A 144179-nucleotide genomic window follows, 5' to 3' on the forward strand; every position below is an offset into this window, starting at 1 on the left:
GACCTTGTTGTTTACCTATCTTATATATAAATCTTGCATCTCCTAATCCCAAACTTCCAATCCTTCTCTCTCCCACCACCCTCCACCTTGGCAATAAATGTTTATTGAATGAAAAAAAAAAAGATTATTCTGGATTTTTGTATCATATAATCATTATAATTATAACCTTCTCTTTGTCCTGGCAGACTGTGGTTTTAAAGAACTGCACAGTCTAGGATGGTCACCATGAGCCACACACAGATTTTTAAATTTAAATTAAATACAGATTTAAAATTCAGTTTCTTCATTGTAATAGCCACATTTCAAGTACTTAGTAAGCGCATGTGGCAAGTGGTTCCAAATAGTACTTTCCCATCAGTACAGAGTTTTATTGGCCAGCACTGCTCTTGAAGGTGGAGACTTCCTCAGTTTTCCTCACAGAATCTGTATCAGGGTGCGTACATAGTGTTCAACCATCATTTCTTGAACTAATGACCATTAGACTCTCCTGGTAATCACAGCCTAGCCTTCAGTTCTGCACAAAGACCCCACTGAGTTCCATGCTGTGCTCCCCTGAGATTGAGACAAATCCCTAGCTTGTCAGATTCTGACTCTGACCTCACACAGTACACAAAAATCGACTCCAAATAGATTAAAGAGTTAACCTGCAAAAGTAAAAGTTCTGAAAGAAAACACTAGGGAAAATCTCCATGCCATTGATACTGGCAATGATTTCATGAATATGACTCCAAAAGCACAGGCCACAAAACCAAAAATAAACAAGTGAGATTATATCAAGCTAAAGCTTCTGCATGGCAAAGGAACCATCAGCCAACCATCGGCAGTGAAAAGGCAACGTATGGAATTGGAGGAAATATTTGCAAATCATATGCATGGTTTACAACTATATCTAATATGGTATGGGGTTAATCTCCAAAATATACAAGGAATTCTTACAGTTCAACAGCAAAGAAAAAAAAAAAAACTCTAATAACCCCAATAAGAACTCAAACAGATGTTTCTCCAAAGAAGACATACAAATGCCCAAAAGGTGCATGAAAAATTCTATAAGTCACCAATTATCAGGGAAATGCACATCAAAATCAAGGTGAGATATCACTTCACACTTGTCAGAATGCTATAATTGAGAAAACAAAAGATAATGAGTGTTGTCAAGGATGTGAAGAATTGGAACAAAGCACACCTTTTTATGGGAATGTAAAATGGTACACAGCTGTGTAAAACATTATGGAAATCCTTCAAAAAAATAAAAATAGAACTATCGTACGATCCAATAATCCCACTTGTGTGTATTTATCCGAAGTAATTGAGATCAGATTCTTGAAGAGCTATTAGTCTCCTATGTTCACTGCAGCCCTTTTCACAGCAATTAAGATGTGGAAGCAACCTAACTGTCCACCAACAAGTGAATAAATATGATATATACTTACAATGGAAATAATGCTTGGTTTTAAAAAGTCTGCATAGGCAGCCGTATGGACGAGCCTTGAGGATATTATGCTAAATGAAATAGGCCAATCACAGATAGACAAATATTGCACAATTCCACTTACATGAGGTACCTAAAATAGTCACATTTACAGAATAAAAGAGTAGAATGGTGCTCACTAGGCTGGAGAGAAGGGAAAGTGGGGAATTACTAATCAATGGACATCGTTTCAGTTAAGCAAATGACCTGCTGTTCAACATTGTGCCTATCATCAAAAATTATTTATTGTACACTTAAACATTTGTTGAGGGTACATTAACAAATGTGTTCTTGCCACAATAAAATAAAATAACAAGTTTCTGCTTCCTAGAAAAATAGCCCATCCTTTGCAGCCCTGTCCAGATTCCAGGCTGTAAAGCCCTTGAGAGGTGGGCTGGCACTAATGACTGCACTTTCAGCCTTTGGCTCAATGGTTGACAGAGCAGAGACACTCAGGCAAGTTTATCAAAGAAAATTGAGTAGGGAGCATAAATTGATGGCTTCAAGCAACGTCTTTGTTATTTGCCAAGTTGATGACAGGGTGGGGGTGAGTGCTGCAGGCTGCATCTCTACAGGAGGATGGGACGGCTGTGAGAGGAGAAGCAAGGAACACATTCATATATAATACCAGTGTGAAGGTCATCATTTACCAAACGCCTAGATCTCCAAAGCATCCCAGTTTCTTGAGAAGATTTTCCTACTTTTTCGACTTCTTCCCTCTCAACTCCTTCAGTTCAGTTCAGTTCAGTCGCTCAGTCATGTCTGACTCTTTGCGACCCTATGAATTGCAGCACACCAGGCCTTCCAGTCCATCACCAACTCCCGGAGTTCACTCAGACTCACGTCCATCGAGTCAGTGATGCCATCCAGCCATCTCATCCTCTGTCATCCCCTTCTCCTCCTGCCCCCAATCCCTCCCAGCATCAGAGTCTTTTCCAATGAGTCAACTCTTCGCATGAGGTGGCCAAAGTACTGGAGTTTCAGCTTAAAGCTGAACATCATTCCTTCCAAAGGAATCCCAGGGCTGATCTCCTTCAGAATGGACTGGTTGGATCTCCCTGCAGTCCAAGGGACTCTCAAGAGTCTTCTCGAACACCACAGTTCAAAAGCATCAATTCTTCGGCGCTCAGCCTTCTTCACAGTCCAACTCTCACATCCATACATGACCACAGGAAAAACCATAGCCTTGACTAGACGGACCTTTGTTGGCAAAGTAATGTCTCTGCTTTTGAATATGCTATCTAGGTTGGACATAACTTTCCTTCCAAGGAGTAAGCGTCTTTTAATTTCATGGCTGCAGTCACCATCTGTAGTGATTTGGGAGTCCCAAAAAAGAAAGTCAGCCACTGTTTCCACTGTTTCCCCATCTATTTCCCATGAAGTGATGGGACTGGATGCCATGATCTTCGTTTTCTAAATGTTGAGCTTTAAGCCAACTTTTTCACTATCCACTTTCACTTTCATCAAGAGGCTTTTGAGTTCCTCTTCACTTTCTGCCATAAGGGTGGTGTCATCTGCATATCTGAGTTATTGATATTTCTCCCAGCAATCTTGATTCCAGCTTGTGTTTCTTACAGCCCAGCATTTCTCATGATGTACTCTGCATATAAGTTAAATAAGCAGGGTGACAATATACAGCCTTGAAGTACTCCTTTTCCTATTTGGAACCAGTCTGTTGTTCCATGTCCAGTTCTAACTGTTGCTTCCTGACCTGCATACAGATTTCTCAAGAGGAAGGTCAGGTGGTCTGATATTCCCATCTCTTTCAGAATTTTCCACAGTTTATTGTGACCCACACAGTCAAAGGCTTTGATGTAGTCAATAAGGCAGAAATAGATGTTTTTCTGGAACTCTCTTGCTTTTTCCATGATCCAGTGGATGTTGGCAATTTGATCTCTGGTTCCTCTGCCTTTTCTAAAACCAGCTTGAACATCAGGAAGTTCACGGTTCACATATTGCTGAAGCCTGGCTTGGAGAATTTTGAGCATTACTTTGCTAGCATGTGAGATGAGTGCAATTGTGTGGTAGTTTGAGCATTCTTTGGCATTGCCTTTCTTTGGGATTGAAATGAAAACTGACCTTTTCCAGTCCTGTGGCCACTGCTGAGTTTTCCAAATTTGCTGGCATATTGAGTGCAGCACTTTCACAGCATCATCTTTCAGGATTTGAAATAGCTCAACGGGAATTCCATCACCTCCACTAGCTTTGTTCGTAGTGATGCTTTCTAAGGCCCATTTGACTTCATATTCCAGAAAGGTCTAGGTCAGTGATCACACCATCGTATCTCTAATATTTCTTTTTTCCTGTTTGCTTAGGTTTAAAAATATAAAGATTGCAGAAAAATAGGAAACACTTTATATACCTATATTAAGAAGGGTCCTGATAGTAAATACATGGCAAAGGAGTGAGTGAGGTGTAAAAAACCACAAGAGATGCTGCTGTACCCCAAGCATTCAGGAAACCTTAACATCTTAAAGGCACAAGATGGGGTGTTGTTACCAGAGCCTGACAAGCGAAGGCTTCCTAATAGGAGCTTTCATTTCTGCAGAGAGGGACGGCATAGAGGAATGAATACCCAGACTCCCTCCCTCCCATCTCTGCCCCTGTTCCCAGCAGGATGAACTCAGCGGGAGCCAGAGGGCTGGGAAGTCAAGCAGAGGGACCAGCCTCCTGGGTCATCAGGGTGGAGAAGGGTAAAGTGTGGATCCAGAGGGCGACAGGGAATAACCCCACACCCCTCCATCTGGAAGTAACAAGTGGGAGCAGTTTGTTATTTTTGATCCTCATTTCAAAAAAAGAACTTCACAAGATAGAGTTAGGCCTCTTACTTGTTCACCTCAGTATTCCATTCTCCCCCCTCATCAGAGACAATTTTGTGAATTTGGTGTATGCCCTTTGTGTATATTTTTAACCTTTTTTACCTAAATATAAATAAGTACCGAATAGCATTATTTTGGCTTTTTGAGATTTTTAGATATGTTTTCATGTTTTTCATATAATTCTGTGACTTACTTTTTTCATTCAAACGTGTATGTGCTTCAGAGAGATTTATACATTAGTATATATGAGTATGGGCTTCCCAGTTGGCTCGATGGTAAGGAATCTACCTGCCACGCAGGAGGCACAGATTTGATCCCTGGCTCAGGAAGACACCCTGGAGAAGCAAATGGCAACCCACTCCAGTTTTCTTGCCTGGGCTATCCCGTGGACAAGGAGCCTGGCAGGCTTCAGTCCATGCAGTCCCAAAGAGACACAATTTAGTGACTAAACAACAACATATATCAATATATTTCATTCATCTTAATTGTTGAATAGTATTTCACTCTATCTATCTACTCTTCTACTGATGGATATGTACCTTGTTTACAATATTCACTCTTCAAATAGTATGGTACCAGGGCTCATAGAATCTGAACATGCTCAACTTTAACAGAAATTGCCAAATTATTATCCAGAATAGTTGTGTTAATTTATATTCTCTTCATATGTGAAGGCTCCTGTTTCCCCACATTCTCACTAACTCTCTGTACTTCAGATTTTAATTTTTGCCTGCATAATGGCATGAAATGGTATCCCACTGTTGCTTTAATTGGCATTTTCCTGATCATTAGTGAAGGTGAGCAACTTTTTCAGATATTTACTAGCCATCTGCATTTCCTCTTCTGTTAATTGCCTGCCTCTCTCCTTTGCCTACATTTTACTAAACTATAAAACTTTTACAACTTTCTTTGTGAGTTGGAAGCCTTGAAGTCTATCTTGGATGTTACATCTTTGTGTGAAATGTGATGTGCAACCCAAGACACTTCTAATTAGCTCAGGATGAGTTTTATAAAAATTGGAATCAAGAGCTTAACAGGTGAAAACATTCTCAAGGGGTAAAAGAAAGGCAAGGTGGTATTTACTCACATTGCTTCAGGAATTTTCCCCCAACATACTGGACAGTAACAAAGTCTCTAAAAGTCAAAGGGAATGACTGCATTAAATTAAGGCTTGATTATCTATTCTTCACGGAGTTGCTATCTCCATGTTCCCTGGCTCCAGATGTATGGCATCAAGGGGGGAAATGAAATTGTGACTGTTTTCAGAGTGGGCTGTTCTGACTTGACGATGTATTTCATGATGAATCAATGCTGCCAGGGAGACATAACTTAATCCACTAAGGTATGTGAACTAAATCCTCCAATTCATCTCGCAGGAATAGCTGCTCAAGGACAGGGCTCTCTCTGAAGACTCTGGTGACAAATTTAATTCAACAGATTCCTGCACCTTGTTCTAGAAGCTGTTTCTTCAGTCAGCAAAATAACTCACATCAGGATGCATCAAGCGGCACTTCTGTTTGAGAGAGGACTGTGCACCGCATTGAGGAGTCAGCTCCTTCTAGACTCACGTTGGGAACCTTCTTACCACATTCCTGTACCTCCCCTCGTTCACTTCCCACATTATACTGGCACTGTCTGCTCGTGGGTCCCTCTCCCCAGCAAGGCTTTGAGCCAGGGTTTCTCAACTTCAATACTATTGATATTTGGGGCCAGATAAATGTTTGACTGGGGGAGGGGCCATCCTGTTCTTTGCAGAATGTTCAGCAGGATCCCTGACTCCTACTCACTCCATGCCACTATCTCTCTCTCTCACACACAGAGTCTCACACACATTGAATGTGTGTGTGCTCAGTCATGTCTGACTCTTTGTAACCCCCTGGACTGTAGCCCATTGGGCTTCTCCTTCCATGGAATTTTCCAGTCAAGAATACTGGAGGGCGTTGCTATTTAGTACTCCAGGAAATCTTCCCGACCCAGGGATTGAACTTGTGTCTCTTGAGCCTCCTGCCAAATGTCCTCTGGCAGCCAAATTGCCCCAGTTGAGAACCCTTCTATCAGCTCTAGCAGAGCAGCAGCCACATTTTCTTTCCCTCTCTGATTCTCAGTGCCCTGGACATGCCTGGCACTGTGATCCAGACAGAACTTTGCTTGGAGGGTTGAGAAAAGGCTTTGTGTTAGACAAGTACTGGATTTTGATTTTGAAGAATGGAGAGGAATAATATGTATCAGTACTCTCCTGCACAACATTCTGTGATCATGGAGCTACTCTATACTTTGTAGAGGACCAACCCTGGGTCCAAGAATCGTGGTTGCATGGGTGCAGGAGGGCCTAGTGGAGCTATCTCACGTTGAAGGTCAGGAAGGGAGGCGGTGAGGAGATACCCCCACGCCCAAGGTAAGAGAAACCCAAGTAAGATGGTAGGTGTTGCAAGAGAGCATCAGAGGGCAGACACATTGAAACCATACTCACAGAAAACTAGTCAATCTAATCACATTAGGACCACAGCCTTGTCTAACTCAATGAAACTAAGCCATGCCCGTGGGGCAACCCAAGATGGGCGGGTCATGGTGGAGAGATCTGACAGAATGTGGTCCACTGGAGAAGGGAATGGCAAACCACTTCAGTATTCTTGCCTTGAGAACCCCATGAACAGTACGAAAAGGCAAAATGATAGATACTGAAAGAGGAACTCCCCAGGTCAGTAAGTGCCCAGTATGCTACTGGAGATCAGTGGAGAAATAACTCCAGAAAGAATGAAGGGATGGAGCCAAAGCAAAAACAATACCCAGCTGTGGGTGTGACTGGTGATAGAAGCAAGGTCCAATGCTGTAAAGAGCAATATTGCATAGGAACCTGGAATGTCAGGTCCATGAATCAAGGCAAATTGGAAGTGGTCAAACAAGAGATGGCAAGAGTGAATGTCGACATTCTAGGAATCAGCAAACTGAAATGGACTGGAATGGGTGAATTTAACTCAGATTATCATTATATCTATGACTGCGGGCAGGAATCCCTCAGAAGAAATGGAGTGGCCATCATGGTCAACAAAAGAGTCCGAAATGCAGTACTTGGATGCAATCTCAAAAACGACAGAATGATCTCTGTTCGTTTCCAAGGCAAACCACTCAATATCACAGTAATCCAAGTCTATGCCCCAACCAGTAATGCTGAAGAAGCTGAAGTTGAATGGTGCTATGAAGACTTACAAGACCTTTTAGAACTAACACCCAAAAAAAGATGTCCTTTTCATTATAGGGGACTGGAATGCAAGAGTAGGAAGTCAAGAAACACCTGGAGTAATAGGCAAATTTGGCCTTGGAATACGGAATGAAGCAGGGCAAAGACTAATAGAGTTTTGCCAAGAAAATGCACTGATCATAACAAACACCCTCTTCCAAAAACACAAGAGAAGACTCTACACATGGACATCACCACTTGGTCAACACCAAAATCAGATTGATTATATTCTTTGCAGCCAGAGATGGAGAAGCTCTATACAGTCAGCAAAAACAAGACCAGGAGCTGACTGTGGCTCAGATCATGAACTCCTTATTGCCAAATTCAGACTTAAATTGAAGAAAGTAGGGAAAACCACTAGACCATACAGGTATGACCTAAATCAAATCCCTTATGATAATACAGTGGAAGTGAGAAATAGATTTAAGGGCCTAGATCTGATAGATAGAGTGCCTGATGAACTATGGACTGAGGTTCGTGACATTGTACAGGAGACAGGGATCAAGACCATCTCCATGGAAAAGAAATGCAAAAAAGTAAAATGGCTGTCTGGGAAGGCCTTACAAATAGCTGTGAAAAGAAGAGAAGCAAAAAGCAAAGGAGCAAAGGAAAGATATAAGCATCTGAATGCAGAGTTCCAAAGAACAGCAAGAAGAGATAAGAAAGCCTTCCTCAGCGATCAATGCAAAGAAATAGAGGAAAACAACAGAATGGGAAAGACTAGAGATCTCTTCAAGAAAATTAGAGACACCAAGGGAACATTTCGTGCAAAGATGGGCTCAATAAAGGACAGAAATGGTATGGACCCAACAGAAGCAGAAGATATTAAGAAGAGGTGGCAAGAATACACAGAAGAACTGTACAAAAAAGATTGTCATGACCCAGATAATCACGATGGTGTGATCACTGACCTAGAGCCAGACACCCTCGAATGTGAAGTCAAGTGGGACTTAGAAAGCGTCACTACAAACAAAGCTAGTGGAGGTGATGGAATTTCACTTGAGCTATTTCAAATCCTGAAAGATGATGCTGTGAAAGTGCTGCACTCAATATGCCAGCAAATTTGGAAAACTCAGCAGTGGCCACAGGACTGGAAAAGGTCAGTTTTCATTTCAATCCCAAAGAAAGGCAATGCCAAAGAATGCTCAAACTACCACACAATTGCACTCATCTCACACGCTAGTAAAGTAATGCTCAAAATTTCTCCAAGCCAGGCTTCAGCAATATGTGAACCGTGAACTTCCTGATGTTCAAGCTGGTTTTAGAAAAGGCAGAGGAACCAGAGATCAAATTGCCAACATCCACTGGATCATGGAAAAAGCAAGAGAGTTCCAGAAAAACATCTATTTCTGCTTTATTGACTACGCCAAAGCCTTTGACTGTGTGGATCACAATAAACTGTGGAAAATTCTTCAAGAGATGGGAATACCAGACCACCTGATCTGCCTCTTGAGAAATGTGTATGCAGGTCAGGAAGCAACAGTTAGAACTGGACATGGAACAACAGACTGGTTCCAAATAGGAAAAGGAGTACTTCAAGGCTGTATATTGTCACCCTGCTTATTTAACTTATATGCAGAGTACATCATGAGAAACGCTGGACTGGAGGAAACACAAGCTGGAATCAAGATTGCTGGGAGAAATCTCAATAACCTCAGATATGCAGATGACACCACCCTTATGGCAGAAAGTGAAGAGGAACTCAAAAGCCTCTTGATGAAAGTGAAAGTGGAGAGTGAAAAGGTTGGCTTAAAGCTCAACATTCAGAAAATGAAGATCATGGCGTCTGGTCCTATCACTTCAAGGGAATTAGATGGGGAAACAGTGGAAACAGTGTCAGACTTTATTTTTGGGGGCTCCCAAATCACTGCAGATGGTGACTGCAGCCCTGAAATTAAAAGACACTTACTCCTTGGAAGGAAAGTTATGACCAACCTAGATAGCATATTCAAAAGCAGAGACATTACTTTGCCGACAAAGGTCCGTCTAGTCAAGGCTATGGTTTTTCCTGTGGTCATGTATGGATGTGAGAGTTGGACTGTGAAGAAGGCTGAGCACCGAAGAAATGATGCTTTTGAACTGTGGTGTTCGAGAAGACTCTAGAGAGTCCCTTGGACTGCAGGGAGATCCAACCAGTCCATTCTGAAGGAGATCAGCCCTGGGATTTCTTTGGAAGGAATGATGCTAAAGCTGAAACTCCAGTACTTTGGCCACCTCATGCGAAGAGTTGACTCATTGGAAAAGACTCTGATGCTGGGAGGGATTGGGGGCAAGAGGAGAAGGGGACAACAGTCGATGAGATGGCTGGATGGCATCACTGACTCATTGGACATGAGTCTGGGTAAACTCCAGGGGTTGGTAATGGACAGGGAGGCCTGGGGTGCTGATTCATGGAGCCGCAAAGAGTCGGACACGACTGAGCGACTGAACTGAATTGAACTGAAACACTACCACATGTGGCCTTTGAGCACTTGAAATATGCGACCAAGAAACTGACTTTTAAATTTTAGTTTTAATTATTTTAAATTTCCAAGGCTACATTTGACTAGAAGCTTTCATACTGAACATTGGGTGGGCTTCCCCAGTGGCTCAGACAGTAAAGAATCAGTGTGTGATGCAGCAGACCAGGTTCGATCCCTGAGTTGGAAAGATCCCTGGAGAAAGGAATGGCTACCCACTCCAATATTCTTGTCTGGGAAACCCCATGGACAGAGGAGCCTGGCTACAGTTCATGGAGTTGCAGAGAGTTGGATGTGACTGAGCGACTAACATGCACACATACAAGCCCCACTGTAAGCACAATTCACCAAATATGAGTTTGGGCTTCGACACTTCCCCAGATATTCAGTACCATATTTACACTTCGTTTCTCTGACCATTATCCAAGCCTACATCAATAGGGTTAGCCAAAATGTTTGTTCCAGTTTTCTGTAATAGCTTGTGAAACTCACTTTTTGGCCAGTTCAATAGTTTGGAATAAAATAAATATTATCATGCTTCACTCTACAGAGGTGATAAAAGAGCTCACCCCACCCATCACAAAGCAACCAGGGACACCATTCTTGACGGTTTTGAGGACTGATGCTGGTGGAATTCTCAGAATCACCCCATTAATGTAAAAGAATGAAAGAGAAAATGAAAGGCCATACCTAAGCCCACCATCTAGACCTAATCACTGTCTGATACTTCTGATAAATATTTCGCTTGTCTTTTTCTTTTTTTACACACAAAATTGGAATAATACTGTACCTATCCTTCTTTTAAAAATGTTGACAGGATGGTACAAAGAGTTCCCATATACTCCCCCCCACACACACACTAGTACATGAATCGTGACAAATCTTACATCAGTATCATGCATTTGTCATGATTCATGTACTAGTGTGTAGGTGTGTGTGTGCGCGCATGTGCGCGTGCACTCAGTCGTGTCGACTCTTTGTGACCCCATGGGCTGTAGCCTGCCAGCCTCCTCTGTCCATGAAATTCTCCAGGCAAGCATATTGGAATGGGTTATCACTTCCTTCTCATGGGGATCTTCCCAAATGTACCAGTCTTGATACATTCAGTTCAGTTCAGTCGCTCAGTTGTGTCCAACTCTTTGCGAACCCATGAACCGTAGCACACCAGGCCTCCCTGTGCATCACCAACTCCTGGAGTTCACCCAAACCCATGTCCATTGAGTCGGTGATGCCATCCAACTATCTCGTCCTCTGTCATCCCCTTCTCTTCCTGCCCTCAATGTTTCCCAGCATCAGGGTCTTTTCAAATGAGTCAGCTCTTCGCATCAGGTGGCCAAAGTATTGCAGTTTCAGCTTCAAAATCAGTCTTACCAATGAACCCAGGACTGATCTCCTTTAGGATGGACTGGTTGGATCTCCTTGCAGTCCTTGTTGGAGAAGACTCTTAAGAGTCTTCTCCAACACCACAGTTCAAAAGCATCAATTCTTCAGCACTCAGTTTTGTTATAGTCCAACTCTCACGTCCATACATGATCACTGGAAAAACCATAGCCTTGACTCGATGGACCTTTGTTGACAAAGTAATGTCTCTGCTTTTTAATATGCTGTCTAGGTTGGTCATAACTTTCCTTCCAAGGAGTAAGCATCTTTTAATTTCATGGCTACAATCATCATCTGCAGTGATTTTGGAGCCCCCCAAAATAAAGTCAGCCACTGTTTCCATTGTTTCCCCATCTATTTCCCATGAAGTGATGGGACTGGATGCCATGATCTTCGTTTTCTGAATGTTGAGCTTTAAGCCAACTTTTTCACTCTCCTTTTTCACTTTCATCAAGAGGCTCTTTAGTTCTTCTTCACTTTCTGCCATAAGGGTGGTGTCATCTGCATATCTGAGGTTATTGATATTTCTCCCAGCAATCTTGATTCCAGCTTGTGCTTCTTCCAGCCCAGTGTTTCTCATGATGTACTCTGCATAGAAGTTAAATAAGCAGGGTAACATTATACAGCCTTGATGTACTCCTTTTCCTATTTGGAACCAGTCTGTTGTTCCATATCCAGTTCCAGCTGTTGCTTCCTGACCTTCATACAGGTTTCTCAAGAGGCAGGTCAGGTGGTCTGGTATTCCCATCTCTTTAAGAATTTCCCACAGTTTGTTGTGATCTACACAGTCAAAGGCTTTGACATAGTCAATAAAGCAGAAATAGATGTTTTTCTGGAACTCTCTTGCTTTTTCGATGATTCAGCAGATGTCGGCAATTTGATCTCTGGTTCCTCTGCCTTTTCTAAAACCAGCTTGAACATCAGGAATTTCACAGTTCACATATTGCTGAAGCCTGGCTTGGAGAATTTTGATCATTACTCTACTAGCGTGTGAGATGAGTGCAATTGTGCAGTAGTTTGAGCATTCTTTGGCATTGCCTTTCTTTGGGATTGGAATGCAAACTGACCTTTATCGTTAACAAAAATCCATACTTCTTTCAAATTTTCCCTGTTATTTCCTAATGTCCTTGTGTTGTACATGATCAGATCTAAGATACCATATTATACTTGGTTATTAGACTCCCTCAGGCTCCTCTTGACTACTACAGTATCTCAGACTTTTCTTGTTTTTGATGACCTTGACAGTTTTGAGGAGTACTGTCAGACATTTTTTAGAATTTCCTTCAATTGGGATTTATCTGATATTTTTCTCATTATCAACCTGGGATCTACATACACAGGTATCCTCAACCTGGAATTGACAGCCGTTAGTTACCATTTTGTGATACTTGATTCATTTTTAAGAAACAAATAGAATGGAAATTAGATTTTCTTCACTCAATACCATTTGCAGCAATTTGGATGGATCTAGAGATTATCATACTAAGTGAAGTAAGTCAGATAGAGACAGACAAATACCATATGATATCCCTTATATATGGAACCTACAATACAACACAAAAGAACTTACTTACAAAGGAGAGATAGACTCACAGACATGGAAAACAAGCTTATGGTTACCAAAAAGGAAAGAAGTTGGGGAGAGAAAAATTAGAAGTTAGGGATGAAAATATACACACTACTATCCATAAAATATAAAATAGACAACCAACAAAGACCTACTGTACAGCACAGGAAACTATATTCAATAGCTTGTAAAAACCCATAATGGAGAAGAATCTAAAAAAAGATACAACCCCATCACTTTTATCTACACCTGAAACTAACTCAACACTGTAAATCAACTATATTTCAATAAAAATATTTTTTAAAGATGATTCCCTTCATTCAACATGCACAGCTTCAGTCTCACAATCCTCCTAGCCTCAGAGATGTCTCCAGTTTAATGTGTAATCTCCCATCTCCACTTTTCCCTTTTATATGTGTGTATGCTCACACCTATACAACCAGGAAAATATATGGCATTTCACTATATTTAAAATATTTTCCAAGAGTGGCATCATATACACATCATTCTATGTCTTGATTTCTTTTGCTTTCTCTCAAAAAATATCATATATGATTTCATCCCAAAACAATGAATTTCACCTTTTTCTCAAGCGCACATGGAACCTTCTCCAGGATAGATCACATCCTGGGCCATAAATCTAGCCTTGGTAAATTCAAAAAAATAGAAATCATTCCAAGCATCTTTTCTGACCACAATGCAGTAAGATTAGATCTCAATTACAGGAGAAAAACTATTAAAAATTCCAACATATGGAGGATGAACAACACCCTGCTGAATAACCAACAAATCACAGAAGAAATCAAAAAAGAAATCAAAATTTGCATAGAAACTAATGAAAATGAAAACACAACAACTCAAAACCTGTGGGACACTTTAAAAGCAGTCCTAAGGGGAAAGTTCATAGCAATACAGGCATACCTAAAGAAACAAGAAAAAAGTCAAATAAATAACCTAACCCTACACCTAAAGCAACTAGAAAAGGAAGAAATGAAGAACCTCAGGGTTAGTAGAAGGAAAGAAATCTTAAAAATTAGGGCAGAAATAAATGCAAAAGAAACAAAAGAGATCATAGCAAAAATCAACAAAGCCAAAAGCTGATTCTTTGAAAAGATAAATAAAATTGACAAACCATTAGCCAAACTCATCAAGAAACAAAGGGAGAAAAATCAAATCAATAAAATTAGAAATGAAAATGGAGAGATCACAACAGACAACACAGAAATACAAAGGATCATAAGAGACAACTATCAGCAATTATATGCCAATAAAATGGACAACGTGGAAGAAATGGACAAAGTCTTAGAAAAGTACAACTTTCCAAAACTGAACCAGGAAGAAAGAGAAAATCTTAATAGACCCATCACAAGCATGGAAATTGGAACTGTAATAAAAAATCTTCCAGCAAACAAAAGCCCAGGTCCAGATGGCTTCACAGCTGAATTCTACCAAAAATTTAGAGAAGAGCTAACACCTATCCTGCTCAAACTCTTCCAGAAAATTGCAGAGGAAGGTAAACTTCCAAACTCATTCTATGAGGCCACCATCACCCTAATACCAAAACCTGACAAAGATGCCACAAAAAAAGAAAACTACAGGCCAATATCACTGATGAACATAGATACAAAAATCCTTAGCAAAATTCTAGCAATCAGAACCCAACAACACATTAAAAAGACCATACACCATGACCAAGTGGGCTTTATCCCAGGGATGCAAGGATTCTTCAATATCCGCAAATCAATCAATGTTACACACCACATTAACAAATTGAAAAACAAAAACCATATGATTATCTCAATAGATGCAGAGAAAGCCTTTGACAAAATTCAACATCCATTTATGATAAGAACTCTCCAGAAAGCAGGAATAGAAGGAACATACCTCAACATAATAAAAGCTATATATGACAAACCCACAGCAAACATTATCCTCAATGGTGAAAAATTAAAAGCATTTCCTCTAAAGTCAGGAACAAGACAAGGGTGCCCACTTTCACCATTACTATTGAACATAGTTTTGGAAGTTTTGGCCACAGAAATCAGAACAGAAAAAGAAATAAAAGGAATCCAAATTGGAAAAGAAGAAGTAAAACTCTCACTGTTTGCAGATGACATGATCCTTTACATAGAAAACCCTAAAGACTCCACCAGAAAGTTACTAGAACTAATCAATGATTATAGTAAAGTTGCAGGATATAAAATCAACACACAGAAATCCCTTGCATTCCTATACACTAATAATGAGAAAACTGAAAGAGAAATTAAGGAAACAATTCCATTCACCATTGCAACGGAAAGAATAAAATACTTAGGAATATATCTACCTAAAGAAACTAAAGACCTATATATAGAAAACTATAAAACACTGGTGAAAGAAATCAAAGAGGACACTAATAGATGGAGAAATATACCATGTTCATGGACTGGAAGAATCAATATAGTGAAAATGAGTATACTACCCAAAGCAATTTACAGATTCAATGCAATCCCTATCAAGCTACCAACGGTATTCTTCACAGAGCTAGAACAAATAATTTCACAATTTGTATGGAAATACAAAAAACCTCGAATAGCCAAAGCTATCCTGAGAAAGAAGAATGGAACTGGAGGAATCAACCTACCTGACTTCAGGCTCTATTACAAAGCCACAGTTATCAAGACAGTATGGTACTGGCACAAAGACAGAAATATTGATCAATGGAACAAAATAGAAAGCCCAGAGATAAATCCACACACATATGGACACCTTATCTTTGACGAAGGAGGCAAGAATATACAATGGATTAAAGACAATCTCTTTAACAAGTGGTGCTGGGAAATCTGGTCAACCACTTGTAAAAGAATGAAACTAGAACACTTTCTAACACCTTACACAAAAATAAACTCAAAATGGATTAAAGATCTAAACGTAAGACCAGAAACTATAAAACTCCTAGAGGAGAACATAGGCAAAACACTCTCTGACATACATCACAGCAGGATCCTCTATGACCCACCTCCCAGAATATTGGAAATATAAGCAAAAATAAACAAATGGGACCTAATTAAACTTAAAAGCTTCTGCACAACAAAGGAAACTATTAGCAAGGTGAAAAGGCAGCCTTCAGAATGGGAGAAAATAATAGCAAATGAAGCAACGGACAAACAACTAATCTCAAAAATATACAAGCAACTCCTATAGCTCAACTCCAGAAAAATAAATGACCCAATCAAAAAATGGGCCAAAGAACTAAATAGACATTTCTCCAAAGAAGACATACAGATGGCTAACAAACACATGAAAAGATGCTCAACATCATTCATTATCAGAGAAATGCAAATCAAAACCACTATGAGGTACCATTTCACGCCAGTCAGAATGGCTGTGATCCAAAAGTCTACAAGCAATAAATGCTGGAGAGGGTGTGGAGAAAAGGGAACTCTCTTACACTGTTGGTGGGAATGCAAACTAGTACAGCCACTATGGAGAACAGTGTGGAGATTCCTTAAAAAACTGGAAATAGAACTGCCTTATGATCCAGCAATCCCACTGCTGGGCATACACACTGAGGAAACCAGAAGGGAAAGAGACACGTGTACCCCAATGTTCATCGCAGCACTGTTTATAATAGCCAGGACATGGAAGCAACCTAGATGCCCATCATCAGATGAATGGATAAGAAAGCTGTGGTACATATACACAATGGAGTATTACTCAGCCATTAAAAAGAATACATTTGAATCAGTTCTAATGAGATGGATGAAACTGGAACCTATTATACAGAGTGAAGTAAGCCAGAAAGAAAAACGCCAATACAGTATACTAACGCATATATATGGAATTTAGAAAGATGGTAACAATAACCCTGTGTACGAGACAACAAAAGAGACACCGATGTATAGATCAGTCTTATGGACTCTGTGGGAGAGGGAGAGGGTGGGGAGATTTGGGAGAATCCCATTGAAACATGTATATGTTTCATTGAAATCATGTATGAAACGAGTCGCCAGTCCAGGTTCGATGCATGGTACTGGATGCTTGGGGCTGGTGCACTGGGACGACCCAGAGGGAGGGTATGGGGAGGGAGGAGGGAGGAGGGTTCAGGATGGGGAACGCGGGTATACCTGTGGCGGATTCATTCTGATATTTGGCAAAACTAATACAATATTGTAAAGTTTAAAAATAAAATAAAATTAAAAAAATATATATATCATATATGAAACGAATCGCCAGTCCAGGTTCGATGCAGGATACAGGATGCTTGGGGCTGGTGCACTGGGATGACCCAGAGGGATGGTACGGGGAGGGAGGTGGGAAGGGGGTTCAGGATGGGGAACACGTGTATACCCGTGGCGGATTCCCGTTGATGTATGGCAAAACCAATACAATATTGTAAAGTAATTAGCCTCCAATTAAAATAAATAAATTTAAATTAAAAAAAAAAACATTGTTTTTGAGAAAAGATAAGCATTTGAGGTGATGAAAGTGATACTTAATTACATGGTGAGAATCCCTTCACAATGTATACACTTAAGAAACCACCTCAGTGTACATTTTAAGTATCTTACAATTGTATTTGTCAGTTATACTTCAATGAAGGTGAAAAAAAAAACCCAAATTATTTTGAGAACGATTTATGTAGGTTTACATAGACTTAGCTATCGCCTTTAACTGCTGCATGGTATTCTATGGTATGATTGAAGTATATTTTATACATTCTCTTCCTTTAAGGAGACTCTCAAATAAAATTACTGGTTTGTAGGGTATAGGTCTTCCAATATGGTTGTATGATTTTACACTGTAAAATAAAAACAATTTTTGTTTCCTTACATTCTCGACAGCAGTTAGTATTAGCAGACTTTTGAATTTTTCCAAACATATAAAAGTGAAATTAAACCTCATTAACATTTTATTTCAAATTTTCCTGATTACTGGTGAGCTTGAGCATCATCTCATATGTTCATTAGTCATTTGGCTCCTTTTACCATCAATTTCTTGTTCACATTTTTTCTCATTTTTCTATTGAATGCTTTTTTCTTTTTTTAAATTAGCTAGATAGCCTTTTGTGTTTTACATGTTTTGAGTAGTAATCTTTTTCTTATGAGTATTTTACTAATATATTGTTTTAGTCTGCTGCTTTTCTTTTTAAATTAGCATCTCATTTGTCATTAGGAATACATTTTGACATGCTAGAAGCTATAAATTTTTTCAATCTATGCTATTTTATATAATGCTTAAGAATGTATAAAATATATTTCCCTACGCTGTTCAGTCACTCAGTCATGTCCAACTCTTTGTGACCCCATGGACTGCAGCATGCCAGGCTTCCCTGTTCTTCACCATCTCCCAGAGCTTGTTCAACTCATGTGCATTGAGTTGGTGATGCCATCCATCTCGTCCTTTGTCATCCCCTTCTCCTCCTGCCTTCAATCTTTCCCAGCATCAGGGTATTTTCCATGAGTTGACTCTTTGCATCAGGTGGCCAAAGATTTGAAGCTTCAGCATCAGTCCTTCCAATGAATATTCAGGATTGACTTCCTTTAGGTTTGACTGCTTTGATCTCCTTGCAGTCCAAACAACTCTCAAGAGTCTTCTCCAGCACTACAGTTTGAAAGCATCAATTCTTTGGTGCTCAGACTTCTTTATGACCCAACTCTCACATCCAGATATGACGACTGGAAAAAACCATAGCTTTGACTAGACAGACCTTTGTCAGCAAAGTAATGTCTCTGCTTTTTAATATGCTGTCTAGGTTGGTCATAGCTTTTCTTCCAAGGAGCAAGTGTCTTTTAATTTCATGGCTGCAGTCACCATCTGCAGTGATTTTGGAGCCCAAGAAAATAAGGTCTGTCACTGTTTCCCTTGTTTCCCCATCTATTTACCATGAAGTGCCAACAAAGGTTTGTCTAGTCAAGGCTATGGTTTTTCCTGTGGTCATGTATGGATGTGAGAGTTGGACTGTGAAGAAGGCTGAGTGCTGAAGAATTGATGCTTTTGAACTGTGGTGTTGGAGAAGACTCTTGAGAGTCCCTTGGACTGCAAGGAGATACAACCAGTCCATTCTGAAGGAGATCAACCCTGGGATTTCTTTGGAAGGAATGATGCTAAAGCTGAAACTCCAGTACTTTAGCCACCTCATGCGAAGAGTTGACTGATTGGAAAAGACTCTGATGCTGGGAGGGATGGGGGGCAGGAGGAGAAGGGGACGACAGAGGATGAGATGGCTGGATGGCATCACTGACTCGATGGACGTGAGTCTGGGTGAACTCCGGGAGTTGGTGATGGACAGGGAGGCCTGGCATGCTGCGGTTCATGGGGTCGCAAAGAGTCGGACATGACTGAGCGACTGATCTGATCTGATCTGATCTGATGGGATCGGATGCCATGATCTTTGTTTTTTGAATGTTCAGTTTTAAGCCAGCTTTTTCATGCTCCTCTTTCACCTTCCTCAAGAGGTTCTTTAGTTCCTCCTCGCTTTCTGTCATAAAGGTGGTGTATTCTGCATATCTGAGGTTATTGATATTCCCTCTCCCAGCCCCACGATCTTGATTTCAACTTTGGCCTCATCCAGCCTGGCATTTCATGTGATGTACACTGCTTTGAAGTTAAATAAGCAGGGTGACAATAAACAGCCTAGATGTAATGCTTTCCCAATTTTGAACCAGTCCATTGTTCCATGTCTGGTTCTAACTGTTGCTTCTTGACATACAGATTTCTCAGGAGGCAGTTCAGGTGGTTTGGTTTTCCCATCTCTTTAAGAATTTTCCAGTTTGTTGTGATCCACACAGTCAAAGGCTTTAGTCAATGAAGCAGAAATGGACGTTTTTCTGGAATTCTCTTGCTTTTTCTCTGATCCAACAGATATTGGCATTTTGATCTCTGGTTCCTCTGCCTTTCCTAAAACCAGCTTGAACATCTGGAAGTTCACGGTTCACATACTGTTCAAGCCTGGCTTGGAGGATTTTGAGCACTACTTTCTTAGTATGTGCAATGAGTGCAATTGTGCGGTAGTTTAAACGTTCTTTGGCATTGCCTTTCTTTGGGACTGGAATGAAAACAGACCTTCTCCAGTCCTGTGGCCACTGCTGAGTTTTCCAAATTTGCTGGCATATTGAGTGCAGCACTTTCACAGCATCATCTTTTTAGAATTTGAAATTGCTCAGCTGGAATTCCATCACCTCCACTAGCTTTGTTCGTAGTGTTGCTTCCTAAGGCCCATTTCACATTCCAGAATGTCTGGCTCTAGGTGAGTGATCACACCATCGTAGTTATCCAGGTCATTAAGTTCCTCTTTATACACTTCTGTGTATTCTTGTCACCCCTTTTTAATATCTTCTGCTTCTGTTAGGTCCATACCATTTCTGTCCTTTATTGTGGCCATTTTGGCATGAAATGTTACCTTGCTATCTCTAAATTTCTTGAAGAGATCTCTAGTCTTTCACATCCTATTGTTTTTCTCTATTTCTTTGCATTGTTCACTTAAACAGGATTTAAAAAAAAAAATCTCTCCTTGCTATTCTTTGGAACTCTGTGTTCAGATGGGTATATCTTTCCTTTTTTCCTCTGCCTTTCACTTCTCTTCCTTTCTCAGCTATTTGTAAGGCCTCCTCAGACAGCCATTTCGCCTTTTTGCATTTCTTTTCTTGGGGATGATCTTGATCATTGCCTCTTGTATGTTACAGACCTCCGTCCATAGCTCTTCAGGCCCTCTGTCTATCAGATCTAATCCCATAAATCTACTTGTCACTTTCACTGTATAATCATAAGGGATTTGATTTAGGTCATACCTGAATGGCCTAGCAGTTTTCCCTATTTTCTTTAAGTCTGAATTTTGCAATAATGAATTCATGATCTGAGCCACAGTCAGCTCCTGGTCTTCTTTTTGCTGACTGTTAGAGTTTCTCCATCTTTGGCTGAAAAGAATATAATCAGTCTTATTTTTGTATTGATCACCTGGTAATGTCCGTGTGTAACCTCTTCTCTTGTGTTGTTGAAAGAGGGTGCTTGCTATGACCAGTGTGTTCTCTTGGCAAAATTCTGTTAGCTTTTGCCCTGCTTCATTTCATACTCCAAGGCCAAACTTGCCTGTTACTTCAAGTATCACTTGACTTCTACTTTTGCATTCCAGTCCCCTATGATGAAAAGGACATCTTTTTTCGGTGTTAGATCTAGAAGATCTTGTAGGTCTTCATGGATCCACTCAACTTCAGCTTCCTCAGCATTAATGAATGGGGGATAGACTTGGGTTACTGTGATATTGAATGGTTTGCCTTGGAAACGAACTGAGACCATTCTGTTGATTTTGAGATTGTACCCAAGTACTGCATTTTGGACTCTTTTGTTGACTATGAGGGCTATTCCATTTCTTCTAAGGGAAGAAATTTCCCTACCCTAATATCTTAAAGGGCTTCTCTCATAGCTCTGTTGGTAAAAAATCCATCTACAGTGAGGGAGACCTGGGTTTGATCCCTGGGTTGGAAAGATCCCCTGGAGAAGGGAAAGGCTACCCACTCCAGTATTCTGGCCTGGAGAGTTGGACACGACTGAGCAACTTTCACTTTGGATTTCTCTGGTGGCTCGGTAAAGCATCTGCCTAGTATGTGGGAGACCGGAGTTCGATCACTGGGTGGGGAAGATCCTTTGGAGAAGGAAATGCCAACCCACTCCAGTACTCTTGCCTGGAAAATCCCATGGATGGAGGAGCCTGGCAGGCTACAGTCCATGGGGTTGCAAAGAGTCAGACACGATTGAGCAACTTCACTTCACTTCAATATCTTAAAAATATTCACTATGTTTTCTTCTGGTTGTTATAATTTTTGTTTTTAATTGTTAGATTTTTAATCTACTTGAAATTTTGTTTTTCATATAAGATGAAAATCCACTTTTCTTAGTGTCAGAAGCCCATCCACCTGGTTCCTTTGATTGAGTCCTTAATCCTTTCCTTTCAGACCTGTAATGCCAGCTCCATTAAATAAATGTCCATATATGTAGTGACTTGCTCTGGAATTTCTCATTTGCACAACTGACCTTTATCTATGACTCAACCAAAGCCATTCTGTTTTACTCATTTAGCTTCAAAATAAACTCTGATACAGGGTGGAATAAGCATTCCTTTCTTGTCATTCTTTTTTGGAACTGAATTGGATATATGGGGGCTTTTATTTTGTCACACAAATTTTGAGAAAACTTTACAAGTTTTATGGAAAACTACATTAGGATTTTTACTAGAATTCTATTAAAATTTTATATGTATTTGGAAAACAGTTGCCATCTTTATCATACTGAATCTTCTTAATCACAAGTACTGTTTATCTGTCTACTTTTTAAAATCTTGTTATATTTTTTTCAATAGCATTCTTGAAATTTTCTCAGCAAAAAATTATACAAAGTTTTTATTTTTTCTTAGACATCAAATCACTTTATTGTTAAACCAGAATTTTTTCAGTTTCTTTGTGTAATGCTAGCCTGTGAAAATGCTATTTGTTTTTGAAAGTAGTTTTATATGACTTATCCTGTTGAATAATTTTATCAGTTCTGTAGAATTTCTTAGGTTTTCTAAATAGTCATACCAAGCACAAATAACAATAGCTTTGTCTCTTTTAGATCCATGTATTTCCATTGCTTTATTGGCTAGAAACTTTAATGCAGTACTGCTAAATGCTATATTATTATTACATATTATATAACATATATTCTGTTGTATATATATGTATCTGTTATATATACATATATATATGTTGGAAAAGACCCTGACACTGGGAGAGACTGAGGGCAGGGGGACAAGGGGCTGACAGAGGATAAAATGGCTGGACGACATCGCTGACTCAATGGACATGAGTTTGAGCAAATTCAGGGAGATAGTGAAGGATAGGGAAGCCTGGAGTGCTGCAGTCCATAGGGTCCTAAAAAGTCAGACATGACTTAGCAACTGAACAACAACAAGATATATTATATAATAAATAATAGAAGGCAATGGCACCCCACTCCAGTACTCTTGCCTGGAAAATCCCATGGACGGAGGAGCCTGGTAGGCTGCAGTTCATGGGGTCGCGAAGAGTCGGACGCGACTGAGCGACTTCACTTTCACTTTTCACTTTCATGCATTGGAGAAGGAAATGGCAACCCACTCCAGTGTTCTTGCCTGGAGAATCCCAGGGACGGCAGAGCGTGGTGGGCTGCCATCTATGGGGTCGCACAGAGTCAGACACGACTGAAGTGACTTAGCAGCATATATTGTATTTACATATTATATTAGGTGTAATATATAACACAGTATTGATGATGTGGTAGTGGATATCTTTGTCTTGTTTTTGACTCTAATAGAAAAGCTTCTAAGCACTTATTTTATATGATAAAATTTATTATGATATTATATATGTTTTTGTTAGATGCCTTTTTCCAAACCAAAGATGTTCAAGTTTTCTTCTGTCTATACTTCATTAAGAATGTCTTTTTAAATCACAAATTAGTTCTAAATTTTCTTAAAAGCTTAGTGTGCATCTTTTCAGTGATCATGTCAGTTGTCTCTTTTAGCTTGTTAATGTGGTAAATGACATGATAGATTTTCTTAAGGTAAAACTTCTGTACATTCTGGGATAAATCATGCTGGGTTATATTTTTTAAGTGTATTCTACTCTGCTAACCTGGATCTGTTAATATTTTACTTAGACTTTTTACATCGATGTTTATAGTGAGTTTGGTATGTAGTCTGCTTTTTTATACTGTGACCCACTTGGGAATGAAATTATATTGTCTCATAAAATAAACTGAATGGCTTTGTCTCTTTGTGTACCCTCTGGAACAGTTTGTATAAGATAGGAATTATCTGTTCCTTGACTATAGCAAAATTCAGCTGTAAATCTTTCTGGCTCTGTTTCCTTTTTAGGGAGGACAGTGTTGGCTATTAATAGTGAGCTCTTGTTATTTTGTTACTACCATATTAGCAGTAGGTAATACTTATGCTGGAGAAGGAAATGACAGACCACTCCATCATTCTTGCCTGGGAAATCCCATGGACAAAGGAGCCTGGCAGGCTACAGTCCATGGGGTCACAAAGAGTCGGATATGACTTAGCTACTAAACAACAACAAATACTTACGTGGTGCCAGGCCCTTGTTCTAATCTAAGCATTTCAATAACAAATTTAATTGACACAACAGTCTTATGACCTAAGTACAGTCTTTGGGCTTTGGCAGGGAAGAGGTGGAGGGAAGGGGTTGGCTGTGTCCCTTGGCTTGTGGGATCTTAGTTCTCTGACTAGGGAACCCAGGCCCTCAGCAGTGAGAGGGCCTACCTATCTCTAGTCCTAACTCTCTATCTCTGGAGTCCTAACCACTGGACCACCAGGGAAGTCCTGATCTAGTGTAGTTATTATTCCCATTTACATGTGAGGAAACTTAGGCAAAAAGAGATTAGGTCATCTTGCTGAAGCTTACACAGTAACGGCAGAGCCAAAATCAAGCCCAAGCAGTCTGATTGCAAGATCTATGCTCTTAACCACCATACTACATTAAATTTTTCTATTTCTTTTGAAGTAAATTGTCTTACTTTTCATAGTCCTAGAAAATTACACCTTTCTTTCAAATTTTCAAAAGTATTGGCATAAAGGTATTAAAATATTCATGATATTTAAAAATATCTATTGTGATTTTTTATGCCTAATATTGCTTTATTTCTGTCTTCTCTTTTTGTTTATGAGTCTAAAACTTTTGTTTATGATTAAAACTTCTTTCTACCAGTCTTTCCAGGCAAAGAGCCAGATTTTAATTGTAAGATGTCATGATTTGCTTTAAAATATACAGTAAGTCGTGTAAGAGTGACTCGGTATATTTGAAACAAGATTGAGAGTAGCATGATAATTGTTGAAGTTTGAGCAATGAAGGCTCTTTATACCATTCTCTACTTTTATCCATTTCTGGAAATTTCTACAATTAAAAATAAGATAAGTTAAAGAATTAGATTTTGTTTTTCTCTAAAGAATTAGATTTGGTTTTTCTCATAATCCATTGAACTTTTAAATTTGTGCTATTTTTCATTAATATGTACTTTTATCTTTATTTCCTAATTCATTCTTTGGGTTTTTTCTGTTCTTTAGCTTTCTCCAGTTATATGTCTACTTAAGTAATTTTTAGTCTTGTTTTCTAGCATGCACATTTAAACCATACATTTCCTTATAAATATCAATTTGACTTTATCCTTCAGGTCTTTTATTATGTAGTACTCTTTTCTAATTAAAAATATTTTTCCAGTATGATTTCCTTTAAATTCCAAACTGTTTAGAACTGTGTCCATAAATGATATCAGCTGTTTGGAATTTGTACAGATTTGCTTTGTGCCTATTGTTAAATCATATGTGTCCATTTTTTTCAGTTAACCTATATAATTTCTAATGATATTGTCTTTTTGATCAGTTTTTGAAAGACACATGTTAGAGTCTCTTCATTTAGCTGAATAAAGAAATTGGTAAATGTCTTTCTGTAATTCTTTTATTTTTATATTTCAAAGTTATACTAATCCATGAATGAGTCGTATAACTCATTCATGATAATATCTCCTTGGATATTTCATTTTGCTACTTTTATAAATATGTAACATCCCTACCTTTAACTTCAAATTCTGCTTTGTTTGATACCAATAGCTTTATTTTGGCTATTTAAATTAAAGTTGTCTTTATTTTTTCACTTTCAAACTTCCTATGTTGTTTCATTTTAGATGTACCTCTTATATATAATATATTGCTAGACTTTTTAGATCCAATCTCACCTTCCCCAGTAATAAATAATTTTAATATATAGTATATTAAATTTATTTTTGAGTGTATATGTACCATATTTAGTGCTTCTGTACCATGTTCTTTTTTCTTTACTCTTCCTCTTTTCTTGTCCTCTAGTGAACTGAAGTATCCTCTTTTCTTCCCTTCTACTGATTCAAAGTAATGAACAGTATTTTTTCCCCCCTTTGGCCATGCCATACGGGATGGGACTATGGGATCCCCAACCCATAGTGTCACATAGCAGCCATATGTGTTTGGCTGCACCAGATCTTAGTTTCTGCAAGAAATTTCTGCGACACAGAGAAATCTTTAGTTGCAGCATTCAGTATCTACTTCCCTGACCAGAGATAAAACTTGGGGCTCCTTCATGGGAGCATGGAGTCTTAACCACTAGACCACCAGGGAAGTTCCTTTGGATGGTATTTTTATTCTTTTAGAAGAAATCTACATACATTTTAATGTTATTTTCTAATCATGTGTAAAGCTATTATCTCTCTAAAGAAGGAAAGAAGAAACTGAAGTCGCTCAGTCGTGTCCGACTCTTTGTGACCCTGTGGACTGTAGCCTACCAGGCTTCTCCGTCTATGGGATTCTCCAGGCAAGAATACTGGAGTGGGTTACCATTTCCTTCTCCAGGGAATCTTCCTGACCCAGGGATGGAACCCGGGTCTCCTGCACTGGAGGCAGACCTATCTGCCTCTAATTATCTCTAATCTCCTTCCTAATAAGATAAGGACTTGAGTAAAACCTAAGTGAGTCGCTCAGTCGTGTCCAACTCTTTGCGAGCCCGTGGACTGTAGCCTACCAGACTCCTCCATCCATGGGATTCTCCAGGCAAGAATACTGGAGTGGGTTGCCATGAGTAAAACCTAACTTCCTCCTAAATGTTTTCATTTCACTTGGGTTCTTGTTGCCTATAATGGATTCTGTTATAATTTTATTCACAGGAAATAAAAAATGTGTTTTCATAGACAGCCAATATTAACTTAAATTTACAACATGTTTTACTAATATTCTTTACTCATCTTTGCTTTGCTCGATGGGTTTATTTTCTGTCATGCTGAGGTACATTCTTTAGTAGTTCTTTCAGCAAGGGTCTGTGGATCTATGAATTTTTTAATTCATCACTCATTCTTCAATGATCATTTAGCTGCACATAGAGTTCTAGCTTCATTAATCTTTTCTCTCAAGACTTTAAAGACACTGTTCAATTTTTTCTCATCTATTCTTTCTTTTAACTAATTAATTTATTTTGATTGGAGGATAATTGGTTTACAATATTGTTATGATTTTTGCCATACTCATCTATTCTTAAAATGTGAAGTCTACAGGAGGTGTCAGTCCTTCTTTGCAGGCAATTTGCAAGTGTATACTTCTTCTCAGGAATGGTTTTAAGATTTTCCCTTTATAGTTGATGTTCTACAATTTTATCCCACTGTATAAGGTAAGAAGATTTGTGATTTTTTTTTCACTTTAAGAATGTATATTTCGATTTTGGAACATCTGAAGGCATTATCTCCTGAAAATTGCCTCCACCTTCTACCTCATTCTTTGTATTTCCTGTCTCTGGAACTTCTGCCAAATGTGTGGTGAAGTATCTCATTTTACATTTCACATCTATCTCTCTGTACTGCATATGAAGTGATTTCCTAAAGTCTGCTTTCCAATTTCTTCATCCTCTGTTCATGTATTTTTAGTCTACTGCTTAACAAGTCTATTGATATTTTTGTTTCGATGCTTCTATTTTTCATTTTTAGGATTTCTATTTGGTTCTCTTTTAATCCATCAATTCTTTTCCAGATTTGGGCAAAAAACAGTTTAGAGCCTCACTTTACTCTAAAATAATCTAAATGGCTTTACAGCATTACAGAAAAAGAAATTAAAACAAAAAAAGTCATATTCGTCAAATCTCTAGATAGAGATAGATTTTCTAGGTTTCAAATCCCACTGTGCTTTCATAGTCTTAAAAGAAAACAGTGGGAGAAGGCAGTGGCAACCCACTCAAGTACTCTTGCCTGGAAAATCCCATGGATGGAGGAGCCTGGTAGGCTGCAGTCCATGGGATCCCTAGGAGTCGGACACGACTGAGTGACTTCACTTTCATGCATTGGAGAAGGAAATGGCAACCCACCCCAGTATTCTTGCCTGGAGAATCCCAGGGACGGGGAAGCCTGGTGGGCTGCCGTCTTATGGGGTCGCAGAGTCGGACACAACTGAAGCGACTTAGCAGCAGCAGCAGCAACACGGTTTATTGTTGTATTTGAGCTTCTGTGTCCTGGGCTGTATTGGGGACTTCATATACTCATTTAATCCTCAACAATTTTTGAGGTATTATCCCTCTCCCCATTTTTTTCCCCACAGACAAGGAAACTTGAGATTGAACAATCTACGTTAACTTGTTCAAGGTCACAGAACTAGGCAAGGTGCAGGCCAGAATTTGAACCCTGGCTTATGACTTCATACTGGTTTAAAACTTTGTTGAAGATGGTTAACTTTGAACTAGAAGCTGTTTCTTTTTTGAGTGTTGGGTTTTGTTGCCTTACCCCTTTCTGTCTGCTTTCCATGTAGAAAGACTTGGTTGACTGTTTCAACAACAAATACTGTATTAATGACTTGAAATTTTTGCCTGCGTCTTATATGTGGATTGAGGTCTCTGAAGACGACAAACTGGAAGGCAGGAAACACTACCATGGTGGTAGGTGTGGAGGTTGAGGGCCTGTGAAATGGAAATGCTGGGTACTTGGGAAAACTAAAGCAAGAAGCACTGGAAGAGAACCTCAGAGTTCATCTAGTCCAACTTTCTCACTTAAAAGGTGTGATGATAGCCTAGACAGGTCATATCACTCATCTATAATCACACAGGTGTTACTGGCAATAGAGATAGCAAAGAAATGGGAACTTGGGGTGTTGATGTGGCATGGGGGATAAAGCATTCTAGAAATCCAGGAGAAGGGTCTGCCCCTGCCTGTGGTAGAGTGGTGTTTGTACGATGGACCAGAGGGCTCCCCACAAACCCTTTTTCTTTGACACACAAGGAACTGAGTGCAAAAAAAGCAGGAAGGAATATTTAGATGAAGATAGTGAATTTCCTGAATTTCTTCTCTTTTTGGATTTATTATATTCAGCACTGTGAACTCTTAATAGTAGGCTACTGTTTTTGAGTCATAGGAAGGAGACAGAGCTGAGCAAATATTTGGTCAAAGAAAGTTCCTTACCTGGTGCATTATGGAGAGCAAAAGTTGATGCTTAACATTTCCAAGGTTGGGAGTAAATTCCATGCCTTTCGTTTTCCTTGTGTTGGAATAACCTTTGTATCTTTTAAATGCCTAATTTTATTTATGCAAATACATTACTGTCTTAACTCCTTGGTGAAACAAGGCAAGATGTACATAAACCCAGTAAGAGCTATTTTAGCTGAGTGGAGCACCTTTTCCAAAGTCTTTCCTAGAGTAACTATCATGTCAAACTGCCTATAAGAATCAGTTGCCTTTAAAAGAGTGAACTTTATGATTGTGAATTATCTGTCAATTTTTTAAAAAGACATGGGGCTGGGGGTGGGCGGGGGGAGGAGAAATCGGTTGCCTCAGAATGGTTCCTAAAAGCAAGGCATAATATGTGTATATCTATATATCATGTATATAATTCCTCTGGACATCTGGGGGACGCAGGAACCATTGTTACTGTCTTGGCCAAGTGCAATACAAACTAAAGAGGATCTGTTACTTGGTGGAAAAAAAAAACAAAGGAAAACAGTGGTGATTTGAATACATAAACCTTAAATCTCTGAAGCTAAAAAAATGCATAAACAAAATTTAAAAGCACGTAATAAATTAGGGGCATAGTTACAAAAGTATGCTGCTGCTGCTGCTGCTAAGTCGCTTCAGTCGTGTCCGACTCTGTGCGACCCCATAGACGGCAGCCCACCAGGCTCCGCCATCCCTGGGATTCTCTAGGCAAGAACACTGGAGTGGGTTGCCATTTCCTTTTCCAATGCATGAAAGTGAAAAGTGAAAGTGAAGTCGCTCAGTGGTGTCTGACTCTTCGCACCCCATGGTCTGCAGCCTACCAGGGTCTGCAGCCTACCATGGTCTGCAGCCTACCGTCCATGGGATTTTCTAGGCAAGAATACTAGAGTGGGTTGCCATTGCCTTCTCTGACAAAAGTATGACAAAGTATTAATATCTTTAAAATATAAAAGCCTTATAGACATTAAGAAAGACACAAATGGAAAATATAAAAGGCTAATAATAAACCTTTTCAAATTGCTTACCTATACCAATAATCAAATAAATACTAAAAAAAAACTATCTGGCATCTACCATACTAACAAAGTATTAATATTTTGCCTCTAATAAGAATATATCAAGCTTATGAGCTACATGAGTGTAAGATATGACATTTGGAGGAAAAAATGCAACATAAATCAAGCACCTTGAAACTATTCTAAGTTTGAATTTATGAATTTTGGCTTTTAGTAATCTAACCCAAGGAAGCAACCCAAAATACTGTGAATAAAAACTATGCTATCTTTTTATGGCAAAGAAAAATTGGAAACAACCTATCACTATAATAAAGAGAACTATACATAAGTTTTGCATCTGGGGTGAGCAGATGCAAACTATTATATATAGACTGGATAAACAGCAAAGTCCTAGTATATAGCACAGGGAGCTATGTTCAATGTCCTGAAAAGAATATGAAAAAGAATGTGTGTATATATAAATCACTTGTTGTTGTTGAAGTAAATTTTTAAAAAGAGAAGGGAACAAGTAAATTGTTACATCTGTAATATATTATTCAATCATTAAAACTTACGCTTACAAAATTTTTAACTGAATAGGAAAAAACTCATGTTATAATCTTATGTAAAAATGAAGTATATAAAACTATACATATGGCATAGCTAAAGACTAGATGAAAAGCATATATCAAAGTGTTGACAGAATACACTTCTGAGTAGTAGCTGTATTGAAGATTTTTTCCACAACATTGTATTTTTTCCACCACAAATATTCCATAATGAACATCTATTATTTTTTATAATTTTAAAATTAATTAAGGATTTAAAAAAAAACCTTTCTCAAGGAACTTGATTTCATCTTTTGTTCTTCAGTTGTCCTCACTCTCTCCTTCAAAAGGAGTCCTTTCCTCATCATTCTTGTCGGGACTGTAGGATTTTCTTGGCTGGAGGCAGTGGGTCAAATTGAAGTGAGAAGTACACATTAATCTGAGCAACAAAACTCAGGCCTTTGACAGCACTTCTCAAAAGAACTTTCTATATCATGTCTGAGATACTGAAGTTTGTTAGGAAGATTTAAGAGTAAACTACCATGGAAAATCGCTAACTTGAAATCCAATATTTTTAAAATATGACATCTCAAGGTACATAGTTTTCTTTTAAATTTCAGGTTGTGGCCAGTGGATTCCTAACATTAAGAATCAGCTTATTTTTATTAAAAACTTAAAAATGACATAATGTTCATGGAAGTTGTGTCAGTTTGTGTCCTTCAAGAGACAGACACCAGGGCAGAGTTAGACTTCAGAGATTTGTGAGAAATCGGGAAAGGACTACGTCAACACTGTATATTGTCACCCTGCTTATTTAACTTATATGCAGAGTGCATCATGCAAAATGAGGGATGGATAAAGTACAAGCTGGAATCAAGACTGCCAGGAGAAATATCAACAACTTCAGACATGCAGATGACACCACTCTTATGGCAGAAAGCAAAGTGGAACTGAAGAGCCTTTTGATGAAGGTGAAAGAGGAGAGTGAAAAAGCTGGCTTAAAACTCAACATTCAAAAAATGAAGATCATGGCATCTGGTCCCATCACTTCATGGCATATAGATGGGGAAACAATGGAAACAGTGACAGACTTTATTTTCTTGGGCTCCAAAATCAGGAGGATGGTGATTTTATGGATGGTAGATGTGGACCGTGGATGGTGACTGCAGCTATGAAATTAAACGACGCTTGCACCTCAGGAGAAAAGCTATGATCAACCTAGACAGCATATTAAAAAGAGTTATCACTTTGCCGACAAAAGTCTGAGTAGTAAAAACTATGTTTTTTCCAGTAGTCATGTATGGATGTGAGAGTTGGACCATAAAGAAGGCTGAGCACTGAAGAACTGATGCTTTTGAACTGTGGTGTTGGAGAAGACTCTTGAAAGTCCCTTGGACTGCAAGGACATCAAACCAGTCAATCCTAAAGGAAATCAACCTTGAGTATTCATTGGGAGGACTGATAGAAGCTGAATCTCCAATACTTTGGCCACCTGATGGAAAGATCTGACTCACTGGAAAAGATCCTGATCCTGGGAAAGATTGAGGGCAGGAGAAGAAGGGGATGACAGAGGACGAGATGGTTGGATGGCATCACCGCCTTGATGGACATGAGTTTGAGCAAGCTCCAGGAGACAGTAAAGGGCAGGGAAGCCTGATGTGCTGCAGTCCATGGAGTCACAGAGTTGGACACAACTTGTGAATAAACAGCAACAATTGTGAGAAAAGCCCATGAAGGACAAAGGTGAGAGGAAGTAGGACAAGTAAGGAGAGCATACAGACCAAGATGCCAATCGGGGTCAATAATAGGAGACAGGGAGGAGAAGGGGATGGGCAGGAAGAGCTCCAGACTACAGGGCAGTTCTGAGAAAGCCTTGGTCAAAAATTTCCATTGTTTCCCCATCTATTTACCGAGAAGTGATGTGACTGGATGCCATGATCTTTGTTTTCTGCATGTTGAGTTTTAAGCCAGCTTTTTCACTCTCCTCTTTTATCTTCATCAAGAGGCTGTTAAGTTCTTCTTCACTTTCTGTCATTAGGGTGGTATCAACTGCTCTGAGAGCAGTCAAAGAGGACTGCTCAACAGTAGAGTCCCATGTTGGGCAGAAAAGACCCAAATCTAGCGCCTCTGTTGTGCCCAGTCAGTGGCAAGAAGCAGCCTGGGGAGAGCCCTCTCAAAGTCAGCACTGTGGTAGACCCTGAGTGTAGCAGCTGGAGGTCGTCAGTCAGCTGTGGGAGGTGTGGTTCCTGTACTTCGTGGCTGCCGTAGAAATGTATTTAAAGTGTGCTGTCTTCCAGAGTCTCCTTTCCACTTCCCAAATATTAGCAAAACCAGAAAGCCTTCTCCCTAAAACAGCAACTGGTAGATTGATTGTGTCTAGAGAAAACGTTAACATATCCTTAAGCAAGGTTTCAGAATTCAGAACTACAGCATCTGGCACATTACGTGGACCTGTGAGTACTTGTTGCCTAGATTGGGTCACTTGATCCTTTTCTCCTCATGACGTGTAATAACATGGCATTCTTGATTAAACCCAGATGCCCTAGATTGGACATTTCTAATCCTTACCACAACCCGACAACATGGACACTGTTAGATGTCTTTACAGGTAGATATGCTGAGGCTCAGAGAGGTTAAGTAACTTGCCCAAAGTTGTAGAGCTAGTAAATAGTGCTTCTGGAATTCATACCCAGTGCCCTAGACCCAGTCTTCTTCAACTCTGGGCAATCATCAGGATCCCACCTGACGAAGATCAGGCTTCATCTCAGACCAATAAAATCACTATGTCTAGAGGTGGGCCCAGGTGTCTGCTTTTTAAAATAAAGTCTTAAAATATAGGAAGTTCTGATGTTTCTGAGGTTTAGCACCACTGATTTAATCCAACCTCTTCTCATATTGCAGATTGGGTAACTGAGTTGTTTTTTTTTTTTAATTTAATTTTATTTTTAACTGAGTTTTAAAGAGGTAAAGTTATTTTATCCCTCAGCTGAAAGAGTTGGAACCACAGTTCAAATGCAGAGTTTCCTAATTCATGTTGCCCTCGGAGCTCACTTGAGGTTGGCTATTCTCAGAAGGCTGAGCACTGAAGAACTGATGCTTTCAAACTGTGGCACTAGAGAAGACTCTTGAGAGTCCCTTGGACAGCAAGAAGATCAAACCAGACAATCCTAAGGGAAATCAACCCTGAATATTCACTGGAAGGACTGAAGCTGAAGCAGAAGCTCCATTACTTTGGCCACCTGATGTGAGGGGCCAACACATTGGAAAAGATCCTGATGCTGGGAAAGACTGAGGGCAGGGGGAGAAGGGGACGACAGAGGATGAGGTGGTTGGATGGCATCACCCACTCAATGGACATGAGTCTGCGCAAACTCTGGAAGATAGTAGACAGGGAAGTCTGGCATGCTGCATTTCATGGAGTCGCAGAGTCAGAAACTACTGAGCAACAGGGCAAAAATCAGCTCATACAACAGTCCTCGTGTGCCCCCTGGTGGCTTAAAATGGTAAAGAGCCACTACCTTGGCCACTATTTAACTGGGTAAAAGAATGAGGAGTTCTATACACCTTAGCATTGCCTCATCAACATGCTACATGTAGGTTTATACATGTTGGCTGTTAGTTAGTGGCACTTTACATCATCGTTGTACTTAGAAGGAAGAAAACCACATTATCAACACAAAAACACAACCACTCTGGATTTGTACAGTGCCTTCCCCCTGATTGCAGCCATGAAATTAAAAGACGCTTACTCTTTGAAAGGAAAGTTATGACCAACCTAGATAGCATACTGAAAAGCATAGATATTACTTTGCCAACAAAGGTCCGTCTAGTCAAGGGTATGGTTTTTCCAGTGGTCATGTATGGATGTGAGAGTTGGACTGTGAAGAAAGCTGAGCGCCGAAGAATTGTTGGTTTTGAACTGTGGTGTTGGAGAAGACTCTTGCGAGTCCCTTGGACTGCAAGGAGATCCAACCAGTCCATCCTAAAGGAGACCAGTCCTGGGTGTTCATTGGAAGGACTGATGCTGAGGCTGAATCTCCAGTACTTTGGCCACCTCATGCGAAGAGTTGACTCATTGGAAAAGACTCTGATGCTGGGAGGGATTGGGGGCAGGAGGAGAAGGGGACGACAGAGGATGAGATGGCTGGATGGCATCACTGACTCGATGGACATGAATCTGGGTGAACTCCGGGAGTTGGTGATGGACAGGGAGGCCTGGCATGCTGTGATTCATGGGGTCGCAAAGAGTTGAACACGACTGAGTGACTGAACTGAACTGAACTTCCCTCTGAAGACTTGCAGTATACAATATCAGCTTTAAAGTGTATAAGGTACTCCCTCATCTAAGAACTCTGGGAGAAGTTTTTTAATCTTTTAGTACCTATTATTAAGGTGGTAGAGTCTTATGGTTCATCTCTCAGGCTTTGGAGTCAAATACACCTGAGGAAAATTCTCCCTTCACAATTACTAATTTTATAAATTTTGGTGAGCCACATGGTATCTTTCATCTTCAGTTTTACCATCTGTAGAATGGTCATTATAATGCTTAATTCATACAGTTGTCATGAAGATTAAATATGTATGTAAGGTCTTGGTACTGTGTCTGCAATGCATTAGCTACCGCCTACCTCTTACACTCCAGCAAAGGTTTTCTTTACTAGAAAAGATCCCATGTAGGGTGCATTTGGGCCCAGTCTGGATAAAGGCTCTCAATTAGGAAAAGCCTGTGTTTGGTGCCCTCTCATATGATCTGCATTAGTGTCTGCTCTCCCCTCCCTGCTTCTGCAGCCTTTTACACACTCTCTCTCCTGGGAGAAGAATTTGGACTCCAGTCTTTCCTGCATCAAAATATTTTTGCATGCCACCATATTCTCACCCCTGGGGCATTCACACAAGAAAAGGATAGAAGATGAGGGAAAAGCAGCAAAGGAAACAGAATGAGTGTTGGACGCAGCAGGAGAGAAACCAGGAGAGTGTTACCCTAAAGGCCACGTGGAGTGACGCAAGATGGAGGGAATGACCAACTGGGTCAAATACGGTGACAGGTCAGCGAAGATGAGGACAGAGAACTGACCATCAGATTTGATAAATGAAGTCACTGCCTCTTTGACCAAAGTGATTTTTGCTGTAATGGTTGTGCTGAAATTCTGAGTGGCATATGAAATTGGATGCATCAGTCATGGACGACTCTTGAGAAGCTGAGAATTGGATTATTTCCTGTCATATCAATAAACAAGGATGCTACAGTCATCCGGATTCCAGCCCTCCAGGGCACTCAGGAAGGAGAAGAGTCCCTGCCATCAGAAGCCATCAGACTGCAGCCACTCCCTACAGGGAGCCCTGAGGAACTCAGGATACTGGCCCCAGAGAGCTGAGATGCATATGAAAGGAATGACTTCAGTGAGTCCAGACTCTTGCATCTTTCCATACATAGAAAAGAACCAAATACCTTGAGATACCTTATTTCTTGAATTCTTAAAAAATAGTTTTGATATTCAGACTACCTGCCCTTTGTTGCAAACCGATACAACCTGACTCCTCCACCCCTCTCCTCAGAGCAATTCTCTCGGGGTCACTTGAGATGCCATCTCCCAGGCGTGAGGTCCTAAAAATTCCCACTGGATAAAACATACCTCCCAACTTTAGGACTGTGACTATTTTTTAAGTTGATAAAGTTTCTCTGTAGAGAGGAGCAAAGAAACGAGGTAGGAGCTTGAGGACAAATGTTTCTTTTTTAATATGGAAGAAATAAGAATGTATTTTTCTAATGCTGATGAGTGGGAAGAATCCAGTGTGAGAGGGAAATTGATGATACAGAAGGGAGAGGGAGGAATGGTTAGAGAAGCATCCTGGATAGACCAGAGGGAACAGGAGTTAGAACACAGGCGGAGGGGTTCCACAGGAGCACAGTTTGCTTACAGTAAGGCGGGGAGGGGCAGGGTCTATGCGCACAGATGCCCTCAGGTGGGCAGATGGATGGGAGCCTGTGCAAGTTCTCTTCTGATGGCACCTGTTGTTTAGGAAGCAATAGGAGACAAGATCACAACGAGAGAAGCTGCTACCAAGTGAAATAAAGTTCCACGAGAGAATAAGTAAAATCTGAAAAAGTATACATCTATTTGTGTGTATATATGGGCTTCCAGGTGGCACTAGTGGTAAAGAACCCGCCTGCCAATGCAGGAGACTGAGAGACGTGGGTTCGATCTCTGTATTGGAAAGATCCCCTGGAGGACGGCATGGCAACCTACTCCACTGTTCTTGCCTGGGGAATCCCATGGACAGAGGAGCCTGGCAGGCTATAGTCCACAGGATTGCAAAGAGTCAGGCATGACTGAAGTGGCTGAGCATGCACGCATGCATATATGTGTAAATATACGTGTATAACTGAATCACTTTGCTGTACACTTGAAACTAACACAACGTTGTAAATTAACAATACTTCAATTTAAAAAAAGGAAGAATAAGTGAAATGTTCACTTTTGGAAATATAACTCAAAGAGTGATGGTGAGGTGGTTTAGGGGCTAAGAGTTTTTGCTGAAAGCCCTTAGATAATGCAGTTCATATGAAATGTCAACTAAAATTCAAATAACAATAAACACGCATGTGATGCTCTCAATTTTCTTTATTTTCTAACAACTACTTAAACCACTCAACAAAACACTCTACAACATAATTTTAAGAAAACTTCTGCAAATTTTAGGGTGGAAATTAGACCCTACCATTAAAATATCACACAAGCACTTATTTAACTTTTTGGTATTCCTTACAGGTGATGGTACATTTTAACTCTATACACCACAGAATTCACCCTGAGCACAAAGCTCTTTAAAATAAAACAACACATGTGTATACCATGTGGCTGATTCATGTTGATGAAACGCAGAGATAAGCACAATATTGTGGAGCAATCATCCTTCAATAAAAAAATTTTTTTAAATAAAAATAAAAATAAAACATCATTTCTTCTGAACCATTTCGGATTCAGTTGCTGTGGCTTTTTTTTTTTTTTCCTCAGAAGTTAAAACTACACTCAATCTGCTTCCCAGAGCCACAGCCTTGAGCTTATAGCAGATTTGTACAGAGTACATCAAGGGCTCCTCAGAATCCTCCACCAGCGATGCCCTCCATTCATGTTATCACAGGTAGAAGAGAGAATTGGCTAATTCCAAACTTGGTTCTTTATGAAGGCTTTGTGCCACCAGGAAGGTCAGCTTGCGTGCATACTGACAGGGAGCTGGAATACTGATTAGGCCCTAAGGAGGAAAATGTATTGATAGTAATTAAGAGGAAAACTTACTCTTCAAAGCAGTATTCTTTCCTGAGGTTTTTTTCATCCACTATTTATACATATGTTAGAATGTGTGTAAATCAGTAAGAACTCACCAACAAAGGGCAACCTCGCTCACTGAGAACTTAAATTCGCTGGGCAGGATGGGGAGCCAAGAGGTTTCATGACGCCCGGACCTGTGAGCCGCACACTGAGGGCTGACCTACGTTTCCTACAACTTGATGCTCGGAGGGGCTGCACGCAAATCTTGGCTTTGGACCTTGACAGCAGCTCTGGAATGGAGTCACGCCTATTGCTTTCCCACCAGACACAACATCTGAGTTGCCTTCAACTGTCTCATCTGTAACTTGGAAGTAACAATACCCTGATTTCCTCCCAGACCGGTATAAAATAATATATATAGTAAAGTCTTCGAGAAATTATCAATGCTAATGCATTCTAATAGTTACTGGTATTTTATGTCTATGATAGAGTGGGTTTCATGCAGTGTGGACTGAGAAATCATCCATCCATCCATCCATTCACTCATCCCTCCTTTGTGGAAATTCAGGCATTGTGCCAAAGGTGAATCGGGGGACAACTTCCAGGTGGGCACCCCAAGTTCTGCTCTGCAACTAAGTACACGGCTGTCACTCACCATCCAGTTGTAGTACACGTGACACAGTTTGAATGTGAGTCTCTGCATGTGGTCGGGCTTCAGGCCATTGTCATCATAAATGACGTTATAGTAGGTGGGATTAACGGTTCCCCGACAGGCCATCTGGCTGATCAAGTAAAAGTCATACCTGAGGGGAAAGGAAGGATTGTGAGAAAGAAGGCATGCAGAACAGGGCCGAACCTGACCACACATGGTCAAAGCTTTGTTAAAAATAGATTTTCTAACAGACTTGCCATTCCGGCCGTGTTGCTTCCGAATCCACGACAGTGCCAAGTGGTGGGTTCTGCAGATTTCGGCCAGTTTCCGCCAAGAATCGTGGCATGCCCTTCTTCCTGACCACAATCACTGACAGTTTGGGGCTTAAGACCAGAGAGGCAAAATAAAAAATAATAGTGATAATAAGAAGACGGAGAGAACTAAAACCAAGCCATGCAGCCTTTTCTATTTATTTATATATTTTTGGTAATTTTAAAATGAAATAAATTCATTCATTCACAAAATGCTGCAAAACAAAGAAAATTAAAATTACCCCTAGTCTCCCCTCCTCCCTGAAATATAAACAATCTTTAAATTAAGGATCATCTTCATTTGTTGCCAAAGTGTGGTATGTCCAGTCACTTGACCAGTTTCCATCATTGAAAGGGGATGGGGAAGAATGGTTTATCAGTTCAGTTCAGTCGCTCAGTCGTACCTGACTCTTTGCAACCCCATGAATTGCAGCATGCCAGGCCTGCCTGTCCATCACCAATTCCCGGAGTTCACTCAAACTCACGTCCATTGAGTTGGTGATGCCATCCAGCCATCTCATCCTCTGTCATCCCCTTCTCCTCCTGCCCCCAATCCCTCCCAGCATCAGAGTCTTTTCCAATGAGTCAACCCTTCACATGAGGTGGCCAAAGTACTGGAGTTTCAGCTTTAGCATCATTCCTTCCAAAGACTACCCAGGGCTGATCTCCTTTAGAATGGACTGGCTGGATCTCCTTGCAGTCCAAGGGACCCTCAAGAATGGTTCATGGGACAATAAATTACAATTAGCACTTCTAAAGAAAGCATTTATAGAATTATACACAAAGACAAGATTCTTTTTTCCATTAGCAATCATCTCCCTGTTTCACCTTCACTCTTCTTCTCAATTTCTGAATAAAAAATGGAAAACTAGCAGCTCTCCTTACTCCTCCAGTCATTGCTTCTGAATCCTGCAAAACACATGCCTGGGAGGGTGGATGGACAGACCACATACACCTTGGGGCCAAATGCTGAATGACCAGGTGTTAAGCGTTAATAGATAAAATCCAAATATTCGCCCCTGGTAGCTCAGCGGTAAAGAATCCACCTGCAATGCAGGAAACTTAAGTTCAATCCCTGCACTGGGAAGATTTCCTGGAGAAGGAAATGGCAACCCACTGCAGTATTCTTGCCTGTGAAATCCCAGAGACAGAGAAGCCCGGTGAGCTACAGCCCATGGAGTCTCACAAGAGTTAGACATGACTGGGCAACTAAACAAAAACAAATATTTGCCATTATGGGAGAAACCTCCAGATCGCTGAAAATTCACTTTAAGCACTTTATCTTAAAAATACTTTATTAATGTTTTCGATCTCAAAACTTTTAAAAAGTTGATGTCATAGTGCAGGAGAACTAACTCTTTAGCATTGTCAGCTGCTAAAATGTATCCTTCAATCCCCAAATTGCATGCTGGTGACCCAACGCAAACCACTTCAGTATTCTTGCCTTGAGAACCCCATGAACAGAATGGAAAGGCAAAAAGATAGGCACTGAAAGATGAACTCCCTAGGTTGGTAGGTGCCCAGTATGCTACTGGAGAAGAGTGGAGAAATAACTCCAGAAAGAATAAAGAGACGGAGCCAAAGAGAAAACAATGCCCAGTGGTGGATGTGTCTGGTGGTGAAAGTAAAGTCCGATGCTGTAAAGAACAATATTGCATAGGAACCTGGAATGTTAGGTCTATGAATCAAGGTAAATTAGAAGTGGTCAAACAGGAGATGGCAAGAGTGAACATTTACATTTTAGGAATCAGTGAACTAAAATGGACTGGGATGGTTGAATTTAATTCAGATGACCATTATATCTACTACTGTGGGCAAGAATCCCTTAGAAGAAATGCAGTAGCCCTCAGGGTCAACAAAAGAGTCTGAAATGCAGTACTTGAATGCAATCTCAAAAACGACAGAATGATCTCTGTTTTCAAGGCAAACTATTCAATATCACAGTAATCCAAGTCTATGCCGAAACACTAATGCCAAAGAAGTTGAAGCTGAATGGTTCTATGAAGACCTACAAGACCTTCTAGAACTAACCAAAAAAGTGACCAAAAAAAGATGTTCTTTTCATTATAGAGGACTGGAATGCAAACATAGGAAGTGAAGTAACAAGCAAGTTAGGCCTTGAAGTACAAAATGAAGCAGGGCAAAGGTTAACAGAGTTTTGCCAAGAGAACGCACTGGTCATAGCAAACACCCTCTTCCAACAACACAAGAGAGACTTACACGTGGACATCACCAGATGGTCAATACTGAGATCAGATTGATTATATTCTTTGCAGCCAAAGATGGAGAAGCACCAAAAACATGGCCAGGAGCTGACTGTTGCTCATATCATGAACTTCTCATTGCCAAATTCAGACTTAACTTGCAGAAAGTGGGGAAAACCACTAGACCATTCAGGTATGACCAAAACCAACTCCCTTACAATTACACAGTGGAAGAGACAAATAGATTCAAGGGATTAGATCTCATAGAGTGGCTGAAGAACTATGTATAGAGGTTCATGACATTGTACAAGAGGCAGTATCAAGACAATCCCCAAGAAAGCAAAAAGGCAAAATGGTTGTCTGAAGAGGCCTTACAAATAGCTGAGAAAAGAAGAGACGCTGAAGTCAAGGGAGAAAAGGAAACATATATCAATCTGAATGCAGAGTTCCAAAGAATAGCGAGGAGAGATAAGAAAGCCTTCCTCAGTGATCAATGCAAAGAAATAGAGGAAAATAGTAGAATGGGAAAGACTAGAGATCTCTTCAAGAAAATTAGAGATACCAAGAGAACATTTCATGCAAAGATGGGTACAGTAAAGGACAGAAACAGTATGGACCTCACAGAAACAGAAGATATTAAAAGGTGGCAAGAATACACAGAAGAACTATACAAAAAAGTATCTTAATGACCCAGATAACCATGATGGTGTGATCACTCACATAGAGTCAGACATCCTGGAATCCGAAATTAAGTGGCCTGAGGAAGCATGACTACGCACAAAGCCAGTGGAGGTGATGGAATCCCAGTTGAGCTATTTAAAATTCTAAAAGATGATGCTGTGTAAGTGCTGCACTCAACATGCCTGCAAATCTGGAAAACTCAGCAGTGGCCACAGGACTGGAAAAGATCAGTTTTCATTCCAATCCCAAAAAAAGGCAATGCCAAAGAATGTTCAAACTACCACACAATTACACTCATTTCACATACCAGGAAAGTAATGTTCAAAATTCCCCAAGTCAAGCTTCAACAGTACATGAACCAAGAAATTCCAGATGTTCAAGTTGGTTTTAGAAAAGGCAGAGGAACCAGAGATCAAATTGCCAACATCCGCTGGATCATCAAAAAAGCAAGAGAGTTCCAGAAAAACATCTACTTCTGCTTCATTGATTATGTTAAAGCCTTTGACTGTGTGGATCACAACAAACTGTGGAAAATTCTTCAAGAGATAGGAATACCAGACCAGCTGACCTGCCTCCTGAGAAATTTGTACGCAGGTCAAGAAGCAACTGTTAGAACCGGACATGGACCAATGGACTGGTTCCAAATTGGGAAAGGAGTACGTCAAGGCTGTATATTGCCACCCTGTTTATTTAACTTCTATGCAGAGTACATCATGTGAAATGCCGGGCTGGGTGAAGCACAAGCTGGAATCAAGATTGCCAGGAGAAATATCAATAACCTCAGATATGCAGATGATACCACTCTCATGGCAGAAAGCAAAGTGGAACTGAAAAGCCTCTTGATGAAAGTGAAAGAGGAGAGTGAAAAAGTTGGCTTAAAACTCAACATTCAGAAAATTAAGATCATGGCATCTGGTCCCATCACTTCATGGCAAATGGACAGGGAAACGATGGAAATAGTGACAGACTTTATTTTCTTGAGCTCCAAAATCACGCAGATGGTGACTGCAACCATGATATTAAAAAATGCTTGCTCCTTGGAAGAAAAGCTATGATCAACCTAGACAGCATATTAAAAAGCAGAGGTATCACTTTGCCAACAAAGGTCTGTCAAAGCTATGGTTTTTTTCCAGTAGTCATGTATGGATGTGAGAGTTGAACCACAGGAAGGCTGAGCATTGAAGAATTGATGCTTTTGAACTGTGGTGTTGGAGAAGACTCTTGAGAGTCCCTTGGACTGCAAGGAGATCCAACCAGTCAATCCTAAAGGAAATCAGTCCTGAATACTCATTGGAAGGACTGATGCTGAAGCTGAAGCTCCAATACTTTGGCCACCTGATGTGAAGAACTGACTCATCAGGAAAAGACCCTGATGCTGGGAAAGACTGTAGGCAAGAGGAGAGGGGGACGACAGAGAGTGAGATGGTTGGATGGCATCATGGGTTCGATGGACATGAGTTTGGGCAAGCTCTGGGAGTTGGTGATGGACAGGAAGGCCTGGCGTGCTCCAGACCATGGGGTCACAAAGAGTCGCACACGACTGAGCAACTGAACTGAAATGAAGTGACCCAAGGTCAGTGGGGAATGAGAAAGTTTGGCTCTGATAGTTTGAATGCAGCTAAAGGTGGTTTTGCCACTGAGCTATGATGCTCTCCCTCCTTTCTGATGGTCACGGATGAGGTCAAGGTTTGGCTCCTTTTGAGCCTCAACAGTTGTATGATGGTATAACCCTACAGAGGAGAGGGAGTGCTATGCACAACTTGGAAGATAAGGCTTGCTGAGGATTTTAAGAAGCCATCTTAAGATCATAATCCTCCTCCATTTTTCTGGTTCTAACATTTTTCTTGCACTTACCACTGGATATAATCATGGAGGAAAATGAAGCAAGGCATCGAATCTAGAAATCTGACAGTAGAGAAAGGTTCTTGGTGTTTAGCATGGTCTGATTTCCAAATGCAGCCTTGATTTCACAGCACCCACACCACACTCAGCATCTTCTACACACCTGAGCTGCAGATCAGTGCCTCCACGTCAGAGCCTTTCACCCTTGTGTTGATCTGGGCCTCGAATTTGAAACCAGAGCTTGTTTTTTTTCCCCTAGCATGTTAATATGTATGAAGCATCTTTAGTTGCCAGCAGCCCTGCAAGCTTCCTGCTGAATCTCAGTGTCAGCTGCTCTGGAGATTCCTGCCTTCTTCTGGTACCCCTACCCAGGGCCCCCAAAAGCTCACAGCACCCAGACAATTTACATAAGACTATCCCAACCACCCTCCAATCTAGGGGTGGTTGTACTTGCATAAAGCAGAAATGGGGCAAAACTTAACCACACGAAAAATAAAAGAGACAGATGCACATAATAATTTTAATAGTTGCGATGAATGTGCTAGAATTGGAAGTGGGAAAAGAATACTCATTTGATACCTGGTATTTGAACTTGCTTCGATCACACTGCTCAGCAGTTGTGGGACTTCATAGTCAACGAGTGTCTGGAGCTGACCATCGCCGACACCGTCACGGTACACGATTATCCGTGCTGGCAAACCCTGGTTATGCCTATACCACCTGTTCAGCGCCCCTGCAGGATTTGATGTTAGTAAGAAAAGGATGACTTGTCCGATGCCAACAAAGAATAACATTCCCATATATTTCAGTGTTTAAATAGCTTGCTATTTCAGACCACAGTGAGATAGGGTAATACCTAATTTGGGTTATACCTAATATAAAATTGGATAACTTTCTGGAACATTGCTGCATTTCTGCTATTTAAGGAATCATAATAGCTTCTGTGGCATTATATATCCTCAAACTCAGCATATCTCTTTAGTAAAATTTTAATATCTAAGCAATAAATTAAAATTTAATTTATGCCATAGACATACAAATTCCCCCAAACCAAATTAATACTAATTTAGTTTCTTTCAATCCTCTCAAAGACTGGATAATAGTATGTAATTTTCTTCTCTAATGAGCATAAATATGAAAACACAAGGAAAAGACTTGGCTGCTCCTGTAAAAAACATCTCTTCACACTGACTCACCCATAAGTCTCGCTGACAGTGTGAACTCTGAAAAATTTCCACTCACTTTAAGAAACTGCCTAAAGAGCAGAGACTCCTACCCAACAGAAACTTTTCATAACTACTGCTAAAAAAATGACGAGGTTTTGAAGTGAAGGGAAAGTAATATGATAAAATTCCTGCATCTATGGCACCACTGTATTAGGAGAGTTTATGGTCCCGGAGATTGGTTTTAGTTTGATAGAAGATGACCATATGTATAAGTCCACTACCAGGACATATCACCAAATGCACTTTTTTGGGAAACAAATATTTACAACCCCTCAGAGTTTATAGTTGTGATGATGCAGATTGGGGGCAGGGGGAGTTGTACAGGTCACATTGCTAGGCAGGGGCCAAGCGAGTTTCGGACCTGGGTTAGAAAAGACATGGGAACCCCAGACCCCTCTTTCCACTGCATTCCTCTGTGAGGAGGGCACCCTCCCCATCTGCTGTCTTCCCCATTTTCTCCTCTGATGCCACACCTGACCTGCCAGCACCCCCACCCCCAGCCCCCCAGGCTTCTCTCCTGTTTGTAGACCTGGTCTGTCACAATTCTTGTTCCTCCAGGCTAAGTTTCTTTTGGCCTTCAAACTGCTTGCCAGAATCACCAGCAGCTACAAACTTTTCTTTCCTCCTGGCTTTCAGTTTTTCACACAGAGACACAAACGTAAATTCCACAGAGCCTATCTGTCAGCCTGAGTCAGGCCACAGCTTTGGGGTCTCCAACTAGGTGCCAATTGACTCAGGGAGACTCAAGGAGTCTGTTTCCACCTGTCTGATCTGCTAGAAGCTTATGGACTTTGGGTCTGAAGGAGCAGTCCTTGGAGCCCACCCCCACTGCTATGAGTTTAGTACCGATCATGAACACTTTTAAGCAGTCTGCAACATGAGCTGTTGTTCTCTGAAGGATACAGCGGGAAAACCACCTAAAGTAAGCAAAGAACCAAAGTAAAGTTCACCTTTGAAAGTACTGCTATCAACATGCATAAGTATTAAATTAAGAGGTAGACATTATAACTAAATCAATGTTCATAACTTTGTATACACTATATGTATATAGTGTATATATATAAATATAAATCACTATTATATTAAAATGCTCTCCCTCACCCCCCTTCCCACTCAATAAAATTTACTGATACTAGAAACTAAAGCACAGTGCTAGCATCATATGTCTCTGGGTTCAAGTCTTGGCTGGTAAATTCACCAACTGTGTGACTTTATTATATGAACCTAAGCCTCAGTTTCCTCAATTGTGCCAAGGAAATTTACAAAATAGTAATGTAGTTAGTGGCTCCCCAGGTAGCTCAGTGGTAAAGAATCTGCCTGCCAATGCTGGAGCCACAGAAAACTTGGGTTCAATCCCTGGATCAGAAGATCCCTGGAGGAGGAAATGGCAACCCACTCCAATACTCCTACCTGGACAATCCCATGAACAGAGGAGCCTGGTGGGCTATAGTCCATGCGGTTGCAAAGAGTCAGACGCAACTGAAGTGACTTAGTATGCAAAGTAGTTAGTATCTCATAGGGTTGTTGTAAAAATTACATAAAATATGCAAAGTACTTGGTTCAGCACTTGGTACATAATAAGCACTGATAAATACAGGCCACTACATTATTAAGGAAATGTATTAGTTTAGCAGTAGACCTTCTACTTTCAAATTTCAAAGATTTCTCAAGGATAAACTTCATTTCTATAGGTAAGCTTTGGGGAATTGAAATCTTAACATGATTAACTTAATCTAGACCTCAGAAGCAAGTTCATTTACTAAAATTATTAATTAAAAGCACTTGTAAAATGAAGATAATGACTTAGTGATATACAATATCTCCATTTCTCTAGTTCTCTAAAAATGTGCAATAATCATGATGCAATTAGAAATGTTGCTAAGAAGCCAGAAGTCCCTTGCTGCTAAGTCGCTTCAGTCGTGTCTGACTCTGTGTGACCACAGAGACAGCAGACCACCAGGCTTCCCCGTCCCTGAGATTCTCCAGGCAAGAACACTGGAGTGGGTTGCCATTTCCTTCTCCAATGCATGAAAGTGAAAAGTGAAAGTGAAGTCGATCAGTCATTCCCGACTCTTAGCGACCCCGTGGACTGCAGCCTACCAGGCTCCTCTGTCCATGGATTTTCCAGGCAAGAGTACTGGAGTGGGGTGCCATCGCCTTCCTTAGGTGTTTGATTAAGGAAGTGACACACAGAACAGGGATCTCACACAACCTGGAATGAAGTTGGAGGCATGCCAACTGTTGCTTTGTCTGTTTCCCACAATCCCAAATATATACCTGATCACAAATTAATGGAGTAAATCAAAGAGCTTAATTCTAGGAAGAAAACCTGTTGCCAACAGCCTCAAAACACATTGTATAGTTATAAATATTGAAACAATTCTAAGAACTACAATTTAATATGTACTGTGAGTCAATGTTTAATGTGTTATTCCTCATCCTGCCTATGTTTGCTTTGTTCTAAAGATGATGTATTTTATTTCTTATTTATTTATTTATTTTTGGATGTGTGTCTCAGCAGATGGGATCTTAGTCCCCCAACAAGGGATCAAACCCGTGTCCCCTGCAGTGAAAGAGCAGAGTCTCAACCACTGGACCACCAGGGAAGTCCCCTGCCTATGTTTTTAAAAGCTGTGTAAATAAACAACCACCATATCAAGTTTCTGTGACTATTAAAAATATTAACAAGCATGTCTTGAACATTTACACAGGATAGGTAAGTTGCAGATCAGGATATAAATCCAGGCAACCTGATTCTCAACTGCTTGACATCATGAATGTAAACTTTCTAGTACAGAGCATATAAGAAATAGCCTGTCCTAATGTACATATAAAAATATTTTTATTGAAGCTAAATTTTACTCCAATATTACCCATCACATTTATATATTTATATATGTGAATATAATTTGTGACCACAAGTGTTCATATTTTAAAAATGAGTGAAGAATATAAACTATTCCTTGCTGTATAGCCTTTAGTTAAATCAGAAGTCCAAACAGTTGAAGACTATGTTAGGGTAATTTTAAAAGTACCTGGTGATTCTGGGGTTAATACTGGCCACAAATCCAACCACCATCCTTCTCTGGCTGAATGCATCTTTACAGACATTGATACCAACCACCATCAGGGACTTTAACTGTAAAATTAGATTTTTCATGATTTAATGGAACTAGGTATTATTTTCCTAAGCAATGACTTAATATGCAGTTTTTAAAAGACTCTCCGTGGTTGTGAAATTATTTAAACTCAGCCAGGGAGATCAAGGTCCAGATGAGGCAGATTATTAAACCAGAAACCAGAGAAACTTAAAGACAGAGGGAAGAATAGAGTACATACTTTGATTAAGAGACACACTGTACTCCAAAATGGCCACCAACCACTGTTGGGGGAGGCAAGGGCCATCAATGGCTTAAGGGTTCCGGTAAAGGGGTAGGTCCATCATTTATCCCTTGCCTCAGAGCTGAAGGAATCTGAAGGGAAATTCCATTCCCCATTCTTTAGCTCTCCAAGGAATCCTCACTTGTATGCATGCCTCCAGGAGGAGCAGCTGAGGGTAACCTTGTATATCCTGATTAAGGGAACAGGCAACGGGCTCTCATTCCTCCGTCTCCTCACTTCTTCCACAGTGCCCATAGTTCAGGAAAGAGAACAGGATTTTTTCAGTTCCCAACACAAACTGGAGGTTTACATCACAGGCTCTGCTATTTCCTTAAGCCCTCGGAGTGTGGAGCGAAGCCGGCGGTGGGGGGGGGGGGGGGTGGCGGGGGCGGGGAGGCGTTCCACCCAGGGTGCAAGGGTCCTCTGCAAGGTAGTGGCAGGGAAAGGCAGGGGCCACAGAACCCAGATTTTAAATGATGGCTCCAAATCAAGTCCCTCCAAGTCGATGCCAGACTAGATTCTCTTCTGTGAAATATTCTGTTACCAGCTTGACTCAAGCACCACGAGGACAGGGGCCACAACTCACCCTCCAGACCTTCCCAGTGGCTGGTGTATAACGGAACCCAGAGCAGGCAAACAGATAAACAACAACCCGACCCAATAAACAAACAGTGCAAATATTTCTAGAATCACATGAAAATATCTCCTACTTTGATTCACTTTTTAAAATTCATAACTGATTGGTGACTAAAAGGAAAAGAGAGGCAGTTCCTCACCGGGATCTCCACCGCCCAGAGCTCACCCCCGAGTTTACAGATCATTTGCATGGCAATCTTGGTGGCGACACTCAGCATCATCCCCTGCTTATTCAACGTCTGAGCAAGCACACACTGGCTGGGGACTGGGCAGTCGGAGCTCAAATATTTTTTAATGGAATCATAATAGCTGGTCTGAATAGAAGGCAGAATACACATCACCTAAAAACAAAACAGACAGCAGCAACAACAAAAAGAAGAAAGTCAATTTACTTATGTTGAGAGGATGCTTTAAAAAACAATGAATTTCCATAACATCTTTCACCGTTACACTCCCAAGAGGCGAACAGCACACCTACAATTCTTCTATCAAATGGTCTTTAAAGAGAAGACAATGAATCTAAGCCTTTTGAAATGCCTTCTCATCAGCCATCTGCTCTGCAAAGCCCCCCTCCAATCCTACCACCTCCTTGGGCTCTTCCTTCCTCTCTGTTTCTCTCCTGATTTGATTCAGTCAGTTTCCTCAAATTCCCTTCCAACCTAGCTTTTCCTCCCATTACCTCTCTTCTTTGCAGTGACCCTTCCCTGTGGCTCTCCAGCTCCCCACTCCCCAACTGCATCCAGAGACAAGCAAAGTGGAGAATTCGCTTAAATTGTAGTCTTTTCCCCATTAGGCACTGGACATCCAAAATTAAAAAACAACAGTTTTTGTTTTTGTTTGTTTACTCGGACTTGAATGTAGGGTATGATGGGAGGGAAAATAAGGAGAAAGAAGCTTCAGGTGCCCTGGTAAATTCCAGTCTTCTCTGTTACTGCTTACACTTACCATCAGGTATTTCCCTCACAGAAGGACCTCTCCTGGCCTAACTCCACCTCCTTCCTATCTTTTATTCTCTACTTTCAACCACCTCCATCCCCCAAATTATAGAAAAGACAGGCACTGTCATAATCAACAGAAAACAAATATAGTGACTTTTTTCACCTATAGAATTGTTCCAAATCATAACATCAAAAGCGAAAATTATTTACACTTAATCATATAAAGCAGAAGAAAATATTTTTAAAGTACCGGAAAAATTATCTCAGGGGCCTTCCTGCCTTGCATCCTGTGAATCTGGGGCTAAGGAGGAGTGGCCCAATGGGAACCAGGACTATAAGAAAGTCAGAGCCAAGTGAGACTGGTTACACACCAGGGCTGGAGAAGTAAGCAAGTATGTGGAGAATGAAAAGGGCCATGTTTCTCACTCTCAGAGATAAGGGGTACAGATATGGAAAGGGAGTACCATCTCCTGTGGCACTGGGTTGCAACTGGGGACCTGAACACGTTTCATATTTAAAATTTTGATAAAATATTTTAATATATACATAGATACATACAGCAATAAAATAGATGCAAGTGTGCATGTATATATATGAACACCCAAGCAGCGGTGGTAGTTCAGTCGCTAAGTCATGTCCAACTCTTGTGACCCCACAGACTAGCCCACCAGGTTCCTCTGTCCACTGGATTTCCCAGGCAAGAATACTGGAGTGAACTGCCGTTTCCTTCTCCAGGAGATCTTCTCCACTCGGGGACTGAACCCACATTTCCTGCACCACAGGCAAACTTTTCACTACTGAGCCACCAGGGAAGCCTAAGCACACACACATATATACATATTTCCTAGCTTTGCCCATTGGGAAAGCCTAGGGGCCGTGACACCCCAGCAGCAAATAAGCACACCCAGTGCCCAGATCTTGGTTTGTGATACTGATCTCTTCCAAAAGGAGTCAGGGTTCATTGGAGAAATACACAATTCCAGAGTTGGGCAGAAAAACTTAAATTAACCTGGAATATTTTACTGTGCCAGACAGTAAGGAAGTGTTCCAAGAAAGATAAAAAAACATCAAAAAGACAGAAGCCATACTGAATGGGGTTCCTACTGGCAAAACCAAGGACAATTTGGACATAGGGGCTCAAAGACTCAGACACGACTGAGCAACTGAGTGCATGCACATAGGCTGTAGGAATGGATTAAGACAAGAATTATCAATGGATTCTAACACTAGTGGGTGAAGTTTGATGAAGAACAGGATATTTACATAGTCTCAAAGTATGTCCCTACCAAAAAAATCTTAATTACCAAAAAGTGTAACTTTATAAAGAAGAAGCTTGACAGAAATCATCCTAGTAATGGAGTACCCCGGGTAAGAACACAGAATCATTCCTGTGATACTGCTGCCCAAAGTGCATAAACTGAATTTAATGATAAAGAAACAGTAGACGAACCCAAAGTGAGAGACACTGTATTAAATAACTGGTCTACTATACTCTTAAAAACTGGAAGGTCATCCAAGTCAACGGAAACTACGGAACTGTCACAAACTGAAGGAGAGATTAAAGAGAAAAGGCAACTAAATGCAATATATTAGATCTATTCATTAGAGAAAACCTTCTGGGGACAAATGGAGAAATGTGAATGGAGTGGTAGAGTAGCTGGTTATACTGCTCCCTGATTTTGATGGTTGTTCTGTGGTTCCGTAGGAGAGTGACCCTGTTTGTAGGAAATGTGCATAACTGTATTAAAAGGGTAATGTGCATCATGCCTGTAACTTACTCTCAAATGTTCAGGAAAAAATAAATAAATAAGATAGGAAGGGAGGAAGGGAAAGAGGGAGGGAGAGAGGGAGGAGAGGAAATGACAGAAAATGATAGTAAACATGATCAAATGCCAACAATCGGGGAATCTGAGTGAATGGTGTATTAGAGTTCTTTATGGCACCCCACTCCAGTACTCTTGCCTGGAAAATCCCATGGGTGGAGGAGCCTGGTGGGCTGCAGTCCATGGGGTCACAAAGAGTCAGACACGACTGAGCGACTTGACTTTCACTTTACACTTTTATGCATTGGAGAAGGAAATGGCAACCCACTCCAGTGTTCTTGCCTGGAGAATCCCAGGGATGGGGGAGCCTGGTGGCTGCCGTCTATGGGGTCGCACAGAGTCGGACACGACTGAAGCGACTTAGCAGCAGCAGCAGCAGCAGCAGTACTATTCTTGCAACTTTTCTGCAAGTTCAATTTTACATTTTAAAGTGAAAAATAAATGCTCTTAGAGTGAGAATTTCTTTGGTTAATAACATCCTTATGGGCAAATTTTTGTGGAAAGAGATAGCTAATTAAACTGCTTTGTGTGAGACATGAATAGCAAGGCTGGGAGCTGGGATGAATGAGCCAGGGGAGTAAGAAAGCAGTTGGGGCAGAGGAGCACTGCAGTGCAGTGAGAGGCCAAGCGAGCATTTCCAGGACACGGGAAGGGTTGAGCGATCCTTTACGAAAATGTAAATCAATTTTAACTTGTCTGGAATGGTGGTATGTGATGTAATCGTGCCTTGGCCCCAAACCCTCAGCAAAGTCAGCTATACAACACACACACATACATACACTCACCACACACACACTCACTACACACACACACTCACTACACACACACCACACCACAAACACACACTCACAACACACACACACATACACACACTCACCACACACACACATACCACACACACATGCACTCACTACACACACACCACACCACAAACACACATACACTCACAACACACACACACACACATACACACACTCACCACACACATGCATTCACTACACACACACATATACACACACACACTACACACACATGCTAACTACACACACACACACCACACACAGACACTCACAACACACATACACACACTCACCACACACACTCACCACACACACATGCACACACTACACACACACCACACATACACACACACACACACACACACTACACACACACACACACACATACACAACACACACACACACACACACACACACACACACCACACACACACATACATTCATCACACACACACACACACACACACACACACACACATACACACACTCACCACACACATGCACTCACTATACACACACCACACCACAAACACACATACACTCACAACACACACACACATACACACACTCACCACACACATGCACTCACTACACATACACCACACCACAAACACACATACACTCACAACACACACACACACACACACACATACACACACACACACACACACACACACACACACCACACACACACACACACACACACACACACTCACCACACACAACATGCATACACACACACACGATACTTTGGGAAATGCAGCAATTGTGGGTATCCCCCAGGATGTTATAAAGCAGAAGGAAAGGGCACCCGTGAAGGGGGACAAGAATTCAGGGGAAGAGGGACATGGGACCATAGGTGACCTTCCAAGAACCCCTGAAACATGAGAACAAAACTGGGCGCCCCAACACGTATGGGATGAGAGTCAATTTATCTTAAACCTTAAGTAAAAGATGACCCCCACCCACAAGCTGAAAATATGCAGATATCCAATAAGTTGATAAAGGGGTGGGCGCTCAGCCGTGTCCACATCTTTTTGGTTCCCATGGACTGTAGCCCACCAGGTTCCTCGGTCCATGGGATTCTCCAGGCAAGAATACGGGAGTGGGTTGCCATTCCCTTCTCCAGGGGATCTTCCCAACCCAGGGATCGAACCCACATCTCTTGTGTCTCCTGCATTGGCAGGCAGATTCTTTACCACTAGCACCACCTGGGTTAAAAATTAATATTAGAAATATGAAAGGAAAAGAAAATATCTGGTTAAAATATCAAGATTAATACTTTTTGGGTGTTTGGGGAAATGCACAGCAATTTGAAAACATGTGGGAGAATATGTTCAAATTCCTGCTTTCAAGACTATTAGATAAGAAGAAAAATAAAAATTATACCTCAAAACATGAAAAACTATCCTATACTTACCAACTGAACCTCATATTTAACATGCTTCTGTATAGCGTGAATAAACGCAGCTGGATTTTCTTGTACTTTTATGCTACATAAAAAGATTAATTTTGAAAATGTATAAATTTTAGTAGCACATAATCATATAGCGTTAAAAATAATAGCAGTCAATATTTATAACAGACTATAATTTGAGGGAAAAAATCATTAAACTGAAACCTTTTGCATCTAAAATTGCTTCTCTCAAACAAGATATGCCAGAAACATTTAATTACTATTTTTATTAACATAAAAAACAGATTAGTGAAAACTGAAATTTTCTCCATTGTATAGAGTACCCACAGATTCTATCTAAACAACAATTCTGTTGTTCAAAATGGAATTGAAGGCGTACTTTTGAAACTACAAGTCTCATTATCAAACACTGAAACAGAGTTCAAGTTAAATTGGGACTAAAAATTCTGTAATCTGAATCTCCATGGGAACTCTAAAACAAAAATCATTAGATTACTGAGATCGAGATATCCAGTTAATCTGTATGATTCAAACTAAAAGATTTTTTTTTCCTTAGTGGCACCTTGCATGGAGCCTGGAATATCTAACCTTAATTAATCAATCAATCAGTGGACAAGTACTTATCAATTATCTGTTCTGTGGCTACAGTATATTAGGGGCCAGAGGTTACAGAAAATGATTCCACTCAGAGGAATTTATAGATCTATTTTCTTGACATGGGTTCAACCTCTCCTATGTATACATGGTTGGAACGGTCCCAATGCCCAGGGGCCTTTGAAAGCTTGCCCACCAGGTGGCAGGACCAACATCTGCCTCGCGCTGGTTACAACAGGAGTGACCAGCAGTGCTGTTTCAGATGGGAGAAGCTACGCATATAAATCTAATAAGTAAATAGATACGTCACAGGAGAGAAAAAGGATGGAATAAAATATGAGCTTTCAAACAAAACAGGCCAAGAACAGAACAAGAGCACAGACTTGTTGGAATTCGGGTGAAAAAGAGCCTGTGATGCCAGTCCAGGTCTGAGACTGTAGCTTCTTTCTTTAATCTTTTCCTGTCTTCTTACCTCATAGGTTGAGAGAAATTAGAGCAGGTGAAACTCAAACCAGGCGATTTGTTAACAGATTTGATAAGAAGAGAACTCTAGACGACAGTGTAAAATGAGACTTCGGGAACAGCTACGGTTTACAACAATTCCCGAGCTGATGATGTAACTAATTAGTAACACGTATTTAAAGAATAACTCCCCATCCTGGCAATTAGGACATTTGCACCTCCACTACAACAAAGAGAAAGAAGTATCTGTTGTTCTTTTTTTAAGCAATGAAGTAAGGCATGACCAACTTTGTGGCTTTTCTAAATTAAAACAGTATTCAGCTTTGAGTGTGATTGTATATCAATGGATTCCTTACTAAATTGAAAGTGTCATATTTCTCTCATCCCATGCAAATAGCATAGCATTTACTATGTAATAGTAGATACTCAATAAACGTTCAAAGGCTAAATGAATGACCTGGTTCTATCAGCAAACTATCTAGATGACTAATCTTATGCCACAGGAACAGAAGAAGAAAACTTGTTTCAGATTTATTTTTACATTAAATTTTAAATCATAAAATCTATCAAATAAGTCAGGAAATGCAACTTTTGTTAATATCCTGACTGCTGTTAAGTTTTATAAACAAGTGATATGGAGGAATTAAGAAAAAAGCTGAGAAGGCAATATATGGATTTATTAAGAATTCATATCTCAACTAGTACTGGAAAAACATCGAGGTAATGAGACTACTGCCTAGTAAGAATTATGAAAATAAAGTTTTACAAAGACCAACATAAAATACATCTTAACTGGATAAAATTTTAATCATTGCCAACTCTACGTATAACTATTTTCTTGGGACTCTATAGTAGGAAATTTTACTGACATAAAGAAACATTTGTAGCTCTTTCAGCCATTAACTCCTATTACCTTTCTAATCAAACCATATTAACTTATGAAAAAATGAGGAGAAATTTCAGCATCTTCTCACATTTTGGGGTGATCCACATTAAATCCCATGGGACCTCCAACTCTTCTCAAGCAGTTCAGAAAGTTCTCTGTCACACTTTCAGCTCTGTTACTACATATAACCAGCCATTTATTCAAAGACTGTGCACTTAAAACCTTGCAAGTTCGTATATCCTTAGACCAGTCAGCTGCAGATGCAGGTTGACACTGAGAAAAATAACAGAGAATAATTAAATAAAAAAGACAATGTGGAGATATTTCATATTTGTCATAACAGAACAATTCAGTACAGTTTGCTACTTACAGACTTAAAACACACATATAAGTACTTCACATCTGAACACAACACACACTTCTTGGGAGTGGAGGCAACTGAATGACATCCCAGGTCAACCCTTCCTTGCCTGTAGATCCTTGGCAAGTCCCTTCACCTCATGGGGCTCTGCCATGGCAAAGGCAAGTATCCGGTTCAAATCTCTAGGTTCCCAGGAATTCCCTAGCGGTCCAGTGGTTAGGACTCCAAGCTTTGACTGCTGAGGGCAAGGTTCAATCCTTGGTGGGGGAACTAAGACCCCATAAGCTACACAGTGTGACCAAGAGAAAAAAAAACAACCCCAAAAGCAAACCCCACACAAATCTCTAGGTTCCCTTCCAGCTCTACAAGCCTAAGATCTTTACTACAAAAGCTCACATGAATGACTGTCCAGTTTGGTCTCTTTGCTTTAGGCTTCTAGAAGTCGTAAGTGGGAAATGCTGATGACTGATCTTCCAGGTCACCATACTGAGATGAAAAGAGCCTACCATTAAGACTACACATTATACTAGGAGTAGCTATATCCAGAAGCAAAGATGAAGCCAAGACACAGGCTCCTATCTTATTCTTGGACGGTTCCCCAGGTGACCAGGAAGAACAAGCTCCCAACATTGAAGAGGGCAGACTTCAGACTAGTCCCCAGGTTTCTGAAATCAAATCAAAAGTCCCTGGTGTGTGAGCCAGGAAGAACCACTGGTAGAATTTAAAAGGACACTATAAGCTAATCCCTTGCTACTCAGAATGTCGTCTTGTACCAGCGCTGTCTCCTGAGAGCTTGTTAGAAATGCAGTCCTGGGCCCCATCCCAGACCCACTGAACCAGACTCTGCATGTTAACGAGTTCCCCAGTGATTCGTCCGCATAGTACTGTTTAAGAAGCATTGCAATCCCCTTATTTTACAGACTGAAAAGTGACGGCTGAAAGTGGTTATGGAGCCAGCTGGTGGCATGGACTTGACTTTGCAGTCAGGGCATTTTCCACCAAGCACTCTGACTACCAGGCCCCAACCATCCTCCCAGTGCCATGTCACAGAAGGCCAGGCAGGGGCTCAGCTTCAGGGGACAACCTTCACCTAAGAACCAAGGGGCAGGGTTCGGCCTCCTGAAGGGCTCTGTCTCGAGCCAGGATTCATTCTTTCCCGTTACAGCCAGTGTGAGGAGAACCACAGCCCTCTCACCTACACTCCCACCTTTACCAGCTGGCAGGTGACCCAGGACACACACCCAAGGCCACTCTGAGGCCTGTGAACTTTTTCTGTACTCAGTTTCTCAAAGTGAAAGTCACTCAGTCACGTTCGACTTTTTGCAACCACCATAGTCAACAAAAGAGTCCAAAATGCAGTACTTGGATGCAATATCAAAAACGATAAAATGATCTCTGTTCATTTCCAAGGCAAACCATTCAATATCACAGAAATCCAAGTCTACACCCCCATCAGTAATTGTAAAGAAGCTAAAGTCGAATGGTTCTATGAAGACCTACAAAACCTTTTAAAACTAACACCAAAAAAAGATGTCCTCATCATTATAGGGGACTGGAATGCAAATGTAGGGAGCCAAGAGCTACCTGGAGTAACAGGTAAATTTGGCCTTGGAGTACAAAATGAATCAGGGCAAAGGTTAACAGAGTTTTGCCAAGAGAATGCACTGGTCATAGCAAACACTCTCTTCCAATAACACAAGAGAAGACTCTACACATGGGCATCAGCAGATGGTCAATACTGAAATAAGATTGATTATATTCTTTGCAGCCAAAGATGGAGAGGCTCTATACAGTCAGGAAAAACAAGACTGGGAGCTGACTCTGGCTCAGATCATCAACTCCTTATTGACAAATTCAGACTTAAACTGAAGAAAGTAGGGAAAACCACTAGACCATTCAGGTATGACCTAAATCAAATCCCTTACGATTATAGAGTGGAAGTGAGAAATAGATTCAAGGGATTAGATCTCATAGACAGAGTGCCTGAAGAACTATGGACGGAGGTTCATGACATTGTGCAAGAGGCAGTGATCAAGACAATCCCCAAGAAAAAGAAATGCAAAAAGGCAAATGGTTGTCTGACGAGGGCTTACAAATAGCTGAGCAAAGAAGAGAAGCTAAAGGCAAAGCAGAAAAGGAAAGATATACCTATTTGAATGCAGAGTTCCAAAGAACAGCAGGGAGAGAAAAGAAAGCCTTCCTCAGTGATCAATGCAAAGAAATAGAGGAAAACAATAGAATGGGAAAGACTTGAGATCTCTTCAAGAAAATTAGGGATACCAAGGGAACATTTCATGCAAAGATGAGCACAATAAAGGACAGAAATGGTATGGATCTAACAACAGCAGAAGATAATAATAAGAGGTGGCAAGAATACACAGAAGAACTATACAAAACAGATCTTTATGACCCAGATAACCATGATGGTGTGATCACCCACCTAGAGCCAGACATCCTGAAAGGTGAAGTCAAGTGGGCTTTAGGAAGCATCACTACAAACAAAGCTAGTGGAAGTGATGGAATTCCAGCTGAGCTATTTCAAATTCTGAAAGATGATGCTATGAAAGTGCTGCACTCAATATGCCAGCAAATCTGGAAAACTCAGCAGTGTCCACAGGACTGGAAAAGGTCAGTTTTCATTCCAATCCCCAAAAAAGGCAATGCCAAAGAATGGTCAAATGACCACACAACTGCACTCATCTCACATGCTAGCAAAGTAATGCTCAAGATTCTCCAAGCCAGGGTTCAACAGTATGTGAACCATGGACTTCCAGATGTTCAAGCTGGTTTTAGAGAAGGCAGAGGAACCAGAGATCAAATTGCCAACATCCGCTGGATCATCAAAAAAGCAAGAGAGTTCCAGAAAAACACCTATTTCTGCTGTACTGACTATGCCAAAGCTTTTGACTGTGTGGATCACAACAAACTGTGGAAAATTCTTCAAGAGATGGGAATACCAGACCACCTGACCTGCCTTCTGAGAAATCTGTATGCAGGTCAGGAAACAACAGTTAGAACTGGACATGGAACAACAGACTGGTTCCAAACTGGGAAAGGAGAACGTCAAGGCTGTATATTGTCACCCTGCTTATTTAACTTATATGTAGAGTACATCATGTGAAATGCCAGGCTGGATGAAGCACAAGCTGGAATCAAGATTTCTGGGAGAAATATCAATAACCTCAGATATGCAGATGATACCACTCTCATGGCAAAAAGTGAAGTGGAACTGAAGAGCCTCTTGATGGAAGTGAAAGAGGAGAGTGAAAAAGTTGGCTTAAAACTCAACATTCAGAAAATTAAGATCATGGCATCTGGTCCCATCACTTCAAATAGATGGGGAAACAACAGAAACAGTGACATACTTTATTTTGGGGAGCTCCAAAATCACTGCAGATGGTGATTGCAGCCATGAAATTAAAAGACACTTGGTCCCTGGAAGAAAAGCTATGACCAAACTAGACAGCATATTAAAAAGCAGAGATATTACTTTGCCAACAAAGGTCCATCTAGTCAAAGCTATGGTTTTTCCAATAGTCATGTATGGATGTGAGAGTTGGATCATAAAGAAAGCTGAGCACTGAAGAATTGATGCTTTTGAACTGTGGTGTTGGAGAAGACTCTTGAGAGTCCCTTGGACTGCAAGGAGAACCAACCAGTCTATCCTAAAGGAAATCAGTCTTGAATATTCATTGGAAGGACTGATGCTGAAGCTGAAACTCCAGTACTTTGGCCACCTGATATGAAGAACTGACTCAGTTTAAAAGACCCTGATGCTGGGAAAGATGGAAGGCGGCAGGAGAAGGTGACAACAGAGGATGAGATGGTTGGATGGCATCACTGACTCGATGGATATGAGTTTGAACAAGCTCTGGGAGTTGGTGATGGACAGGGAAGACTGGTGTGTCTAGTCCATGGGGTCACAAAGAGTCAGACAAGACTGAGTGGCTGAACTGAACTGAACTATACTGTCCATGGAATTCTCCAGGCCAGAATACTGGAGTGGGTAGCCTTTCCCTTCTCCAGGGGATCTTCCCAACCCAGGGATCGAACCCAGGTCTCCTGCATTTCAGGCACATTCTTTACCAGCTGAGCCACAAGGGAAGCCCAAGAATATTGGAGTGGGTAGTCTATCCCTTCTCCAGGGTATCTTTGTGACCCAGGAATTGAACCGGGGTCTCCTGCATTACAGGCAGATTCTTTACCAACTGAGCTATCAGGGAAGCCCCAGTTTCTCAAATCCACTTTTAAAAAAGCAAGATCAGCTGAGAAGTCACTGACACAGACAATTCTAACCTACCCAATACCACCTCTAGGGGGCGGGTTCTCCATTTTAGTGCCCCTTCTAAGAAGGGGGGATTCCCAGGTGATGCTGCTGTTGCTGTTAAGTCACTTCAGTCGTGTCTGACTCTGTGCAACCCCACAGACAGCAGCCCACCAGGCTCCTCCGCCCATGGGATTTTCCAGGCAAGAGTACTGGTAAAGAATCCACCTGTCAATGCAAGAGATGGAAGAGATGTGGGTTCGATCTTTGGAGTAAGAGGATCTCTGGAGTAGGAAACGGCAGCCCACTCCAACATTGTTGCCTGGGAAATCCCACGGACAGAGGAGCCAGGGAGGCTAAAGTCCATGGGGCTGCGAAGAGTTGGACATGACTGAGCACACAGTACTCCTGTGGAGATCTGATTCTGGGCCAAAATATGCAAACAAAACTCTAACAAGTATGATTACCTACAGATGATGAAACAGACCATTTAAAATATTTCACATCTCACTTCACATGTAGAACTAAAACTGAGCTTCTTTTTACTGACTCCTGACCAAGATCTTAATGGGGGTGTACATTTTAGGACTTGACAATATTTTGTGTTTAGTTTTTCCTTAGCTTCTCCAACAAGGATTTTGGTTATTTGAATAGATTATCAAAAAGCAATAATGAAAAAAAAGAAACCCCATCATACCAAAAAAAAAAAAAACCATTCACTGCTCAATCATTAATTTCAACATGCTGACTTACCTGCATCAAATAAGGGCAAGAAGAACACCTTTAAAAATGAAATGTAACTCACTTAAAAAATGGGCAAAACAGAGGGGCAAAGTACAGAATGTACAATTTTTGCATAAAATTGGTTCATTTTTTTTTCCAGTGGAAACCCTAGAGAGGCAATGATTTGTCTCTCCAGGTTTCTGAATGCCTCTCTGCCTAACTGTTATGAATAGGTGAGCTCTGGGAGAATTTCTTCATGTTTATGCCAACTGAGCAGCATCTATTTTGGGGAAGAGAAAGAACTCTGGTATCAGGAAACAGTCTACTGGAATTAACCTCCACCAGTTAAAACATTTTCAGGAACCACAAATTTTTTAAGTGATATAAGAGTACAACACCACCCAATAATAGGTTACATGTTTTGATTGCAATGGCGTGAAGTACCATTTTGTAGTGCATCTTTTATTTATTTATATTTGGCTGCACTGGGTCATCGCTGCTGTGTGCGGATATTCTCTTGTGGTGGCAAGCGGGGTCTACTCTTCATTGAAGTGCAGGGCTTCTCATTGAGGCAGCTTCTCTTGTTGCAGAGAACTGGCTCTACAGCACGTGGGATTCAGTAATTGTAGTATGTGGCCTTAGCTGCTTCATAGCATGTGGAATCTCCCTGGACCAGCGATCGAACCTGTGTCCCCTGCCTTGGCAGGTGGATTCTTAACCAAAGGACAACCAGGGAAGTCTTCTAATGCATCTGTAAATGTGACATCATATCACACTAACCTAAATCTGCTGGGTGCCACTAAATCCTTGTACACTCCGATTAAAAAGGAAAACAGAGGGTCCTTGGGGTTCAGGACAAAGGGAGGGTGGCGAAATATACTGTGCTAAGTCAGTTCAGTTGTGTCCAATGCTTTGCGACCCTATGGACTATAGCCCGCCAGGCTCTTCTGCCCATGGGATTCTCCAGGTAAGAATACTGGAGGGGGTTTCCATGCCCTCGTCCGGGGAACTTCCCAGCCCAGGGATGGAACCCACATCTCTTAACATCTCCTGCATTGGCAGGTGGGTTCTTTACTACTAGTACCACCTGGGAAGAGGCCACAGAGAAAGCAAATGAACATTATATTATAATCCTACTCTGACTTATGATCAAACTGACATACATTCAAGAAAATACTTTTAAATGAAAATAAAATTACAGAACTTACTATGTGGTCTTGCATTATTATTTTTTCTGCAGGTGCAATGCGGCCGGTCAGAGACATCTGGCATCCAAAATGCAGCCCCCAGGTCTCCAGCTCAAAACGAGCATCCTTGTTTCTGTTACAGAGTTGAGTCTTAAGTCATTAAAAATGCTTACTATCTAAAAATTGGGATCATTAGAGATAAAATTATAATGTTAATTATTCAGAGACTGATTTTTTAGGGTTCCTGACTTCTATTTCTATTCACCATTTTTTCTCTGCTCTAAGGAATTATAGGAGGACTGCACCCATGGGGGACTCCAAGGGATGGAAAGGCTCCCAGTGGGGCCCTCTGGTAAACAGAATGGGCCACTGAGCCAAGTGTCTGCATGTGTACTCAGTCACTTCAGTCATGTCCGACTCTTTGGGACCCTACTGACTATAGCCTGCCAGGCTCCTCTGCCCATAGGATTCTCCAGGCAAGAATACTGGGTTGCCATGCCCTCCTCCAGGGGATCTTCCCGACCCAGGGATTGAACCTGAGTCTCCTGCATCTCCTGCTTTGCAGGTGGATTCTTTACTACTGACTCACCGAAGCAGCCCCTGAGCCAAATAGGTCAGGCTTCAAATACAAATTCTGACACAGAATAACATGGACCTTGAGCAAACTCTGAAATCTTTTAAAGCCATGGTTTCCTGATTGACAAAATGTAGGACTAACTTAGCTATTTCATAGGGGTAATGAAAAGGTTAAATATGGCAATCCACAGACAGTGCCACCACACTGCCTGGCACATGCTAGGTGCTCAGTATAGGTGAGATATTATTCTTGATAACAAACATCAATGAAGAGACTTTGTGGAGCATCTGGATGTGGAGATGTTCCCATACCTCTGGAAGTCATCCGCAAGCCTGGCCAGGTGCTGCTGCCTTACCAAAGGATCAAGACGAGTTTCTTTAGCCACAGCCTTCATCAGCTGGAAATCAGAAGTCGCCTGGCCAGGCATCCCTATCCATTGTGAATGAAAACAAAGTGAAACATGAACAGTCCTCAATGTAATCCAGCCCATCTTAGGCACAGAGTAATAAAACTCTGAACTTAAACTGAATCAGATTCACCATCTGACAGCAATGCAAGCCTTTTCATTTAAAATGTTTTCTAGTAGTCACATTTAAAAAGAGCCAGAAAGAAACAGATGCAATTATTCAAACAGTAACTCAGAATATCCAAAATATTATCATTTAAACACATATCCAATATAAAAAGTGAGTTAATGAGATAGTTTCTCTTTTCTTTCACACTGCATCTTAGACGTCTATTCTATATCTTTACACTTACAGCACTGCTCCATCCAATCCCTCAGTTGCACTAGTCATGCGTCAAATGCTCAGTGACCAGTCTGGCTAGAGACCACCAAGAGGACTACACAGATGTGAAATGCCAGAGTATCACTAAGAACGTTCATCCCTCTCTGCAAAGATGGTATCCTTATTAACTTCTCTAATTGCAGAATAAACACATGCACATCAAACTCATTCGAGCATCATAAGTGTAAAATATAGAAAGTCCTCCCGTCTTAGTCTCACCCTGGTAATCAGATGAACATGATTAAAAGAATCTTACATAGTCTTTTTTTTTTTTTTTTGATTCTAGTGTAGAGTGAAGATTACCTTCTGGAACTCATGCAAAAAGAAAACAAAGAGTATTTTGGCACCTCTCAAAGAATACACCGGAAGAAAATTAAATCACACGATTTCCTAGCCTGCATGTGTGCTAAGTCGCTTTAGTCATGTTCAACTCTTTGCGACCCCAGGGACTGAAGCCCTCCAGGCTCCTCTGTCCATGAGACTCTCCAAGCATGAATACTGGAGTGGGCTGCTATGCCCTCCTCCAGAGGATCTTCCTAACCCGGGGACTGAACTTGGGTGTCTTACATCTGCACTGGCAACACCTAGCCTAGTGAAGTTCAAAAACAGGGGGAAAATATCTTGGTTTTAGTAAAACATCTGGCAACCAATTTAACGTCAAAGTAACAAATGGAATACACGAGATAAGGGAAGTAAGATAACCTTCACGGTGCTGACCAATTTCCAAAGGGCACTCTACCCTCCCACTTCTTCTGTGATCAAGTAGATTACCTAAGACTCATCCTCCCTGGGCTAAATTAGAGCTCTGGCACTTATCTAACTTAAGGAGGTTTTGCCCACTGCAAAGTGTCATGAGTCTGTGATCAAGAACTTGAGAGAGAATAAAGTACAAACATTACCTGTTAGAAAGCAGAGCTCAGGAATCAGGTGGGCCATCTGAGCCTCAGAGTTGTCATTTTTCTTGTTTTTCAACAGACTAACAAGAACTGGCTGGTTCAGGTCAGATAAGGTAATATCATATTGCTACAGAATGCAAGATCAATGAGGGAAAAGTTAATATGGAAACACTATACAATGAGCACCCTTGCTTAAAAGCAACAAATGAATGGATAAGAAACTCTTTTCAACAGAAGGGGAAAAAAATTCCCTACTAATCCCCACAGTAACCTACTCATTTCTACTTCCTTCCTGGGACCTATCTCTTACATCTCAGGGGCAGCTTCATGATTTTAATTATTACCTCTTATAATTCAATACCATTTTTTTCCCCCAAACATTTTCTTGCTCTCTTCTGAGTTTCATCCAGAGCCGTAAGCTGGATGAAATCCATAGAACCATGACCCCAGCTGCAGCACTACCAGTGGAGACTGAGGCCAACTGGCCCATGTGCTCTGGCACCTGTGTGCATTAGGACAATATCACACACAAGTTGGACACAATGGTCATACTGAGTCAACCTCAGACTTCCCCAAAGAGCACAACTGTCCTTACTTTCCAAGACAGTATGACGTTACAGGGAAGTAGTTTTGAACTCTGACAAATGTAAATCTGGTCCACAGATAGTCTATCTACTTGGACCATGACACTGGGGAAGGGGCTTACCTTTCCTCCTCTATGAAACGAGGACAACAAGAGCCCAGAGGCGTCTCATGTAAACCACTAGCACGGTGTCTGGTTTATAATAAGTCCTCGGCAATCATTAGCTCCTTCCCCACCCCCTTTCCCTTCATAAACTTGAATTTCCACATTCTCACCTTGCCATAAGTTCATTTACCTTCCAAAGGCAAAGTTTCCATTAACACCAGTATAGCTTACTCAACACTGATGACAGAACAGGAATTATAATTTACAAAATGCCTGGGGACCACGTGATGCTGACATCAATAATTATAATGCAGGAAGCCAGCAGTGAGGGCTTCTGTCTTCAATAAAGACTTTAAGTCATTAAAATAAAAACCAATTCAGGAAACAGCAATTTAAAGTGGTGATTACAACAACGCTATGGCTGAAAAGCGTGGAGAAGCATTGGTAGAAAGAGTTTTTATACACGACCTCGTTCATTCATATCTTGTGCTTGCTATATTCCAGGGACTGAAGGGAATACAAATAAAAAAGAGGCACAGTCCCTGCCTTTACACATAACTACATTATCTACAAAGCAAGGTAGACCAGAAGCACAAATAATACATGTACGCTAAGCATTTATTTTTTTCCTCATTTAGTCTTTTTTTTAATGAATGAGTACTGTGTTTTTTTAAATTAAACTATAATTGATTTACAAGGTCCTGTTGTTGTACAGCAAAGTGATGGAGTTTTAGTTAGATATTCTTTCCAGATTCTTTTGCCTTATAGGTTATATAGTATAGTTTTTTAATACTAAATATAAAAATATTTAGTATACTTCCCTGTGCTATACAGTAGGTCCTTGTTGGATACCTACTACATATATATTAATAGTAGTAGCGTATATGTTAATCCCAAGCTCCTGTTTTATCCCCCACTTCTCCTTTCATAACCATAAGTTTGTTTTCTATGTTTGTGAGTCTATTTCTCTTTGGTAAATAAGACCCTTTCCTCACTTACTCTTAACAACAGAGTGTGATTGTTGTGTGCTCTGTTGTGTCTGACTCTGCAACTCTGTGGACTTCACCTGCCAGGCTCCTCTGTCCATGGGATTATCCAGGCAAGAATACCTGAGTGGGTTGCCATGCCCTCTCCAGAGGATCTTCCTGACCCAGGGATCAAGCCTGCGACTCCTGCATTGGCAGGCAGATTTTTTTACCACTTAGCCATCTGGGAAGCTCTTAACAATGGGATTGTGAGTCAAATATTATTATCATCTTCTTCACTGATAAGGAAACATCATTAGAAATTAAATAACTTCCCAAGGTCCTGTAACTGAAAATTAGCACAACCAGGATTTATCACTTAAGACTTGGGAGCCTCTGCTTGTTACACCACTCGGGACTGGTTCCCTCACAAGGAATAGGGAGCAAGGTAGTGAAAATAATTTATGGCTGGTAAATTAAGGAAGGTTTCACGAAGGAGGCAGAATCCAAGACAGCACCTTGAAGAAAATGCAGGAGTATTATAAGTTCTGGGAACAGCTCAAGCAAAACTGGGATATATTCCAAGAAGAGGGTATTCTACTATTTACCTAGAGCATGGTCAAGAATTCTACCCACTAAGCTGTGTAATCAGGTGAACTTTATTGTCTCCCAATTTTCTTAGCATTTGGCAACAGTTTTTATGATAAGATAAAATAGAGAAATATAAAGGTCAATATCAAGATGTCTTCCAGTAAAGTTACCCGGATATAAAATCAATACACAGACATCACTTGCATTCCTATACACTGACAATGAAAAACCAGAAAGAGACATTAAGGAAACAATCCCATTCACCACTGCAACAACAGCAACAACAAAAATACCCATGAATAAACCGACCTCAGGAGACAAAAAACCCGCAGAAAACTATAAGACACTGATGAAAGAGTCAAAGGCAACACAAACAGATGGAGAGATATACTATGCTCTTGGATTAGAAGAATCAGTATTGTGCAAATGACCATACAACCCAAGGTAATCTATAGGTTCAATGCAATCCCTATGAAACTACCGATGGCATTTTTCACAGAACTAGAACAAAAAATTTCACAGTTTGTATGGAAACACAAAAGACCCCAAATAGCCAAAGCAATCTTGAGAAAGAAAAATGGAACTGGAGGAATCAACCTTTCCGACTTAACATTATATGCAAAGCTACAGTCATCAAGACAGTATGGTACTGGCACAGAAACAGAAATACAGACCAGTGAAACAAGGTAGAAAGCCCAGAGATAAACCTATGCACCTATGGGCATCTTATCTTTGACAAAGGAGGCAAGAATATATCATGGAGAAAAGACAGCCTCTTCAATCAGTGGTGCTGGGAAAGCTGGAAAGCTACATGTAAAAGAATGTAACTAACTTCCTAACACCGTATACAAAAATAAACTCAAAATGGATTAAGGACTTAACTGTAAAGCCAGAAAACTCTTGGAGGAAAATATAGGCAGTACACTCTTTGACATACATCACAGCAAGATCCTCTTTGACCCACCTCCTAGAGAAATGGAAATAAAAACAAACAAATAAGACCTAATTAAACTTAAAAACCTTTGAACAGCAAGGAAAACAATAAACAAGGTTAAAAGACAACCCTCAGAATGGGAGAAATAATTGCAAATGATACAACTGACAAAGGAGTAATCTCCAAAATATATAAGCAGCTCATACAGCTCTATATCAAGAAAACAAACAGCCCAATCAAAAATGAGCAGAAGACCTAAACAGACATTTCTCCAAAGAATACATACAGATGGCAAATAAACACATAAAATGATACTCAACATCGCTAATTATTAGAGAAATGCAAATCAAAACTACGATGAGGTTATCACCTCACACCAGTCAGAATAGTCATCAAATAATCTACAAACAAATGCTGGCAAAAACCAACACAAAAAAAAATTAAAACACAAAAAATAATAGAAAAAAAGAAAAAATCAAAACATGGCTGAAGTGAAAAAAAGGATGTCTTCTACTTTGAGAGTAGACTATATAGTAATTTATCATCCCTTTCCTGGGACAAAGAGGAAAGCATTCTAGAAACTGGTACCATTTTCTTTCTTTTTCTCCCTAATTACAATAGATATGCAGGGAATCACAACTCATTACAAAGAAAGTGAGTGGGATTTTTATCATGATTCCCTTTTCAGAATGTCACAGGTCCTCAAACACATCAAAGAAAAATGAATTTAACCATGCAGGAAAAACCCCAAACATTTAACAAACTCTGTGTTTAATAAACACTAATGGAGAACATTTTTTGCACAAAATGCTTTGCCAAATGCCAAAAGCTATATGTGTTCTGTAAGGACAACTCAATGAGGCAGAGAGGGCTAAGAAGAAGGATACAAAATGATTTCCTGAGACGCAGAATTCCCAAGGAGAGACAGGCATGGGAAAGACAATGAATTCAGTTTGAATTTTGTTCGTTTGAGATGCCTGCAGGATATTCATGCAAATGCAGCCTGAAAATGGAGAGGAGGATGTAATTTAGGAAGAAGGGCAAGACAAAAATACTATATTGGAAGCAATCTCAGAATATGAAGAAAAGATCCTCTGCAAAGGGGCCGTGGTGAGTTATAGCATTTCATGTTTGGGAGAAGTGAAAGAGGGAAATGTTGAAGGAGGCTGAGAAAGAACCACCTGAAACCACATAAAACGATACTCAAAACTCAAACTCAAACGATACTGAAACCCAGGGTGGGGAACCACCCAGGGATGTGCCGTGGGGTCAAGGAAGAGGAGTTCAGCTCACCAGGAGCAGTTTCTAGCATCCAGAGCCACCAAAAGCCCTTTAGAATAAGGTCAGTAGCTGACTTTGACCTTGGAGACCTAGTTCCATAGCAGCAGAACTGGATACCAGATTGCTGAGGCTTCCTGAAGAAGAATGGAAGAGGTGCTTGGAGCTAGTTTAGAGGACCTTTTAAAGAAATTAGCTAAGGAGGAAAAGGAGATCATTTTTCTTGAAAGTGTAGAAAGGTCAACACATTTGCTTTCTCTTTTCGTTTGTAAAACAGTGGTGAGATTTTGGAGACAGAAATATGACTGAATATGCAATAAGGAGAAGGCGCCTCTGAAAGGAACTGAAGTTGGACAGTGGGGATGGGGAAATTCTCATCACTGTGAATCCAGCTCCCAGAGTCAACACGAGATTTCATCAATAAGTGTTTGAGCATCTACTAGATGCTAGCCCTGGGTGTCCAGAAATCAAGAGTTCAAAGTTGAAGAGGGAGAGTCAGACCATTCATATCCTGCCTGTGATAACTGCAAGAAGTTAAGTACAGAGAGGGGACCTGGAGGAGAAAGTCCTAGGGCTCCCTTGACTGCTAGGGGAATTTCCCTGGCAGTCCAGTGGTTAAGACTTCACCTGCCAAAGCAGGGAGTGCAGGTTGGATCCCTGGTCAGGGAGGTAAGATCCCACATGCTTCAGAACCAAAAACTCAAAACAGAACAGAAGCGACAGTGTAACGAATTCAATAAAGACTTTAAAAATGGTCCACATAAAAAAATCTTATTAAAAAAAAGAGTTGACTGCTGAGCTGAGTCCTGAAGGGTGTTCAGTAATTGGCCGACTGTGAATGGTGTCAAGGACGAGGAAGCGGGGTGTGAGAAAATGCATAGGGGAGTGATTGACTCGAGGAACTATGAACCGTGAGCACAGTAGAACCTTCCAAGGAAACAGGAGGGTACAGATGCGGCTCAAGAGGTGGGCAGGAGTCAGACCATAGCCCTTCCCCAAGCTAGGCGGGAGGGAGATGAGGCTGAAAGGAGAAACAAGAGCTACCTGCTTGTAGTAATCCATGTAGGTGATCTCAGCGCCGTCCCGCTTCCGGAAGGTGTGTGTAGGCTTCACCGACCAGTCAATGTCATCAATTCGATAGGTTTTATTATTGTATCTGGCAAATGCAAGAAATCTTTTAAGTTCCTCTCTGAAATCCTACAAGGTAAGTGGCTAGTTCACTACACCTTAATTCAAAGTATTATCCTCCAGAATTTCAGATATTATGAAAGATAATAACTCAAGAATAGTCACTTAAAAAAAAAGATAGCTCTTATCTGAGAAGAGCATTGATGAACTCTTCTGTTCATGAGAGGACCCCACATTCCAACAAAACCAAAGGAATAATTGCTGGCCCACCATCTGCTTTTCTCACTGAGAGACACTGTCTATGTGTGTATGTGTGTGCACACGTGTGTATGTGTGTGCGTGCACTCAGTCCTGACTCTTGGTGACCCCATGAACTGCAGCCCGCCAGGCTCCTCTGTCCATGGGATTTTCCAGGCAAGAATACTGGAGTGGGTTGCCATTTTCTTCTACAGGGGATCTTCTCAACCCAGGGACTGAACTGGCATCTCCTGTATCTCTTACGTTGGCAGGCAGGTTTTTTACCAGCTGAGCCACTGAGGCATGCCCGGGAGATACTGTAGCTTCTGGTAAATCATGCTTAAATGTTCAAAGGCTGAAGTATGACTCCAAACCTTCCTGTCAGCTTCTGTTTTCAACTCAGAATTTTTGAACTCCCAGCTAGTTTTTCTCATTAAAAAAAAAAAAAAAAACATCCTAGGGAGGCTGATGAACCATGCCATTCTGGCAGCCTGCCTCATCTTCTATCTAAGGCTGGCCCTGAGCAAAACTGCAAAGCAGGTCAGCTAAGATCTTTCTAAGCTCTTTCTCCCCTTCATCAGGTACCATGTGGCCTGGAACACTCTCTCATGCCAACCCAGCCATGGGACAGAAACCTCCTCGTCACTTTTCTCCTGGGCTCTCGGTACCTTGCCAGCTGTCTTGGAAATAGTGTGGTAAGCTAATTCATGGAGCTCATGACAAGAGGATAAAGGGGCAGTGTGGAATTGCCACCTCTCTGCTCTACAACCCAGAAAAACAACTTCAAGTGGAAATTCCAACCTAGACTAGGAGAAGGTGAGCGGGTCTTCTGTAAAAAGTGTCCATGGACTGGCAGCAGCATAGAGTGGGCTTTTGTTCCTCAGGAAGTCACCTAACTGTCCACGTTTCATTCGGTTCAGTATGCACTGAGGGCAAATTATACAGACACAGAGAGAGGCTTGAAAGTCCTCAGCCATAAGGACCTCGTAACTTTATAGTGAAGATGAGACGCGGACCTGATGCTCTGTCTTGTTGCTACTGAACCAAAGTTGGGTCGGCTTGCCCAGCACAGTAAAGCCAATCTGCTGACAGCAGGCTGTGGTGAAGGAAAGTGCATCAGACACTGCTATGTGGGTACTTCAGAGACGAGCTAAGGCAGAGGATATGGGGCAGGGGTCTGCCCGGGAAGGCCCCACTGTGATGTAATAAAATGAAATAAAAGGGCCCTAAAGAGGTGACGATAAGCACTGGGCTTCCAGAGCAGCATAGAGCAGAGAAATGAATAATTCCAACTGAGTGGACCTTTGAGTGGACTTTGTGTGAGCAGAAATCTAAAAGGCAGAAATAGAGGCGGGGAAACCAGGCAGAGGGGCTGGAGCAGCAAAGTGCAGACCACTGGGGGTGAGGGGAGGGTAAGGAAGGACCAGGAGAGACGGCGGGGGCCCAGCACACCCCTCCAGGGAGCCTCAGCTCTAGACAACTGACAGCAGGGAGCAGACTCATCAGATCTGGGCTCCGGCCAGTGCCCAGAGCTCTTCCCCTTCCTACGTGGCATACATAATGCATTCTCTAGAGGAAAGTCTATTTAAAGGCAGGATTTTACCTTGTCAGGACAATGAGCCCAACCAGCTGTTTCTCACACGTCTGGGTAAAGCAGGACTCGCTAGTTTTGCGGCAGAGATCCGTCATGAACTCCAGAACTGTCTCGTTCCGGAGTATTTTGTAACTCACATTAGCACTCAACAGGAGTTTGGTTTCAAAGTGTGATACAGAAATGGCAAACCCAGGCCAAAGAGACAATCTTCAAAAAATAAAAAATTTTTAAATAAATATTTTAAATGTTATATCAGGATAACAATAAATATTTTAAAATGGTGACTTTATATTCTAATTCTCTCAATTTTATGAAACAATTTTTCTTTAAATCTGATTTCTTTCAGCAGCTGACTTAATGCTGCAGCTATTTCCAGCTGGAGTGTCTTTAAACATATGAAGTGAAGTGAAGTGAAGTGAAGTGAAAGTCACTCAGTCATGTCTGACTCTTTGCAACCCCATGTGGAATTCTCCAGGCCAGAATACTGGAGTGGGTAGCTTATCCCTTCTCCAAGGGATCTTCCCAACCCAGGGATCAAACCCAGGCCTCCCGCATTGCAGGCGGATTCTTAACCGGCTGAGACACAAGGGAAGCAAATAAGGGGAAAATTTAAACATATATTAGAATAAAATACATTTCTTTAGAGCTTCATTTCTTAACCTTGGCACTACTGACATTTGGACTGGATAATTCTTTGCTAGGGGCTGTTCTGTGCACTGCAGAGTGTGTGAGAGTGTGTGTGTGTGTGTGTGTGTGTGTGTGTGTGTGGTGTGGTGTGGTGTGCTCAGTCATGTCCGACTCTTTGTTACTCCATGGACTCTAGCTGACCAGGCTCCTCTGTCCATGGGATTCTCTAGGCAAGAATACTAGAGTGAGTTGCCATTTCCTCCCCTACAGGATCTTCCTGACCTAGGATCCCTGGGTTTGATCCAAACCTGCATCTCTTTCATCTCCTGCTTCACAGGCAGATTCTTTACCACTGAGCCACCGGGTAAGCCTGGGCATTGCAGAATGTGTAGCATACCCCTGGCCTCTACCCACTAGATGCCAGCCGCAACTCCCACGCTGTGACAACCAAAAATATCTCCAGACATTTTCAAATGTTCCCTGAGGAGCAAAATTGCCCATGGCTGAGAGCATAGCTGTTAAGACTGAAGTGTTTACGGAGGGATCTGTCCCAGCATGCAAACATCTAGGTTCAAAATAGCACACTAACTCAATGGCGAAGACAGTGACGAGACTTCACAATGAGACAGAAATAATCTAAGTGATGTCACATATGGACACACAAGAGAAACTGCAGCAGTGGCTGCATCTCCTTTCCACATTTATGAATATCATAGTCTGAAGTCTTGAATAAGAAAAAGTTACAGGAGCTGTCAAGAAAGAACAATTATTTTTTTTTAATCATTTCAGTTGATATTTTTGTGGACTTCATTGACTGTGATACTAATGCAAGAGTACTGGAGTGAATAACCATTCTCTTCTCCAGGGGATATCCCCAACCCAGGGATCAATCCCCAGTCTCCTGCATTGCAGGCAGATTCTTTACCATCTGAACCACCAGGGAAGCCCCAAATATCAGCTTCAGGACCAGCATATGCACTAGCACTGAGAGAGGCTGGAAACTGGGGCCTTTTGCCACAATACTGACACCTGGACAAACATCTCCTCCAGCAACAAACTGCAGCGAAACTATCAAGGACTAAAAGTAACTGGGGCATGCACAGTTGAGGCAAATTATGGACAATAAGATAAAAAAATATACCAAAAAGCCAACTGCCTCTTCTGAAGAGCTGGGAGCAAAAGCAGGGTACTGTGCATGCCCGCTACACCCAACACCACTGAAGGGATGGACAAACCACCTAAGCTAACCCTCTGGCCAGACCTCTGGACATATCCCTACCTTCACCCCACATAAGCAATCAGCTGCTCCCCTCAGGGAGGAAGCAAGCAAGGGAACCTATCATTTGTTCTTGTTCCTCCCTGTTGCAGCAGGGTCCCTGATAAAGCCTTTCCTGAATTTCCTGTCTGGTCTCTGATCAATTTCTATTGATTAAGGAGACGAAGAATGCTGGTTGGTAAAAGCACCAACACCAGCTCATCACAAGACTGGACCCACGAGAATTTCTAATCCAGGTAGAGATATAAGTGACAGGGTGAATGATTAGGTGCTTTATACAGAACAGTCTGATCCACTGAACCAGCACAAAGGCACCCTGCCTTTTCCTCCAAATGGCAGAAACCAAACACCCTGCATCCATTTTCTCTTTTATGTACAGACCTTCCTCAACTGACAATGGGTTTTTATCTTCACAAACCCATCGTAAGTTGAAATATCCTCAGTCGAAAATGCATTTAATACACCCAACCTTTTCTTCAGTAACCTACTTACTGAACATCAGAGCATCGCCAACCTTGTGTGCTCAGAACACTTACATTAGCCAATAGCTGGACAAATTATCTAACACAAGGCCTATTTTACAATCAGGTGTTGAATATCTTGTGTCATTTACTGAATACTGTACTAAAAGTGAAAAACAGAATGCTAGTATGGGTTCAGAAGGGTTGTGAGCGTATCAGTCATTTACCCTCGTGATGATGGGGTGGCTGCCTGGGTGCTGTGGCTGTAGTAGCTAACCATCATCTTCAGATAGTACCATACTCCGTACCGCTAGCCCTAGAAAAGGTCAAAATCCGCAATTCCAAGCGTGATTTCTGTTGATGGTATATTGCTTTCACATCATTGTAAGGCCAAAATGTCATTAAGTCAAAACATCTTAAGTCAGGGAGCATCTGTATTTCTCTCTTTGGGTCACTGGTTGCCTCTGTTTTTGGCTCAACCACATGTTTTGGAAAGCTCAAGACCACCTTCGCTGCCGTCTCTACTTCCTAGTTTAGGATGAAGATTCTGCAAGTGTTCCTAATGGTTCTATCATTCACTAGGGCAGCTTAGTTGGCTTGGGTATCTGACATCTTCTTATCCAATAATTTCCTACCTACCACCCTGGCTGTGTTAACTTTGTGTCAGCTGGAAAACAAAGCCCAAGTTATGAGGTATAACATAACAGAGCTTATTCTGCTCTCATGATTACTTGTCACACACACGAAGTTCAGTTTCTGAATTCTAGGATTTATGATAATTATCTAGCTCACTAATATAAGAAAACAGACTGCTACCTTTTGACATTCACCATTCTATTAAAAAAAAACTTGAAAATTAAAAAATCCATTACTTTTCTTACCACGGAGTCTCTCAGAGGAGGCATAATGGTATCATATTGCATCATAAATGATATTGCTCACATTATAACAATTTCAGAGTAACAGAAAACATAAATAAACCTACTTGTGCTGGGGAATTTCCACTGGCTCTGAAGGCTTATAGAAGTTCCGTCCAATTTGGTACATGGATAACTTTTTTAAGATCCTGAAAGTATATATATTTTAAATCTGTGTTAAACATCTGTCTATAACAGTATACTTCTAAGTTTGTATCCATGCTGAAATAAAAACGAGTAGAAAAGCCCAGAACTCTTATTGTTATAATGTTGAAAGTTTAGCTACTGTATATACCTATGAGGGTATATACAAGAACTATCACTCCACATTTGGGAATGACACAATTGAAAATAGTTCTATTCTTCCGGGTTTAACTGCAAAAGGAAGTGGTCCCTTAGCAGATATGACTGTGACGGTAACAACGTGGTTGCCGTGGCTGAGGTGAGAAAAGCCATGTCCACAGGCTCTTCTGGCCCCGTTCTTATTTTGAAATGAGGAGGCTGTTTCCTTTCTTTTTTCTTTCTTTCTTTTTGTATAAGTAATTTACAGTGTTGTATTGGTTTTAGGGTACAACAAAGTGATTCAGTTATACATGTATATTCTTTTTTGGATACTTTCCCCTTATTGGTTATTACAAGATATTGAATATAGTTCCCTGTGCTATTCAGTAGGTCCTAGTTGCTTATTTTATATATGGTATTGTGTATATGTTAATCCCAAATTCCTAATTTACCTCTAACTCCCCATCCCCTTGGGTAACCATAAGTTTATTTTCTGTCTGTGAGCCTATTTCTATTTTGTAAATAAGTTCATTGATATCATTTTTTAAATTCCACATACAAATGATATCATATGATATTTGTCTTTCTGTGGCTTACTTCAATGAGTATGATCATCTCTAGATCCATCCATATTGCTGCAAATGGCACTATTTCATTCTTTTTAGGACTGAATAGTATTCCATTGCATATAGGTACCACTTCTTCCTTATCCATTCACCTGCTGATGGACATTTACGTAGCTTCCATGTCTTGGCTATTGTAAACAGTGCTGCTATGAACACTGAGGTGCACGTATCTTTTTGAATTAGAGTTCTTACTAGGTATATACCAGAAATGGGATCACTGGATCATACAGTAGTTCTGTTTTCGTTTTTTAAGGAACCTCCATACTGTTCTCCACAGTATCTGCACCAGTCTACATTCCCGAGGAGTTTGGTTTCTAATGAGTCTATTCAGGCTCCTCACTGCTACTATATGACAACGCTGCCTCTTCAGCAACTAACTCTGGCTGCTTTTGGAATGTGACACATTACTGATCTGAAGCTGCCCTGTGCATTGGGGAAACGGAAGAGTTTCAAGTCTGAAAACAGAGGTTCCAATTGTGTGCTTCTTGGCTACCCAAAGTCATCTGAGCCTCAGTCTCCTTATCTGTAAAATGGGGAGTTTAATCATACCTGCCTCAGGGCAATTGAGTAAAGATCAAGGAAACTCTAGCACCAGAGAAAGAGCTCTGACACTGCAAAGCACCTTCCAAATGTCAGCTGACTTAAAACAATCAGGGGTGTACATGCAAAAATGGATTCTGAAGAGCGTTTTTTGATCAAAAGACACTTGCCTAGACTTCTGACTAGAATTAGGAATCAGTGTATCTGTGTGATGGAAATTCCTCTATGTGTCCTACTCAGTAAACCCAAACTCCTCTCATCCTGTCCAGAGCAAAGGGCTAAAATCTTAGGTTTTTAACACATCACATTTCCACAGCATGGAAAACAGGGGTTCTCAAGCTTCTGAGATCCCATCTGGGAAGCTTGCCAAAAATGTGGATTTTTCAGGCCCCACTCACAAAATTCTGTTCACTAGGTCCAGTGAAGGGCTAGGGAACCTGCATTTTGTCAACTAACACCCAGGCTGACGCTGAAGCAAGTGATCCTCACATCAGTCCGAAGAACACTGAAAAGCTTAGTGACAACCTTCCTCTGTCCCCGGGGACAAGTGGGGAAAGGAAGGGGTCTGAAAGCACTGAAAGCAGATGGTGATGCCCTTTCACACCTAAAACAAATGAGCCAGGAGAAAAGCCACTCCTTCAGTTTACTGACCCAGTTTTTAAGTCTGGGGATGGAGGCTGGGAGTGGGTACAGGAAAAGGGCAAAGGTACCTGCCCTGGTCCCCGAGACATCACAACCCTTGAGGCCCTTGTCTCAACACAAATGATACTGAATAGTGACAGAGGTGCCCGTTCAAGGCTGTGATGGGCTGTGGTGCGTATTACTGCAGTAATAGACAGAAGTACACAGAAAATTGCCCTAAAGAGGACATTGCTGCCGGCACACCGCCTACAAAACTGCAAATACTTTTAATACCCAGGCTCTACGCGGAAAGGCATCATTGGCCTACATTAAATTCACATCTGAGGCACTTTACTTTTTGAAGATGATATTGAAGACCTGGATGCACACAGGAGAACTTGCCGGCAGCTCTCTCGTCAGAGTGATAGTCATCTTTACAGTCTCGCCTCTTTGGGTTTCACTTGACAACTCCGTGACCTGGAAAAAGAAGCACTTAAAACAGACTCTGTATCCTCCAATGCACAGAATGTGGCTGCTAAAGCCATCAAAACTTCACAGGCTGTACCAAAAACAAAGCTGCAGCTGTTAGTGATGTGAGTGATTATCTAATCATTGGGTTACGTTTGGGAGGTTTTTTTCCTCTGTATTTTGCTAATCCCAGAAAAGCAACACATCCGCTCTCAGATTTCTTAATTGAGAATCAAAACCAGACTCAGGGTTCAAAGATTCAATCCAAAGAGAATTCAGGAATAGGGTTCTTGACTTTTGGAGGGAAAGGGGAGGTAGAGGAAAACAGGTCACAACCTAGTTTGAGAGTCTGATGAAAGTTACAGACATTCTCCCAAGAAAGTGTTACATACTTGAATACCACAACAAGGCATATAATGTACCCATTTACAGGAGTTCATGGATGCCCAAAAGCCTATTAATAAAGTGTCCTGCCCATCTTGGGGATTCCCCCATGACTCAGCAATCAGGAATCTGCCTGCAATGCAGGAGATGCAGGAGACGTGGGTTCGATCCCTGGGTCAGGAGGATCCCTTGGAGTAGGAAATGGCAACTCACTCGAGTATTCTTACCTGGAGAACACCATGGACAGAAGAGTCTGGAAGGCTATGGTCCATGTGGTCACAAAAAGTCGGACATGACTGAGGACACATGCATGTTGCACGTTGCCCACCTTGAGTTCATGGATTTCAGAAAGAAGCCTCTCAAAAGTTCATTTAAAAAAAAAAAAACAAAAAAACAGAGGAGCAGAGGAGAAGAAAGCAAAGGATAGGGAACAGACCATAGGGAAAGTAAATGTGGAAAGAGAGAGAAGAAAACCGGGACAGTTTAGATAGGAAATCCGATTTCATTTTTAAAAGGCCTAGAGAAAGCCCTAGGGTTCTTATAATCTGGAACCACATGCTAACAGTATAGTGAATGCATGAATAGGTCTTTATACCAGGTGCCTAACTAAACCTAAAGCTCCTTAGACCAAGCAAGGCTTGGTAGAGATTTTTTGGAATAAAAGAATGAATAGATCAGCCAGTAGAATCAATGGTCAAGGATTTTTCAGAAGGGTTAGGAATTAGAAGAGGTCAGTTCATTAGCAGTCATTAAGCTCGGCCGAGAGGAGCTACCCCACGTCCGAGGTCAGGGGCAGAAGCTGGGAGGACCCCATGCCCGAAGGGCAGCGGCCAAGAGGAGTTACCCCATGTCAGAGGTCAGGGGCAGTGGCCAAGAGTGCCAGGCTACGACGGTGCCGGAACGGCTGAGAAGAGCTACCCGGCGTCCGAGGTCAGGGCGGCGGCCGAGAGGAGCTACCCCACGCCCCCACGCCTGAGGCCAGGGGCAGCGGCTGGGAGGAGCAACCCCACGTCCATGGAGCTGTGGCTGTGCGGGCGCAGGAGGGCCTAGAGGAGCTATCCCATGTTGAAGGTCAGGAAGGGCGGCAGTGAGCAGATACCCCTCGTCCAGGTAAGGAGCAAAAGCTGCACTTTGCTGGAGCAGCCGTGAAGAGATACCCAACGCCCAAGGTAAGAGAAACCCAAGTAAGACGATAGGTGTTGCAAGAGGGCATCAGAGGGCAGACACACTGAAACCATACTCACAGAAAACTAGTCAATCTAATCACACTAGGACCACAGCCTTGTCTAACTCAATGAAACTAAGCCATGCCCGTGGGGCAACCCAAGATGGGCGGGTCATGGTGGAGAGATCTGACAGAATGTGGTCCACTGGAGAAGGGAATGGCAAACCACTTCAGTATTCTTGCCTTGAGAACCCCATGAACAGTACGAAAAGGCAAAATGATAGGATACTGAAAGAGGAACTCCCCAGGTCAGTAGGTGCCCAATATGCTACTGGAGATCAGTGGAGAAATAACTCCAGAAAGAATGAAGGGATAGAGCCAAAGCGAAAACAATACCCAGCTGTGGATGTGACTGGTGATAGAAGCAAGGTCTGATGCTGTAAAGAGCAATATATTGCATAGGAACCTGGAATGTCAGGTCCACGAATCAAGGCAAATTGGAAGTGGTCAAACAAGAGATGGCAAGAGTGAATGTCGACATTCTAGGAATCAGCGAACTGAAATGGACTGGAATGGGTGAATTTAACTCAGATGACCATTATATCTACTGCGGGCAGGAGTCCCTCAGAAGAAATGGGAGTAGCCACAATGGTCAACAAAAGAGTCCGTAATGCAGTACTTGGATGCAATTTCAAAAACGACAGAATGATCTCTGTTCATTTCCAGGCAAACCATTCAATATCACAGTAATCAAAGTCTATGCCCCAACCAGTAACGCTGAAGAAGCTGAAGTTGAACGGTTCTCTGAAGACCTACAAGACCTCTTAGAACTAACACCCAAAAAAGATGTCCTTTTCATTATAAGGGACTGGAATGCAAAAGTAGGAAGTCAAGAAACACCTGGAGTAACAGGCAAATTTGGCGTTGGAATACGGAATGAAGCAGGGCAAAGACTAATAGAGTTTTGCCAAGAAAATGCACTGGTCATAGCAAACACCCTCTTCCAACAACACAAGAGAAGACTCTATACATGAACATCACCAGATGGTCAACACCGAAATCAGATTGATTATATTCTTTGCAGCAAGATGGAGAAGTTCTATACAGTCAACAAAAACAAGACCAGGAGCTGACTGTGGCTCAGATCATGAACTCCTTATTGCCAAATTCAGACTTAAATTGAAGAAAGTAGGGAAAACCACTAGACCATTCAGGTATGACCTAAATCAAATCCCTTATGATTATACAGTGGAAGTGAGAAATAGATTTAAGGGCCTAGATCTGATAGATAGAGTGCCTGATGAACTATGGAATGAGGTTTGTGACATTGTACAGGAGACAGGGATCATGACCATCCCCATGGAGAAGATGCAAAAAAGCAAAATGGCTGTCTGGGGAGGCCTTACAAATAGCTGTGAAAAGAAGAGAAGTGAAAAGCAAAGGAGAAAAGGAAAGATATAAGCATCTGAATGCAGAGTTCCAAAGAATAGCAGGAAGAGATAAGAAAGCCTTCCTCAGCGATCGATGCAAAGAAATAGAGGAAAACAACAGAATGGGAAAGACTAGAGATCTCTTCAAGAAAATTAGAGATACCAAGGGAACATTTCATGCAAAGATGGGCTCGATAAAGGACAGAAATGGTATGGACCTAACAGAAGCAGAAGATATTAAGAACAGGTGGCAAGAATACACAGAGAACTGTACAAAAAAGATCTTCACAACCCAGATAATCACGATGGTGTGATCACTCACCTAGAGCCAGACATTCTGGAATGTGAAGTCAAGTGGGCCTTAGAAAGCATCACTACAAACAAAGCTAGTGGAGGTGATGGGATTCCAGTTGAGCTATTTCATATCCTGAAAGATGATGCTGTGAAAGTGCTGCACTCAATATGCCAGCAAATTTGGAAGACTCAGCAGTGGCCACAGGACTGGAAAGGTCAGTTTTCATTCCAATCCCAAAGAAAGGCAATGCCAAAGAATGCTCAAACTACCGCACAATTGCACTCATCTCACATGCTAGTAAAGTAATGCTCAAGATTTCTCCAAGCCAGGCTTCAGCAATATGTGAACCATGAACTTCCTGATGTTCAAGCTGGTTTTAGAAAAGGCAGAGGAACCAGAGATCAAATTGCCAACATCTGCTGGATCATGGAAAAAGCAACAGAGTTCCAGAAAAACATCTATTTCTGCTTTATTGATTTTACCAAAGCCTTTGACTGTGTGGATCACAATAAACTGTGGAAAATTCTGAAAGAGATGGGAATACCAGACCACTTGATCTGCCTCTTAAGAAATCTGTATGTAGGTCAGGAAGCAACAGTTAGAACTGGCCATGGAACAACAGATAGGTTCCAAATAGGAAAAGGAGTACATCAAGGCTGTATATTGTCATCCTGCTTATTTAACTTCTATGCAGAGTACATCATGAGAAACGCTGGGCTGGAAGAAGCACAAGCTGGAATCAAGATTGCTGGGAGAAATATCAATAACCTCAGATATGCAGATGACACCACCCTTATGGCAGAAAGTAAAGAGGAACTAAAAAGCCTCTTGATGAAAGTGAAAGAGGAGAGTGAAAAAGTTGGCTTAAAGCTCAGCATTCAGAAAATGAAGATCATGGCATCCTCTCCTATCACTTCATGGGAAATAGATGGGGAAACAGTGTCAGACTTTATTTTGGGGGGCTCCAAAATCACTGCAGATGGTGACTGCAGCCATGAAATTAAAAGACACTTACTCCTTGGAAGGAAAGTTATGACCAACCTAGATAGCGTATTCAAAAGCAGAGACATTACTTTGCCAACAAAGGTCTGTCTGGTCAAGGCTATGGTTTTTCCTGTGGTCATGTATGGATGTGAGAGTTGGACTGTGAAGAAGGCTGAGCGCCAAAGAATTGATGCTTTTGAACTGTGGTGTTGGAGAAGACTCTTGAGAGTCCCTTGGACTGCAAGGAGATCCAACCAGTCCATTCTGAAGGAGATCAGCCCTGGGATTTCTTTGGAAGGAATGATGCTAAAGCTGAAACTCCAGTACTTTGGCCACCTCATGCGAAGAGTTGACTCATTGGAAAAGACTCTGATGCTGGGAGGGATTGGGGGCAGGAGGAGAAGGGGACGACAGAGAATGAGATGGCTGGATGGCATCACTGACTCAATGGATGTGAGTCTGAGTGAACTCCGGGAGTTGGTGATGTACAGGGCAGCCTGGTGTGCTGTGATTCATTGGGTCGCAAAGAGTCGGACACGACTGAGCGACTGAACTGAACTGATGTATTTTCTATAGTGAAAGTGTAATTTTAATGGCTTTCAGGATGAACCAAGCATGTAGGGGAGGGATGGAAATAAAGAGAAATGCATTCTTTCACAAGTGATGAGATATTTCACTGAAGTGTTTCTTGCCTCAGATAAAACTGTACAAAAGTCTGGGACTCCCCTGGTGGTCCAGTGATTAAGAATCTGCCTGTATGTAGAAGGACAGGATGATCTTTAATGATAGTAAAACCCTCGAAATATGTCATTTAAGTATGAGAGACTATACTAGCATGCTATCAACATCTGGTCATGGGACAAAATATTGAGGAACCAATAAGGACTTAGGATGAATAAAAATATTTCTAAATTTACAGATCCAGATTTTACATGTTCTTAAATCTAATCATATGGTATAATTTTAATATTCCATATTCAGATGAAATAAACACTCAGGTAGCTCCTATAAATCTTAGAATTTCATAAATGGATAAGGGCTTCAAGAGTGTTCAGAAAAGCACTTCTTGAGGAAATTCACAAAGGTTCACAGGGAATCTAGAAATTTCCATTTAGGCTGTAGCTGTCATCCTGTTTAAGATGCTGAACTACAATGATTACACTTTCCAAGGGACAGAAGCATCAGGTTTTAATTCAATACTCTGCTTTAGTTTTCCATACAGAAACTGGTTCTTTTTCTTTGTAATAATTTTAATATTGCCTTAGAACAAAGCATATGATAAAAACTTTGATATTGGTATTTTGATTTTAGGACTAAAAATGGGAAGGTGTAAAAAATGGATATGAATCATGCAATTGCCATATCCAAAGGTCATAACCATTCAAAAATATCCTTAAGATTGATATATGCATGTGTCCTCAGTTGCATCAGCCATGTCCAACCCATTGTGACCCCATGGACTATAGCCTGTCAGGCTCCTCTGTCCATGGGGTTATCTAAGCAAGAATACTAGAGTGGGTTGCCATGCCCTCCTCCAGGGGATCTTCCCAACCTAGGGATGGAACCTACATCTCCTGCACTGTAGGCAGATTCTTTTCTGCTGAGCTACCAGGGAAGCCCTAAGATCGACATCAGTTCAGTTCAGCTCAGTTCAGTTCAGTCACTCAGTCTTGTCTCACTCTTTGCGACCCCACGGACTGCAGCACACCAGGCCTCCCTGTCCATCACCAACTCCCGGAGCTTGCTCAAACTCATGTCCATTGAGCTGGTGATACCATCCAACCATCTCATTCTCTGTCGTCCCTTTCTCCTCCTGCCTTCAATCTTTTCCAGCATCAGGGTCTTTTCCAATGAGTCAGTTCTTTGCATCAGGTGGCCAAAGTGTTGCAGTTTCAGCTTCAGCATCAGTCTTTCCAATGAATATTCAGGACTGATTTCCTTTAGGATTGAGTGGTTGAATCTCCTTGCTGTCCAAGGGACTCTCAAGAGTCTTCTCCAACACCACAGTTCAAAAGCATAATTCTTCAGCACTCAGCTTTCTTTATAGTGCAAATCTCACATCCATACATGACTATTGGAAAAACCACAGCTTTGACCTTTGTTGGCAAAGTAATGTCTCTGCTTTTTAATATGCTGTCTAAGTTGATAATAGCTTTTCTTCCAAGGAGCAAGATTGATATAAGTAACTCCTATTTCATCTGATGGAACAAGTCATGAAAAATGACAGTTTTAGAATCAAGATTGATGTGAAGTCAATCCTTTGGACAGATGGACAGAATGCACAGGAGCAAAAAAAAGTAAATTTAAAGGTCTGAGACCACAGGTTAAATGCTGTTTCTTAAACTCTTGCCTATTTTGGGAAAAGTTTAAAAAGGATTCCTCTCTCAAGGACACTTTGCCTTGAAAAATAATTGTCAAAAAAGCAGTGTTTGTATTACAGCTCTTCTTTCTGAAATGCCTGACCAGCAGCTTCTTAATTAGGAAATCAATTGCTGATGAGGTCTTAATTAAGAAGTCTTTTGCTCTCGGGCATGGGAATAGTGACACACTTATTCCAGCTGTCATGAAAATCAGCTAACCTCTAAAATCTATATGGGGCAGTATAAACATATGCATATGTGTGTGTTTAAAAATTAATCATACTATACCTTTTCTTCTAGCTTTTGTGAGAGAAAAAGGATGACACCATCGAATGCTTTTGCTTTGTTGGAGAGTTCCCTGTGACTATAAAGCAGAGCAATTCTCAGCCTTCTAGACTCTATATCAGGACTATATGTCACATGATACTGGTATAGCTGCCAGTCCTGGGGCACGTCTAAATTAAAGAGATTTGTGACCAGCTTCACAGGTATTCCACTGGAACCTGAAGAAAACAAATAAAAAATATTTTTTAGTGAAAAAAATGCATCATGTTCATATTAATCACGGCATTCAAAAATTTATTTGCATATGCATAATTGCTGCTGGAAAGCAAGAACTTTTGTTCAGTGACACGAAGTAAGCTTGAGTAACCGGCAGCCTGATAACCTTACAAGCATGCATGATAAGTCACTTCAGTCGTGTCTGACTCTTTGGGATCCTATGGACTGTAGCCCACCAGGCTCCTCTGTCCATGGGATTCTCCAGGCAAGAATACTGGAGTGGGTTGCCATGCCCTCCTTCAGGGGATCTTCCCAACTCAGGGATCGAATCAATGTCTCATGTCCCCTGCATCAGCAGGCAGATTCTTTACCACTAGCGCCACCTGAAAAGCAGAGTCCTACAAACAAAAGGATCACATTGGCAAAGCAGGCCTCATAAGAACCAAAGAGCAGGAATCGACCTTGTTTGGGAAGAAGAGAAATATCTGAATTCAACTACCCTAGAACTCCTTCCAAAGACTGCCTTTGTGCTGATTCTGTGCAACTCAAATCATTCAAGTGAAAACTTTGTAACTGAGCAAGACCCCATGGGGCCTTCCTGGGACAGACCCTTCTTCCATATCGTCTGCTTTCGCTCCTCTCTAAGTACCTGCTGCTGCTGCTGCTGCTGCTGCTGCTGTTGCTAAGTTGCTTCAGTCACGTCCGACTCTGTGTGACCCCATAGACGTCAGCCCACCAGACTCCCCCGTCCCTGGGATTTTCCAGGCAAGAACACAGGAGTGGGTTGCCATTTCCTTCTCCAAAGCATGAAGGTGAAAAGTGAAAGTGAAGTCGGTCAGTCGTGTCCAACTCTCCGTGACCCCATGGACTACAGCCTACCAGGCTCCTCTGTCCATGGGATTTTCCAGGCAAGAGTACTGGAATGGTGTGCCATTGCCTTCTCCCTCTAAGTACCTAGATAATAGTATCTAGTGCACATTTCCTGAATTGTTTTACAGATGCTAAAACCCCCACCCAACGAAAGATGTTAACTACCTGATGACCATGATCATGTAGCTTCTAGACCTACTGGCACCTAAGGATTAATAGGGCTTCCCAGGTGGCTCAGTGGTAAAGAATCCGCCTGCCAACGCAGGGGACATGAGTTTAATCCCTGGGTCACAAAGATCCCCTGCTCCAGAATTCTTGCCCGGGAAAGCCCATGGACAGAGGAGCCTGACCGGCTATAGTCCATGGGGTTGCAAAGAGTCGGACACTGAGCGACTGAGCATACACACACACCAGGAAGTTTGGGCTTTTTGAGCATTAGCTGTCCTAGACTCCTTGTTCAGTGCATCATAACAAACACTGCACTTTCCCTAACTGCAACCTGGTGTGTCAGTAGACTGACTACTGTGCGTGGGTGAGGGGGCCCATTTGGTTTGGTAAGTTTCAGATGCTGCTCTGAAATTATGGAGCTCTCAGATTAGAAAGAAACTCTCCAGTTTTTACCATGAATAGAGCCCCCCCGCCCATTCTCTTGGAAATTCAGATAATAAAAAGTTCACCATATTTCAGAAAATATTGAAACACTACAGTCAGTGGTTAGATGGCTCTGTAAGCCCCAGAGAAGGAGCAGAAGAAGAAATTTCACATCTTCCCTGTGTGAGAACAGACAGGACTCTGGGCTTCTGTTTTTTGCAGGCACAGGAAGGCCATTTGAGCTTCCGGGAACTCCAGGCCCTATAGAACTTTCTTTCACCTCCTCAAAATCTAGAGGACAGGGACTTCCCTGGGTCAGAGGCAGAGTCCAGGTCCCAATGCAGGATACCTGGGTTCCATCCCCGGTCAGGGAACCAGATCCCACACACTGCGACCAAGAGTTTGTAGGCCACAACCAAAGATCCTGAATGCAGCAATGAAGACACCCGGCACAGCCGAATGAATAAATACACATTTTAAAAATTGTTTTAAAACACTCTACAGGACAAATTCAGAGATGGCCATGACACAGTGGTCAGTGCCCAGGATCCTGTAAACTCCACCAGGACAGACTCTAAGAGGGCACAAAGGAAGCACTCTCACCTCTCCTCTGAAGGAATTATCCAGTGTTTGTCTTACAGGACAGAATTACCAAACAGTCACTGTTTCACATTTCTCATGGAGGAAGTGGAAACATGAGCCCTGAGGTCATGAGGATAAAAGAGTATCCTGTGTACCTTAGGAAATATTCCCTCAGTTTTGACACGTATATTGACTGAAAAATAACGCACAACTTAAAAGATGAGAATTATGTTTTATTCAGTGGACAAAACTGAGGGCTTAAGCTTGGGACACGGCATCTCAGATAACTCTGAGAGTCTGCCTGTAAGGAGGCAAGGGAAGAGCAGGATAGATAGGAGTTTTTGCAACAAAGACCAGGGAGTCGGAAGCTCTAAAGATGATTGTAATTAAAGTAAGCCAGACATCCTGTGTTAATGACTTTAGCACCTTGCTATGTATGAAAGAGACAGTGTTAGTCACTCAGTCATGTCCAGCTCTTTGAGAACCCCATGGACTATAAGCCACCCCAAGTCCTCTGTCCATGGAATTCTCCAGGTAAGAATACTGGAGTGGGTTGTTGCTGTTTCCTTCTCCAGGGGATCTTCCTGACCCAGGGATCAAACCTGGGTTGCCTGCATTGCAGATAGATTCCTTACTACATGGGAGGATGCAAAAGTCGGTTCACTGAAATCATTCCTTTGTCATGCACCTCAGCTACAGGGGCCAGTATCCTTTTCTTTCCCACCCCGAGTCTCCTTAGGGTACATTGTTAGAGAGTGGCTGCAGTAACTGAGGGCTTGGCAGTGGGCACCCCTCATCCTTAATGTAAATTAACAACATCCTTAATTTACTGATACAGTAGGCAATGCTTTTTTTCATTGACACATGTAAATACCCAGTAGGAACAAGGAATCATTCAAAGGAAAGCTTTTTTGTTGCTGTCCTCCCAAAGGCCATGTCAACATATTTTAGCTGCTCATATTAATGGACAAAGAGAAGTTATCTAGAATGTCCGAGCGGGCAGGCAACCCTTTGAGATCACTTAACCAAGTGTGTTCAAACTAATCCTGTCTCCTTAGTGCTCCAGTTATGAAAATAAGTGAGGCAAACCATCACCTTTCATAGAAAGACTAGGATACAATAGAATGGATCCAAGAGCCCTGCCACTGGAAGGACAACACTGCCTCATGAAACTTTGTTTCAATTGTGTTTGTGTAGTGTGTGTATGATGGATAAGGATTTATCTACTTATTTTTGTTGCATGGTTTGAAAGAGTTTGAAAAAGACTGATCTGCAGGCTTTCTGCATCACCGAGTCTTAACTTTTGGAAGGAATTACAAAGTCTTTTGAGGATCCTATGAAAACGGTAGGCCTACTTTTCCAAAAATGCACATAAAATTTTAGGTTGAAATTTCAAGGGTAAGCCTAGAATCATCGTAAAGAATTCCCAAACAGGCTACACTTTTCTTTTTAGAGCTTAAGTCCAGAAAGCTTATTTTTCCCCATATAAGAAAAAGTTGAGAAAGAGACAAAGCATCTTTGCAGACCCCTACCTCAGAGGTAAGGAGAAAACATTTTCAATGTATGAAATGTAGTTTTACAGAAAATGTTATTCTTCCTATTAATAAAAGAGAGAATTAAGGCTAAAACAATGAGTGTCTAGATAATGTTTTTGTTTGGTTGGTTTGGGTTTTTGCCTTTCTTTTTCTATATTTATTTTTAATTGATTGATGACTGCTTTCCAACATTGGTTTGATTTCTGTCATACATCAACATGAATTAACCATAGGTGTACATATGTCCCCTCCCTCCTAAACCTCCCTGCCACCCTTAGATAATGTTAAATATAGCAGATGTTCAATACATATCTTTGAAGTCAAGATATGAACTTATTTTAGATCTGGAAATTAAAATTCCTTAGGTAAGATTTGGTAATACTAAAAAGAAAAAAAGGAAAGGTAAGTAACATGAAGAGTGAGTACCTGTTTTGCAGTCTCTCACATGGGCCAGTTTCTCTCTGGTACAGACAGCCAAATCCATGATGTCTCGTCTGACTTTCCCACCTCTTTCCTTGAAGGTACATCCAGAATCACTCGAAGATATACCACCTGCATTTAAAATATGAAGAAAATACCATAATATCTCATATTTCATGCTAGTGATATTGCTTACAACTATTATATAAAAAATGCATCTAGAACCAAAACTCAGATTTTTGTGGCTTTTAATAAAACTGACCCACATTGCTGAAAACAATGGGGAATGTAAAGAAGTCTGCGGCCTGAAAACTGAAAATAGTGAAGGAAGCTTGGTATGTTTTCTTAAAAATAACAGACCCTGGGTTAGTCCCACCTCATATAACATTTGGGGCTGCTCTGATTCTCCTCTTGACTAAGGAGGAAGCCCTCTTTCCCTACATTGTGCTCCACGCCTACTGATGGAGGGTTGGTCTCCCTCCTGTAGCTCTTGTGTAACAGCTGAAGAATTACAAATTAAGATTGTCCACATCCACTTCTGCACAGATTGAGGCTGAAAATCTCCCAACCTTCCCAACCACAGGAAGAGAAATGCCCAGAGGCTGTCATCAGTTTTTATGCTAGATCATTCCTCTGAGAATGAAAGTCAGCACTTTACCTTGGGGCATGTCAGTGTTTTAGGATCTAGAAAACATAAAATTGAAATCTATTTCCAGATGAATATTTTCTTTTTTAAACAAGTATAACGATACTGATTTTGGATATAACTTTGACACTTTGAAGATAGTGTCAAAATATCAATTTTACATTACAAAATTATTACTACAATGTAACATGACTAATAGTATACAAATCTCTTTCCTTTGATACAGTCATGATATACAACTACCCCAAATGGCACTACCCACTCACCCAAAACTGCTGTCCATACCCTTTTCAGTGGAGTCACAGTTTTTCAGGAAAATAACAAAATTTATTTCGTTTTTTAAAATTTGATTATTCTTGCTGATTATCCATATAATTTACTGTTCAAATAATGTCTGATGGTTTCTAAAAATTCAGTCTACCACAGATGCTGGGAAATATTGAAGGCAGGAGGAAATGGTTGGATGGCATCACCAACTCTATGGACATGAGTCTGAGCAAGCTCTGGGAGTTGGTGATGGACAGGGAAGCCTGGCATGCTGCAGTCCATGGGGTCGCAAAGAGTTGGACACAACTGAGAACTGAACTGATAGAATGGTAGTTGCCAGAGTCTGGTGAAAATCGTTCAGTGACCCCGTGAACTATTCATTCCCTGGAATTCTCCAGGCCAGAATACTGGAGTGGGTAGCCTTTCCCTTCTCCAGGGAATCTTCCCAACCCAGGGATCGAACCCAGGTCTCTTGCATTGCAGGCAGGGAAGACCTCCAGAGTTTGGGGGGAGGGGCAAATGGAGAGGTATTGTTAAATGCGTACTAAGTTTCAATTTTGCAAGAGCAGAAAGGTTCCAGAGATGGATAATGGCAATGGTTGCACAATGTGAATATTGTTAATGCCACTGGACTGTGCACCTCAACATTGTTAAAATGGTCAATTTTACATTCCACATATTTTACCACAATTTTTAAAAGTAAAAATATTCAGTCTACCCTCAATGGATGAACAGTTTCCATCACTTGCTAGTCACAAGGATGTGCAGCAGATGTGCAAAGAAATTTTCAAAGAAAAGCTGGAATAACACTTGCATGATGGCAATAGGGCTGGAATTATGAGACCATACATTTACACTAAGTCACTTGGTCTGCAGTACTCTATCACAGTGGCCCTGGGAAACCAGCACATTGGGCACCCAACTCGCACTGTGTGCTATGGACTATTTAGAGTAGCATGTCAATGAGTATCTTGAGGTCAAATCTGGATTTGCAAGGAAGAGGGCTACCATCAAATGGTGATGTCTACAACAGGTGGGAAAGGAAGACAGAATGGGAAACAGGCACGCCAGGTTTCTACCATCTCTGCAAGGCAATAGTACTGACATTTGTATGTCATAAAGAAATTTTTAAAGATTTTTTTTTCAAATTTATTCAGTAAGAAACAGAAAGAAATCAGAAAAACTGGCTTCCTAACGTCTGGGGGTTCCCAACTGCCGAACACTACCAGGAAATTCAGTGGCAGACTCTGTGTTTGGAGGTCTCAAAGAAACACAACAAACACAGAGGGATGCTTCAAGGAAAGGAAGGCAGGATGCTCAAGAAGTGAGTCTGCTGCTCAAAGGGTTGGTCGAGTCACTTCTATTTCATTCAGATGGGATGGAACTGAATGGAACAGATGGAGCTGCACTTACATTTCTGTGAAATCCTGCTTGTTCTCTCACAGTCACTGCTAGAGGATGCTCCATTATCAATAAGCACAACAGATGGAGGCTGAAATGAGTAAAGATATTTGGTCAGAGTTAAGATATTAAGTCATAAACTAAAACCTTCTCACGAGATGAGAATGAGAATGGCATCATGTCCTATGTCATTAGAGTACCATGAGCTAGGAAAAGAAAATGTTAGTGGGTAAGATGCTTGAGAGAGGAGAAAAGATTGCCCATTTTAGAAAAGAAGATAAAGCAGAGCTACAGTTTTCCCCATTCATTAATCTTTGATTTCAACGCTAACTGTGAGCCAGATACAGCCTTTAGCTCCCAGAGGCAAAGGTGTGAGCCTTGCACCCCAAAGTGAAGTTGCTCAGTTGTGTCCGACTCTTTGAGACCCCATGGACTGTGTAGCCTACCAAGATCCTCTGTCCATGGGATTTTCCAGGCAGGAATATTGGAGTGGGTTGCATTTCCTTCTCTAAGAAGGTCATCAAATGGAAGGTGGTACAGGTGGTCATAAGCTTCCTGGTGACAGATGGTAAAGAATTTGCCTGCAATGCAGGAGATGCAGGTTCCATCCCTGGAGAAGGAACTGGCAACCCACTCCAGTGTTCTTGCCTGGAGAAATCCATGGACAGAGGAGCCTGTCGGGCTATAGTCCATGGAATCGCACAGGGCTGGACACGACAGAAGCAACTAATATACACACAGATGATCACAGACTTCACACTTCTGTAGCCCTCAGACATAAGGAGTCTGATGTGAACAAGTTTGTAGCAAGAAAACAAACTGAGCCCAGAGGATCTGGGCCACCAGTCTGATGATGACACTCCTGAAAAAAACTGGTCCAAAATTAGTTCACAAAACAGATGAAGAGAACCATTAATATTTTCTCTTCACAGTAATTCTCTGTTGAAGAAGGTATAAATCTTAGCCTGCTTTAAAAAAATAAATGGGAAAAATCAACAACAGAAGACCTCTTTCTGAGAGTAAAGGCATAATAAGGACACACTACTCACGTAACACTTCTGGTCTAAGATGTTACTCCAAATACTAAGTTTTTGCTAAGTATTGCTCCAAATACTAAGTGTAACGTCCCTCAGAAATTGCAGATATGATTCTCAATTCAACCAAGCTGCCTAAGTTTAATAAGGAGCCCTATGCACAGTGGTTGATTCTAAATTTCATTTGTGTTTGAAATTATTTCTTTTTATATAAATTAGGGAGATGGGTCATATTAAATTACATACCAAATAATAGTACCTTTAAAGGTAGCGTCTTTTTCACCAGGAGACTTGCAAACAAATGAAGTAATTAAAACTCAGAAAACAGAAAAGAGTGATCCACTCTCCTCCCACTTTCAGTCCTTTTCAGCGGCCAAAACATCCACATTAATATCTTACTTAGATAAGCTCCCCAATGGGAAATACATATATATATATATATGCATATGAGAAACCCTGGCAAGACTCAAAGTTGAAAGAGAAGAGAAGAGAAGTCGCTGCTTTCTAGCAGAGAGGGAGAGAGATGTGCAGAGAAAGGCAGTGTCCACAGAGGAGCAGTAGGAGGGAGACAGCTCAGCTGGAGGCCCCCGGGCACGCCCCACCTCCGCGGCGCCGGGGCTGCGGGCCATTCCCCGCGCCCTCACGCGGGCGCGGCCGCTCTTGTCCCCGCGGAGCCCAGAGGCAGCCAAGTCTCCGTGAGGGCGCTTCTTCGCCGGCATCTGGACGGCACAGCACCAACACGGGCGGAGCGGGTGGATCTACGCAGAATCGCGGCCGGGGCTCCCGGGTGGGTGGAGCCGAGCGCCCAGAGGGGGCGGGGGGAGCGCGTGGGCCGGAGGGGGTGGGAGACTCCAGCCAGACTTTTCTTTGCATCTGCCCACCCCCCCCCGCAAATGTATCCAGCTTTCTAGTTTTTGTCTATCAGATGTGTATATAAGGTTGCATCACGCTTTTTTGTCTGTGTTATCTGCTCACTTCTGCTCCTGGCTTCTGGATGTCTTTGAATATGTCATGTCAGTGTTTTTTCTGAGAAATATCTGATTAACCTACTGGGGCATTGGGAGAATTCATTTAGAATTAAATTAATAGAAAAATGTGAAGGAATGCTTTAAAAAAAAAAGGGTAGCCATCTCTTCATCTATGTGATAGATGTGAGGGTTTTTCTGTTATTGTTCTGTGAATTGTCTGTTATATCCTTGGCTGTTTTAAATTGTACTTCTCATGTTTTTCTTGTCATTTCAAAGACTTTTTTTCATAACATAGCAAATATCTACTCTTGATTTATCACCTGTTAATTTTAACTTTAAAGTTCTTTATCTAATCAAGTCTTAATTTCGATGTAGTCAAATCTACTAATGTTTTATTTTATTGTTTGTGCTTTTCAGGTTTTCTTTTTATTATTATTATTTTTTTATTTTATTTTTAAACTTTATAATATTGTATTGGTTTTGCCATATATCAACATGAATCCGCCACAGGTATACACGTGTTCCCCATCCTGAACCCTCCTCCCTCCTCCCTCCCCGTACCATCCCTCTGGATGGTCCCAGTGCACCAGCCCCAAGCATTCAGGTTTTCTTGAAAGAAAATTTTCCCTGCCCTGAATTTACAAAGACTTCATAGGACATTGTGTTTCCCTGGTAGCTCAGATGGTACAGGATCTGCCTGCAATGCAAGAGACCTTGATTTGATCCCTGGGTTAGGAATATACCCTGGAGAAGGGAATGGCAATCCACTCCACTATTCTTGCCTGGAAAATTCCATGGACAGTCCATGGGGTTGCAAAGAGTCGGACATGACTGAGGGACTAACACTTTCACTTCTTTCATATGAAATTTATTAATTTTATATTTTCTAGTCACATAAGCTACCTTGTATCCTTTAAGAATTTATTTATATTTATACATATAAATATATATTTATATGATATGCATGATGTGAGGTAGGGATCTAACTTTATCTCACTGTGGCAAGCTGTTTACCCCTAACATCATGTATTAAATTTATGTAATGGTTTCTGGAGGCACCATCAAGAAATAGCAAATTTCCATATGTATCTGGATCTGATTTTGTGTCTTCCATTTCTATTCTACTTATTTATATCTGCTCAGAATCAATACTTAACCCCTTTAAAAGAATTTTAATGACTTTAGCATTTACTTATTTTTATTTTTCGGCCACACTGCATGGCATGTGGGATCTTAGTACCCCAAGGAGGGATCAACCTGCAGCCCCTGCAGTGGAAGCACAGAATCTTAACCACCGGACCACCAGGGAAGTCCCAGTACTTTACCTCTTTTAATTATTGTTTCTTTACATTACTCCTAAAATCTGGTGGGGCTAGTCTTTATTCTTTGATTTTTTTGATTCTCTGATTTATTTTTTGCAAACTATATTCTTCCATATAAGTTTTAAAATAAGTTTGTCAAGCTTCTTTAAAATTCCTGATTAATTTCCAATGGGCATTGTATGGAATATATAAATTAGTTTGAGAAGAACTGTCTGCGGTCCATGGGGTCGCTAAGAGTCAGACACGACTGAATGACTTCACTTTCACTTTTTGCTTTCATGCGTTGGAGAAGGAAATGGCAACCCACTCCAGTGTTCTTGCCTGGAGAGTCCCAGGGACGGGGGAATCTGGTGGGCTGCCATCTATGGGGTCGCACAGAATCAGACACAACTGAAGTGACTTAGCAGTAGTCACTTTTATAGTGTTATATTTCTTCATTTATTCAAATGTCTCTTTATATCCTTTAATAGAATTTAACTTTTTTCATAAAAGCCTTATATATTATTTAATTTATGGAAACATAGTTTTATTAGTAGTTTGAAGCATATCTTTTTTCATTATGTTTTCTAATTGGTTATTATTAATATAGATACAGGATATTGATTTTTATAAGTTGATATTGTTTCTCAGATTTGCTGAACTCCTTAGTTCATATAGCTTGTCCTTTGATTTCATTAAGCTCACATTTAGATGATCATATCATCTACAAATAATAGTAATTTTATCTCATCCCTTCTTATTCTTATCTCTTTTATTTGTCTTATCATGTTGGTCAAGTTTTCCTGTATTATTTTGAAAGTGACTGTGATAGCTGATATTGTTTTCTTCCTGACTTTAAGGAGACTATCTCTGAAATGTTTCCATTCTGAGTTTGCCATAAATATCAGGTTTATAATCTTTCACATTTTAAGGAAGCTCTTCTCTAATCCTAATTTTCAAAGGTTACTTTAAACATGAATATGTGTAGAATTTTATTAAATACATCTATGCAAGAAGATCCAACCAGTCCATTCTAAAGGAGATCAGCCCTGGGTGTTCGTTGGAAGGAATGATGCTAAAGCTGAAACTCCAGTACTTTGGCCACCTCATGCGAAGAGTTGACTCATTGGAAAAGACTCTGATGCTGGGAGGGATTGGGGGCAGGAGGAGAAGGGGACGACAGAGGATGAGATGGCTGGATGGCATCACTGACTCGATGGACGTGAGTCTGAGTGAACTCTGGGAGTTGGTGATGGACAGGGAGGCCTGGCGTGCTGTGATTCATGGGGTCGCAAAGAGTCGGACACGACTGAGTGACTGAACTGAATTGAACTGAACTGATGAATGTATTGAAAGCTGGGGCAGAGGTTATAGACTGCTTATTGTATAGATGGTTTATTGAAGTTATTTATTTATATCTTTTACATCAGAATATTCTTTTATTAAGTTGTCTTGGGAAATCATTAGCCCTGAGGGCTGGCAGTGCAAGAGGTATAGTAGTCTTGGACAGAGATGGCCAGTCTGGTCTTGGCTCAGTGAAGCCACTGTAATAAATATGTTTCTTTGAAAAGACATGAGTCTGAAAGTTGCGAATGCTCATGAACTGCGTGTTAAAAAATAGGGCAGGTGGAGAACAGAATCTGGACAAGGAATCTACTTTTGAAAAATCTGAGCTTTGTTGTGAATATAAGAATAATCTTTATGGAATGTTTTCCAAATTGACCACCTCAAATAAATTTGACTTGTATTGATGTGAGAACACTAACAGTGACAAGAAACGCTGAGAATACCACAGACAACTTCAGTCAAATCCTTTCAATTTTCCAAATAGTAACTCATTATGAAATCAGGAATATCGATTATTTCCAATCATTATCTGCATTTTCAACTCTCTACTATAATTACTATAACAACTGACATACAAATTCACACTGTGACCTCCACATATGATTTTTTAAAGGCACTTGCGTATTCCCTGTAACAGAGAATTCACAGCATGGTTACAAGCACACATGAGCTTTAGAGTCCTAAAGATTAGGATTTATATGTTAACTCCATCAACCCACTAGCTTTCTGTCTCAAGAACATGTACTTAATCTCATTTAGCCTCGGTTTCTTCAGCTGTAAAATGGAGATAAAGGTATGCCAGGATTTCTCAACCCTGGCACTATTCACATTTTGGCTCAGATAATGCATTATCTGGGGGGAGGGGGACCTGTCCTATACATTATAGGATGTTTAGTAGTAATCTTGGCCTCTAGACACCAGTATCTCTTGTCATTGTGAGAATCAAAAGTGTCCATAGACGCTGACAAATGTCTTCTGCAGGGTAAATTGCCCTAGATTAAGAACCACTGAGGAACTTCCCTGGTGGCCCAGTGGTTATGAGTCAACTTGCCAATGCAGGGGACATGGATTTGATTCCTAGTCCAGGAAGATCCCATATGCCACGGGGCAACTTAGCCCATGTGCCACAACTACTGAGCTGCCTCTCTAGAGCTGAAGTTCTGGAACAAGAGAAGCCACCGAAGTAAGAGTTCCGAGCCCTGCAATCAGAGAGTAGTGTCCACTTATCACAGCTAGAGAAAAGCCCATGCACAGCAATGAAGACCCAAAGCAACCAAGAAAAAAAAAAAAAAAAAAGACTTTGCCTTCCAGCACACAGGGTGTGGGTTCAATCCCTGGTCAGAGAACTAATGTTTCACATACCTTACAGCTGAAAAACGAAAACTTAAAACAGAAGCATTACTGTAAAAAATTCAGTAAAGACTTTAAAAATGGTCCACATCAAAAAAAAAATCTTACAAAAAAAAACGAAGACCCACCAAAATATGGCTACCTCTCAAGGTTGTTTTGAGGATTAAATGAAATAATAATAATGACACAGTGTAGTGTGTGGCATGTAATAAAAATTGAAGTTCCAGTGCTTTGGCCACCAGATGCAGCATCAACTCGTTGGAGAAGACCCTGATGCTGGGACAGATTGAAGGCAAGAGGAGAAGGGAACAACAGAAGATGAGATGGTTGGATGGCATCACTGACTCGATGGACAGGAGTTTGAGCAAACTCCAGGAGACGGTAAAGGACAGGGAAGTCTGGCGTGCTGCAGTCTGGGTCACAAAGAGTGGGACATGACTGAGCAACTGAACAATAACAAATTGTATAATTAGTTATTATTGATACCAGAGAGTAGGTTCTTGTCTCATGGCATAGAGAATTCAAAGATAAGAGAAGGAGGTCAAGAAAGCAGAATGAGGGTTTATATAGGTGATATGCTTTTAGGGGAAAGCAGGCAGACTTAGGTGAGTGGCTGTCCTGAGCTTCTTCGGCATTTTGGTTATGTGGAGTGTAGAAATGAAGAAGTAGAATATTCACTGGGGAGGGAAGGTTTGGGGAGTCATATTCCCTGATTTTCATCCCAGCTCCACCTTCCTGAGAGGTGCAGGAATTTTTGTTCTTATTTAGTCTTGATTGGAATTGTCATGGTGTCTAGAGATTCCTGCCCTTCCTTGTCTGCCCAAGGATCCCCATTGACCCCCACTGTTTGCAAGGCATGTGGGTTCTTGCCATTCAGCCCATGTCCTCTTTCTCTGCTCATGTCTAGCTAACTGCCTTCTTTGACATTGGTATCATAAGAATGTGTGATGAACACATTTTACAAAAGTTTACTTAATATAATTTTTGCCATGTTTCATATTTGTGTCAAGTCCATTCATGTGCACATACTGGCTCATAATGTTCCTAGTGCTGGACAACTCTTATCTTGTGCCACTCCTCACATTCTCTTCTGCCCACCTTTTAGCTCCAGCCCTTGCTGTGGTGATCAGCTGCACACGGTGTAACCTCAGCTGCACCATACCTCTCTCTCCCCAGCTTCTATCCTGGGGCTTCTCTGCTACTGCAGGTTACCCACAGGAACTCACTCAGCCATTCCAACAGAGGAGCAAACCTGGAAGTGTGAAAAAGTTTACATCTCATGTCATACTTGGCCAGTGTGACATGGGAAATGGTGGGTAAATACTCCCTTCTCCATCCATTGGGCAGACTGTTTTGTGGTGCATTCTATGGCTTCACAGAGGGTTCGAGTGGGGTCAAGTATCAAATGTCACACTGGTGGCCACCTAATGCACTCTTTTTTTAAAATATAATTTTATTTATTTTAATTGGAGGTTAATTATTTTACAATATTGTATTGGTTTTGCCATACATCAACATGAATCTGCCACAGGTATACACGTGTTCCCCATCCTGAACCCCCCCTCCCACCTTCATCCCCGTACCCTCCCTCTGGGTCATCCCAGTGCACCAGCCCCAAGCATCCTGTATCATGCATCGAACCTGGACTGGCGATTCGTTTCATATATGATATTATACATGTTTCAATGCCATTCTCCAAAATCATACCACCCTCTCCCTCTCCCACAGAGTCCAAAAGACTGTTCTATACATCTGTGTCTCTTTTGCTGTCTCGCATACAGGGTTATCGTTACCATCTTTCTAAATTCCATGTATATGTGTTAGTATACTGTATTGGTGTTTTTCTTTCTGGCCTACTTCACTCTGTATAATAGGCTCCAGTTTCATCCACCTCATTAGAACTGATTCAAATGTATTCTTTTTAATGACTGAGTAATACTCCATTGTGTACATGTACCAAGCTTTCTTATCCATTCATCTGCTGATGGACATCTAGGTTGCTTCCATGTCCTGGCTATTATAAACAGTGCTGCGATGAACATTGGGGTACACGTGTCTCTTTCAATTCTGGTTTCCTCGGTGTGTATGCCCAGCAGTGGGATTGCTGGGTCATATGACAGTTCTATTTCCAGTTTTTTAAGGAATCTCCACACTGTTCTCCATAGTGGCTGTACTAGTTTGCATTCCCACCAACAGTGTAAGAGGGTTCCCTTTTCTCCACACCCTCTCCAGCATTTATTGCTTATAGACTTTTGGATCGCAGCCATTCTGACTGGCGTGAAATGATACCTCATGGTGGTTTTGATTTGCATTTCTCTGATAGTGAGTGATGTTGAGCATTTTTTCATGTGTTTGTTAGCCATCTGTATGTCTTCTTCGGAGAAATGTCTGTTTAGTTCTTTGGCCCATTTTTTGATTGGGTCATTTATTTTTCTGGTAATGCACTCTTATGTGGACTCCATCCTCCCTTGTTTCACTCTTCCTTCTCCTTCTCTACTGTGTCTTGCAATCACTTCCCTAAATAGACTGCTTGCATGCAAACCCTTATCTCAGGTTCTATTTTGGAGGGAACCTAGTGTCAACTGAAACAAAAAAAGTACAATTTAACAGCTGAGAATTTGTTTTATATAGCGGTCTTTCTGCAGACTTCAGGCCTGGGAGGCAGTCTCTCAGCTGAGGGACTGCTCCTAAGAGAAGAGGTATCAAGAGTCTGTTCAGTTCAGTTCAGTCGCTCCGTTGTCTCTGACTCTTTGTGACCCCATGGACTGCAGCAAGCCAGTCTTCCCTGTCCATTACCAACTCTCGGAGCTTGCTCAAACTCATGTCTGAGTCGGTGATGCCATCCAACCGTCTCATCCTCTGTCGTCACCTTCTCCTTCTCCTTCAATATTTCCCAGCATCAGGGACTTTTCCAATGAGTCAGTTCTTCACATCAGGTGGCTCAAATATTGGAATTTCAGCTTCAGCATCAGTCCTTCCAATGAATATTCAGGACTCATTTCCTTTAGGATTGACTGGTTTGATCTCTTTGCAAGCAAGGGATTCTCAAGAGTCTTCTCCAATACCACAGCTCAAAAGCATCAATTCTTTGGTGCTCAGCTTTCTTTATGGTCCAACTCTCACATCCATACCTGACTACTGGAAAAACCATAGCTTTGACTATATGGACCTTTGTCAGCAAAGTAATGTCTCTGCTTTTTAATGTGCCGTCTATGTTCATAGCTTTTCTTCCAAGGAGCAAATGTCTTTTAATTTCATGGCTGCAGTCACCATCTGCAGTGATTTTGGAGCCCAAAACAATAAAGTCTCTTGCTGTTTCCATTATTTCCCCATCCGTTTGCCATGAAGTGATGGGACCAGATGCCACGATCTTAGTCTTTTGAATGTTGAATTTTAAGCCAGCTTTTTCACTCTCCCTCTTTCACTTTCATCAAGAGTCTCTTCAGTTCCAATTTGCTTTCTGCCATAAGGATTGTGTCATCTACATATCTGAGATTATGGTATTTCTCCCAGCAATCTTGATTCCAGCTTGTGCTTCATCCAGCCCAGCATTTCGCATGATGTACTCTGCATATAAATTAAATAAGCAGGTTGAGAATATAAGACTTGATATACTCCTTTCCCAATTTGGAACCAGTCTGTTCTATGTCCAGTGCTAACTGCTGCTTCTTGACCTGCCTACAGAATTCTCAGGAGGCAGGTAAGGTGGTCTGGTATTCTCATCTCTTGAAGAATTTTCCAGTTTGTTGTGAGCCACATAGACAAAGGTGTTGGCATAGTCAATAAAGCAAAAGTAGATATTTTTCTGGAACCCTCTTGCTTTATCTATGAGCTTTTTCAAGAGTCTGTGTTCACTGAAACGATTCTTTTGATATGCACCTTAACTATTTAGGGCTACTATCCTGTTCTTTGGGCCTCACTGGTGGCTCAGACAGTACTGAATCCACTTGGGATGCAGGAGACCCAGATTCCCTCCCTGGGTTGAGAAGATCCCCTGGAGAAGGGAATGGCTCTGCACTCCAGTATCCTTGACTGGAAAATCCCTTGGACAGAGGAGCCTGGTGGACTCCATGGGATTGCAAAGAGTTGGACATGACTGAGCAAGGAACACACATACTGACTTCATGGCTGTAACATTCTTTGTTTATTGATATATCAGGCAACATTTTTCTCTCTTTCTCTTTTTTTAGGCAACATTTTTCATTCAAACTAGGCTAGCCTCGTTCAGAAAGCAAATGTCATATTTACTCATTTAAAACATGTTTCATGAGCACTCTGGACACCAGCACTGGTATCTGAATTTTATCCTGCATGTCAGTGGTAAAGATTTTCAGTTATTTTTCAGTTATTTATTCCAGTAGTTGTAGCTTAAATTTTTGAAATGATTTTTATTAGGAAAACCCTGCAAACAATGACAGTCTACTAGTGCAGATATGTGGTTGAATACCTGTGAAATTAGTGTATTACTTTATTTCAACACTTTAAAATTAACACAGGACTAATTTCAAACAATCTCATTTTTTAACTTTTTATTTTTAAATGTATTGCATTTACAGAAAAGTTGCAGGACTAGCACAAAGAACATTTTACCAAGATTCACCAGTTAACATTTTGATGTATTTGTTTTATTCTTTTCTTTTTGTGTTGAAGCTAAATCTGGCCTCTGTGTCCCAAGGTCAAATTAAATCTTGGAGGCAGAGTTTTAGTTGAAGTTCAAAACTGAAAGAATAGCTTTAGTGCTTGGGCAGGCAAAGGGGGTCACAGTGAGCTAATGCCCTCAAAACTGTGAGTCCCCCCAACTTGGAGGGGATAGTGAGAAATTTCACAGTAAAGGCTCAGTTGGTGAGCTGATCATTCACAGCATGATCAGTTGGTGGACATTCTTCTGATTGATTGGTGGTGAGCTAGTGGGAATCAGCATCATTAACCTTCTGATTCCAACCAGTCTGAGGTCTACAGCATACCGTCCTCAGCCATTAATTTTTTCCACCTAGTAGGAGTTTCAGTATCTGCAAGACAGCTCAAAAGATCTTGTGTGAATCCCTTGATGGAGAACCGGGACCTTGTCCCAAGGCTGCAATATTGTTTCTCTTGACTTTGTTTCTCCTTTGTCTCACATCTCCTCTTCTTCCCTAATTTACAACTTCTTCTGTCTACCCATTGGAACTCAGGAAAGTTCATGCTGAATGAAGACTATTTCCTGTAATAAAGAAATGGGGGAATGTAGAAAAGCTTTGTGCCCAGGAGCCCCATAGGGCCCTGCTCATTATCAGTGTGTGTGTGTGTGTGTGTGTGTGTGTGTGTGTTGCTGACCCATTTACAAAGTAGCTGTAGACATTATACCCTTTGACCCCTTAATATTAGTGTGCATTTGTTAAGAATAACAATATCTTCCAATTTTCTTGTATAACTACCAATCCAATCCCAAAATGTAACATGGATAAAATACTGTTGTCCAAGTATCATCAGTACTTAATTTAGACAACGTTCCCCAAATGTCCTTTAAAACTTTTTTTTTTCCTTCTCCAGAGTACAGTTAGGTCAGGGTAACACGATGCATTTGGTTGTTATGCCTCAGTCTTTTCCTTTTATTGTCATTTTTTAACCACCCCATGTGGCGTGTGGGATCTTAGTTCCCCAACCAGGGATTGAACCTTCCCTTGTCTCTTGTATTGAAAACATGGAGTCTTAGCCACTGGACCACCAGGGAAGTCCCTGTCTCAGTCTTTTATTTGTGACGGGAACCACCTCTCTCTCTCTCCCTCTCTCAGCAAATTGTAAAAAATACACTATTTTCATTACTAAAATATCCAGAGAAAGAAGAATTCCCACTGTGTATGTTAACTGCTTAGCCACTGTGATGGGCATCTTTCTAAAACATTGCATCTGCCTCTTGGTCTACGGTGAATGCTCTAAGGCCAATGAACTCCTTCTGGAGACACAAACTGACTCGCACTGAGTGTTCCATGCTGCAGAGGTATTTTTATCTCTGTGTGCCCTGTTGTGCTCCAGGAAGGATTTAATATTACTTATACATGCACAAGATAAAGAAAAAAAGGAAAATGTTTACAGTGGAGAGCGTCTCTATTCCCTAGTTCCTACCCTAGTTCTCTAGCCATAAGCTTTACATTCCCTTCACCTAAAGCACTCTTTGGTTGAGAAAATCCATTCAACAAGAAACTCCACCCCAGTGATTTCAGAGCACCATTTTGACTTTCCTTGTCTATAAGCACCTTCACCTTGGTGGGCTCCTTTTTCACTTGAAAGATATTTAAAATTATATCTTAAAACTTAGATGATATAAAGATGAATATATCAACATTATATATTAGAACATTTTCTTGGAACTCAAATTTTTCCTTTTCCAATTTAAAAGAAATGAAACATTTTCAAGCGCTCCCCCCACCAAAACCATTGTGGGCCTTAGACACTATGCTTCCTGCCTCTAATGCATGAGGCAGCCCAACTCTCAAATCCATATGCATTTGCCAAATTGAGTGATTTCATGTGGAGGCATACTCAGGTCCTACACCAGGAGAGTTAGGGATGGCCCCTGACTCCCACCGGAAGTTCACAGAAGATGGGTGAGGGTGGATCCCAGGCCAAAGATTAATAGTCAAGGGCAGATGTGGGTCCTCCAGGTCAGATTTCCTTTACAGCAGTCCCCTCGGTGTGAGCTGTATGTCCGCTTATTTTCTTTAATTATGGCAACTCTTTAGTTCGGTTGATTTTCTCTGTTGATTTCTGGCTTTTGATTTCATTGATTTCTGCTCTAATTTCTTCTGCTTCTTTTGGATATAATTTGCTATTTGTTTTCTAGTTTCCTAAGGGGGAAATTTAAGTGATTGATTTAAGATCTTTTTTCCTTTCTAATATATGTGTTTAATGCCATAAATTTCTCTCCAGCACTGTTTTCACTGCATCCTACAAATTTTGATAAGTTATATTTTAATTTTTACTTAGTTCAAAACATTTTTCAATTTCTCTTGAGATTTGTTCCTTTACCCATGTATTATTTAGAAGTGTGTTGTTTAATCTACATGTATTTGAAGATTTTCCAGTTATCTTTCTGCTGCTGATTTCTTCTTTATTCCCATTGTGGTTGGAGAGCAGACATGGTATGACTTCTATTGTTTTTAATGTGTTAAGTGTGTTTCATGGCCAAGAATGTGGTCCATTCTTGAGCTTGAAAAGAATGTGTATTTTTCTATTATTGCATGAAGTAACCTATAGATGTCAATTATGTCCAGTTGATTGATAATGCTATTAAGTTCAGCTATAGCCTTATAATTTTCTCCCTACAGTCTGCCATTTCTGAGAGATGGATGTTGAAATCTCCCACCATGAAAATGGATTCATTTATTTCTCTTTGCAGTTCTGTCAGTTTTTGCCTCATGTAATTTAATGGTCTGTTGTTAGGTGCACACACGTTAAGGATTGTTGTGTCTTCTTCTAGAATTGACCCTTTTATCATTATGTAATGAGCTCCTTTGACACAACCCTTATGGCAGAAAGTGAAGAGGAACTAAAAAGCCTCTTGATGAAAGTGAAAGAGGAGAGTGAAAAAGTTGGCTTAAAGCTCAACATTCAGAAAATGAGGATCATGGCATCTGATCCCATCACTTCATGGGAAATAGATGGGGAAACAGTGGAAACAGTCAGACTTTATTGTTTTGGGCTCCAACATCACTGCAGATGGTGATTGCAGCCATGAAATTAAAAGATGCTTACTCCTTGGAAGGAAAGTTATGACCAACCTAGATAGCATATTCAAAAGTAGAGACATTACTTTCCCAATAAAGGTCTGTCTAGTCAAGGCTATGGTTTTTCCAGTGGTCATGTATGGATGTGAAAGTTGGACTGTGAAGAAAGCTGAGCACCAAAGAATTGATGCTTTTGAACTGTGGTGTTGCAGAAGACTCTTGAGAGTTCCTTGGACTGCAAGAAGATCCAACCAGTCCATTCTAAAGGAGATCAGTCCTGGGTGTTCTTTGGAAGGACTGATGCTAAAGCTGAAACTCCAATACTTTGGCCACCTCATGTGAAGAGTTGACTCATTGGAAAAGACTCTGATGCTGGGAGGGATTGGGGGCAGGAGGAGAAGGGGACGACAGAGGATGAGATGGCTGGATGGCATCACCAACTCAATGGACAAGAGTTTGGGTGAACTCCGGGAGTTGGTGATGGACAGGGAGGCCTGGCGAGCTGTAATTCATGGGGTCACAAAAAGTTGGACACGACTGAGCGACTGAACTGAACTGAACTGAATGTGCTCCTTTATTCCTGATAACTGTCCTTGCTTTGAAGTCTGCTCTGTCTGAAGGAAAAGTCTACCCACTCCAGTCTTCTGGCCTGGAGAATTCCGTGGACTGTATAGTCCATAGAGTTGCAGAAAGTCAGACATGACTGAGCGACTTTCACTTCACTTCACTGTCTGAAATTAATACAGTTACTCTTGCTTTTTGAAATTAATGTTAGCAAGGTACAATTTCCTCCATCCATTTAACATTTAATCTATATGTGTCTTTATATTTAAAGTGGGATTCTTGTAGACAACATATAGATAGTTGGATCTCATTTTTTAAAATCTTTTCAGACAAAGTCTTTTTAATTGATGCATTTAGACTATTGATGTTCAAAGTAATTATTGGCATAGTTGGATCAATATCTACCATGTTACATCTACTGTTTTCTTTTCATTGCATTCATTCTTTGTTCCTATCTTTGTCTTGTACACTTTCTCTGTTTTTTTTTTTTTTTTGTGGTTTTAACATATTTTTATTGAAATATATTTGACATGCAACACTGTGTATATGTAAGTCTTCCCAGATGGCTCAGTGGCAAAGAATTCACCTGTCAATTCAGGAGATGAAAGAGATGTAGGTTCTATTCCTGGGTTTGGAAGACCCCTGGAGGAGGAAATAGCAATCCATTCCAGTATTCTTGCCTAGAAAATTCCATGGACAGAGAAGCCTGGCAGGCTACAGTCCATGGGGTCTCAAAGAGTCAGACATGACTGAGCAAATAACACTACTACTATTGCACATACACTACATCTTTTGAATCTATACACTCATTGATTGGCTAGTAGATTTTTTCCATATCTTAGCTATTGTGAATAATATTGCAATAAACGTAGGAATGCATATATATCTTTGATATCTTGTTTTTTTTTTAATTTCCTTTGTGTATATACCCAGAAATGGAATTGCTGAATTATGTGGTAGGTCTCAAAATTGACAGAATGATCTCTGTTTGTTTCCAAGGCAAACCATTGAATATCACGGTAATCCAAGTCTATGCCCCTACCAGTAATGCTGAAGAAGCTGAAATTGAACGGTTCTATGAAGACCTACAAGACCTTCTAGAGCTAACACCCCCAAAAGATGTCCTTTTCATTATAGGGGACTGGAATGCAAACGTTGGAAGTCAACAAACACCTGGAGTAACAGGCAAATTTGGCCTTGGAATACGGAATGAAGCAGAGTAAAGTCTAACTGAGTTCTGCCAAAAAACGCACTGGTCATAGCAAACACCCTCTGCCAACAACACAAGAGAAGACTCTACATATGGACATCACCAGATGGTCAATACCGAAATCAGACTGATATATTCTTTGCAGCCAAAGATGGAGAAGCTCTAGACAGTCAACAAAAACAAGACTGGGAGCTGACTGTGGCTCAGATCATGAACTCCTTATTGCCAAATTCAGACTGAAATTGAAGAAAGTAGGGAAAACCACTAGACCATTCAGGTATGACCTAAATCAAATCCCTTATGACTGTACAGTGGAAGTGAGAAATAGATTTAAGGGACTAAATCTGATAGACAGAGTGCCTAATGAATTATGGATAGAGGTTCATGACATTGTACAGGAGACAGGGATCAAGACCATCCCCAAGAAAAAGAAATGCAAAAAAGCAAAATGGCTGTCTGAGGAGGCCTTACAAATAGCTATGAAAAGAAGAGAAGTGAAAAACAAAGGAGAAAAGGAAAGATGTACCCATTGGAATGCAGAGTTCCAAAGAATAGCAAGGAGAGATAAGAAAGCCTTCCTTAGCAATCGATGGAAAGAAATAGAGAAAAACATTAGAATGGGAAAGACTAGAGAACTCTTCAAGAAAATTAGAGATACTAAGGGAACATTTCATGCAAAGATGGGCTCAATAAAGGACAAAAATGGTAGGGACCTGACAGAAGCAGAAGATATTAAGAAGAGGTGGCAAGAATACACAGAAGAACTCTACAAAAAAGATCTTCATGACACAGATAATTATGAAGGTGTGATCACTCATCTAGAGCCAGACATCCTGAAATGTGAAGTCAGGTGGGCCTTAGGAGGCATCACTACAAACAAAGCTAGTGGAGGTGATGGAATTCCAGTTGAGCTATTTCAAATCCTAAAACATGATGCTGTGAAAGTGCTGCACTCTACTGAGTGTCAGCAAATTTGGAGAACTCAGCAGTGGCCACAGGACTGGAAAAGGTCAGTTTTCATTCCAATCCCAAAGAAAGGCAATGCCAAAGAATGCTCAAACTACCGCACAATTGCACTCATCTCACACGCTAGTAAAGTAATGCTCAAAATTCTCCAAGCCAGGCTTCAGCAATATGTGAACCGTGAACTTCCTGATGTTCAAGCTGGTTTTAGTAAAGGCAGAGGAACAAGAGATCAAATCACAACATCCACTGGATCATCGAAAAAGCAAGAGAGTTCCAGAAAAAGATCTATTTCTGCTGTACTGACTATGCCAAAGCCTTTGACTGTGTGGATCACAACAAACTGTGGAAAATTCTTCAAAAGATGGGAATACCGGACCACCTGACCTGCCTCTTGAGAAATTTGGATGCAGATTAGGAAGCAACAGTTAGAACTGTAGATGGAACAACAGACTGGTTCCAAATAGGAAAAGGAGTATGTCAAGGCTTTATATTGTCACCGTGCTTATTCAACTTATATGTAAAATACCTCATGAGAAACACTGGACTGGATGAAGCACAAGCTGGACTCAAGATACCAGGAGAAATATCAATAACCTCAGATATGCAGATGACACCACCCTTATGGCAGAAAGTGAAGAAGAACTAAGGGCCTCTTGATAAAAGTGAAAGAGGTGAGTAAAAATGTTGGCTTAAAGCTCAACATTCAGAAAACTAAGATCATGGCATCTGGTCCCATCACTTCATGGCAGATAGGTGGGGAAAGAGCGGCTAACTTTATTTTTCTGGGCTTCCAAATCACTGCAGATGGTGATTGCAGCCATGAAATTAAAATACTCTTACTCCTTGGAAGAAAAGTTATGACCAACCTAGACAGCATATTAAAAAGCAGAGACATCACTTTGTCAACAAAGGTCCATCTAGTCAAGGTTATGGTTTTTCCAGTGGTCATGTATGGATGTGAGAGTTAGACTATAAAGAAAGCTGAGCACCAAAGAATTGATGCTTTTGAACTGTGGTGTTGGAGAAGACTCTTGAGAGTCCCTTGGACTGCAAGGAGATCCAACCAGTCCATCCTAAAGGAGATCAGTCCTGGGTGTTCATTGGAAGGACTGATGCTGAAGCTGAAACTCCAATACTTTGGCCACCTGCTACAAAGAGCTGACTCATTTGAAAAGACCCCAATGCTGGGAAAGATCGAGGGCAGAAGGAGAAGGGGACGACAGAGGATGAGATGGTTGGATGGCATCATTGATGCAATGGACATGGGTTTGGATGGACTCCGGGAGTTGGTGACGGACAGGGATGCCTGGCGTGCTGCAATTCATGGGGTTGCAAAGAGTTGGACATGACTGAGCGACTGAACTGAACTGTGATAGGGGTTATTTTCAATTTTTTGAGGAACCTCAACATTGCTTTGCATAGTGACTGAACCAATTTACGTTTACACCAACAACGTGCAAGCATTTTTTTTTCTCCATACCTTCACCAGCATTTGTTGTCTCTTATCTTCTTGATGATAGCCATTTTAACAGGTGTGAAGTGATATCTCCTTGTGGTTTTGATTTGCATTTCCCTGATGATTTATGGTGCTGAGCATTTTTTTTTTATGTACCCATTGACTATTTGGGTGTCTTGTTTGGAAAAATGTCTTCTGCCCATTTTGAAATCAGATTGTTTGCTTTTTTTAAATTATCAAATTGTATGAGTTTTTAATATATTTGAATGTTGACTCCTTATCTGAATACGCTTTGCAAAAAAATCTTCTCCCATGGATGCCTTTTAAATTTGTTAATTATTTCTTTTGCTATGCAAATTGTTTTAAGCTTGATGTAGTCGTATATGCTTTTGGACCAGTATCATACAGTTTTTATTACTATGGCTTGATAATTTTGTTTGAAATCAGAAAGTGTGATACCTCTGGTTTTCTTTCCACCAGAGTGCTTTAGTTATTCAAGGTCTTTTGTAGTTCCATACAAATTTTAGGATTGCTTTTTCTATCTCTCTGATAAATACCATTGGTGTTTTGATGGAGATTGTGTTGAATGTATAGATGTGCTGTTAAATCACCTCAGTTGTGTCCAAGTCTTTGTGACCTTCCGGACTGTAGCCCACAGGCTACATGTCCATGAGATTCTTCAGGCAAGAATATCGGAGTGGGGTGCCATTTCCTATTCCAGAATCTATAGATAGCTCTGAGAAATATGGACATTTTAACAGTTCTAATTCCTCTGATTCATGAACACAGAATGTTTTCTATCTGTGTCTTCTTCAGTTTTTTCAACAAAGTCTTATCAGTTCATTAGACACTCAGTCATGTCCAGCTCTTTGTGACCCCAAGGACTGCAGCACACCAGGCTTCCCTGTCCATCACCAATTCCTGGAGCTTGCTCAAACTCATGTGCATCAAGTTAGTGATGCTGTCCAACCATCTCATCCTCTGTTGTCCCCTTCTCCTTCGATCATTCATAGCATCAGGGTCTTTTCCAAGGAGTCAGTTCTTTGCATCACGTGGCTGAAATGTTGGAGTTTCAGCTTCAGTATCAGTCCTTCCATGAATATTCAGGATTGATTTCCTTTAGGATTGACTGGTTGGATCTCCTTGCAGTCCAAGGGACTCCCAAGAGTCTTCTCCAACACCACAGTTCAAAAACATCAGTTCTTCAGCGCTCAGCTTTCTTTATAGTCTAACTCTCACATCCATACATGACCACTGGTAAAACTATAGCTTTGACTAAACAAAACTTTGTCAGCAAAGTAATGTCTCTACTTTTTAATATGCTGTCTAGGTTGGTCATAACTTTTCTTCAAAGAAGCAAGCATCTTTTAATTTCATGGCTGCAGTCACCATCTGCAGTGATTTTGGAGGGCCCCCATCCCAAATAAAAGTCTGGTACTGTTTCCACTGTTTCCCCATCTATTTGCCATGAAGTGATGGGACTAGATGCCATGATCTTCTTTTTTTGAATGTTGAGTTTTAAGCCAACATTTTCACTCTCCTCTTTCACTTTTATCAAGAGGCTCTTTAATCATTCTTTGCTTTCTGCCGTAAGGGTGATGTCATCTGCATATCTGAGGTTATTGATATTTCTCCCAGCAATCTTGATTGCAGCTTGTGTTCATCCAGCCTTGCATTTTGCATGATGTACTCTAAGCAGGGTGACGATATACAGCCTTGACATACTCCTCTTTCTACTTGGAACCCATCTGTTTTTCCATGTCCAGTTCTAAGTATTGCTTTCTGACCTGCATACAGATTTCTCAAGAGGCAGATCAGGTGGTCTGGTATTCCATGTCTTTCAGAATTTTCCACAGTTTGTGGTGATTCACACAGTCAAAGGCTTTGGCATAGTCAATAAAGCAGAAACAGATGTTTTTCTGGAACTCTCTTGGTTTTTCAAATGTAGGCAATTTGATCTCTGGCTCCTCTGCCTTTTCTAAAACCAGCTTGAACATCTGGAAGTTCATGATTCACATTTTGTTGAAGCCTGGTTTGGAGAATTTTGAGCATTACTTTACCAGTATGTGAGATGAGTGCAATTGTGAGGTAGTTTGAGCATTCTTTGGCATTGCCTTTCTTTGGGATTGGAAATAAAACTGACTTTTCCAGTCCTGTGGCCACTGCTGAGTTTTCCAAATTTTCTGGCATATGGAATGCAGCGTTTTCACAGCATCATCTTTTAGGATTTGAAGTAGCTCAACTGGAATTCCCTCACCTCCACTAGCTTTGTTCATAGTGATGCTTCCTAAGGCCCACTTGACTTTGCATCCCAGGATGTCTGGCTCTAGGTGCGTGATCACACCATCGTGATCATCTGGTTTATGAACATATCCCCTCCCTTCTGAACCTCCCTCGCATCTCCCTCCCCATCCCACCCTTCTCGTTTGATACAGAGCCCATGTTTGAGTTTCCTGAGCCATACAGCAAATTCCTGTTGGCTATCTGTTTTACATATATATAGTAATGTAAGTTTCCATGTTACTCTTTCCATACATCTCACCCTCTCCTCCCTCTCCCCATGTCCATATGTCTATTCTCTATGTCTGTTTTTGCATTGTTGCCCTGTAAATAAATTCTTCAGTACCATTTTTCTAGATTCTGCATATATGCATTAAAATATGGTATTTATCTTTCTCTTTCTGACTAAGTTCACTCTGTATAATAGGTTCTAGGTTCATCCACCTCCTGAGAATTGACTCAAATGCATTCCTTTTTATGGCTGAGTAATATTCCATTCTTTATATGTACCAAAACTTCTTTATCCATTCATCTGTCGATGGATATCTAGGTTGCTTCCATGTTCTAGCTATTGTAAACAGTGCTGCAATGAACAATGGGATACATGTGTCTTTTTCAATTTTGGTTTCCTCAGGGTGTATGTCTAGGAATGGGTTTGCTGGGTCATCAGTTCAGTTCAGTCACTCAGTCATGTCTGATTCTTTGTAACTCCATGGACTGCAGCATGCCAGGCCTCCCTGTCCATCACCAACTCCCGGAGTTTACTCAAACTCATGTCCATTCAGTCAGTAATATCATCCAACCATCTCATCCTCTGTTGAACCCTTCTCCTCCTCCCTTCAGTCTTTCCCAGCATCAGGGTCTTTTCAAATGAATCAGCTCTTCTCATCAGGTGGCCAAAGTATTGGAGTTTCAGCTTCAACATCAGTCCTTCCAATGAGTATTCAGGACTGATTTCCTTTAGGATGGACTGGTTGGATCTCTTTGCAGTCCAAGGAACTCTCAAGAATCTTCTCCAACACCACAGTTCAAAAGCATCAATTCTTCAGTGCTTAGCTTTCTTTATAGTCCATACATGTCTACTGGAAAAACCATAGCCTTGACTAGATGGACCTTTGTTGGCAAAGCAACGTCACTGCTTTTTAATATGCTGTCTAGGTTGATCATAACTTTTCTTCCAAGGAGCAAGTGTCTTTTAATTTCATGGCTGCAGTCACCATCTTCAGTGATTTTGGAGCCCAGAAAAATAAAGTCTGCCACTGTTTCCATTGTTTCTTCATCTATTTGCCATGAAGTGATGGGACTGGATGCCATGATCTTAGTTTTCTGAATGTTGAGCTTTAAACCAACATTTTTACTCTCCTCTTTCATTTTCATCAAGAGGCTCTTTAGGTCTTCTTCACTTTCTTCCATCAGGGTGGTATCATCTGTATATCTAAGGTTATTGATATTTCTCCTGGCAATCTTGATTCCAGCTTGTGCTTCATCCACCCCAGTGTTTCTCATGATGTACTCTGCATATAAGTTAAATAAGCAGGGTAACAATATACAAACTTGACATATTCCTTTTCCTATTTGGAACCCATCTATTTTTCCATGTCCAGTACTAACTGTTGCTTTCTGACCTGCATATAGATTTCTCAAGAGCAGGTCAGGTAGTCTGGTATTCCCATCTTGTTCAGAATTTTCCACAGTTTATTGTGATCCACACAGTCAAAGGCTTTCACATAATCAATAAAGCAGAAATAGATGTTTTTCTGGAACTCTCCTGGTTTTTCAATGATCCAACAGATGTTGGCAATTTGATCTCTGGTTCCTCTGCCTTTTCTAAATCCAGCTTGAACATCTGGAAGTTCATGGTTCATGTATTGTTGAAGCCTGGCTTGGAGAATTTTGAGCATTACTTTACTAGTGTGTGAGATGAGTGCAACTGTGCGGTAATTTGAACATTCTTTGGCATTGCCTTTCTTAGGGATTGGAATGAAAACTGACTTTTTCCAGTCCTGCTGGGTCATATGGTGGTTTTATTCCTAGTTTTTTAAGGAATCTCCATACCATCTTCCATAGTGGCTGTATCAACTTACATTCCCACCAACAGCACAAGACCGTTCCTTTTTCTCCACACCCTCTCCAGCATTTATTGTTTGTAGACTTTTTGATGATGGCCATTCTGACCAGTGTGAGGTGACATCTCATTGTAGTTTTGATTTGCATTTCTCTAATAATGAGTGATGTTGAACATCTTTCCATGTATTTGTTAACCATCTGTATGTCTTCTTTGGTGAAATATCTGTTTAGGTCTTTTCCCCACTTTTTGATTGGGTCGTTTGTTTTTCTGGTATTGAGTTGTATGAACTGCTTGTATATTTTGGAAATTAATCCTTTGTCAGTTGTTTCATTTGCTATTATTTTCTCCCATTCTGAGGATCATCTTTTCACCTTGCGTATAGTTTCCTTTGCTGTGCAAAAGCTTGTAAGTTTAATTAGGTCCCACTTATTTACTTTTGTTTTTAACTTCACTACTCTAGGAAGTGGGTCATAGAGGATCTTGCTTTGATTTATGTCATCAAGTGTTCTGCCTATGTTTTCCTCTAAGAGTTTTATAGTTTCTGGTCTTACATTTATGTTTTTAATCCATTTTGAGTTTATCTTTTTTTTAAATTTTATTTAATTTTTAAACTTTACAATATTATATTGGTTTTGCCAAATATTGAAATGAATCTGCCACAGGTATACATGTGTTCCCCATCTTGAACCCTCCTCCCTCCTCCCTCCCCATACTATCCCTCTGGGTCATCCCAGTGCACCAGCCCCCAGCATCCAGTATCGTGCATCGAACCTGGACTAGCGACTCATTTCATATATGATATTATACTTATTTCAATGCCATTCTCCCATATCATCCCACCCTCTCCCTCTCCCACAGAGTCCAAAAGACTGTTGTACACATCAGTGTCTCTTTTGCTGTCTCTTATACAGGGTTATTGTTACCAGTTGTTTCATTTGCTATTATTTTCTCCCATTCTGAGGATCATCTTTTCACCTTGCATATAGTTTCCTTTGCTGTGCAAAAGCTTATGTTTAATCAGGTCCCACTTATTTACTTTTGTTTTTAACTTCACTACTCTAGGAAGTGGGTCATAGAGGATCTTGCTTTGATTTATGTCATCAAGTGTTCTGCCTATGTTTTCCTCTAAGAGTATTATAGTTTCTGGTCTTACATTTATGTTTTTAATCCATTTTGAGTTTATCTTTATGTATGGTGTTAGGAAGTGTTCTAATTTCATTCTTCTACATGTAGCTGTCCAGTTTTCCCAACACCATGTATTGAAGAGTCTCTCTTTGCCCCATTGTATTCTTGCCTCCTTTGTCAAAAATAAGGTACATGGGTGCATGGGTTTATTTCTGGGCTTTCTATGTTGTTCCACTGATCTATATTTCTTTTTTTTTTTTTTTTTTTTTTTCTGCCAGTACCATACTGTCTTGATGACTGTAGCTTTGTAGTATAATCTGAAGTCAGGGAGATTGATTTCTCCAGCTCTATTCTTCTTACTCAAGACTGCTTTGGCTATTCAGGGTCTTTTGTGTTTCCATATGAATTGTGGAATTTTTTATTCTAGTTCTGTGAAAAACGCCATTGGTAATTTGATAGGGATCACATTAAATCTGTAGATTGCATTTGGTAGCATGGTCATTTTCAAACTGTTGATTCTTCCTGCCCAGGAACATGGACTATCTATCCATCTGTTTATATTGTCTTTGATTTCTTTCATTAGTGTCTTATAATTTTCTGTGTACAGTTCTTTTATCTCCTTAGGTAGGTTTATTCCTAGATATTTAATTCTTTTATGTTGCAATGGTGAAAGGGATTGATTCCTTAATTTCTCTTTCTGACTTTTCATTGTTAGTATATAGAAATGCAAGTGATTTCTGTGTATTGATTTTGTATCCTGTTACTTGCTAAATACAGTGATTAGTTCTAGTAATTTTCTGATACTATCTTTAGGGTTTCTATGTCCAGTATCATGTCATCTGCAAACAGTGAGAGCTTTACTGTTTGGCCTCTTTGGCCAGTCTTTCTCTGTAGCTCCGCCCATTCAGGCACTTAGAGGGCTACTTTGCCTGGGATCTTTCTCTGTTGTTTGGTGCATCAGGCACATAGAGGGGCCCCTGGCTGGGATCCTGCTCTGTAGTTAAGTGCATCAGGCATTTGATGGGCCAGTCTCTCTGTTGTTCAGCTGCTGATGCTGGTGTGTGGGGAGAGAGGGGCTATGGTGATGGCTCCACCCTCTACGTGTGACAGCAGTATCACCTTGCTTCCATGGCTGCCTGGCTTTCCTCCACTGGCATTTCCCAGGACTGTCTGATTCTCATCTCATTTATGCCACCACAGATCAGCTGTTTCACTCTCAGCCTTAAATGTTTCTCCTCTGACTCAGACAATTGCCCTGATGTGGGGATCGGACCCCTGCTTCAGTTCCCCCGCCCACAGAGGGCAGGTCCAGTCCTACTAACACTCTTGCTTTCCCCCTTGTTCCTTTGTTCTACCGAGTTCTGCTTGGTTCTGTATATTCTTTGCCACTCTCAGCTGGTGTTCTGCATGCACTTCTGTGTCTGAAGGTGTGTTCCTGAAGTATCTTTGGAGAGAGATATACTCCACATCCACCTACTCCTCCACCATCTTGTTCTCCCTTTCTCTCCTTGCTATTTTTTGGAACTCTGCATTCTGATGGGTATATCTTTCCTTTTCTCCTTTGCCTTTAGCTTCTCTTCCTTTCTCAGTTATTTGTTAAGGCCTCTTCAGACAACCATTTTCCTTTATGCATTTCTTTTTCTTGGGAATGGTCTTGATCACTGTCTCTTGTACACTGTCACAAACTTCCATTCCATAGTTCTTTAGGCACTCTGTCTATCAGATCTAATCCCTGGAGTCTATTTGTCCCTTCCACTGTGTAATCGCAAAGGATTTGATTTAGGTCATACCTGAATGGTCTAGTGGTTTTCCCTAGTTTATGCAATTTAAGTCTGAATTTTGCAATAAAGAGTCATGAACTGAGCAACAGTCAGCTCCCAGTCTTGTTTTTGCTGACTGTATAGAGCTTCTCCATCTTTGGCTTTAAAGAGTATAATCAATCTGATTTCAGTATTGACTATCTGGTGATGTCCATGTGTAGAGTCTTGTCTTGTGCTGTTTGAAGAGGGTGTTCACTATGACCAGTGTGTTCTCTTGGTAAAACTCTGTTAGTCTTTGCCCTGCTTCATTTTGTACTCCAAGGCCAAATTTACCTGTTACTCCAGGTTTCTCTTGACTTCTTACTTTTGCATTCCAGTCCCCTGTGATGGAAAGGGCATCTTTTCGGGGTGTTAGTTCTAGAAGGTCTTGTAGGTTTTCATAGAACCATTCAACTTCAGCTTCTTCAGCATTACTAGTTGGGGCATACGCTTGGATTACTGTGATATTGAATGGTTTGCCTTGGAATTTTGTTGTATACCTCTTTCGCTTCCTTGGTTAAATTTATTTCTAAGTATTTTATTGTTTTTGATTGTAATTATAAATGGGATAGATTTTTGTATTTCTTTTTCAGATGTTTTGTCATTTGTGTATGGAAATGCAACTGATTTCTGTACGTTGATTTTGTATTCTCCACCTTTACAGAAATTGTTGGTTAGCTCCAATCATTTTTTGGTTGAGTCTTGAAGATTTTCTCTATAAAAAATTATGTTGTCTGCAAATAGTAATAATTTTACTTCTTCTTTTCTAATGTGGATATCTTTTATTTCTTTGTCTTGCCTATTAGACCTATTTTGGACTTTCAGTACTTTTCTGAGTAAGAGTGGTGAGAATGGGAATCCTTGTCTTATTCCTGTTCTTGGAGGAAAGGCTTTCCATTTTTCTTCATTGAGCATAATGTTAGCTGTGCATTTGTCATATATGACAGATATATCTTTATTATATTGATGCATGTTCCTTCTAGGAGAAGGGAATGGCAACCCACTCCAGTATTTTTGCCTGGAGAATTCCCTGGATGGACAGAGGAGCCCAGCTGGCTAAGATCCACATGGTTGCAAAGAGTCTGACACGACTGAGCTACTAAGCACAGCACAGCAGGTATTCCTTCTATACTCAATTTGTTAAGGTTTCTGTAGTGAAAGGATATTATATTTTCTCCAATGTTTTCCTGTGTCTATTGAGATGATCATGTGATTTTTATCTTCCTTTTATTAATGTAATGTGTTGCTTTATCAATTTCCATATGTTGTACCATTCCAGGGATAAATTCCTCTTGGTCATGGCATATAACCTTTTAATATGTCCTGAATTTGGTTTGCTAATACTTTGTTGAGAATTTTTGCATTCATATTTGATCAGAGATATTGGTCTATAGATTTTTTTTCTTGTGGTTTCCTTATCTGGCTTTGGTATCAGGGTAGTGCTGACCTCAAAATATGTGTTTGAGAGTCTCCCTTTCTTCTCAATTTTATGAAAGAATTTGAGAAGGATTGATGTTAATTCTTCTTTAAATATTTGGTCAAATCTTCCAGGGAGCCCTCTGGTCCCGGTTTTTTTGTGGTGGGACACAGTGATTATTGATTGAATCTGGTTATTAAATATTGTTGTATTCAGATTCTCTTTTTTGTCTTGATTCAGTCTTAGTAGGTTGTGTATTTCTAGAACTTAACCCATTTCTTCTAGGTTATGCAATTTGTTGGCTAATATTTGCTATTAGTAGTCTTTTATTTCTGTATTAGTATTTCTATTAGTAGTCTATGTATTTCTGTAGTGTTAATTTAATGTCCCTTCTTTAATTTCTAATTTTATTTGTATTTTCTCTCTCTTTTTCTTAGTTTAGCTAAAGCTTGGCCAATTTTGTTTATCTTTTTAAGAAAGCTCTTACTTTGTTGGTCTTATTGTCTTTCTGTCCTCTATTTCATTTATCTTTACTCTGATCTTTATCTTTTCCTTCCTCTGCTAAATTTGAGCTTAATTTATTCTTTTTTCTAGTTTCTTGCCATATAAAGTTAGGTTGTTTATTTGAGGTATTTCTAATTTCTTTTTAAATTTATTTGTTTTTAATTGGACAATAATTGCTTTATAATATTGTGTTGGTTTCTACCATACATCAGCATGAATCAGCCATAGGTATGCATATGTCCCCTCCCTCCTGAACCTCCCACTCCATCCCACCCATCTAGGTTGTAACAGAACAGGAGATTTGAGCTCCTTGCATCACACCACAAATTCCCATTGGCTGTCTACTTTACATATGGCAAACAATGTATATGCTTCAATGCTACTTTCTCAACTCGTCCCACCCTCTCCTTCCCCCACTGTATTCACAAGTCTCTTTTTGTCTCTGTCTCCATTGCTGCCCTGCAAATAGGTGCATCAGTACCCTCTTTCTAGATTCCACATATTTGCATTAATAAATGATAATTTGTTTTTCTCTTTCTGACTTACTTTATTCTTTACCCTGTGTAATATGCTCTAGGTTCATCCACCTAATTAGAACTGAATCAAATGTGTTCCTTTTTAAGGGAACACAAATGTGTGTTAAGTCACTTTAGTTGTGTCTGTGACTCTGTGGACTGTAACCCACCAGGCTCCTCTGTCCATGGGATTCTCCAGGCAAGCATACTGGAGTGGATTGCCATACCATCCATCAGGGGATCTTCTTGACCCAGGGATCAAACCTGCATCTCTTATGTCTCCTGCATTGGCAGGCAGATTCTTTACCAATAGCATTAGCTGGGAAATCCTTTATATGGCTGAGCTCAACATTCAGAAAACGAAGATCATGGCATCCGGTCCCATCACTTCATGGGAAATAGATGGGGAAACAGTGGAAATAGTGTCAGACTTTATTTTTTTGGGCTCCAAAATCACTGCAGATGGTGACTGCAGCCATGAAATTAAAAGACGCTTACTCCTTGGAAGGAAAGTTATGACCAACCTAGATAGCATATTCAAAAGCAGAGACGTTACTTTGCCAACAAAGGTCCGCCTAGTCAAGGCTATGGTTTTTCCTGTGGTCATGTATGGATGTGAGAGTTGGACTGTGAAGAAGGCTGAGCACTGAAGAATTGATGCTTTTGAACTGTGGTGTTGGAGAAGACTTTTTTTTTTTTGATAATTACATTTATTTTATTTATTTATTTTTTCTCGTTTTTTTTAAATTTTTAAACTTTGCAAAATTGTATTAGTTTTGCCAAATATCAAAATGAATCCACCACAGGTATACATGTGTTCCCCATCCTGAACCCTCCTCCCTCCTCCCTCCCCATACCATCCCTCTGGATCGTCCCAGTGCACTAGCCCCAAGCATCCAGTATCATGCATTGAACCTGGACTGGCAACTCGTTTCATACATGATATTTTACATGTTTCAATGCCATTCTCCCAAATCTTCCCACCCTCTCCCTCTCCCATAGAGTCCATAAGACTGTTCAATACATCAGTGTCTCTTTTGCTGTCTCGTACACCGGGTTATTGTTACCATCTTTCTAAATTCCATATATATGTGTTAGTATACTGTATTGGTGGTTTTCTTTCTGGCTTACTTCACTCTGTATAATAGGCTCCAGTTTCATCCACCTCATTAGAACTGATTCAAATGTATTCTTTTTAATGGCTGAGTAATACTCCATTGTGTATATGTACCAAGCTTTCTTATCCATTCATCTGCTGATGGACATCTAGGTTGCTTCCATGTTCTGGCTATTATAAACAGTGCTGCGATGAACATTGGGATACACGTGTCTCTTTCCCTTCTGGTTTCCTCAGTGTGTATGCCCAGCAGTGGGATTGTTGGATCATAAGGCAGTTCTATTTCCAGTTTTTTAAGGAATCTCCACACTGTTCTCCATAGTGGCTGTACTGGTTTGCATTCCCACCAACAGTGTAAGAGGGTTCCCTTTTGGAGAAGACTCTTGAGAGTCCCTTGAACTGCAAGGAGATCCAACCAGTCCATTCTGAAGGAGATCAGCCCTGGGATTTCTTTGGAATGAATGATGTTAAAGCTGAAACTCCAGTACTTTGGCCACCTCATTCAAAGAGTTGACTCATTGGAAAAGACTCTGATGCTGGGAGGGATTGGGGGCAGGAGGAGAAGGGGATGGCAGGGGATGAGATGGCTGGATGGCATCACTGACTCGATGGTCGTGAGTCTGGGTGAACTCCGGGAGTTGGTGATGGACAGGGAGGCCTGGCGTGCTGCGATTCATGGGGTCACAAAGAGTGAGACATGACTGAGCGACTGAACTTAACTGAACTGAATATAAAAATATCGAATGCTTCATAAATTTGAAAAGCATCCCATGTTCATTGATTAGAAGACTTAATGCTAAGCTAAGATGAAAGTACCTCCCAATTTGATCAATAGGTTGCATGTAATCCCTATCACAATTCAGCCGGCTTTTGGGGCAGAAACTGTAGACATTTTAAACCATTTTTTAAATGTAAAGCATATGTTTGATCCAAAGGAATGGACTCAAATGATTTAATTTGGAAAAAGTAAATTGCTTACAAACCTACAGTGTACCAGACACTATTTGAAGTTCTGGAGATTAAACAATGACTAGGACAAAATCTCTGCCTTTCTGGTGATTTATAGTCTGGCTATATCATTTTTAATGTATAGTTTTACTCCTTGTGGTTATAAAATCTGTATTTTGTTACATTTAACAAAAAGCAAATATTTAGCATAATTTTTTCCTTTTCATATTTCAAAGTTTTTCAACATTTAGTTCTGAAATTTATTTTCACACACAAAAAAATACTTTTTACCAGTCTCCTTTATCTTATATTCCATTCTTCAGTCTATTCTAGTTTTTGTTTGTTTATTTCACTGTGCCAACACTACAGTTCCCTGACCCGCGCCCCCTGCAGTGTAAGTGCAGGGTCTTAACCACTGGACCAACAGGGACGTCTCTGCAATGTTTTACTTTTAATGGGTTTATAATTTGCTTTAATATCTATCTATTAGGGAATTTTTTACTATAATGAAGTGGTTAAAATACCCATTGACGACAGAGGATGAGATGGCTGGATGGCATCACTGACTCGATGGACGTGAGTCTGAGTGAACTCCGGGAGTTGGTGATGGACAGGGAGGCCTGGTGTGCTGTGATTCGTGGGGTCGCATAGAGTCGGACACGACTGAGTGACTGAACTGAACTGAACTGAATATAGTTACAATTTTCTAACTTTGACTTTTTTTCACCTATACCAGAATGTTGCGTACTTTCCTATGTTTTTTCACTCGCATCTTTTCATTTCAAACTAAACAACTCCCTTCAGCAGATCTAGTGATGGTGAGCTCCCTCAGCTTTTGTTTGTCTTTAATAAAAGCCTTTATTTCTTCTTCATGCATAAAGGATAACTATGCCAGATATAGTATTCTTGGTTGGCAACTTTTCTCTTTCGACACTCTGAATATGTTATTCCACTCTCTCCTGGCCTCAGCAGAATTTCTTCTGAGGAATTCACTGATACTCTAATGTGATCCTTTGTAGGTAATTTTCTTTATCACTACTTTTTGACAATTTCATTGTAATGCATCTTGGAAAAGGTCTTTTTGCATTGAGAAAACAGGTGTTTTATTAACTTTATGGATGTCCAGTTCTTTCCCCAGGTTTGGAAATTTCTCGTTTTCAAATAAACTTTCTGGGTCCTTCTCCCTTTCTTCTTCTGGTAAACCATCTATACTTTTATCTATATTTCCAATAAAATTTCATAAATCTTGTAGAGTTTCTTCACTTTTTAGAAATCTAATCCTCTCCCAACTGAATCATCACTTATTCTTTCTTCCATCTGATCTGCCCTGTTACCTGTGCTCTCCAATATATTCTTTATTTCATTCATTGAATCCCTTAGTTCCAGAATCTTTGTTTGGTTCTTTTTTATAATTCAAATTTCTTTGGTAAAGAATTCCTATTCAATAATTTTACTCTTGAGTTCATTAAATTGCCTGAGTTTTCTTGTAGCTGGTTAAATTTCTTCATAACAGCTATTTTGAATTCCCTATCTCTTAGGTACCAATATTCGGTGTCTTTAAGTCTGGTTGCTAAAGAATTATAATTTTCTTTTTGTAAGGAAAAGTATCCTATTTCTTTTATTCTTCATAGTGTTTGATAGTATGAGTTTCTGCTTTCATACTGTTTACGTTCGTTCTTACATTTCAACAGGCTAACAATTAGAAACCTTCCCTGGTGGCTTAGATGGTAAAGAATCTGCCTGCAATGTGGAAGACCTGGGTTTGATCCCTGGGTTGGGAAGATCCCCTGGAGAAGGGAAAGGCTACCCACTCCAGTGTTCTTGCCTGGAGAATCCCATGGACAGAGGAACCTGGTGGGTCCATGGCGTCACAGTCAGACAGGACTAAACAACTAACACTTTCCAATTTTCAACCTTTGCATTCCAGAAGGTGGCGCAATTGCTCATTTTAAAAAATTTCTATTGAGTGGGGTTCTAGGCACACGCAAGGAACCCTCAGCAGAGTGGGGAAAGGTGTGGGTTTCGCATCTGGGACTTTGGGGGTCCCCACAGGCCTCACAGGGGACTTCAAGAATTCGGAGGTGGACATCCTGCTGAAGGCCCCAAGCATACAGCAAGAGATGTGTTCCTTCAAGGCCCTTTGATATTCTTATCTGACTCCTCCTCACCTTTCTTCTCTCACTCCAGTCACAGAAGTCCGTCCCTCTTCAGAAATCTGGGCACTGCTAGAGAGAAATGGGTCCCTCCAGCCACAAGGAGTGCAGTCAAGCAGTCCATCTCTCACAACTTTTGCTTTCCACCTTCTCTGCTGAAGAGGCAGCTGCTGCAGTGGCTCAGTGCCGTGTGCTGCAGTGCCACCCTAGGGAAGGGGATTGCCCTATCCTCCCTCTCCTCTGCTGCCAAACTCATCTCTGTCCTGCGCTGATGGCATGTCAGATTCTCCCAACAGGCAAGCTGGACCTCCACAAAATATCTCCTGTGGGTGTCAGCCCAGCTTTGCACTCTCCAGGCTTCCATTTTCCCAATTACAGTGAGTAGGGTAGGGCAGGCTTACTGACTCTTTGATTTGCAGCCCCCTCTGGGTCCTGCTTGGGTGCTAAGTTGATTCATTCATGTCCAGCTCTGTGCAACTCCATGGACTGTAGCCCTCCAGGCTCCTCTGTCCACGGGGATTCTCCAAGCAAGAATATTGGAGTGGGTTGCCATGCCCTCCTCCAGGGGATCTTCCCAACCCAGGGATCAACTTCTGTCTCTTATGTCTCCTGCATTCGCAGGCGAGTTCTTTACCACTAGCACCAGCTGGGAAGCCCACGGCATTCTAATTTACTGCACAGAGACTCCTGTTCAGTTATCAATGTTCAATTAATTGTAAATCAAAGGGAAGAGAAAAAGGGAACAACTCAAACCACGTGATGCTGATGTTGCTATACTTCTTATGCTTTGATAGGATTTTAATAACTAGAAAGATGTCTCTATGTGATCATTTGTTTTCTTATTCTTTTTACCAGAGATATTTTAAAGATAAGCATGAACTGGACAAGGTTCTATCATTTGCAATATTGAAAAATAAGTCCAGGCACCCATTGAGATCCTAAACTGAGCTAGCTGCCCTAAAGAAGTTGCTAAAACCCTGGCTAATTGGAACTAGCTGTTTGTCTTCCATTTTCTGACCATGACAGGCCCATCTGTCCACTGGAGAAATACTTACTCAAAACCTTGTGACTAGAAATAAGATTTTAGGTGGCAGTCCAACCCTGGCAGTCCAGTGGTTGAGACTTCGCCTTCCAATTGCAGGGGGTTCAGGTTCAATCCCTGGTTAGGAAGCTAAGATCCCACATGCCTCATGGCCAAAAACCCAAAACATAGAACAAAAACAACATTATAACCAACAAGAACAAAATTATAACCAATTCTATAAAGATGAAGAAGGCAATGGCACCCCACTCCAGTACTCTTGCCTGGAAAATCCCATGGATGGAGGAGCCTGGAAGGCTGCAGTCCATGGGGTCGCTGAGGGTCAGACAGGACTGAGCGACTTCACTTTCACTTTCTATAAAGACTTTAAAATTGGTCCACATCAAAAACAGAGGCACATGACTACTCTAGAGGTAGTATTCCTCCTTCCCCTGAGTGAACTCTCCCTGGCCAACTAAGAACAGGTACACAAAGCAAAGAGCCAAGAGTTATGACATATTCATACATATTCATATGCAGATCTGCCCACAAACAACAGCTCAAGGAAGAGGGCCTTACTCATCTGAGTCACTATGCCTCTATCCAACAGCCATAGCATCCTCTTCTAAAACAGTTTCTTCAAAGACTTTTGTAACTAGTTTCCCTGGCACAGGTTCTTGTCAACAACCACATCCTAGACTTTGTCAGGGTAGTTAGGCTACTTGACCTGTCTCTCTTTTCCCTGGTTTCCTGGTGTCTAGGGCTGCTGTGTAGCAGTGGGTTCCTGAGCCAAGAAATTACAGTTCCAGTAGTAGCCCAGAGGAAGCTGGTGTCTTACTGGACTACTTCTGCATTATTCCATGAGTTATGCCAGAAAGATCTAGAATGTACTATTTCAGCAGGTCCAACATTCCTGAACTAAATCCCTTTCTAATTTAAATAAATAAATAGAAAAAAATACACACATGCACAAACATACAGAAGATAAATCTTTTCCTAATTAAAACACCTTATTGTTTTAAAACCCAATTCAAATGTCTCTTCTTTTTTGAAAGCTTGTTGCATCTTCAAGAAAACATTTTTCAATCTTTAACTTCTTTAACTTTTCATGTCTTTCTTTTAGTGCTGACCACAATAGTTATTGGGCTTCCTAGGTGGCACTGGTGGTAAAGAACCCACTTGCCATTATAAGAGATGTGAGAGACCACAGTTTTGATCCCTGGGTCTGAAAGATCCCTTGGAAGAGGGCACCATCAACAGAGGAGGCTGGCAGGTTACAGTCCATGGGGTTGCAAAAGAGTTGGACATAACTGAAGCAACTTAGCAAGCATTATCAATAGTTATTGATAAGGCTGTCTTTTCAAAGTTATTTCAAAGTTAAAGAATCATGAGTTCCTTCAGCACAGGAACAAGTCTGGCCTTTAATACCATCCTAAACTTAGAATAGTTCCTTAAACACAGTAAACGATCAATAAACATTGGTTTAAATACTTGAATTGGAGTCTGGCTTTTAAAAGTGTAAAGATTTGCTACAGAATAAAGCAGAAACTTAAAGAAGATACAGCCTACAAAAATGGCAATAGGTGAAAAAGCTTAATCGCTCAGTCATGTCTGATTTTTTGTGACCCCATGAACTGTAGCCCACCAGGCTTCCCCGTCCATGGAATTCTCCAGGCAAGAACACTGGAGTGGGTTGTCATTTCCTTCTCGGAAATTGAACCTGCATCTCGTCCATTGCAGGCAGATTCTTTATTGCCTGAGCCACGAGGGAAGCTCAAAAAAGGGCATAACAAACAGAAAAGGAAACACAACTTGCCCTCATGGAACACAAATAAGGAACACTGATTATCCTTCTCATCATCAACAACAAAAAGGTTATCAAGACTATAGGTTCTGGTTCAACGACCACGTAGGTGGATCCTTCACACACCTCTGCCAGTGGACACATAAAATCTATATATCAGAGATCAGATCAGATCAGTCGCTCAGTCGTGTCCGACTCTTTGCGACCCCATGAATCACAGCACGCCAGGCCTCCCTGTCCATCACTAACTCCTAGAGTTCACTCAAACTCACGTCCATCGAGTCGGTGATGCCATGCAGCCATCTCATCCTTTGTCGTTCTCTTCTCCTCTTCCCCCAATCCCTCCCAGCAACAGAGTCTTTTCCAATGAGTCAACTCTTCACATGAGGTGGCCAAAGAACTGGAGTTTCAGCTTTAGCATCATTCCTTCCAAAGAAATCCCAGGGCTGATCTCCTTCAGAATGGACTGGTTGGATCTCCTTGCAGTCCAAGGGACTCTCAAGAGTCTTCTCCAACACCACAGTTCAAAAGCATCAATTCTTCGGCGCTCAGCCTTCTTCACAGTCCAACTCTCACATCCATACATAACCACAGGAAAAACCATAGCCTTGACCAGACAGACCTTTGTTGGCAAAGTAATGTCTCTGCTTTTGAATATGCTATCTAGGTTGGTCATAACTTTCCTTCCAAGGAGTAAGCGTCTTTTAATTTCATGGCTGCAGTCACCATCTGCAGTGATTTTGGAGCCCAGAAAAATAAAGTCTGACACTGTTTCCACTGTTTCCCCATCTATTTCCCATGAAGTGATGGGACCGGATGCCATGATCTTAGTTTTCTGAACGTTGAGCTTTAAGCCAACTTTTTCACTCTCCACTTTCACTTTGATCAAGAGGCTTTTGAGTTCCTCTTCACTTTCTGCCATAAGGGTGGTGTCATCTGCATATCTGAGGTTATTGATATTTCTCCTGGCAATCTTGATTCCAGCTTGTGCTTCTTCCAGCCCAGCATTTCTCATGATGTACTCTGCATATAAGTTAAATAAGCAGGGTGACAATATACAGCCTTGAAGTACTCCTTTTCCTATTTGGAACCAGTCTGTTGTTCCAATATCCAGTTCTAACTGTTGCTTCCTGACCTGCATACAAATTTCTCAAGAGGCAGATCAGGTGGTCTGGTATTCCCATCTCTTTCGGAATTTTCCACAGTTTATTGTGATCCACACAGTCAAAGGCTTTGGCATAGTCAATAAAGCAGAAATAGATGTTTTTCTGGAACTCTCTATTGCTTTTTCCATGATCCAGCGGATGTTGGCAATTTGATCTCTGGTTCCTCTGCCTTTTCTAAAACCAGCTTGAACATCAGGAAGTTCACAGTTCACATATTGCTGAAGCCTGGCTTGGAGAATTTTGAGCATTACTTTACTAGCGTGTGAGATGAGTGCAATTGTGCGGTAGTTTGAGCATTCTTTGGCATTGCCTTTCTTTGGGATTGGAATGAAAACTGACCTTTTCCAGTCCTGTGGCCACTGCTGAGTTTTCCACATTTGCTGGCATATTGAGTGCAGCACTTTGACAGCATCATCTCTCAGGATTTGGAATAGCTCAACTGAAATTCCATCACCTCCACTAGCTTTGTTTGTAGTGATGCTTTCTAAGGCCCACTTGACTTCACATTCCAGGATGTCTGGCTCTAGGTCAGTGATCACACTATTGTGATTATCTGGGTCATGAAGATCTTTTTTGTACAGTTCTGTATATTCTTGCCATCTCTTCTTAATATCTTCTGCTTCTGTTAGGTCCATACCATTTTTGTCCTTTATCGAGCCCATCTTTGCATGAAATTGTTCCTTTGGTATCTCTGATTTTCTTGGAGAGATCTCTAGTCTTTCCCATTCTGTTGTTTTCCTCTATTTCTTTGCATTGATCGCTGAAGAAGGCTTTCTTATCTCTTCTTGCTACTCTTTGGAACTCTGCATTCAGATGTTTATATCTTTCCTTTTCTCCTTTGCTTTTCACTTCTCTTCTTTTCACAGCTATTTGTAAGGCCTCCCCAGACAGCCATTTTGCTTTTTTGCACTTCTTTTCCATGGGGATGGTCTTGATCCCTGTCTCTGTACAATGTCACGAACCTCAGTCCATAGTTCATCAGGCACTCTATCTATCAGATCTAGGCCCTTAAATCTATTTCTCACTTCCACTGTATAATCATAAGGGATTTGATTTAGGTCATACCTGTATGGTCTAGTGGTTTTCCCTACTTTCTTCAATTTAAGTCTGAATTTGGCAATAAGGAGTTCATGGTCTGAGCCAGAGTCAGCTCCTGGTCTTGTTTTTGCTGACTGTATAGAGCTTCTCCATCTTTGGCTGCAAAGAATATAATCAATCTGATTTTGGTGTTGACCAAGTGGTGATGTCCATGTGTAGAGTCTTCTCTTGTGTTGTTGGAAGAGGGTGTTTGTTATGACCAGTGCATTTTCTTGGCAAAACTCTATTAGTCTTTGCCCTGCTTCATTCCATATTCCAAGGCCAAATTTGCCTGTTACTCCAGGTTTATCTTGATTTCCTACTTTTGCATTCCAGTCACCTATAATGAAAAGGACATCTTTTTTGGGTGTTAGTTCTAAAAGGTCTTGTAGGTCTTCATAGAACCGTTCAACTTCAGCTTGTTCAGCATTGGTTGGAGCATAGACTTGGATTACTGTGATACTGAATGGTTTGCCTTGGAAACGAACAGAGATCATTCTGTCGTTTTTGAGATTGCATCCAAGTACTGCATTTGAACTCTTTTGTTGACCATGATGGCTACTCCATTTCTTCTGAGGGATTCCTGCCCACAGTAGTAGATATAATGGTCATCTGAGTTAAATTCACCCATTCCAGTCCATTTCAGTTTGCTGATTCCTTGAATGTCGACATTCACTCTTGCCATCTCTTGTTTGACCACTTCCAATTTGCCTTGATTCATGGACCTGACATTCCAGGTTCCTATGCAATATTGCTCTTTATAGCATCGGACCTTGCTTCTATCACCAGTCACATCCACAGCTGGGTATTGTTTTTGCTTTGGCTCCATCCCTTCATTCTTTCTGGAGTTATTTCTCCACTGATCTCCAGTAGCATATTGGGCACCTACTGACCTGGGGAGTTTCTCTTTCAGTATCCCATCATTTTGCCTTTTCGTACTGTTCATGGGGTTCTCAAGGCAAGAATACTGAAGTGGTTTGCCATTCCCTTCTCCAGTGGACCACATTCTGTCAGATCTCTCCACCACTGAGTTAGACAAGGCTGTAGTCCTAGTGTGATTAGATTGACTAGTTTTCTGTGAGTATGGTTTCAATGTGTTTGCCCTCTGATGCCCTCTTGCATATATGGAATATATGGAATAATTGACACTGTAAAATAAAACCAGAAACTGAAAGTAGCTGAGTGACTTCTGTGCATTAGGCAAACTGGGAAATACCCACTTCGAAGCGGTCAGGAGAGGCTAAGACACAGTCCTGCCCACACATAAACCCCACCCCTGGCACAGTCACCGACAATCAGGAGTGAACTCTCACAAACCCAGGTTTCTCCCTGAGAAGTGAAGGGCTTGAAACCCACAATTGGCACTGCAATTTTTAAGAGTTACACCTGAGAGACAAGCCCCTAAAATATATAGCTTTGAAAGCCCTGAGACCTACAAGGACTAGAGAACTGAGAATCTGTTCTTAAAGGGCTTGCCCATGCAGATTCACCCATCCCAGGACCCAGCACAGAGCCGACTGAAAGGTGCCCAGACTTTCTGTGAAAGATGCTTGTTTGCTCAGCTTACACCATTAGCCTGAGGGACAGGCATCTGCTTTAACATACATCTAGGGGCCTACTGAAATAGTCTCCAAAGACAGAGCTTGGTGCATGCCATTTTAGCTCTCTCTTTCTGCTCTGCTGTGTAGTAGCTTACTAGTTATTGTTTAGTCATAAGTTATGTCTGATTCTTTTCTGACCCCACGACTGTAGCTCACCAGGCTCTTCTGTCAATGGGATTTTTCCAGACAAGAATACTGGAGCAGATTGCCATTTCCTTCTTTGGGGGATCTCCCTCACCCAGGGATTGAACCTGTATGTTCTGCTTGGTAGGCAGATTCTTTACCTGAGCCACCAGGTACCATCTAGAAAGGAATTTGTACCCTTGCGTTGTGCCTGGGGTTTTATGGCTGGGGCTCAGCGTGTGATCTTTGATTACTTGGCTCTGGTGGCCAGCAAAGCTTTGAAAGGTTGTTGCTGAAAAAAAGACGCCAGGATTCTTGGCCTCCAGAAGAGAAGAATGCAATCCAGGGCCAGAGACGGGGCTTGATCACTCAGAGCTTTTGTGTAATAAAGTTTTATTAAAGTATAAAGGAGATAGAGAAAGCTTCTGACATAGGTATCAGAAGGGGACAGAAAGAGTACCTCCCTGCTAGTCTTCAGCTGGACGTTATATAGTCACTAACAATCTGTTAATGAAAGAAAGGAATGTGTTAAAACTCAGAATGGCACCAGGGCCTTCACCCATAAAATGCATTTTGGGATAATCCTGGCACCAGACGATTCATCCTGGGCCACAAAATGGTTAACTTGAATCTTGTAGAAGGACAGATTACCATACAAATAGTTTTGTTTACATAGATTAGGGAAACAATATCTGAGTATAACATACTGGTTTTCAAGTAGGTTCTGAGCCATTAGGTGGAACCGACTTGAAGACAGAGTCTGGGGTAAATGCATAGCATATTAGCATAGCTTAAGACAAACATTTCCATAAGAGAAATGCCCTGGTTATCTCTAGGTTTGAGAATAGGTAACTTCAGGTGAAACCAGGTGTCATTATGGCAACACAGTATTTTAAGAGAAACCTTTTAAATTTGTATAGAGAAGAAAAAAAATATCTAGTTTGTTTCCTCCTGCCGCTTAAGAGAGAGAAAAATGTCTGACACTTGCAGGCTATTTCCTCCGTTTGGAGACCTCTAGCCTTTCCTGCCCGTTACCCTCTCAGCTTCAGATTGTGAGTCCCCTGGGGCTATTACAAACAAAGGGGCAGTTCTTAGCCTTCTACCACCCGTGGGTGTAGCACAAGCCACTTATTGAAACACAGTCTCAGCCTTTCTATGAAAGAGGCCTATTTGCTCATCCTGGAGCTTTGGCCTGAGGGGCAGGCTTCTGGTTTGGCACACATTTAGAGGCTGCCGAAGTCTTCAGGGACTGGGGCTGCTGGGTGCTATCTTGGTGCTTTCCCTGGGTCTCACTCCTGGGCTTTCTTGGTGGTTCAGACAATAAAGAATCTGTCTGCAATGCAGGACACCTGGGCTTGATCCCTGGGTCAGGAAGAAAACCTGGAGAAGGGAATAGTTACTCCAGTATTCTTGACTGGAGAATTCCATGGACAGAGGAGCCTGGTAGGTTACAGTCCTTGGGGGTTACAAAGAGTTGGATACGACTGAGAGACTTTTTTTTTTTTTTTCAATTTTTGAGTCTCACTCCATACTGCTGATATCTCCCAGAGAAGAGCTTGTACTGTCATCTGGAGTTCCACTTTAGTGGCTGCAGCCCAGCGGACACTTCTAGATGGCCTGGTTCTGGTAGTGAGTGGGGCATATGCTCATGGATCCCACAAGACTGTAACCAATAGGGAAAGAGCTCTTCAACGGCTAACACCCACAGGACTCAGCACAGAGGCAGCAGACTGGGGGAGGAGCCCCGAGGCCTGTTAGCCTTTCTGCACAGCTGTGGCCTGAGGGCCAGGCTTCTAATGAAACACACATCTAAGGGCTGACTGTAAATCCATGCAGAGACCTCAAAGGGCAAGTCCTATGTCACAGTCTTCCTCCTCTGCTGAGTCCCAGCAGCTGGTACATGTATCTGGTGCCCAGTTGTGTGTGTGTGGTGGTGGTAGGAGGGGTGTACTTCCCTGGAAGATGCCCCTTGATTGCCTGGATTGGGTGGCCAGTAGAGCCTGTGTTCATGAACTCAGGGGGATGGTAGCAAAGAAAGAAAGTTTCAAACTGGCCATCACCCCATTGCTCGGCCCACAAGGAGAACACAGAAATGCCCGACTCCTGTTGCAAATTAATTCATCAAGAAGGAGAACTGTTGAGGAGTGGCCGAGGTGATGGAGTCAGAGGACTTGAGCTCATCTCCTCCCACAGGCACACCAAAATGACAGCTATTTATCGAGAAACTATTGATATGAAAAACCAGAAGATGGGCATAAAGGGCATAAAGGATCTTCTACAACTAAAAATATAAAGAAGGAACCTCAACAAGACAGGTAGGTGGGGTAGAGTCATGATACAGTCATGTCCGACTCTTTGCAACCCCATGGACTGTAACCCGCCTGGCTCCTCTGTCCATGGAATTCTCCAAGCAAGAATCCTGGAATAGGTTGCCATCCCCTTCTCCAGGGATATTCCCCACCAAACCCAGGTCTCCTGCATTGCAGGCAATTTCTTTACCATATGAGCCACCAGGGTGACCCACAAATGGGAGGATAATTACAACTTTAGAGATTCTTCCCAAGTGGCAAGGAGCCCAAGTGCCTCATTGGGCTCCCCAGCCTGGGGATCTTGCACCTGGAAGAAGAGACCTCAAGTGTTTGGCTTTTAAGGCCAGCAGGGCTTATTTAGGGCGATCCATAGGGCTGTGGGAAATAGACGATCTACTCCTAAAGAGCACACATCAAATCTCACAGCTCCAGGACCTAGTACAGAAGCAGGTATTTGAAATGAACCTGGGTCAGATGACCATAGGGCTTCCCAGGTGGCACAGTGGTAGAGAATCCACCACTTCTCCTGCCAATGCAGGAGAAGCAAGAGACACAGTTTTGATCCCTGGGTCAGGAAGATCCCCTAGAGGAGGCAATGTCAACCCATTCCAGTATTCTTGTCTGGAAAATCCCATGCTCAGAGGAGCCTGGTGGGCTACAGTCCATGGGGTTGCTAAGAGTCGGACGGGGCTGAGCACACACACACTCACACACACAGGTCACCTGCTGATCTCAGGAAGCCTCCCAGAGAGGCAGGAAGCAACTGGAACTCATCCTGGGGACTCAGACACTAGCAACAGTCATTTTGGGGGTGCTTTTTCTACCACATGGATACTGGCGCTGGCAAGTGCCATTTTGGAATCCTCTCCCTAGCTTATTAGCATTGGGATCCACCCACAACCCTCACCAGCCTGCTGGCACCAGTACTAGGATGCCTCCAGCCAAGCAACTAGCCAGGTGGAAATATAGCCCTGCCCATCAGCAGACATGCTGCTTAAGAACCCCTGAGCCCACAGCTGCCCCAGACCTGGCCCTTTAAAACAAACTGGTTTGCTTATTGGAACAAGAGGGATGTTAGGGTCAGGAAGAGTCATTTTCATTTTCATTTGGCATCATTGACGCATGAATGTGAGCAAACTCTGGGAGACAGTGAAGGTCAGGGAAGCCTGGAGTACTGCAGTCCATGGACCTGCAAAGAGTCAGAAATGACTTAGTCACTTAAAGAGTCATTTTAGAGTTCAGTTACTTAAACCATAGAGCTTCAATTTCCATAATTGAAGGATGGAATATTACAGTCTATCTTGTACAGTTATTGTGAGAATGAGAGATAATACACACAAAACTCCAATAAGATTATTTAATGTACAGTAGAAGCACACAAGAGGATTTTCTACAGAAGAGTCAAGATAGAAATGTGAGAGATGTGGTATATGACGTTGCCAGCCAGGCACACTTGCACCTAAAGCACGCTAGGTCCTTCCACAGAAGTGTTCCTGTGAAAGCATTTCCTGCTTTTCTTCAGACTGTTGCTCTGGAGCACTATTTACAGAAAATTCAACAAGTGGATTTTGATCTATTCCACCCATCTTTACAGCGGAAGAATACTTTGCCCCCATTATCTTTGTATATTCAGCCATGGAGAAAAAGATACTGAAATAATTTCATGGCACTGATAGCAGCAGCAAGGAAGTGTCCTTAGTTTAGGGTTCTTGTTTACACACAACAGGAACTACTTAAGGAGAAAACGAATTTATCGGGGGAGTGTGTAGGTCACAGAACGGATGAGAAGTTGCTGTGGGACCAGGGGGCCAGGATTCTGCCCCTGGCCCGGCTCTTGTTGGCAGCAGTGTAGACCTTCCTGGGGAGCGGAGCCTGTCCCAGCTGCACTGAGGCTGCAGGTCGTGCTTCTGCCACCAGAGGGCAGGGGAATGGCAGCTCCCCTCTCTCTCTCACCGTTGCAGAGGAACCGGGAAGGGGCTGAAGTTTGTATGCTGAGCAGCCAGACCCCAGGCATCCAGTATAGCTGGGAAATGTGTTTATTTAGGGATCACGAAGAGTGAAGTGAACATCAGTGTATGAGGCCTTTATATCGCTAACATTTATTCTTTCCCACCCTATGAAAATTTGTCCATGATGATAAAATAATTTCTTTCGGGTGGCAGGCTGTCAAGGGCTCCAGTCCTAATGTGATTTTAGGTCTGGCTGACTTGAAGGGTTTTACTTTTTTGTTTACCTTTTTGCTTCACTCTCTGTCATCGAGCATTATCATCATGAACAAAACTCTTAACAAAATGTATGTTAATGTAAATTAAATTAACAAAATTGTGTTTAAAAATTGATTAAGGGGATACTCCATTTTTAAAAACTAGTGAACTAGTTGAGCTTCCCAGTTAAAAAGCTTTGTGCCATGTACTTTGACCAGTGTTCTCATCTGATCTTCAAAACTGTGAAACAGGAAACATTTTGGGATTAAAAGTTTTAATTATAAAATACATACTAATTGCAAAAAGCAGAATTATTTGCATCACTCATGGTTGGCAGATCTGGATTCTGAATGAGTCTCTAGCTCCCAGCACTGGAATTCCACCCTGGTTTCCTTTTCCTGTGTTTTTAGTGGTCTTGTTTCCTGCCCACTCCACCTCCGTTGTACCGTTTCTCTGTCCCATCTCAAGTCTTTGGTTTCAGCTATGAATAAGTGCCTTGGAGAAGGCAATGGCACCCCAATCCAGTACTCTTGCCTGGAAAATCCCATGGACGGAGGAGCCTGGTGGGCTGCAGTCCATGGGGTTGCTAAGAATCGGACACAACTGAGCAACTGCACTTTTCACTTTCATGCATTGGAGAAGGAAATGGCAACCCACTCCAGTGTTCTTGCCTGGAGAATCCCAGAGACGGGGGAGCCTTGTGGGCTGCCATCTCTGGGGTCACACAGAGTCGGACATGACTGAAGTGACTTAGCAGCAGCAGCAGCAGAAACACAAAAAATGTTTATCATTCTTTTATTTCAAAGCAAAAATGGCAAAATGATTTTTAATGACTGATTGTGGATTCCTGGTGCACTATCATGAGAACAGTATTAGTTTGTGATTTGACTCAAGATCTGTGACCCAGGGTCAATGAGAAATCTCTGCCATGGGCACAGTGAGAGAAGCTACAATCTGAGTCGCATTTAACTGCACTCTTCCAGTTAGAACTCCTATTTGAAAGGAGGGAATGGTAAATAGAGTAAAAGTAAGTACAGTTCCATGAGCTCTCCTGAATCTATGAATCAATCACTGAATAAGTTCAAAGAATTGACAACTGTTCAGCTACAAAAAAAAATTATTTTACAAAAATCTGGAATAGTGTCTACTACTGCTGCTGCTAAGTCGCTTCAGTTGTGTCCGACTCTGTGTGACCCCATAGACGGCAGTCCACTAGGCTTCTTTGTCCCTGGGATTCTCCAGGCAAGAACACTGGAGTGGGTTGCCATTTCCTTCTCCAATGCATGAAAGTGAAAAGTGAAAGTGAAGTCGCTCAGTCATTCCCGACTCTTAGCGACCCCATGAACTGCAGCCTACCAGGCTCCTCCATCCATGGGATTCTCCAGACAAGAGTACTGGAGTGGGGTGCCATTGCCTTCTCCGATAGTGTCTACTACCCACAGGCATAGTCAGAAGGCAACTAGCTATGGAGAGAAGATGAAAATCTTAAGGAAATAGGGGGTTATTGCAAAAAAGAGAGAAATCAGTGTCAAAGTACTAGAGATGAATATTTACTGACAGTTTTATAACTGGTTCCCACTGTACTACCTGGGACATGTTTAAAGTAGAAAAGTATTTGCAAAATACCACTTTTTGGATCAACAGGACAGCAAATATCAAAGTAGACAGCTGACACCAGAAGCCTAATCGCCATACCTTTGCTTTTCCTTCAGAATATATTTATTGTAAATACTCTCTACTCTTTTTGCCTGGCATTCATAAGGGAGAAGCATAAACAATAGCTCACCCAAATCATTACAATTACACCATCAGTTATATCACAAAAGGCAGTTAAGTTAAATGCAATTGCTATTATTATTACTTTTGGCTGTGCCGGATCTTCTTTGCAGCTCCTAGGCTCTTCATTGCTGCCCGCAGAGTTTCTCTGGGTGTGGCAAACAAGGGCTACTCTTTAGTTGTGGTACACAGGCGTCTTGTTCTGGTGGGTTTTCTTGTTATAAAGCATGGGCTCTCGGGCACCCAGGCTTCAGTAGTTGCAACACACATGCCTAGCTGCCCCATGGCATGTGGAATTTTAATTCCTGGACTAGAGATCAAACCCGTATTCCCTGAATTGGCAGGCAGATTCTTAACCACTGGACCACCAGGGAAGTCCCACTTTTTTTTTTTTTTTTAACTACACCTTTATTTTATTCTGTGGCTTTGCCTTGCCGCTTGCGGGATCTTAGCTCCCCAACCAAGGATCCAACCCATGTCCTCTGTAATGGAAGCTGGGAATCTTAACCACTGGACCTCCAGGGAAGTCTCTGCAATTATGTTTTATTACAAATATTACAATAAAGAATAGATCTATCAAAAAAATGTAATGTGTTATTAATACCATTCTAAATAAATTGACAAAATTAAAAAAAACTGTTTTATTCCTAGTATGGTAAATATTGCTTGATAAAACCTACATAAACAAAATTATCCTTAGGGTACTACCATATCATCCAGCAATCCCACTTCTGGATTTATGGAGAAAACCATAATAGAAAAGGTATATGCACCCCATGTAGCACCCCACGTAGTTCACTGCATCTCTATTTACAATAGCCAGGACATGGAAACAACCTGAATGTCTAGGAATGGTGGGATGGATAAAGATGTACTGGGAATTCCCTGGTTGTCCAGTGGTTAGGGCTCTGCACTTCCACTTTAGGGATCACAGGTTTGAACAAGCTGCTACTGATGACCAAAAAAAGAAGAAAAAAAAAATGGTGTGGTATGTATATACAATGGAATATTATTCAGCCATAAAAAGAATGAAATAATGCCACCTGCTTTAACATGGATGGACCTCGAGATGATCATACCAAGTGAAGTAAGTCAGAGAGATAAAGACAAATATTATGTGATATCACTCAAAGGTGGAATCTAATTTTTTAAAATGTTACAAAGGAACTTATTTACAAAACAGAAACAGACTTACAGATATCAAAAAGAAAGTCATGGTTACCAAAGGGGAAACAGGGAGGAGGGGTAAATCAGGAGCTTGGAAAGATAACCAACTAGGACCTACTGTGTAGTACAGGAAACTCTACTCAATATTCTGTGATAACCTATATGAGAAAAGAATCTTAAAAAGGATAAAGATATGTGTATGTATATTGGAATCCCTCTACTGTACACCTGAAAATCAAGTATATTTCAATGAAAAATTAAAAAAAAAATAATCCTTAGGGTTCTCACTAATTCTTGGAGAAGGAAACGGGAACCCACTCTAGTATTCTTGCCTGGAAAATCCCATGGACAGAGGATCCTGGAAGGCAGGCTACAGTCCACAGGGCTACAAAGAGTCGGACACGACTGAGTGACTAACACTTTCTCACTAATTCCAAGACTATATAGATAATACTGAACCAAAAGGTTTTGAGAATGATGAGTCAGTTCCTGGGGCAGGACTCAGGGTGACAGTGTGACAAAGAATGTTTCAGACAGGAGGAGAGGGCTCAGGGCAAAGCCCCAGGCCGCCCTGGTGTGGGTGTCAAGTCTCAGGCTTCCAGGGCGGAAGAAGAAGCTTCCGATAGAGGAAGCTCAGTGCTACGGTGTCCCCGTCTCCCAGGAGTTTCATTTGTTCCTCTTACAACCTGTGTCAGATTCTCCCGCTACAGTATTCACCACTTTGCCTCAGGTCTTAACTCCCTGTCCTATTTCTGGGGCTGTCAAACCGAGTCACCAAAAGTGTTAGTCGCTCAGTCGCGTCTGACTCTTTGGGAGCCTGTGGACTGTGACTCCCCAGGCTCCTCTGTCCATGGAATTCTCCAGACAAGAGTATTTCTCCAGGGGAATGAATCTTCCCCTCCCAGGTATCAAACCTGGGCCTCCTGCGTTGAAGGCGGATTCTTTACCGACTGAGCCACACGGGAAGCCCAAGATCACCGAGGGTCCTGGCTAAAATTCCGCACCAGCCAGGACTGATTGTCCCCAGACCCCCAGGATCCCTATTACGGCGCCCCAACCTTTCCAGTTGCTGCCCTGTGGAGGGGGGATGGTCAGCAGACCTGGGAAGCGAGTGCGGGCACAGGAGAGAAAGGAAACTTGGAGGGGAAAAGCTAAGGGACCACTGAGCCAGAGCTGAGGACCCCCTGAGAAAGCCTCTTCTTGACCTCCCCCAAATCCCCGCTCAGACCCTCCGCCTACCTGGACCGCGCCCCTCCCTCGTGCCCCGGCCCCTCCTCGCACCCACCCCTGAAGCTCCGTCCTCGCCCTGGTCCGCTGTCCCTTTCCCGTCTCCAGACCCCGTCATTCTCTCCTCCACTCCGGGGGTCCCTTGGACCTCGGCCGGTCGCGGGCAGCCCTGGTACTTCATCAGATGCCTGAACACCCGCGCGGCTCCTACAGCCGGCAGAGGTTGTCTCCAAGCTGCAGGTCAAGATCCCCGTCCCCGCGGGAGGGACCCTGGGCGTCTCCCCCTAGGTTTCGTTTTCAGTAGGGAGTTCAGTCTGGCCAAGACACCGCCCAGGGGGGGAGGCTGGAGTCAGGGCGGGGCTAGGAGGGCCGGGGCTCTGTGGCCGTGGCTGGCCGCTGGGGCGTGGCCAAGGCCTCAGAGCCTGCAAGGGATTGGTGGAGGCGGTTTGATAGACGCCTCCTCCGCGGGGGATAGAGAATGCTTTGCCTGTGACGGCGACGTTCCCTGGCCCCGAAAGAGTGCGCCGTCTGGGGTTGCGTAGGGCAGGGTGGCTCGTTGCAGCCTGCGCGAGCGAGACGCAGCCGGTGAGGCGAAGCGCCACAGGGGCTATTTGGAGGGGCCATCCTGCGTGGACTGGTACCCAAGACAGCTGGAGAAACCTACTGGAAGGAGACGCTGAAGCGGATCTCCCCGACCTCCCTCTGGGCTGACGCTAGCTTCCCACTAGAGGGAAAAGTGAAATCAGCGTCAGAATACAGCCCTCCTTCCGCTCTGTCTAGACATTTATCTTCTGTACCAGAAAGTGACTGGCCCAAGGGGCCCTCCTTTCTTTCTTTTTTCTATTTTTGTTTTTCTTTTTTCTCATACATTAAAGTGAGAGTCTCTCAGTCGTGTTCGACTCTCTGTGATTCTATAGTGGAATTCTCCAGGCCAGAGTACTGGAATGGGTAGCCTTTCCCTCCTCCAGGGGATCTTCCCAACCTAGGAATCAATCCCAGGTCGCCCACATTGCAGGCGGATTCTTTACTAGCTGTGTTACAAGGGAAGCCCAAGAATACTGGAGTGGAGACTATCCCTTCTCTAGGGGATCTTCCCGACCCTGGAATCGAAAGGGGGTCGCCTGCATTGCAGGCGGATTCTTTACCAGAGTTAATTTCTCATACATTAAAATCGGCTCTTTCTGATGTACAGTTTCATAAATGTTAACACATGTATAGATTAGTGCAACTATCACCACAATCCAATATGGAGCAGTTCCTTCACCCCGGAAACACTCTCTCAGCTGCCCTTCTGTATTCACATCCTCCCCCACCCAACCTCTAGCAACCACTGATCTGTTCTCCATCACTATGGTTTTGTCTTTTTGACAATGTTGTATAAACAAAATAGTTGGGCTTCCCAGGTGGCTCAGCGGTAAAGAATCCACCTGCCAAGCAGGAGACTGATCCCTGGAAGATCCCCTGGAGAAAGAAATGGCAACCCACTTCAGTATTCTTGCCGGGGAAATCGCATGGACAGAGGAGCTTGGCAGGCTACCATCCATGGGATCTCAAAAGAGTCAGACACGACTTAGCCACTCAACAACAAAAAAATACAATATAATTTTTGACATTGGCTTTCTTTAAAGGACTATTAAGGAATACAGTCTCTCAGGATGGAGGGAGAGATGGTCCCTGAAATGACTGATCAGAAGTTCCTTTTAATCCTAGCAGCTGGCTTGGGAACGAGGACTGTCTTTCTCAAGGCCTATTCTTTACCTGAGAATGCCTTTGGAGGCCTCATTCCAGCATTTTTAAGTCATTCACCCTCTATCCAGATCAGGACCAGCAGTCTGTATTCTCTTTCTTAGAGACCTGGGGCCTCCTACCATGGGCTCTCACTTTAATCTGAGAACTTTCCAAGGAGCTGAAGATTAAACCAGATTCCCCAGTCCAGGCTGATATCTGGGTTTTCTGCTTCTTCCATCTAAACCAATTGTCCTGAACATTCTCAGGAGGGGCAGGAGTGCCTAGTCAATGCCCAGTGTATCCTGGGCCTCAGCTGGCTCATCTTCTCTGCTCCTCTGTCCTTGTCCCTTCAGTAGAGCCTTATCCCACCAGCACGTGTGGTCACAGGGGCTTGAACATCACCTAGGCCCTGTCCTGTTTCCAGGACCATGGACAGTGAGGGCTTCGGGTAGCTGGGTCAGCCTAGGTTCAGGCCTGGGTCCTGCCTCCTGACTCCCATCTTTTGTGTGTTTATTTTTCCTGTGCAGTATTTCTTTGGATTATGCCTGTTGTTATTTGTGTTTGGAGTTCAGGTCTCTTTCTCCTGTGGGTCTGCCATTTCTTTGACAGAAGCAGGACTCATTTTGCCAGTCATTGTCCCCACAAGTCTCAGGGCAGCCCCTGCACACAGACATCTCTGTGGGATTGAAATGAATTCCAGACTAATTCAACTCTTGCCTTTTTTCTGGGGGTGTTCCCTGGATTTTTCTTCCCATTCTTTACCAATGTATTTTTTTAAGACAAGCAGAGAAGAGAGATCTGATAGTTTCTCATCTTAATTAAATTCCTCTTGGGTTTCTATCTTCTCTGCAACCTGCACCTTCTCTCTGCCTTAGCTCTAGTAATCTGATTTCTGGCTCCAGTGCAAACTCCTGGATTTATATTGCGTCTGATTTTGACTCACAATTGGTTAGAAAATGGGACCTACAAGCCTAGGTTTATCTTTTCTGAAAAGAGAAATATAAATGAATATAACTGTGTGCTCTACTGTGCAGGAGGGTTGGTGTGGGAGGGACGTGCTTAATGGAGGGAGGGGCAGGCAGCACTTGTGAGAAAAGTACAGGTGGCATTGATGTCAGTGTGAGTGGCTGCTGTGCCGTGGAGCTTCACAATATATTTGGCCTAAGGCTACATTAATAAAGATATTATCTCTAGAATAGGGAGGTGCTGTACACTAATCATTCATTCAACTGATATTCATTGGGTGTCAGATATACGACATAGTATTTTTTGCATCTAGGAAACCTCAGTGAACTAAAAACAAAAAAACATTACTGACCTTGTGGGGCATGTTCTATTGGTAAGAGGCAGGCTAGACCATAAGCAGAGTAAATGGGGAAGTGTTTATGTTAGAGGTTGTGTAGTATTTTGAGGAAGGTGACTCAGTATAAATGTGTGGGAACAGTGTAGCTGGCTGTTTTGCTGGTGTGGTCAGTGTGGTTTTCATTGAAAAGATGACCACTGAGAAAAGATTTGAAGGACATGAATTGTCCAAGAGGATATCTAGGGGAAGTTCTTTCCAGACAGGAAAAATCTCCAGTGCAAATGCACCAGCGCAGGAGTGAGTCTGTGTGTTCAAGAAAATCGAGGAGGCTCAAGTGGCCAGAGCAGAGAGGAACTGAGGTGAGGTCCGATGTCTGGATCACGTAGGCCTCAATGACACTACAAAGATTTCGACTTTTCTTTGAGTAAGACATGAAGTTACCAGATAGTTTTGAACAGAAGACAGATCTGGTACGACTTCTCTTTAGAAGCAATAGTCAGTAGTCTGGCCACTGCACAGAATGGACAGGTTAAGGTTGAGTGACCTGCAGAGGAAACTGTAAGATGCAGTGTCCAGGCTGGAGATATTGGTTGCCTGTCTGGGATGTAAGCAGGGAAAATAACAGAAGGTGATTGAACTCTGGATATATTTAAAGATGGACTTTACAGCATCTCCTGATGGATTAAATCTGATAAGAAAGAATCAAGGAGGACACTCAAAGCCTCAGACAATATGAGTAGAAATATAGGAGGACTTCTGTGGCAACGGTGACATCATAGGCATCTAATTTAGTAAAGTTGAAGCTAAGATGTGATAGTCACTCAGTCACGTCTGATTCTATGCGACCCCATAGACTGTAACCCACCAGGCTTCTCTGTCCACCAGAATTCTCCAGGCAAGAATACTGGAGTGGGTAGTCATGCCATGCCCTGCTCCAAGGGGTCTTCCATACCAAGGGATCATACCTGGGTTTCCTGAATTGCAGGCAGGCTCTTTACCATCTGAGCCACCAGGGAAGCCCTGAAACTAAGTAATCTATTAGAAAATACAAGTGAGGTTAGCAGGTGGATACAAGTGTTTAGGCAGATATCCTGGCCAGAGAAATAAATTTGGGAGGTGATACCATGTAAATGATATTTAAAGCCTTGAGAAAGGAGAGAAAGAAAAGCTGAGAGAGAAGCAAACTTGCCAAAATGTTAACATCTGCTATATCCAGATGAAGATACATTGGTATTTATTGTACTATTGCAACTTTTTTAAAGGTTTTAACTGTTCACAATAATAAGATGGAGAAAGAAAAGCAAGCTAGGTTTGATTCTAGCTTCATCTTCATATACAGTCTTGGTAGGAAATAAGTAAAATTCCATTGAATTTAATATGCTGAAATAAATTAACCTTGGCTTTCAAAAAAAAAAGCCTTGAGAACGGATGAGGTTAACCAAGGGTGTAAGGACTGTAGAAGAGAAAGGAACAGGGCTGAACACTGGAACTCCCTTGCCCTATGCTGAGGGATCTCATCAGACCACACACCAAAAGCAGACTGCACAGTTCTGACATCACATCTAAATGCACGATGACAAGGGAGTCCCAAACGTTACTGAGCACAAGAATCACCTGGACATCTTACTAAGATCTAGATGGTCTAAAACAGAGCATGAGATTCTGAATTCATAACAAGATGCTGATGCTGCTGGTCTTCAGATCACACACTTAGAAGCAAGAACGTAGACCAGAATTCCCACATGGCTGTGCATCAGCCTATGAAGGGTTTGTTAAATTATGTGTTCCTGGCTCCATGCCCTACATTCTAAGATAGAGGGTCTGAGGACAGGCCTGAATGTTTTGTAATAAACCCACAGATAATCCAGCCAGATTGGGATCCAGGGAGCTCAGAGATCAGAGAGCACTCAGGGCAGGGAGGGATCTTAAATCCACATGGAAATTTTTTTTCTAGAGGAAAAAAATAAACAAGATGTATGTTGCTTTCTCTACTGTGGGGTAGAGGCAACTGGAAGATTTAGGAAATGGTTATCAGCTCAGCATAAAGAAAAATCTTATGCTAACTCTTGAGTTGCCAAGAGTCTAGATCTTAAATGTGCTCCCCACAAAAAAGAAATGGTAATAATGTAACATGAGACAGGTTTTAGCTAGTGCTATGGTGGTAGTCATTTTGCAAAATGTAAGTGTATCAAAGCAACAAGTACGAATTACATTCCTACCAACAGTGTAGGAGGACTCCCCTTTCTCCACACCCTCTCCTGCATTTATTGTTTGTAGTTTTTTTGATGACGGGCATTCTGATTGGGGGCTTCTGATTAGGGGCTATTCTGATTGGGGGCTTCTGATTAGGGGCCATTCTGATTGGGGGCTTCTGATTAGGGGCCATTCTGATTGGGGGCTTCTGATTAGGGGCTATTCTGATTGGGGGCTTCTGATTAGGGGCCATTCTGATTGGGGGCTTCTGATTAGGGGCCATTCTGATCGGGGGCTTCTGATTAGGGGCTATTCTGATTAGGTGGCACTAGTGGTAAAGAACCTCCCTGCCAACGCAGGAGATACAAGAGATGCAGTTTCGATCTCTGGGTGAGGAAGATCCTGATGTTTTTATATTTTTTAATATAAAAATATTTTCATATTTTTATTTTATATTTTTTACATTTATCTATTGTTGCCTGGAGAATTCCATGGACAGAGGAGCCTGGCGGGCTGTGGTCCATAGGGTTGCAAAGAGTCAGACACGACTGAAGTGACTTAGCACCCATGCATTCTGATTGGGGAGAGGTGATACCTC

The 144179-nt window shown here is 41.5% G+C and overlaps 1 protein-coding gene across 1 annotated transcript; it reads right to left on the reverse strand.

Annotated features, from left to right (window-relative positions):
* Positions 1–37065: 37065 nt before the first annotated feature.
* Positions 37066–92979, reverse strand: PIWIL4 (piwi like RNA-mediated gene silencing 4). The gene is made up of 20 exons (XM_061440188.1): positions 92640–92979; positions 91070–91148; positions 88750–88881; positions 84533–84747; positions 77514–77635; positions 75158–75238; positions 71818–72015; positions 69894–70005; positions 64397–64520; positions 63021–63138; positions 62154–62265; positions 55686–55870; positions 53659–53731; positions 48818–49018; positions 47696–47799; positions 45507–45577; positions 44014–44167; positions 38654–38779; positions 38400–38547; positions 37066–37727 (listed from the first exon to the last, which is right to left on the reverse strand). Exons 1-20 carry the CDS (start codon positions 92808–92810, stop codon positions 37611–37613), a joined length of 2643 nt encoding a protein of 880 aa, XP_061296172.1. The 5' UTR covers positions 92811–92979; the 3' UTR covers positions 37066–37610.
* Positions 92980–144179: the final 51200 nt, after the last annotated feature.

The sequence above is a fragment of the Bos javanicus genome, chromosome 15 (assembly GCF_032452875.1).
Source record: "Bos javanicus breed banteng chromosome 15, ARS-OSU_banteng_1.0, whole genome shotgun sequence".
In the NCBI taxonomy this organism is placed as follows: Eukaryota; Metazoa; Chordata; class Mammalia; order Artiodactyla; family Bovidae; genus Bos; species Bos javanicus.

Coding starts and splice junctions, on each gene's coding strand:
- PIWIL4 (XM_061440188.1), bottom strand. CDS start 92,810: ATGCCGGCGAAGAAGCGCCCTCACGGAGACTTGGCTGCCTCTGGGCTC. Junction 64,521..69,893: donor ACATGGATTACTACAAGCAG/GTAGCTCTTGTT, acceptor TGCATTCTGTAG/CAATATGATATTACCTTATC. Junction 49,019..53,658: donor TTAAATATGAGGTTCAGTTG/GTAAGTATAGGA, acceptor TTTTGTTTTTAG/GTGATGTGTATTCTGCCTTC.